Consider the following 141,138-nt stretch of genomic DNA (forward strand, 5'->3'; position numbering starts at 1 on the left):
CATGGCAACGCCAGATCCCCAACCCACTGAGCAAGGCCAGGGATTGGACCCGCAACCTCATTGTTCCTAGTCGGATTCACCAACCACTGCACCACGATGGGAACTCCGCCTGTATGCTTTTTTTTTTCTCCACTGCAGTATCCATGGGGGTTAGACATTATTGCTTTTTTTGAGAGCTGAGAAAAGAGATTCAGAGGGGTGAAGTGGTTTACTCAAGGTTGCTATGGCAGCCAGAGTAATGGCCCCCCAAAGATGTCCCTGTCCCAAGCCCCATAACTTGTGACATCACCTTACATCACAGGGGAATTAAGGTTGCTCATGAGCTGACTTGAAACCAGGAAGAGTGGGAGTTCTTGCTGTGGCTCAGCAGGTTAAGGACCCGCTGTTGTATCTGTGAGGATGCAAGTTCGATCCCTGGCCTTACTCAGTGGGTTAAGGATCCGGTGTTGCCGTGAGCTGTGGTGTAGGTTGCAGACACAGCTTGGATCTGGCGTTGCCATGGCTGTGGCGTGGGCCTCAGCTACAGCTCCAATGAGACCCCAGTCCAGAAATTTCCATATGCCACAGATCCAGCCAGAAAAAGAAAAAAGAATTCTTTCAGTCTGTCTCCAGGGAAGATGTGAAGCTTGAATTCATCTTTTCGATGCGTCTGAACAGCCATGTTTCCCTCCTCTTCCCTTATTTCACCCAGATTCTATTCTTTCTGGAAAGTTTAAAAACCGGCAGCATTACCCCTCCCCCATCCCTAAGCCTTGGCTGGTGACCCGCCACATGGCAGCCTCTAAGCTCCCACCACATGTCTCCACCACCAGACGGAGCTCGTCCAGGGCAGAGCCAGAATCCCCCCTCCCCCTCCCCAGCACGGGGCACACAGTAGGTCCTCAGTGAACACTTGTTGAACAGACGAGTGAGTGAGTGAATGAAGACATGCAGGAAGCAAGTTCCAAGTCCAGCACAGCTGAGCTTTCCTGCCCACAGGCACCCGAATGGCTGGGGTGGCCCCTGCTGGGTAGTGACCTGTCTGGTTAAGGTGCTGCTACCCTGAGCCCCCTTTTCTCATCGACGAGATGGGGTGACAGCTGTAGGGGCCCCACGCCACCTCCCTCAGGGGGCTGTTGTAAGGGTCAGAGGAGTTCACGTTTTAGATGAGAGCAGTGTCTGGCACAGAGCCAATGCTCCAAAAAAGGTTAATAACAATAAAACTATTATTTATTATCATGCTGTATATTACCTACTTACCTGTCATAACTCTTCATGATAATAAGCGAGATTGGTTTTCCATATCCTGTAGTGTTGCAAAGTTTTATTTAAAGCTAGAGGTATTTGATTTTTTAAAAGGGAGTTGCAGTAATGGCTGTGCAGTGGTCCCCAGACCCGGGCCGGATTCTGAGGTGGTGTTGAATGATGGGTTAACATGACCCAGGGGGGCTGGGGACTCAACTGGGAGCAGCGTCCATAACCTGGTCACCAGGAGACGGGCACACGGTGGCCTGGGGCCTGGGCGTCGGTGTAGGCCCGGCCGAGGCTCTTTGGAGAAGCCTGAAAATGCTTTGCCAAGGACCTCAAAGGTGCTGGTACCTGGGCTCCCCCACTTTTTCTGCTCTGAATATGCGGCCTCCACCCCAGACCCGCGCTGGTATTTTTAGCACACAGGCACCCTGCACAGCCTCAAACACTCTGACCAAATTTAGAAATCTCAAGAGGTCTTTGCACTTCCACGCCCTGGGTAGGAGCAATGAATGAAAAGGCCCCCCCCCAGCCGCTGGTCCAGCTAAAGCCCACCCTAGCATTTGCTGGGCTCTGTCCACTGACAGGTGAGAAGTGAGAAAAAGCAAGTTGCAAGATCATGTGTGTGACATGGGTCTAGGTCTGCAGAATCAAAGACAATGCCCACATGCAAGGGTGTTCCGGATGGCAGAGCCCAGAGGGTGGCGGAGGTAGGGTGGGCTGGGGGGCGCTGAGGGGCTTGGAAGCTGGGGAGGTGAGTTAATGTTGCCCTTATGCAAAATTTGATATTTACTGTTTAAAGCGGATTAGGTCTGGAATTTGAAAACCTTGAGCACCAGAAAGTTTAAATATATCCCAAGACGAAAAGCCTCAAACCAAAGGCTCCCACGGGATTTCACAGTTTGCCAAGGGCTTCTGAGGCTCTGCATGGGGACCCCCACTCTTTCTATCGCTGGGCATCCACTCCGTATTCCCTAGCACCTATCAGATGTCCCAGGGGCTCCGAGGCTCAGGCTCGGGTGCCCTGTGTGCTGACTCCACCCCCAGCCCCAGGGAGGGGCGTGGCCAGGGCTGGCCAATCAGAGCACCGCAGGGCCCTGGTTCTTTGGGGCTGGGAGGTTACTACGTTGTTGAAAATGGAAGCCTCCGCTGAAGAGCTGTTGGGAAACCTCTGTCACATGAACCAATTCATTGGTGGAGATTGTCTGAGGCGCATCTGAGTCCTGCTGGGTCTCTGCAAGCAAAGGAGGCAGCACCCCTATGAATGCCCACAACGTGATGGCTGAATTATCAGGAATTTTGCATACCGGTTGTTAAACATGGCTAATACTAAAATTAAATTTTAGAAAGTTATAATTAAATGAGTTAGACTAAAAACAAAGGCAATGCGGAGTTCCCTTGTGGTGCAGTGGGTTAAGGCTCTGACATTGTCACTGCAGCGGTTTGGGTTGATGCTGTGGCATGGGTTCCAAAGCGAAGCCAAAAAGAAATGTAAAAATAAAAAAATAATAAAAACAAAGGCAATCCATACTCAGCACTTATCATCCCCTAACGATTTCACTGCACTTGGCAGTTATCCATGCCCTCGGGGTTGTTTCTCTCTATTGTGTCTACACAGTGGAAACGCTGTAGGGCAGGGTGTGCCTGTGTGCCCCCTGCTCCGCACACAGAGAGTCACAATGACAGCTCGAAACCCACTGTGGTTGGGAGTAGACACACCACGGAAACTGGCAAGTGCCACAGTTAAAAACTTTCTAATGAAGCAAACTCCAGACCAGGTGGCTTCACGGATAAATACGACCATTCAAGGAAGAAACAGTCCTAATTCTACACAAACTCTTCTAGAAAACGGAAGAAGAGGGAAATCTTCTCATTTCTTTTTTCTTTTTGGCACTGTCCTCGGCATGCGTAAGTTCCTGGGCCAGGGATCAAATTCGTGCCACAGCAGTGACAATGCCAATTCTTAACCCACTGAGCCACAAAGGAATCCCTCCAATCCATTTCTTGAGGCTAGCTTTATCCTTATACCAAAGATATTACAGGGAAAATACAGGGGTTCTGGCTGTGGCACAGTGGGTTAAGAATCCAACTGCAGCAACTCGGGTCACTGCAGAGGTGAAGGTTCAATTCCTGACCAGGTACAGTGCATTAAAGGATTCGGCATTGCTGCAGCTGCAGCATAGGTCAGCAGCTGCAGCTTGGATTCAATCCCTGGCCTGGGAACTTCCATATGCTGCAGGTGTGGCCATTAAAAGAGAAAGAAAGAAAGAACGAATGAACGAAAGAAAGAAAGAAACCTATGGACCAGTACTGCTAGTGTGTATAAATAAAAGATTCCTCAGCAAAAGATTATTAAGGCAAACCCAACAAAATATAAAAAGGATAACACATCATGACCAAGGCTGTGGAATGCAAGGCTGGTTCAATATTGGAAAATCAGTCCATATAATCCATAATTCTGGCAGATACAGAAAAATCACAAAATCACCTTAATTAATGTAGAAGAACACCCATTAATTCTCAGCAAACTCATAATAGAAAGAAATGTCCCCAATGTAATAAGGGGCATCTCCAAAATACCCACAAGTAACATCTTACTTAAAGGCAAAAGATTCAAAGATCTTTCCCCAAATTGGGAACTAGGCAAAGATGTTCACCCCAACTACTCTTACTCGACACCATACTGGAGGCCCTAGCTAGTGCAATATGGCAAGAAAATAAAAGCATAGATTGCAGAGGTGAAAAATAAAATTGTTTCTATTTGGAGATGGCATGATTATCTACTTAGAAAACACCATGGAATCTACAAAGTACCAGAAATAATAATAAGTGAGTTTAGTAAGGTTGCAGGATACAAGGTCAATATACAAAACTCAACTGTACTTCTCTATATGAGCAATGAACGAAAGGAACTTGAAATCCTAAAAAACAGTACAATTTACAACAGTACCAAAAAAAAAAAAAAAAACCCTCATGAAACACTTCGGTGCAAATTCCAACACCTGTATAAGGTCTGTTCCTTGAAGCCCACAAAACAATGATGAATGAAATAAAAAAAAAAAACCTAAATAAACCTAAATAAGTGGAGGGATATATATACTGTGTTCATGGATTGGAAGCCTCAATATTATTAAAAAGGACAAATTCTTCCCCCAGAATAGGAAAATTCATCCCCTCCAAAATGCAGTTTTGTTCATGAAAATGTACACATTTGTATAACTTTTGTACAAATCAACTAGTGGGTTTGCAAATTTATATGGCGAGGCAACGTTCTAGAAAAACTAAAATAATGTTGGCGGGCTCACATTGTTTAATTGTGATGCTTACTATAAAGCTACAGTAATCAAGACTGTGCTACCGATGAAAGGCTGGATTGGTGAGGGGACAGAACGGACTCCAAAAATAGACCCTCACATGTGTGGCCAATTTATTTTCAACACAGCTGCAAAGAGAGTTCAATGGACAAAGGAGAGTTTTTTGCAAGAAATGGTGCTGGAACAATTGGTCATCCAAACGTGACTGAAGACAACTTGATTGACACCTTCTATCATAAATAAACTTTAACTCAGAATGAATCTCTTACCTGCAAAAAGGAAAATTATGAAACTTCTAGAAGTAAACCTAGGGAAAAGAGTTTGTGACCTTGCATCATGCAAAGATGTCTTAGCCAAGGCACTAAAAGAATGATTCATCAAGAAAAAAAGATGAACTAGATATCATAAAATTTTTTTTAAAATTTGCTCTTTGAAAAACGCTGTTGATGGAATGAAAGGGGAAGACACAGAGTGAGAAAAAGTACGTGCAGAACATACGTCGGATGAAGAATTTGTGTCCAGAATCTATAAATAACCCTCAACCCAATTTAAACATGGTTAAAAGATTTGACCAGGGATTTCATCAGAGAAAATATGCAGATGGCGAGAAAATATGCAGACGGCGAGTACGCCCATGGAAAGATTTTCAAAATCACGTAGTGAAATGCAAGCTAAACCACAATGAGCTATCACGACACACCTACCTGGACAGCTCAAAACCAGACAAACCCTGGCAACGCCAAGTGGTGATGAGGATGTGGGGCAGCTGGCACCCTCATACTGAGCTGGCTGGAGTACAGGTGCATCCACTGTAGCATCTAGTTTGGCGGTTTCCTATCAAGGTAAACAAATATCTTCCTTATGAGAGCGCGATCTCACCTCAAGAGCCATGAAAATAGATATTTGCGCAAAACCTGTACACAGATGTTTATAAAAGCTTTCATCATAATCTGCCCAAAGCGGGAACAACCCAAATGTCCTAGACCTGAGGGATGGATAGCGAATGGTGGAACAGCCAACGGAACACAACCCTGCAAGAGCAGAAACTAACAAATGACTCAGGAAGCCGCAGGGCTGAATCTCAGTCATTACAGTGAGTGAAAGAAACCAGACTCACACATTTAGGCTTTTTTTTTTTTTTTTTTTTTTTTGGTCTTTTTAGGGCCGCACCTGTGGCATATGGAGGTTCCCAGGCTAGGTGTCAAATCGGAGCTGTAGCTGCCAGCCTGTACCACAGCCACAGCAATGCCAGATCCTTAACCCACTGCACGAGGCAGGGGATCAAATCTGCGTCCTCATGGATGCGAGTCAGATTCCTGATTGGAGTCCATCTATACGTCATTCTGGAAATAACTATATGGACATGAAGAAACCGGTGTTGCTAGGGGCTGGGAGCAGGTTAGCCACTGGCTACAAAGGGGCACAGTGGGATTTGGGATGGTGGCTCCATGACCGTTCATTTGTCCAAATTCATAGAAGGGCCCTACTTAAAGGGGGGATTTTGCTGTATGTAAGTTACACCTCAGAAATTAAAAATATGTTTAAAAAAAGATGCCTTCTTGGAAAACAGCACCGAGAAGAATCCCAACACCCATTTCACTTAAATAAAAAGTTGCAATTAGTAAACTAATTTCCATCTGGCCAGCATTTGAAGGCCCCACATTCCCATGACTAATTTCTACTTCTTCATGAACGTTTTTAAAAACACAATTTAAAAAAATGCAAGGATTTATCTGCACCATCCATCCATCCATCCATCCATCCGTCTGATATTACCCAATCTGCACCAATAAATGGTAAGAATAATTTTTAAGACCCGGCTGCTCTTACTCTGAAATGAGTCTGTTATTCAAAGCAGACAGTTACGCTGACCCAGGACAAACCCAGTTTGCCAAGTCAGACAAAAGCATTTTCAAACCCTCGTGCCCTACACGACATATTTACCATCGGCCTGATGGTCACGCCTGTACGGTCGGCAGATCCCGAATCTTCCTGCCGCTCCCTCCCCTTCCCACGGCTTATGCTCTGTTCCAGGTCACCTGAGCGTGGCATCGTGGTGCCAAGCCACGGAGGAGGCCTGGCAAATTCCAGAACACAAGTCACATGTCTTCTTCCATTCCCTCTGGGACAAAAACCAGTTGACAGGCCACCAGAGAGATGCTGAGTTGCTCTTTGGGGTAGAACCACCCAGAATGAAACACTTAAATCCCGGCTACCGATAAAAGCATTTTCAGTTTTTCCAACAATGGTGAAAACAGGGAAGAAGCCCAGCCTGGAGGGCAGGTGACCCCGAGCTGGCTTTGCCAGTGTGTCCAGTCCACGGGCCAGTGATTCTCATAAGCCCTCCAGACAATGCCAATGCCCAGACAGATTTTGGAGACGCCACGGTCAAGGGCCTTGAAGGAGCTGGGGTTCTGCCCCTGCCCCCATGATGGGATCGGATGACGGTCAGGTGTGCTGTGTGGCAGGACAGGGAACACAGAGCCACGCTCCAGGAGGGACACCACGCTGACCGAGGCCAATAGGAGACAAGACGACAGGTGCAGCGAGAAGCACAAACAACCCAAGTGACAGGTGATGCTGCTCTGAGCTGTCCCTGGCCACTCTGCCCAGGGTGTACCTGGAGCAGAAGCACCCCCAGAGATCTGGGCGTCGCTTGCAGAGGCACATGGCAGTGCCAGGCAGGGCTGTCCTGTTATCCTTGCTGCCCGCCGGCAGCTCCAGCCATGCCATCCATTCCTAAAGACACCCCGCTCCATCCCGCCTCCTCCAGCAAAGGCACCAGGCTGCGCCCTGCAGCTGGACGACTGCTGCTCTTCTCAGACGCTCCAAACAGCATCTCCACTTCGTTTGGAGGCTTGCAAGGGAGTTCAGTCGTCAGATATAACACGGTCCACGCCCCTGCTATTGAATAACAGCAACTTCAGGATCGTGCTCTAAAATCCACACGCACAAAGTAGAAAAAGACCAATCAGCAAGCATGGCCCCTTCTAGGAAATCTGTCATAACTGGTGACACTGCGGTCCCCACGGCTCGTCCCTGCAGAAAACATTCCAGGGGTTTCCCTGCTTAGCTGGGCACATCCATCACTCAATGTCCTCCATCTCCTCCGAAAGCCTCCTCCTTCCAAATACTAGCCTTGCAATTTAGGGATTTGGCATCAGGACTGCAGGCTTGCCAACGACACTCTGTGGCTGGGGCAGAAAAGCCCTCTCTGTTCCTGGATTCCATTCAAAATTGATTTTTGAACACCCGGGGCAGCTGTATTTAAATGCTTCTACACCAGCAGCAAACCTGGGCATGCCTGTGTAGTGGAACTTTTTTTTTTGCTTCGGACGAATTCTTTAACTGACAAAATGTTTTTACGGCATCGAAAAGTCCTAGAATCCCTTTGGGAATCGTTCGGTCAGTATTCACTGATGCTTTCAACGCCGTAAGCGCATCACTCGCATTTTCAGGCGGTAAAGCGGTTCTCACGCTTTGACATACTGGCTCTTCTCCACAAACACGTTTGTCTTGAAAGTTTCCAAACAGCCATGAAGTGAAAGGGCTATACCTTAGAAAAGGTTAAATGCAGCTTTTTGGATCAATTTAGGGGCCGATGCTGATTGCCTGAAAGTAATTCATTGTCTGGCGTGCTACTTTCTGTTGTTACTTTTCTGATGCTGATAGTTCAGGTCTTGGGATGTAATTATACTAATTATCAGGAGGAGTCTTTTAATCAGCGACCTTTGGACTCGTCTACAGACTGTCAGACTTCATTAACAGGAAATGACATCACGTGTCATCTCCGCTCATTTGGCTGCTTCTCAGAGGAATATTCCAGCAGGAGAGCTATTTGCAGCCTCCCTGCGTGGTCCCCCGGGGGCTGGCTCCCAGCCACGGGGGCTCAATTAAGAGGTTTTTTTTTTCTTTTCTTTACTGTGCTTTTTGTCTCAACCAGCATGATGAACATCCCTGATAGGACTTATCTGCAACTGCTCAGAAAATCAAGCGTCTGTGTCTTTTGACATCCTCAACTGCACATATACCATAGAAGACACTGATTTACAGAATAAAGGCTGATAATCACAGCCTCGGAGAGGATGCAAAAGCTACTTAAGGAGCCCCGTAAACGAGGCTGCCATTTAAAATCTGTGTTTTATCTGATACAGGCCATTAAAAATAAGCTGCAATAAAAGGATGGAGAGAAATGTATAAACAGTCAGACAAGCCAAAGGCTTTTCACCGAAGGTGTTTAAGTATGAAGAGCACCGCCCATGAATGACCGATGGTTGTAAAGGATACACTCACAGGGGCTATTCCATAAGGTTATCCATGGTGAGCCCCAAACGTAATGTTTACACCAGAAATAAGACCTGCAAAAGTCCCCGCCATTTTTAAAAGGCTGTTGAACTTGATCCTGTGAGCTGCCTGAGTTCCATCAGGACCAGCCTCTCCCCCCCGCCCCCGGGGTAACCAACCCTTTCAGTGCCTGACCTCAAACAACAGAGGTGTCCGTCATGCCTCAGGTTTGTTTAACAAGCATCCTTTATATAGTCAAACTGTTGTCAAACCGTGTTGCAATTTAAACAGCCTTGCCCCCAAACAGAGATTTAAATTGCGCAAGAGGTGAGCATTCCAGAATGGTTTCCTGCTGGATCTCAGGCCTATTTTAAGCTGAAGCGTGTCCTGCCCGACCCTCTCCAGGCTCTCTGACCCCAAGCCCACGAGCGGCTTTTCTTCCAGGCCCTGCAAAGGCCCCTGTCTCACTTAGCAGCCTCAAGTGCCAGAAAGCCTCCTGCTTCTATGAAAGACATACAGCTTTTTATTCATCTTTCTGGGTGGCTTGCGAGTGATCAAACACAACGCCAAGGCTTTGTTGTAACTTGCCGTGGTTTGTAACCAGCCCTGGGGTTAAAAAGGAAAGAAACCACTGCCCTCTAGTGGGGACTATTGTCACTGCTCCTGTTACAGAATCAAAGGCAGGGATTCTCTTTTGATCCAGGGGTTGGTGGGAATCTGGGTGCCTCACTGAATCAAAGTTGAGCATCCAGGCGGCACACGTGCAAAACGCTGCAAATGACCTACAAAAGACTGTTTCCGAGGAGTTTTTGATGGTGACTAGATGCCAAGAGGGCTTACAGTTTCAAACTTGTTGCTTACATATCTGTTCTTTTCAAATTAAAAAAATTTAAGGGGCCGCCTCTGTGGTGCAGTAGGTTAAGGATCTAGAGCTGCTGAAGATGTGACCATAGGTCGAAGCTGTGGCTCAGATCAATCCCTGGCCCCAGAACTTCCATATGCCACAGGTGCGGCCAATAAAAGAAAAAAGAAAAAAAATTAAAAAAATTTTAAATGTTGGTAAGATACATGATAGGAAATTTAGCACCCTATTTGAATGTAAGTTCAGCAATGTTAGGTATATTCACTTTGCAACCAATCTAAGGAAACCTTTTCATCTTCCCAACTGAAACTGTCCCCATTGGACCATAATTCCTCCTTCCCCCGCCCCCAGCCCCCCTCCGGCCAATCACCCTTCTATTTTCTGTCTCTATGAATCTGACTATGAATCTAGGAACCTCATATAAGCAGAGTCAGCAGTATTTGTCCTTCTGTTCGCTTTGTATAATATCCTCAAGGTTCATCCAGGCTGTAGCATGTCCAGAATCTCCTTCCTTTTCAAGGCTGAGACCACATTCTGTTTATCCACTTGTCCATCTATGGACATTTGAGCTACTCCCACCTTTTGGCCACTACGAAGAATGTTTCTATGAACATAGGGGTACAGATATCTCTTCAAGACCCTGCTTTTAATTCTTTGGGGCATATGCCCAAGTTGCTGAATCACATGGTAATTCTACTTTTCATTTTTTGAAGAACCTCCACCCTGTCTGCATAGCAGCTGCACCATTTCACACATGTGACCAACACACAGGGGTTTCAATGTCTCCACATCCTCACCAGGAAAAGAAGATATTTTTTAAAAACTGTCCTTCACATATGACAAAGAGGGTGCTTTGAAGTCATTTCATTTTATTGAGTTTTGCAAAACGTCTTTCAACAACCGTCAAAGAAGAAGAAGAAGCTGTTACAAAAGTTCCAATAGGCCCAATTACAGCATACAACACACCATGGGATGTGCAGTTTCAATTAATTCACTGTCATAAAAAGAATATACTGCCTTTCCTGCTGGGAAATTACTTCCATATGTTCACGCTCTACAAGGTTTCTGAACTTGGGGTATTTTTAAACAGCAGATCAGCATTTTAGGAACCTGAATTTAGTTCCCTAGTTGGGAGAAATTCTTCCACAAGGTACAGGCTTATCAAGTTGCACAGCAAATCATCACAATTTCGATTTTAAATACCTTACCATTTTATTTGTCAATGATATCGCAATAAAGCTGAACAGAGGACTTGGAATTGAGGACCTAAGAATGATTTTGATGCATGGGGGAGGGGAGTTCACAGCCAAAGCAGCTGCGGAGCTAAGAAACGAAGAAAAAGATGACTCGATATAAAGACAGGAACTAGTTAATTTTAAGTCCTAAGGAGGGAGTTCTCGCTCCGGCACCGTGGGTTAAGGCTCTGGCACTGCTGCAGCTGTGACGTAGGTCGCTGCTGCGGCTCAGGTCGGATCCCCGGCCCGAGAACTTGCACATGCCGCAGGGGTGGCCGAAAAGAGAGACAAAGAAAGTACTCAAGAGGCATTTCATAGGCTGCTCGACTGTGGAAAAATCTCCGCAGTTGGGAAAAGAGAAACACTCACTATAGGGTGTCCTAAAAAAGCACCAATTCTTGACAAATACGCATGTCGCTGTCACACTGCTGTGTGTCTTCTCACTCTGCCAATTATTTAAAAAATATCAACAAAGATGTTTTGGCAAAATAAAAGTGCGATGAACTGATCTAATCAAATAAGCAGTAATGGAATGTGATGGGGGGATTCAGAGCTGCCAAAGGACATAATTAAGAAAGAATATAGGAAATCTAAAAGCGAGACTTACTCTGGATCTCCCGAAGTAAAGAAATAACTCCTCATTTTCTACACACTGTTTTAAACTAGCATTAACATTCTTCTACACTGAATTTAGAACTAATCGAAAGTATGAGGGTATGCTCAATTTTATGGGAAATTCATTTCTGTAAAAAAGGACATAAAATTAGACTTTGATGTTTAAAACTCATACTACCAGAAATATCAGGGTGTGTACAATCCAGCATGTAGTTTCCCAGCTTTGACTGCCTGCCCAAGCACTGCATGGCTAAGTCTCCACTGCAACCTAAATAACTCTTCTCCAAAAATCACTGCTCATTCATCCTGGGCTGCCTTCCCAGTATCAAGCGAATGAATTCATAGGTTTGAGGTTTTATGTGGGCCCTTTATCAAGTACCTGTAATGGCTTTGGAACATCCAGTTGAAAACAGGCAAACAAATCTAGGCACTACCACGAGCTCTGGAAAAACTCCGACCACCCACGGCCGCGCTCTTAAGCGTTTCAGAGATGCTGCTAAACCCTTGTTATGCGCCTTGAGACCCCCCGCGCTGGAAGAACGTGCCCGACTCTGCATCATTTATCCATCACGGCCAAGATCATCTCGCACGTCAGGTCTTCATCCAGGTCCTCGCTGCCGGCCGCGGCTTCTCCGAGGTCGATGGGCACCAGGCCGCCCAAGGACGGCGCTCTGCTCATCAGGGCGGTTTCCTCGGCAGCGGCTTCTTGGGGAAAAAGGCACAGGGTTGGCAAATTTTAAATAAAGCCGAGACATTGGGATTGGTAAGCGGTGCCACTGGCTTTGGGAAACAACCGCTGAATTTGTAGCATGGCAGCAAGCGTTTTAGAAAACGAGCCTCCTGTTTATAGGGCGGCACAAATATCCTGATCTCAGCTCCCTGTTTAAGGCAGGGTTTCTGACCCTTGGCTCTGCAGGCATTTTCGGCTGGAGGATAATCTGCCGGGGATCGGGGGCAGGGGGGGCTGTCCCGCACATTGGAGGGTGGCTATCGGCCTCCCTGACCTCAGCCTGCCCAGTTGTGACAACTGGACATCGCCACCTGACCCCCTGGGGGCAGAATCAGCCCCAGGCGGAGAGCCTACTGTAAGGCGACGGCAGACCCCACGGACCCGATGGCTGAGCTGCTCACCCAAGTCCCGTCTCAGTGGCCCGGGAACAACACTCACGAAAAGAGAAATGCCAGCTACTCTCAGGCACCTGTCCCTCTGGCCAAGCGACATGTCCCGCGTCACTTCCGGGTCAAGTGTCCCGCCAGGTACACTGTGTGAGTCATACACAGAGCCCAACCACCCCTGCCCCCTTCTAGCAGCTTCTAAGCAGTGCAGCTCTTAGAGTCTAAAAACAAAGGCCCAGCGTAAACCCCGTAGGTGTACGCACATTCGGCCCTACTGATTTTCCCAATTACTTTCCAAGACCAGGGAACATGGCAAGATAATTTTGCTTGTGGCTCCTTGAAGCATTGGGGGAGTGAAGCGGGCAGGGCTCTAAGACCCAGGTCTTATGTACGAACGTGAATGTGAGCGTCACAGAATCGGTGCCAACCGACAGGGGCGTGTAGAAACCTATCAAGGACCTGGTGCAGGTCGTGGTGCCCCAGGGACGTGGCAAATGGAGACGTGAGGTGACAGTCTGGATGACACAGGTTAAAAAATCCTGAAAATGCACAGTACGTCGTGTTCTGGGCGACGATTAATCGGGTCACTTGTCTCAACTCACACTCTGAACACACAGCTGACCATCTTCCCCGTGCAAAATGTTGTCACGTGTCCGGTCTTTTCATTACCGGTACTTAAACCTGCGAGAGCTTCGCCGTGTCTGCCCTTCTGGCATGTGACCCTTCAAGGCTGGCAGTGTGCCCAGGGCCCTTCCCTGAGCTGGTCAACAGGATGTTCCTGCTTCAGACCACGGTGTAAGCCAAAGGCGGAGGAGGCACCCTGGAACCCTCCTTTCATCTTGCAAATTTTTTTCAATTTCTTGCAACACCACCATCTAGGGAGCACACTGAGGAGATGTCAGCTCAGGATGAACAAGGGCGAGGGGCTGCTGGGCGACAGCGGAGGCTGTGGATGCAGTGCAGGTGCGGATGTGGGTGCAGGTGAAGTCCTGGTGCTTGAACGCTGCGCCCCAGCAGAATGGACACCAACTGAGGGCCACTCCCTCAAGACCTTCCGCAGCCCACTGCTAGAGGCTAGTCTTACTCAGGTAGATCTGGGCACGAAGTGCTTAGGGGCTTCAGTATCAATTAAGAGAAAACACTGCATGTGGGTATCAAGAGGGGGCCCTTGGGTGTTTAACGAGCCAAGAAGGCTCACGTTCACATGGACGTCTTAGGATCCTGGCCTCGGGGTCTCTTTAGAGCTGAAGGATTTGAGTCCATTTCACCAGTTTGTCTTTGCCAAGAAAGGACTGTGCTCCTTATTCGCTGGTTTATTTAACAAGAGGCGAATGAAGCCACACCAACGCCAGCCTGGTGGGAGGAGCTGGGGACCCAATGGCCAAGCCCACCTTCCAGGGGCACAGGTGCAACAGGCACCTGCCCAAGGGTCAGAACGTGAAATCCAGCCCAGGCCAGGGTTTGTAAAGCAGAGGCACAGTCCTGGGTACCTGCGTGGGTCGGGGGCAAGCTAGTTGGGGGTCAGAGCTGAGATCTCAGGGGTGCACAGGTACGACCTCGGGGATCTGGGGCACAGTCACCCAGGAATTCCAGGCACAGGAAAGGGGGAGCCTGGCCTGGCTGGGAAGGGGGACCCACATGGCGGGGGCCCCAGTGGGCACGCAGCGCCTGGGCTCCTGGGCTTGGAGCAGTGGGTGGTCAGGGAAGCAGCTGCAGAGGGTGGGTGATGAGGACGGAGAGTCCCGATATCCCCCCAGGAGAGGCGCTGCTGGAGGATGTCCTGGCCGGGGGGGAGGCAGGGGTGGCCTCAGCCGTGCAGGGTCTGAAGCGTGGGACCGGCGGTCTCCGGGTGTGGGTGAGAGGGAGCTGCCAGTGCAAGCTGTGTGGGTCAGGGATGAGGAGAGAACAAGGCCGGGGGTGGGAGGTGTCCAGACTTCAGCTGTGGATGGAGGGAGCTTGAGACAACTGAGGGGAGATGCGCCCCAGGCCACTGAATATTCGCTCCCTGTCTGCAGAGTCTCTGGGCCTGGCCCCAGACCATCCGGGACCCGCCTGGAGGAACTGAAGCCACACAAGAGGGTGTGGGCCTGGTGTAGACGCAGGTTTAGGTGTGGGTACAGGTGTGGCTGTGTGGATATAGATGTGGGCGTGGGCACAGGTGTGGACGTGGTGCAGATGTGGACGTGGTGCAGGTGTGGACGTGGTGCAGGTGTGGACATGAGGCACGTGTGGGCATGGGTGCAGGTGTGGGGCTTGGGGCGGCGATCCTCTCTGGTCACCAGGCTGACTGCGGAGGGGGAGACGGGCGGGAGCAGCTGTGTTTAGAAGAGGCGGAGGGAGTGAGGGCAGCCAGAGGGGCCGAAGAAGCGCCAGGAGGAAGCTGTCCGCTGAGCTGGGGTGGGAGGTGAAGATGTCGGGTCAGCTGTGCAAGGGCTGCGGGGAGCAGGGAAAGGCCAGCAGATCGCAGGGACCCCGGGTGGCGTGATGGGGCCACAAGGGGCAGGCAGGGCAGGCCGGGTGAGAGGAGACCCGGCGAGTCTGCGGGAGTGAGAGGGAGCCACGTGCAGCTGGGAGTCCTGCCGGTGTTTTTGTTTTTCTCAAGACACAAGCCTGTTTCAGTCTGGCCGGAAGGATCAGGCTGACCCCGACAAGGTGGCTGCTGGGGAGGGAGACGAGAAACGCGGAGGGGTGAGTGGGAGGGACAGACCCAGGCAGAGATGCCATGGGCTCCTTGGAGGCGGCCAGACTTCCGTGGGCCATTCCTCCATAAAAACGATGAGAACAGGTATTTTATGACACTTTCCGCACAAAGACAACCTAGTCCAGGCTGGATTCGTGATTTTATGCCCGTTATTGTGACGACCCCTTTTCTTCTGACGTCACCCCACAAACAGGTGGGCGGATGTGAGGCTGCAGATGGATAAGCTGGAGCCCCAGCTGGGTAGGGGTGCTGGTGCATAAGGATGGTCCCCCCTGCTTTCCAGCCACAGCCTCGCCCTCCTTGGCCTGGGGGTCGGGGCAGGTCCCCCCTGCCCCTCAGTTCTCTCCCTGCGGGCAGCGTGGGGCTGCACTCAGGAGAGGGACTGCGGGCGCTCTCTGTGGGACTCCTGCAGAGACAGCAAGCTGCTCCAGAAATGAACTGTGGGTCCTACCTGACAGGAGACCCCTTGGTCCTGCCGGTCACCTGCCCAGCAGGCCTGGCTCCTGGTTCGAGCGTGGCCAGGCGGGTGAGACATGGGAAAAGAGCCAGGGAGTCTGGCATGAGGACTGTTATTTAATGAGGGGCGGGGAAGGGCCGCAAGATGCCCAATTAAACCTGAGTGTCAGATAAACAGGGAATTACCGCTCGGTATGAGTCTATCCCAGAGAGCGATGGGGTATACTCACACGACAAAGTTATTCATGGTTTATCTGAACTGCAAATTCAACCGGGCGTCCTCTACTTTAGGTGACAAGCCTTGAGGAAGGAGCAGGCTGAGCGCTGCCTGTGGGAACATCCCCACGTCCAGGGTTGGGGCTGGAATTGAAATCTAGGGAATTGTAAAGACGCGGTTGCCATGCAAACGTTTTGGCTTCGTCTTTGTTGTGAGGCTGCCTGGTTCTGATTACGCACAAGGCCCAAGATTCTCCTCCGAAAGGAACAGCAACTACAGAGGACAGCAGCCCTGGAGTCGGGGCTGCCCCTTGTGCAGCAGGCTGTCCCGCACAGGGTCCCCAGGACAAGGACAACCTCTGTGTTAACACCTGGGGACGCACGTCTGCTCCCTGAGGCCGGAGTGGGGTCAACGGCAGCCCCCCCAACACCACATCCTAACCGCCTGAACCTGGGGTCGTGACCTTATTTGGAAGACGGGTCTTTGAAGGTATAATTGAGATGAGATCGCCCTGGATTTTCCAGGCAGGCCCTAAATCCAATGACAAGTGTCTACGAAGGACAGAAGAGGCGAGATGCAAAAGGGGCGGGTGGCTGCGTGCAGACGGAGGCGGAGACTGGGTGATGCAGCTTCAGGCCGAAGGGCGCCTGGGCCACCAGAGGCCAGGAAAAGCGAGGATGGACCCCCACCCCCTTCCTGAGTCTCCAGAGGGAGCCGCCTGCTGATGCCTTGATTTAGGGTGTCTGCCCCCAGAACTGGAAGAAGATAAACTTAGGTTGTTCTAAGCCACCCAGTGTGTGGTCACTTGTGGCAGCAGCCCCAGGAAATGGCCCGGGAGCCCAGCAGCTCCACCAGGCACAGGGTCAGGCCACCACCTCGACCGTGTCCCGCCAGGACCTGGGTGACGGGAGGTGTGGACCCGCCGGGGCCCCAGGCCCGCCTGCTCCCCGCCATCGCTCCCACTTTCCCAACAACGAGAAAACGGTCAAATGCACCCGCCCCGTTTACGACGAGGTACCGTGTTGCGTGGCTGCCTCTTTCGGGACGGCCGGCTTTCTCTTCTTCACTCTTCTTCCTTTTTCCGAGGGGGCCGGCTTTTCCTGCTCCGAGTCACACTTCTCTGAGTGTCTCTTCATGTTATTCTGCCGGAGAAATGACACAGAGCACCGTGAAACTTGGCGTCACTGGGGATGGCACGGAAAACCCACGGCTAAAGGGACGGGAAACCGGGAGGGGCGAGTACTTTGCACGACCTTGTACAAAAAGACAACTAAAAAGGGGTGACCCTTTCCGTCGTGTGTAGTTCTAGACAAAACCCGGATTTTAAATATTTTTAAAACCATGGACAAGTCAATGAGAAGACAAAATTAATTAACTTATTTTTGCGTTTTAGGGCCGCACTCAAAGCATATGGAAATTCCCAGGCTAGGGTTCGAATCGGAGCTGTTGCTGCCGGCCTACACCACAGCCATGGCAACACCAGATCTGAGCCACCTCTGCAACCTACACCACAGCTCATGGCAACGCTGGATCCTTAACCCATAGAACGAGGCCAGGGATTGAACCTGCATCCTCATAGATACCAGTTGGGTTCTTAACCCACTGAACCACCAGAGGGAACTCCGAAATTAATTTTTCTTGAATGTGTCTATCTCCAAAGTGAGGCCTGATGTCACACCCAAAATTCAATGTATCTGTGTGTACATGTGTAACTGGGCCACCCTGCTGCACAGCAGACATCATCAAATGTTATAAATCAACGATACTTCCATAAAACTTAAAAAAAAGGAAAAAAATAAATGTATGACTGATTTTTATGAAAATCACCCACATACCATGGAACTTTTACTGCCCCGTCAGCTTTTCTCCTGACCTACAATGCACAGAGATATGAAGACTGCACCACAGGAGTCCCCCGGTGGTTCAGTGCGTTAAAGACTTGGTGTTGTCACTGCTGTGGCTCGAGTCACTGCTGTGGTGCAGGTTCGATCCCTGGCCTGGGAACTTATGCATGCTTCGGTGCAGCCAGAAGAAAAAGGAGAAGAAGAAGAAAAAAGAGACCGTACAACATTTGGAATTAAAAAGGCAGCTCAGAGATTTCCTAGTCAATGATATATTTTTATGTGAACACTAGGGATGATTTAAAATAAGTTAGAATACTTACACTATTTGAAAAGTTCATATGCTAAAGTAAGCTACTGGTGGCAGGGGATTAAATAGGTCAGTTACAGAAAACGAGCCCCTCATTTGCATCTTGACTTCAGCGTGGTGCTCAGACCATCCTGGTGCCTGGGCAGGAGGAGGAAGGTTTCACAGGTAAGCGGGGGGGGGGGGGGGGGGCTTCCATTTACGGTCCCCACAGGGGTTGCCCACTGAGGCAGAGGGGCAGGTCTAGCCGGCCAGCTGTCCCGGGCAAGGAAGTCGTGTGGGCCACATCCGCCAAGCCTGCTTTGGGGCCACACTGGCAGACCTGAGTGGTTGGGGCAGAAACTGGTCTGTGAAGCTGGAAATATGTACTTACTGGCTCTTTTATTTATTTATTTATTTTTATTACTCAATGAATGTATTACATTTATTGCTGGGGTTGTGGGTTGGAAATCCTATAAAATTGGATTGTGATGATCATTGTACAACGATCTGGCTCTTTTCAGAAAAAAAAAAAATATTGTGCCGCCCCCTGGTTTCTAAGGTGATGACGTATAAACCAAGCCTTTTATTTTATTTTATTTATTTATTTATTTTTGCCATTTCTAGGGCCGCTTCTGCGGCATATGGAGGTTCCCAGGCTAGGGGTCTAATCGGAGCCGTAGCCACCGGCCAACGCCACAGCCACAGCAACGTGGGATCCGAGCCGTGTCTGCAACCTGCACCACAGCTCACGGCAATGTAGGATCCTTAACCCACTGAGCAAGGGCAGGGATCGAACCCGCAACCTCATGGTTCCTAGTGGGATTCGTTAACCACTGCGCCACGACGGGAACTCCAAACCAAGCCTTTTAGAGTCAAGGATTCCTTTATGAATAGGACCAAAGCAATGGCTCCTCCCCCAGCAAAGTGCCGTCTGTCTCCACACCCCCCCATCTCCCCATGATGTCGCGGAGTTTGTGGCGAAGAACGCCTCAGGTGCGGCGGTTCTGTGAGCGGCATTGATACGGTGGGGCATTTTGGGGGATTTCTTCCCGTGGTCAGCACAAAGATCAAGCTCTGTGTACATCACTGCTTACATGCGTGAGCGCATCTAAACAGTTCTCGGAGGCGTGCTAAATCTTTATCTGCAGTGCCAACTGCTAATGGTTTAAAATAACTCTGCAAAACTGGAAGACAGTCTTTATAAAAAGTCTTCCTTACGAAATATCAGGCCAATCTGCACAGATCAGGAGTTTAATGGAGAGAGTGTCTCTTACGTCTCACCATGTTCTCCAAACCTATATAAGCGGCTGATAACAAGGAGTCGTATTAATTAAATGTTGATTTTAAAATAACTTCAAATAAATAATTTCAAATTATAGAGCACTGCCACTGTTCAACATGTATGTTTGCAGCAAGAAACCTCTATTATCTATGATTAAAGTAATATATAGAAAAAAAAAAAAAGAACTCCTGGAGTTCCTGTCGTGGCTCAGCGGGTTACAAACCTAAGTATCCATGAGGATGCGGATTCGATCCCTGGCCTCACTCAGGGGGTGAAGGATCTGGCGTTGCCGTGAGCTGTGGTGTAGGTCGCAGAGGTGGCTCGGATCTGGCGTTGCTGTGGCTGTGGCTGTGGCCGGCAGCTGCAGCTCCGATTCAACCCTTAGCCTGGGAACCTCCATATGCTGCACCTGCAGCTCTAAAGACACACACACACACACACACACACACACACACACACACACACAGACAGAACTCCCGATACTAGTTTCGGATGAACCCACGAAGCACATCCAGCCTTGAAAACGTAAGTGGGGTAAGATTTTAAGTAAACACACTGATATTTAGGGCCCAGAGGGCAAAGCAACATGACAAGCATCTGTGGGGGGGAAATGTTTCTGAGAGAGGAGGCTCCCCAGGTCCTGAATTCAGAGCAGGATCCTTCTGGGAAGGAAGGGGCAGCCTGCGACCTTCTGATGTGGGGGGACCCTGGGACCACTGTGCTAAAGAAGGGAAGTTTGTGACTCATTTTCTTTTTAAAAATCCAACTGGATTCACATATCCCAAAGAGCTTTCATTTATTTAATTTGTAGACACTTAGTTCTTTTTAGCTTTACAAACACGGCTTCTCTCTTTTTATTATGGAAAATTTTATATATGACACACACAAAAGCAGAAATAACCATACAGTGAATCTTCATGGACCCCGACCCCAACCCCCTTTCAGCACTTAACTTTGTAAAGAGCAGTTTAAAGGGTCACAGCAAAACTGAGAGGGAAGCAGAGACAACTGCCTAGCAAATCCTCTGGGCGTTGCCTGTTTCCTCCTCCTCCAACCCCAGCCCCTGGCAACCCCCGACTGGTTTCCTATCTCCGTAGCTTTGCCTTTTCCAGGGTGTCTTATGGTTGGAATCATACAGTATGGAGTCTTTTCAGACTGCTTCTTTCACCTAGTGCACATTTAAAGTTGCTCCATGTCTTGGCACCTTGGAAAACCAAATATAGAACTACCATATGACCCAGCAATCCCACTCCTGGGCATATTTCTGGACAAAACTCTCCAAGAAAAAGTTACATGCCCCTGTATGTTCATAGCAGCGCTATTCACAATGGCCAAGACATGGAAACCACCTAAATGTCCACTGGCAGATGAATGGATTAAGACAATGTGGGACATATACACAGTGGAATACTACTCAGCCATAAAAAAGAACACAATAATGCCATTTGCAGCAACCTGGATGGAACTAGAGACTCTCACACTAAGTGAAGTCAGTCAGAAAGAGAGGAAAATACCATAGGATATTGATATCACTAATATCTGGACTGTGATACACAGCACAAATAAAACGATCTACAGGAAAGAAACAAACTCATGGACCTGGAGAACAGACTTACGGTTGCTGAGGGGGAGGGGGAGGGAGTGGGATGGACTGGGAGTCTGGGGTTGGTAAATGCAAATGATTGCATCTGGAGTGGATAAGCAATGAAATCCCGCTGTATAGCATGCGGAACTGTATCTAGTCACTTGTGAGGGAACATGATGGAAGATAATGTGACAAAAAGAAATATACATACATACATACATATATACATATGTCCGAACGACTGGGTCACTTCGCTGTGCAACATAAATTGACAGAACACTGTAAATCTAGTAAAAAATTAAAAAATAAAATAAATAAAAAATGAAGTTCCTGCATGTCTTTTCATGGCTTGATAGCTCATTTCTTTTTAATTTATTCAAAAAAATTTTTTTTTGTTATTTTATGGCCACACCCACAGCCGCACAGGGAAGTTTCTGGGCCAGGAATTGAATCTGAGCCACAGCTGCCACCTCTGCTGCAGCTGCAGCAATGCTGGATCCTTTAACCACCCGAGCCACTGCAGTCAGGTTCTTAACCCACTGCACCACAGTGGGAACTCCCCAGCTCATTTCTTTTCAGTGCTGAGTAATATTCCAGTGTCTGGATGCCCCACGGTCTATTTATCCATCCGCCTACCCAGGGACATCTTGGTTACTTCTAAGTCGAGCAATTATGAGTGAAGCTGCTATACCTGTCTGTGAGCAGCTGTCTGTGTGGACATAAGCTTTCCACACGTTTGGGTAAATACCAAAGAGCCTGACTGCAGGATTGTATGGCACGAGCATATTTAATTTTGTATGAACCTTGCAAACTGGCTTCCAAGGTGGCTGCAGCGTTTTGCACTCCCAGGAGCAAAGAACGAGAGCTTCGGTTGCTCCGCATCCTCTCTGGCGTTCGGTCTGGTCCACGTTCTGGATCCTGGCCACCTCGGTAGGTGCGTCATGGTGTCTCGTCTTAATCCGCATCTCTCTGATGACGCCCCATGGGGAACCCTTCTTCATACGCTCGCGTGCCTTCTGCAGTTCTTTTCTGGTGAGGCCTCTGTGTGTGCCTTTGGCCATCTGCACATCGGGTTGTCTTCTTGTTGCGGGGTTTCAAGAGTTCTTTATAAGTTGGATTAAGTCTTCTATCAGATGTGACTTTCGCATTTATGTTCTAGGCTGTTGCTGGTCTTCTCACTCTTCTGACAAAGGCTTTCAGAGAACAGAAGTTTTTAATCTTATTCGAGCTCAATTTACCAGCTGCTCCTTTCATGGATTGTGTCTTTGGTGTTTTATCTAAAAAGTCACCACCAGGAGTTCCCATTGTGGTGCAGTGGTTAACGAGTCCGACTAGGAACCATGAGGTTGAGGGTTCGATCCCTGGCCTCACTCAGTGGGTTAAGGATCTGGCATTGCCGTGAGCTGTGGTGTAGGTTGCAGACGCGGCTCGGATCCTGCATCGCTGTGGCTGTGGTGTAGGCTGGTGGCTCCAGCTCCGATTAGACCCCTAGCCTGGGAACCTCCATATGCCATGGGAGTGGCCCTAGAAAAGGCAAAAAGACGAGAAAAAAAAAAAAAAGTCACCACCATACCAAGGCCATCTAGATTTTTTGTCTTATGTTATCTTCTAGGCCTTTTATAGTTTTGTGTTTTGCGTTTAGGTCTGTGACCCATTTTGAGTTAATTTTTGTGAAGGGTGTCCAGATTCGTGTCTAGATTCTTTTTTTTTTTTTTTTTTTTCGTGTGGACGTCCATGGTTCCTGCACCATTGGTTGAAAAGGAGGTCTTTTCTCTCTTGTGCTGCTCCTTCTCGAAGGGCAGCTGACTATCTCTGGGGGTCTGTTTCTGAGCTCTCTCTTCTGTTCCACTGAGCTGTCTGTTCCTTCACCAATATCACCCTGTCTTGATTACCACCAAAGCGTTAGAATACGTCTTGGAGCCGGAGAGTCAGTCCTTCAACTTCATTCTTCTTCAGTATTAAGTAGGCTCTCCTGGGTCTTTTGCTCTCTCTTCTAAACCTTAGACTCAGCTTCTCAATCCAGAAAATAACGTGCTGAGATTTTGGTAGGAGCTGCACTGAATCTGCCGGTGACATCCTGACGGTACTGAGGTTTCTCATCCATGAACATGGAATGTCTCTCCATTTATTTAGCTCTTCTGGTCGACTTACAAGGTTAATTTCTGCCGTACAACGAAGTGACTCCGTTTCACACACACACACACACGATACATATACACAGATTCTTTTTGTATTCTTTCCCAATACGGTTTATCACAAGATGTTGAACGCGGCTCCTTGTGCTGCGCAGTAGGACCTGCTGTTCACCCGGGGCCGTCTTCACTTCTCTTATAATACTGATCTCCAGCATTTCTTTTTGGTCTGTCTTCGGATTTCCAGCTCTGCTTACACGGCCCGTCTGTGCTTCTGGGCTGCCTCCTTTCCCCCTTAGAGCCCCTTTGCATTAATCACAGTGGTTTTAAACTCCTGGTCTGATCATTCCAACGTCTCTGTTGTTTCTGTGTTTTGTTGCCTTTTTTTTTTTTTTTTTTGTCTTTTTAGGGCCATACCTGCAGCATATGGAGGTTCCTAGGCTAGGGGTCTAATCAGAGCTGGAGCTGCCGGCCTACGCCACAGCCACAGCAACGTGGGTTCCAAGCCATGTCTGCAACCTACATCACAGCTCACGGCAACGCTGGATCCTTAACCCACTGAGCGAGGCCAGGGATCGAAACTGTGCCCTCATGGATGCCTGTGAGATTCATTTCCACTGAGTCACGACGGGAACTCCCCGTTTCTCGTTCTGATGCTTGCTCTGTTTCTTCAGATTGTGGGGTTGTTTTTGTCGTTTGGAATGCGGTGGCATTTTTTTCTTGAGAGCTGGGCGTGACGTCCTGCTTAAGAGGCTGCCGTAAACAGGCCTCAGTAACGTGGTGCTGGGAGTGCAGGATGTGCAGCCTTTTAGGTCTCGGCCTTTTCGGGAGCTCAGTTTCTTTTCCTTTCTCTGTTGGGTGTGGACAGAATGTCTAGAACGGGCTGGTTATTTTCCTTCTCCATGTCAGTGAGGCTCTGATAAAACCCCAGTGGGCCAGGCTCTGGTTAACTAGTTTCCTCTTTTTGCTGTTTTTCCAGGGCCGCACCCATGGCCTGTGGAAGTTCCCAGGCTAGGGGTCAAATCAGAGCAGTAGCAACGCCGGATCTTTGACCCACTGAGGAAGACCAGGGATCAAACCCGCATCCTCATGGATCCTAGTCAGGTTCTTAACCCACAGAGCCACAATAGGAACTCCTGGTCAGTTTCCTGTAGGGCAAGCCTTTGGGACTGAGAGCCCTGGGGCAATATGGACCAGCTCCTCCCCACTGCCCCTGCAGGAAGTAGGAGATTTTTTAGATATTCACTGTGGGGACCTTGCTAAATTCCTGCTGGTAAATCTCACACTATCACGGGGGTCCCGCTGGAGCGGATCCCGTGCACATCGGAGCGCTCGGAGTTGCGCACGCTGACCTGCAGCCATGCGTCAATGACAGCCCAGTTCCCCCACGTCAGCAGGCTCTGTTTCCAAGTCTCTGCTCAGGAAGGAGGGACGCCCTGCACACACCTTTTGGGTCTCCAGTCTTGGCAGCAGCGGTTTGCCGTGTGTCTTCGCCCCTCCTAAGGATCCTAAAAGAGCTGGCGATTGTCCCCTCTGTCCTGCTTTCTCCTTGTTCCGAAAGAGTGGCAACTTCAGTTCAGGTTCCTTACGCACAGAACCGGAAAGTCCCTCTATATTTTCTTAAAGAGCCTAGTTGAGATCTAATTCACATACTACACAATTCATCCCTTGAAAGTGTATACTTCAAGGTTTTTGGTTTATTTGCAGGATTCTGCAACCGTCCACCACACTCACCTTTAGAACATTTCAAAAAGGAACCCTCTACTCTTTTTTTTTTTTTTTTTTGCCTTTCTCTAAGGCTGCACCCTCGGCATATGGAGGTTCCCGGGCTCGGGGTCTAATGGGAGCTGTAGCGACTGGCCTACACCAGAGCCCCAGCAACGCCAGATCTGAGCCATGTCTGCAACCTACAACACAGCTCACAGTAATGCCGAATCCTTAAATCCTTAACCCGCTGAGCGAGGTAGGGGATCGAACCTGCCACCTCATGGTTCCTAGGCGGATTCCTTAACCACTGCACCATGACGGGAACTCCCAGGAACCCTACTACTCTTAACTCCCAGGAACCTCTACTCTTTTTTTTTTTTTTTTTTTTTGTCTTTTTTGTCTTTTTGTTGTCGTTGTTGTTGTTGTTGCTATTTCTTGGGCCGCTTCCGCGGCATATGGAGGTTCCCAGGCTAGGGGTTGAATCCGAGCTGTAGCCACCGGCCTATGCCAGAGCCACAGCAATGCGGGATCCGAGCCGCGTCTGCGACCTACACCACAGCTCATGGCAACGCTGGATCGTTAACCCACTGAGCAAGGGCAGGGACCGAACCCGCAACCTCATGGTTCCTAGTCGGATTCGTTAACCACTGCGCCACGACGGGAACTTCGGGAACCTCTACTCTTAACAGTCCCTCTGTGTCCCCTCCCTCTAGCTCCTGGCAGCCACGAATCAACTTTCTGTCTCCACGGATTTGCCTGTTTCTGGACATTTCATTCAAATGGATCATATCATGTGGTCTTCTGTGTCTGACCTCTTTCAGGGTTCACACACACCATAGCCTGTACCCTTTTCATGGCTGAATAATATTCCACCCTGTGGATGGACCATGTTTTATCTCCTTGTTAGTTGAAGGACATTGGGGGAGTTTCCACTTCTTGGTTATTATGAATAATGCTGCTGTGAACATCTGTACACGTTTTTGTGAGGCCGTATGTTTTCACACCTCAAAAGAGAACTGCCAGGTCACATGATAACTCCATGTTTAACTTTTTGAGGAACTGCCACTGCCTTGCAAGGCGACTTCACCATGTACAAATCCTACCAGCAATGTACAAAGGTCTAATTTTTCCGTATCTTTTATTATCTGCCTTCGGCCATCCTCATGGCTGCTTCTATGGCTATCACACTGTGATTCTGACGTGCATTTCCTCGGTGACGAATCTTTTCATGAACCTATGGGCCATTTGTACATTTTCTTGGGAGAAATGCTTAGATCTTTGGCCTGTTTCTAATAAGGTAGTTATTTTTGTATTATTGAGTTGTAAAAGTCCTTCATATATTCTAGATGTAAGTCCAAAGGTGCTTGCTTGCTTGCTTGCTTTTGTTTTTTTAGGGCCGCATCCACAGCATATGGAGGTTCCCAGGCTAGGGGTCGAATCAGAGCTACAGCTGCCGGCCTACGCCACAGCCACAGCAATGTCAGATCTGAGATGTGTCTGTGACCTGCACCACAGCTCACAACAAACACTGGATCCTTAACCTACTGAGTGAGGCCAGGGATTGAACCTGCGTCCTCATGGATGCTAGTCAGATTCGTTTCTGCTGAGCCACAACAGGAACTCCAAAGGTGCTTTCTTGAACAGAAAAGTTTCAGAACTTCTGATTTTATGTTCTCAGGGCTTCTATGAGGCTGACTTACTCTTTTCTCTGCTTTCTTGTTTCTCCACCAAAAAGGCAACTTCTTTACAATTTTAACTCCGTATGAATGACTATTTCGGAAGCACTGCCACCCCTTTTATTTGAAACTTTAAACCACCAGCATTAACAGTCCAGAACTGGCCCACCCTACCCCCAAAACACAACTATCCTACGAGCTTTTGTTTTTTTTTAATTCTTTTTTTTTTTTTTTTTTTGGCTTTTTAGGGCTGCATTTGTGGCGTATGGAAGTTCCCAGGGTAGGGGTTGAATCAGAGCTGCAGCTGCTGGCCTACACCACAGCCACAGCCACGGCAATATGAGATCCATGCCACGTCTACCACCTACACCCCAGCTCACAGCAGTGCCAGATCCTTAACCCACTGAGCGAGCCCAGGGAACGAACCCGTGTCCTCATGGATACAGTGGGGTTCATTACCACTGAGTCACCACGGGAACTCCCACTATCCTCTTTTCAAAGATAGTTTCCCCCTAAAAATAGTCAACTTCAGGAAATTTAAAATTTCTATAAAGTTAGAGCAAAGCACATATCATCTAGGGATCTAGTTAATCACCTGTGGTGGCTTTATTACTAATTATTAAGTGGACCTTCCAGGCAGTGAAGCCTACAAATGACCACAGCCCCAACCACATCCCAGCTGCAATCTCTTGAGACACCCAGAGCCAGAACCACCCAGCCAAGCCTCTCCCAGACTCCTGACCCACGGAGAAGGAGAGAGAATAGGTGTTTGTTGTTTTAAGCTACGAAGATTAGAGGTAATTTGTTATGCAACCATAGGTAACTAATGCAACACCTGAAGAAAAAGTCAAATTGAAGAGTAAATGTATTTCTTAGCACTGTACCAACAGCACTATTCTAAGAAAGAATACCTACAAAACACACTGAAAATTGCATTCTCTCTGTGAAATAGCCTACATCTAATCCACAGGGACAATTTTTAAGTGTTGCACTAAAAGCAGGGGTTCTTTGTCTGCAGAGTGTTGGGAGTCTAAGAACCCCCTAAAACCATTTGCAAGATTTTGTCTGCAGGTTGGTTGTCCCCCCACCCCCATGGAAGGGAGACCACACGTTTATGAGATTTTCAAGAGTTTCATGGCTCCAAAATAACGAATAACCACTTTCCCAAGGCATGACAGATGCAATCTTAAGTTCTAGCAAGTTTCTATAATCAAGTTTAAGCTGCCCGAGTGTGACTCTGTGTCTGGGAGACGGCAGGATGTCTCTAAGAGGATTTAGTGGGACTCGAGAAAGCTTACCCAGCGGGAGAAGCCTTTGCCACACCTGGGGCATTCGTAAACAGTTGGGATGAAATTTGTATCGTGGTACTTCTTGAGGTGAACATTTAGAAGCTGCTTCTGTCGGAAACATTTGTCGCAGGAGAGGCAGGCAAATGGCTTCTCTCCGGTGTGGGTACGGACATGAACGGTCATGTGACGTTCCTGGGAGGGAAGGGGAGGAAAGCAAGTGGCTTAGGTCTTGACTGGAGTTTCTCAGTATCCAACATTATCTACTGTACACCTTTTTTTTTTCCTTCCTCCCCAAAGATGTGTGTACATTTTTAAGGGAAAACAAAGCGACTGCATCCTCGACACGGCACTCCGGGGGAAGCAGCGCGGTCCGGCCTCTAGGAAACCAGCTCTTACACGGCCCCTCCCGTCAGGCCCCCACAGTCCGTCCCAGCGGGTCTGAGGTCCCACGGGGCGTGTGGCAGAATGAATGTTGGGGAGCAAAGCCATAACGGATTTCCCCTCCAAAAGACAACTCCTGTGTTTGCAGCCCCACTGCTGTAACTGCCCGCCGTGACCCGAGTTTACGAAGAGCAGATGGCACCTGCAGACTTGAAAATCTATGGTTAGAGTTTCCCTTCATCGGACCCGTGGGGTCGGAAGGATGTTATGCATCTAAATGCTTCCCTCTCCTTCCCGATGGTCTTCTAACAAATCTTCATATGGAGGGAAAGGCATAGGGGTGAACATCGCTGTTCTTAATAAAAAAAAAAATTTTTTTTTTGTTTGTTTTTTGTCTTTTTGCCATTTCTTGGGCTGCTCCTGCGGCATATGGAGGTTCCCAGGCTAGGGGTCTAATCCGAGCTGTAGCCACCGGCCTACCCCAGAGCCATAGCAACGCGGGATCCAAGCCTGTCTGCAACCTACACCACAGCTCACGGCAACGCCTGGTCGTTAACCCACTGAGCAAGGGCAGGGACCGAACCTGCAACCTCATGGTTCCCAGTCGGATTCGTTAACCACTGCGCCACGACGGGAACTCCAGAAACACCAGAAATTTTAACGAAGATTTATATGAGCAAATCATTTGTGGAATCAGGACAAAAAGATACAGAAATAAAAGGCCTGATTTTTCCAATGAACTACTTGGCTGCTTCTGCATCACCACGAATAACCTACCTGACAGTGTTTCTTCCAGGCTCCCTCCTCTCATGAACATACTTGCCTCTCTGCTCGCACCTTTCATCTCGTTCCTCCCTCCCAGGTAAGCATCCCCTGGTCTCCTGTGGGAGTCAAGGTCAATCCCGGGAAGCCTGCTTTGGGTCCAGGACCAAAGTGGTTCAGTGCCCCCAGCAGTGCTCTGGCCTCCAGGTACCGTCTGCTCTCTGCTCCCCCAAACACCTGCAGGGCTTTATCTCCCCGACCCCCCCCCTCCCCCATCCAGTCTCATCCATCTTCCTGGAAGTCCTTCTAGTTTATTTAAGCAAATTTGAGCCTTGGACCTCAGAACAGTCTGATGCTCAATATCTGCAAGAAAAGCTCTCTTTTATTCACAGCACATACTATTTATGGTCCACACTTTGTAAACACAATAAGCGCTGATTTCCACCCCCCCCCCACCCCCCACCCCGCCACCGTGACCAGTGGCGAAACAGTCACAGCAGCACACAATGCTTCCAAGAAGCAGTTCAGTTCAACTTCTGGTCTTAGGACCTGTCATACTCTTTAAAAAAAAAAAAAAAATCACTGATGACTCCAAGACAGTCTTGTTTAGGGGAGTGAGCTCTATTAATAATGACTGCTTGAGAAGTCACTTAAGAAATTTAAAAATATTAAAAAATGCTTATCGGTTCCTTTAAACATAGCAACAAATCAACTACATGTTAACATATTTCTGCAAACATTTATTAGCTATTTTCTAAAACAAAAAAATTAATGTCTGGCCTCATGTATACGATTGCCAGTTAAAACACAGGCTCTTTGGAACATACTTCCATACGAAAGCATATGCAGTTTATCTGAAATTCAAATTTAACTGGTCATCCTCCATTTTTTTTTAAATTAAGTTTTTTTTTTAATTAATTAATTAATTAATTTTTGTCTTTTTGCCATTTCTTGGGCTGCTCTCGCGGCATATGGAGGTTCCCAGGCTAGGGGTCCAATCAGAGCTGGAGCCACCAGCCTACGCCAGAGCCACAGCAACACGGGATCCGAGCCTCGTCTGCGACCTACACCACAGCTCACGGCAACGCTGGATCGTTAACCCACTGAGCAACGGCAGGGACCGAACCTGCAACCTCATGGTTCCTAGTGGGATTCGTTAACCACTGCGCCACGACGGGAACTCCTCCATTTTTTATTTCAAGGTCCGGCAGCCTTATGAAAAGAAAACAGCTTGTGCCTTTGGTCTGCTGGAGTTTGGCGTAGTTAAACCAGATGAAGAAAACGTTTTCTCCCAGATACGTCATTGGAAAGGGGGGCAGCATGTGTACAGGGTTTTCAAACCATTGTGGATATTCTTCTCTGACAGTATACCAAAATTCAACATGTGGCAATTTCTTAAAAGTTGGTTAAAAGGTGGAATCCAAAACCATACCAAAGACGACTCTGGAGCTCCGTTACATTCAAATCTACAGAGCTATCTTGTACTTTGAATGGGTCTTCACACGTGCATGAAGCGCTCAGCGGTAGGTGGGTTATTTGGGAAACATCAGTTAACTGAGTTAGGAAGGGCTTCTAAGTGTTGAATACGTATTATAAAAACCTGTTTTCTTAAAACCACTCAAGTCTCATCAGAACAGTCTTTAGGTACTAGAAAGCCGTCAGGCTCGTGCGGGGGGAGGTAGCTTTCCCCCAGTTCTAAGTCTAATCTCCTCTTGAAAGTGCACACTGTTTCCTGGGCAACACATTTTCCTTGAAGTGACCAGATCAGTTTGTGCGCTTTCACGAAAATGTCTATTAAATACTCAGTAATGGAATAACCAGAGTTTGTCAGTGGTCCTTTCAAGTAAAAACAGTGATTTATGAAAAAGTGGCTAGTTGAGCTGGCAACTCAAAAAAAAAATAATAATCCCATGGGTTCCAGACGCCCATCGGGCTTTGGAGGACAGTGGTCGGGGCTGTAGGTCAAGGTCCTAGCTCACCCCACAGACTATTAAAAAGGTGAGTATTCAAGGTCAAGATGGAATAAAGTTAATTCTTTTTTTTTTTTTTTTTTTTTTGGCTGCACCAGAAGCCTATGGAAGCTCCTGGACCAGGGATTGAATCTGAGCTGCTACTGTGACCTAGGCCATAGTTGCAGCAATGCTGGATCCTTAACCTGCTGCACCACAGTGGCAATTCCTAAAGCCAACAACTTCCACTGCTTTCTCAGGAACATTCTTTTGTGTGTGTGTGTGTGTGTGTGTGTGTGTGTGTGCGTGTGTGCGTGTGTGTGTATGTGTGTGTTTTGTCTTTTTAGGGCTGCACCCATGGCATATGGAGGTTCCCAGGCTAGGGGTCTAATTGGCGCTATAGCTGCTGGCCTACACCACAGCCATAGCAACACCAGATCCTTAACCCACTGAACGAGGCTAGGGATCAAACCCGAAACCTCATGGTTCCTAGTTGGATTCACTTCCACCGTGCCACGAGGGGAACGCCTCAAGGACATTCTTGAGTCAAACTGCCCTTGCTTTTTGCCACCAGTGCATGAAGGACAAGAACGAAGTGGTCCTGCTTGGTGTGGCTGCTTTGATTCATGTTAAGGCAGCTCCACTGCTTTTGCACCATCACTGCCAACATCACATAGCGCGAAAGGGGCAAATAACGTGCTGCTGTTATCACTAATGAATGACAGTGATTTTGATCTTGTGATCCTGGTTGGTTTCAGGGACCTCTAGGGGTCTTTGAACCACACTTCTGAACCACCCTTTCAGAACAGCTGCTTTAAACGCTCAGCTGCTCCCCAAAGTGCCTAAAACAGTACCTGCTTGCAGGCGTAGCTGCAGTGTTCACACTTGAACCTCTTCTCGTTTTTATGAGTTTTCTGGTGCTGAATGAGAGCGTAGCGCTCGTGGAAGGTGGCAGAACAGTAGCGGCACTTCATCTCGGCAGCTTTGTACGTGTGCAGGTTGCGTAAATGGACACCTAAAACAGTTACAGAGTATCTTACACGAGAAGAGCATCCCCCCCCGCCCCACATTGGGTTTTTTCAGCCTTGGCAGTGCAGGCAGACCTTGGAGATAACGGCAGGTCCTTTCCAGACCATCACGAAAATTCAAATAAAGTGGGGCACACGGATTTTCTCCAGTGCATACGAAATGTATGTTTATGCTGTATTGTAATCAATTAAGCATGTAATAGCGTTATGTCTGAAAACAAGGTACATACTTTCATTCAAAAATACTTTACGGCTAAACAAAGCTAATCACTCTCTGAGCCTTTAGCAGATTAGAAGCCCGTTGCTGGAGGGTCTGAAAGATTGTGTGAGATTTACCAATGTGTGGCACAGAGGCAACAAGTGAGCAAATGCTGTTGGAAAAATGGTGCCGACAGATTTGCTCCATGCAAGGTTGCTGCAAACCTTCAATTTGTAAAAAACGCAGGATCTGAGAAGCGTAACAAAGCAAAGCGCAACAAAACAAGGTCTGCCTGCATTAACCCTTGACGCTAGTTCCTTCTTGGGTGAGGCGGGCTGTCCTGTGCAGGATGTTTAGCAGCATTTCTGGCCTCCAGCCCTAGTGCCAGCAGCATCCTTTCCTCCCCACGTGTGACCCCCAAAGTGCCTGCAGATACTGCCAAATGTCTCTGGGGGTAACACCATTCTCAGCTAAAATCGCTGCTCTAAATGACGCATACTGGCATCTCATTTTACCTTTTTTCTGCAGCCGGCAGAAGTTCCTGGCCAGGGATCAAACCCATGCCACAGCAGCGACTCGAGTCTCAACAGTGACAACGCTGAGTCCTTAACTGCCAGGCCACCAGGGAACTCCTTTACATTCCTTCCCATGAACCTTATAGAAAGTAGAGCATCTTGGACCTGACGTGTTTGTCTACCAAAGCATTTGGAGAACCTGACAGCGTGAGCGGGTTTTTAGGATAAGGTGAAGATGGTTTTACGTAACGAAGACAGAACCTCTCCATTTGAATTTAAAACATGGCCAGACATCCTGTTAGAGTCAATGCTCTGTTTCCTCCCTCTGTGAGAATCGACAGGCACCCTCTGGGATAATTTCTGCTCAACTGCGTCGAAAGCACGGTGGTGTGGGGATCCTTTATGGAAGAGGCCAAACAGAAATCCACACCGGCAGGGCGGAAGTGCACCCCTGACCCACGTGGTCGCATAAAGAGCCTGACAGGAAGGAAGCCTCATTAGCCAGTTTACAAAGCATCTTATGGGGCAGGTGGACAGCATCACCTACTCGGACGGGACAGAGCCTGCATCTCTTGGTCGTGCTGACAAATACATCCCTTTGGGGCATCTGGATTGGACCCTGCAAGGGTCCCCAGGGCTGTCTTCTGCAACTGACAAATGTTTTGGATGAAAAAGAAAAGTGAGGTTTCATTAAACACCTTTATCTGTTCAGAGAGGGTTCCAAAACCAGTGCCTCTCATCTCCAGAATTTCTCTGGGCAAACGGGGGACTCCGTTTTTGCCAATGTATTTTGAGTGTCCACGTTACGTATCGTGGAAAGAGATCAGGGAAAGTGAGAGGCCAGGAGCCCGGAAACCACAGAGGGGCTGGTTCCCTCACGGTCACTGCTGGTTTACAATCCCAGCTCCTTGTCTGCCCTCTGAGTCCCTCACGTGCCTGGAACCACAGGGAGCATTCACCGGGTCACACTGTGTACTTCATGTCATGTGACGGGGGCTCTTTGAAGCAAGTTCCTCCTGGGAAGAACCAGGTCTTGCTTCTTACTATGCACCCTCAGCTCCCAGAACCTTAAGAAAAGTTTGCTGAGGACATTAAGAAAGAGTCAGTCGGTCACCAGGCCACCTCCCGGGGCCCTGATCACCGGGCTCTGAACATCTCACTCTCTTGTCTCTGATTCCCTTCATCATCTGTAAAAATGGGCCCACTATGGAATAACATAACATCCCTGAAAGCCCCTTTGGAGCGCAAAGGCTGGTGAGAGCTCACCCGTGTGCCTGGACCCATCCCAGGCTGAACCCTGAAACTGCACTTACGCTATCTGGCCACAGGATGGCACTGCAGGACCCCTGGAAAAAAACCGGGTGCTGTTCCTACAGCCTGCTGCCTCCCCCAGAGTCAGGCCCAGGGCGCCACCGGTTTCCCAGGAAGAGGTGCACACGGGGCAGCCACAGGAGACACTCACGCAGGTCGCTCTTCCTCGCGATGATGGTGTCACAGTGCGGACACTGGTATTTGGGGACGTTCTCGCTGTGCTTCTGCAGGACGTGTATTTTCATGGTCCCGCTCTGGGTGAAGCGCGCGTGGCAGATGTGGCATTCGTAGGGCTTCTCACCTGGAATACGGATGATAATGATGACACACACCCCTGCCGCCAAAGGGCTTCACCCCAAGATCCCTGATGCACCCCCAAGGACCGCTGAAGCTGAAAGCTTTTCTTTCCCCCAAGACCCCCTGCCCCCATCAACCCCTTTCTCGTGGTGTAACCCCTGGGTGAGTGCCCGGTTCCTAAATCAAGCCCAACAGCGGGCCATCCAGATGTGTGGACAGCGGTCCAGGTGGGCGACTCTTCTAACATCCAGTGGCGACTCCTGGCTCAACACCAATCCCTAGTTCCCACCCTGGCGGGAGGAACCCAGGAGCGGACACAATCACAGTCCTTCCACAGCAACCACACACATAGTCAGCGCGCTTGGAAGCCAGCACGCTTTGTTCTACATTTTGCCTTAAAGTCGAAGGATGAATTTTGGCATCAACTTTTAAAAACCTGGGAAGCCTATGGGAACAAATAGGTGAAGGTTTTTACTTGTTATGGGGAGGTTGCCAAGCAGTATTTATTTAATTTTTAAATTATCCTTCTTCTAATTTTTCATTTTTTCTTTTCTCGGCTGTACGAAAGGCATGTGGAAGTTCCCAGGCCAAGGACTGAATCTGAGCCACAGCTGTGACCTACACTACAGCTGATCCTTAACCTGGTGTGCCACAGGGGGAACTCCCCCACGTGGTATTTCTGTGCCGTGTTTATGTGCTGAATTATGCTTCCTTAACACTAAATAAATGCAAAGATGCAGATCAATTGATGCCTGTGTCAACCTTTTTTTTTTTTTTTTTTTTTTTGTCTTTTTGCCTTTCCTAGGGCCGCACCCACAGCATATAGAGGTTCCCAGGCTAGGGGTCAAATCGGAACTGTACTTGCCAGTCTACACCACAGCCACAGCCATGCAGGATCTGAGTGGCGTCTGTGACCTACACCACAACGCACAGCAATGCCGGATCCCTGACCCACCGAGCGAGGCCAGGGATCCAACCCGCAACCTCATAGTTCCTAGACGGATTTGTGAACCACTGCGCCTCGAAAGTTCTCTGTGAGCGCTGCAAGGTCCCCTGTGACAAAGGAATGCTACCCTTTACTCACGTGGCCTTATGCATGCGACACTTGTACCTGAGTGTGTCCTCATGTGGCGTTTCAGCTTGTACGTGTCTTTGCTGGCGTAGCTGCACAGTGGGCACTGAAAGGGGCGTTCTCCCGTGTGGGAACGGATGTGGCGCTTCAATTTACTGGCCTAATACACAAATGAAAGGCAGTTAGGGCAACAGAGACTTCCTCCAACTTGGGGAGTCTCCAATGCACCAGCATCATCAAAGACACTTAAAGGAGCCCGCGTTCACACCCCCAGGAACACGCTACACCACTGCTTTTTCTTTCCGGCGGTGGCTGTTTTTCATCTGATGTGTGTTCAAGATCCTCGGGTGATAATGAGCAGTCAGTTCCAGAGACTCTCGTATCCAACGTCACTTGGCAAAGGAAAATGGAAAGCTTGCTGCTCAGTGCCACGCACGATTTTATTTCCATTTCTAAAGCAAAAGCCTCTCAATAGCTGCCAAGTTGAGAACATGCTGCAGAAGCATGGAGGCCAGAACGTTTTTGTTTTGCATAAACACAGACTCTTGAAACAGCAGCTCTTTAATGGACCAGCATCTGTCAGAGACGCCCCACACCTCCAAGTTCTGTGGACCCTAAATGGCACGGGGATGGAGGGGAAGCCTTGCCATTAAGCATAGGTTCTAGGAGTTCCCTGGTGGCTCAGCGGGTTAAGGATCTGGTGCGGTCACTCTTGCGGCTTGGGGCACTGCTGTGGCTTGGGTTCAATCCCTGGCCTGGGAACTTTGGCATGCCACGGGTGTGCCCCCCAAAAAAGAATAGATTCTAGGTGGTAGTAATTTCACTGCAAAAAGTTAACTTTTAAGTAGAAGAAACTATATTGTAACCTGATTAATTACGTGTCCTAGGCAATTAGCTAAAAGGCAGTCGCACCTCCCATTTGATCATTTTTTTGCTTCTTTTATTCCCTTCTAGAACTGTCCTTATTCTGCATTCACCTCTTCCAGGCCCTCATCTACGTTTAGCGGAACAGAGGGCATCCAGCATGCTTGGGCTACAGGTGTCGGAAAGCCCTCGCCTGCCCTGCTGGTCATCTCAGGAAGGTCCCCTCTGCCCAGTTCGCTGTGCCACAAGGACACACAAGCCTAAAGAACCTTCAAGAACAAATGGAAAACAAGATCTAAAGCAACAATTCGGCTCAGATTTTTTGAAGGAAAAGGGCTATTTCTGAGTATATCAGAAAGCAAAAGAAAAAGAGTTTTTAAAATTGTCACACGAAAGGTTCGAGACGGTGAGTGGTGTGAACGTTCAAAGGCTGCCGTGGGGAAACCGACTCAGGACGGCTCTGAAAGTGAGGTTCAGAGGCTGGTGTGATGTGCATTTCAGGGAGCTGAACCCCCCACCCATCCCCCGGGAGAGCAGACCAGCAGGACTGGAAGCTGCAAAGGACAGGGGTGAGGGCAGCAGCAGAGGGTCCAGGTGTCCAGGGCAACCCCCCACAGGCTGGGGGCAGACCGCCCACCCTGGGAGCTCTGTGTTGAGAATAGCCAGGACCCCTGCCAGAAGGTCCCCGCCAGGCGTCGGAGACTCAGATGGCTTCATTCTTTGATGCTCTCGCTGTGTGTTTTCATACTATAATCATGACCTTTAACTCAGATGAGAAAAGGTTTTTAAAAATAGTACGTGCAAAGAAAGATTTCTTGGAATCGAATCTGGACCCTGTCTGTGAAATTTCCTAGTTGATGAAACCTTGTTGCATCACTACCATATTTCAACTTCAGCCACCCCTTTCACTCAGTTTGGGCCTTTCCCAACGGGGCTCAAAATCCGGACCCAGCACGTGTCCCTCTAGATACTGGAGTCCCTCAGAAGTAACTAAGAAAAATGACATTGAAAATTAAAGGTACTGCTCTGCTGTCGTTTCACTGAGGGCACGCTAAGTCGGCAGAATGACATCAATCAAACAGGAAATGACCACGACACGTAACTGCAGGCTGGAAAGGTGGTCTCTGCCACTACGAGTGGACATGGCCGTGTCTAAACCTTCAAGGAAGGTGCTTTGTATCAAACCAAGGGCCAATGCGGAAAGCTCCGAACTTTCAGCAAAAATTCAGATGAAATCTATGTCATATGTTAGAGCAAATACATTTTTTTTTTTTTGGTCTTTTTAGGGCTGCACCTGCAGCATATGGAGGTTCCCGAGCTCGGGGGCCAATCAGAGCTGCAGCCTACACCACAGCCACTGCCAGGTCAGATCTGAGTTGCATCTGCGACCCACACAGCAGTTCATGGCAATGCCGGATCCTTAACCCACTAAGCAAGGCCAGCGATCAAACCCTCATCCTCATGGGTACTAGCTGGATTCTTAACCCGCTGAGCCACAACAGGAACTCCTGAGCAAAAACATCTTGCTTGTGTGGAACGAATGCTACCTAAAATGCTGGGCAGAACTTTTTTTTTTTTTTTTTTTTGTCTTATTGCTATTTCTTGGGCCACTCCCGTGGCATATGGAGGTTCCCAGGCTAGGGGTCCAATCAGAGCTGTAGCCGCCGGCCTACGCCAGAGCCACAGCAACGCGGGATCCAAGCCGCGTCTGCAATCTACACCACAGCTCACGGCAACGCCGGATCCTTAACCCACTGAGCAAGGGCAGGGACCGAACCCACAACCTCATGGTTCCTAGTTGGATTCGTTAACCACTGCGCCACGACGGGAACTCCAAGCGCAGAACTTTTGAACAAACACGAGAAGCACGTCTCAAGGACCACAGAGTATCTGCAATTTGTACACCTTTACCTATTGCTGTCACTAGTTGGTAATCGAACAGAAAAAGAAATCCTGTGTTTAAGTTTTAATGTAAAAAACAGAAGAAGCGTTATTTCCAGCATAGGGGCTGCAGGAAATTCTGCTGCTGGAGGAACTTACACATAACGTGTACAGCCCCTTCTCAAGAAGATGCTACCTGCAAGGGTGAACTTACTTCCACACTGGCGTATTTGCACATGGAACATTTAAAGGGTTTCTCGTGAGTGTGTTTATAACGTCTGTGCCGAACAAGCTCTCCGCTGGTGACAAACGCCATGTCACAGTCACCACACTTGTAGGGCCTGGTGCCTGAAAAACAATCACAGTTTATTCTTTTCAGCGTGATCGAACCACGTTTTCCTAGGGAACTGTACCTTATAAATGACAGTCTCAAAATGCTTTAAAAATGACAAAGAGGCTCTTTAAACCACAAATGCCCCAGAGGGATGTGAGAACAATTTTGCAACATTCAAGGTTTTTAACCAAAACGGAAGAAAAAAAGAGAAAACCAGAGTCTGAAACACGCGTTAGTTTAATAGGGAAAAAGGTGGGTTTGCGTGTGATCAGCCTCAACACTCTTCGTTCAAGGAGAACATCCCTCTGAGCAGTTTTACCTGTATGGGTGTTAATGTGATTTCGAAGCAGAGTAACGGTACGGAACGCTTTCAGGCAAAGGTGACACACGTGGGGCTTTTCACTGGTGTGCGTTTTCATATGACGATTAAAACTGGACATCCGAGAAGAGGTGAACACGCAGATGTCGCATTGGAAGGTTCGCTTTACTTCTGCAGGAAGGAGAGACAACGTTTATGCGGCTGGAAAAATCTTGCGGTAGGTGTTCACCTTCCATTTAATCACGTCAAACTGACCCAGCATGTCCCTTTCGTCCCCTCCTGTGGTACCCTCACCAAAGACGCTCCATGCAAACGGCAAGCAAGACAGAGCGGGGTGGCTGCACGCACGGGCAAAACAGACTTAGACCAAAATCGTTACAAGGCGAATAAGAACATGATGTCATGATGAAAGAGTCAAACCATCAGGAAGCTGCAACAATTATAAACATACGAACACCTAATAATACATGTGCTTGAAGCAAACCCTGGTTTAAAGAAGTGAGACACAAATATTTTTAAAAAACAGAACAAATCATTTTCGAGGCCCTCATCTAAACAGCCCCTCCCGGAGAAGGCACCTGTCCTGGCTCTGAAGCACCTGCTCTTGTCTCCATCAGACCCCCAAGCCCCTCCCCTAACTTTGGGGTTGCAAACTAGAGAGCAGACGGGGCCTGAACTTCCATGTAAGTGCACAGCCCTCTGAAAGGAGCATCTTTCCTAGCTTTTAAAAGCATCTGGGTGCAAGACGCAACACTCTTGGATTGGATTCACGAAACAGGACACTGGTTCAAAATTTCTCCCATTTCCTGACATTCCGAAAGCAACGAAGTCCACCCCTGAAAACATCCATGGCCAGCTCGTTCCCCTAAAGGAAACCCACAGCCCTGCGGTGGGCAGAGTCTCTGAGCCCACATGCACTGGCCTACCCTTTGTCTTTTTCTGACTGTGTGTCTCGTCGGCTTTTTCAACAGGCGCTTCGCCCGCTGCAGGATGTGTCTCTGGTTCGTCCACGGTGAAGTTTGAAATTGTCAGAACAATCTCGTCTCTTCCTTCCTCTCCCGGCCTCGCTTCCACAAGAAAAAACTGCTCTTCTGCTTTTTCGCTGAGTCCTCCTTCCACCAGGAGCTGTTCCTCCTTCTGACCTGTGTCCAGCTAATAAACAAGAGGAAGTATTCACACAAATACAAGACTCTCAATTACAGCCCAATTCAAAGCTTCACCTTGATGAAGCCGTAAAATCCATGGAGGAAAACAAAAATTAAAGAAGCACAGAGATGCTCCACAGCAGCCAAAGTGCTTATGCCATGTTTATTAAGCACCAAGACCTTGGGTGGCAAAACATGACACTATTTAGACACCAATGCACCTTACAGTGTTCTAAGTGCTGTAACTTTTTAGACTCTTCAAAGGCAACACGAGGTCCCCCAGGATTTTCCTGGGAAACATTTTTATTACGTTTAATTTTATTTTTTTATGTTTATTTTTTTGTCTCTTGTCTTTTGAGGGCCGCACCCACGGCATATGGAGGCTCCCAGGCTAGGGGTCCAATTGGAGCTATCGCCTCCAGCCTACACCACAGCCACAGCAACGCCAGATCCGAGCCACGTCTGTGACCTACACCACAGCTCACGGCAATGCCGGGATCCTTAACCTGCTGAGCGAGGCCAGGGATTGAACCTGCAACCTCATGGTCCCTAGTCAGATTCGTTGCCACTACACCACGAGGGGAACTCCTATGATGTTTAATTTTAAATTGCAAATTTAAAACTGCCTGGCCATACATAATGCTGCACAAAGGGCAATTCTATTTTTTTTTTTTTTCTTTTTAGGGCCTCAACCGCAGCATATGGAAGTTCCCAGGCTAGGGGTTGAATCGGAGCTGTAGCTGCCAGCCTACACCACAGCCACAGCAACGTGGGATCTCAGCCGTGTCTGCGACCTACACCACAGCTCACAGGAATGCCGGATCCTTAACCCACTGAGTGAGACCAGGGATGGAGCCGGAGTCCTCATGAATCCTAGTCGGGTTCGTTAACCTCTGAGCCACGAAGGGAACTCCCAAGGGCAATCCTAAAAAATAGTTTTCTGCCCCCCCCCCATTCTATGAAAACTAGCTGTACCTTAATGGATTCAGTGCTTCCTGCCAGGCTCACGGCAGACCGACTGTCTTCACCAGGAGGAGTCGCATTCTCCTCCAGAACCTGAAACTGCAGCCTCTCCAGCTCTGGCATCGAGTACACCTCTTCCTGGATGCTAATGGCCACACACTGGTGCAGGCTCTGCTGGGACCCCTCGCCAAGCCACACCAGCGACGGCAGCCCACTCCCGGCCGGCTGCACCCCCACCTGCCCCTCCTCCAGCCAGCCGAGCTCCTGCAGCGCCCCATCTTCCGAGGTGAAGTGCACCGATTGCAGGGTCACGATGTGCTTCTCGTTGTCCTCGGGGGTGGCCAGCACCAGCTCCAGCTCCTCCTCCTGGATGTTGGCCTGGAGGGCCCCATGGGTGCTCCCAGCCTCCAGCTCTGCAGAGCCTGGGTGACCCTTCACTCTGCACACCCCATCTTCTTTCTGCTCCTCCTCCAGGACTTTTTCTAGCATCAGCTCGGGTTCTTTGATTTGGGTGAACTGCTTGGGCACGACAGAGAGCTCGGCCCCTGCCATTACGACCTGGCCTGTTGGGGGAAGAAGCAAGCCTTCTGGGTGGGCACAGTGGGGACTGGGTCTAGCAGGCTCACGGGGTACGGATCAAGGTCTGACCAAGTTCCAGTCCCAAAAAACTACAGGCCTCAGAGGGGTCTGGACTAAGTTAACTCAGTCTCTGCCAAGTGGGGGGTGAGCCTAGGCAGGATTTAGGCCAAAGCAGGTGTTTGTTCAGAAGATTCTAGAACCAACACCTTTGGGCCTGAGCAGGCTTCTGGAAAATGCACATTGCAGGCTTAAAAGGCTTGGGTCTGGGCAGCCTTTCAGCAAATGTACCTCCTGGGCTTAGCAGGCTTGGCCCTAAGCTGGTTTTTAGCAAATGCACATTCTGGGCCTAGAGGGGGCCACCAGCCCATAATTTCAGATCGAGTACCCTTTGAGCCTCGGAAATGTTTGGCTTAGAGCCTCTACCCATGCAGTCTTGGCCAGACAGGTTCAGGCCAAGCACGCGCCCCTTCCAGGCCTGGGACACCCCTACCCTCCTAGCCCCTCCCTGGCCCAGCCCCTCCCCGCCACCCGCCAGAACCTTTCCCGCCAGCTGCCCACGGGGCCCACGCCGACGGCCACGCGGAGCAGCTCCCGCTCTGCAGGAGGCTAAGGTCTGGTCCCTTGGGGCGGCCCCTCACCCGGGAGGCGTGGCCTGGGCGCCTGGCCCGCCCTGGCCCGGTGGGCTCCGCCTCGTGCCGCGTGCTGCAGGCCACAGCCGCCACCAGCCGCCTGGGCGCGAGGGTCTGGGATAGCAGTGCGCAGGTGCAGGGCGGGAAAAGGGGGGGCGGTGTGTAAGGGGCGGGGCTCGGGGGAGGGGGCGATAGCAGATGCTGGGGGTGGAGGAGAGGAGGTGAGAGCTGCGACGAGTGCTGAGGGAGCGTGGGGTAGGGGTGGATAAAGAGGGGAGTGGAGGGGACCTGCAGGGGGCGCTGAGGCCTGGGGGGAGTGGAAGGGGACCTGCAGGGGGCACTAAGACCTGAGGGGGCGTGGATGAGGGGGAGTGGAGGGGACCTGCAGGGGGCGCTGAGATCTGGGGGGTGGGGAAGGTGGGGGAGAACTGAAGGGGCGCTGAGACCTGACGGGAGTGGAGGGGGACCTGCAGGGGGCGCTGAGACCTGGGGGGAAGGTGGGGGAGGGGTGGGGAACTGAAGGGGGAGGTGAGACCTGGGGGGGAGTGGAGGAGGACGGAGGACCTGCAGGGGGCGCTGAGACTTGGGAGGGGATGGACGAGGGGGAGTAGAGGGGACCTGCAGGGGGTGCTGAGACCTGGGGGCAGGTGGGTGAGGGGGAGTAGAGGGGACCTGCAGGAGGCACTCAGACCTGGGGGGAGTGGAAGGGGACCTGCAGGGGGCACTGAGACTTGGGGGAATGGATGAGGTGGGGGGGACCTGCAGGGGGCGCTGAGACCTGAGTGGGGTGGAAGAGGGGGAGTGGAGAGGGACCTGCAGGGGGCGCTGAGATCTGGCGCGGGGGTGGGGGCAATGGATGAGGGGGAGTGGAGGAGGACCTGCAGGGGGCGCTGAGAGACCGTGGGTGCTGGGGATGGGTGCCGAGGGGAGTGGAGCGGGGGAGAGAACCAGCTGAACGAGGTTTTGAGAGATGGAGTGGGAGGAAGGAGGAGGCAGGAAGCCGTAGGAGGCTGCGGAGACTTGAGCGGGAGATGGATGGCGAGGAGACAGAGAGGGCGAGAGGAGACGGAGGGAGGGGGCGGACCATGGGGGGCGTGATGGAGGGTGGGAGGGGGCCCAGGAAGCGGGCAGGGGTGAGAAGTGGCCGTCGGTGGAGTCAAAGAAGTGGCAGGGCAGAAAGGGTGCGCGGTGGAGGAGACGCCAGGGGATGGAAGGGCGAGACGGGGAGGGCTGGAGACGGTGACCTGGGGCTGGGCCACCTGCGCAGCGGCCCCTCTCGCTCAGCTCCTTCGACGGTCTAGAAGTCTCTCCAAATCTTCTCCTGTAAGGCAGGTGCCAGGGCGGGAAAGCAAAGCGAGGAAGAAGCAGAGACGGGAGTGGGAGAGAAGGAGCCGTGACCTGAACCCATTCCCCGTCCCTGAATTGTTCCCCTTGAAGGGTTGCTCTGACTCGTAGGGGTTCACCTCAGGAAGTCCTTTTTAATGGAGGGAGTGATTTTGATGGTTTCCGGCAGGAATTGGGTCTCCAACTAGATACAAAATAAAGACAAGTCTGGAGACAATGGATGATTAAAGTCATCTGCAATTTGCTGATTTTTCTTTTTTTAAGGTATGATTTACAGTAATTCTGGGAAATGTCGGTGGGTTTTCACGTTTCAAATTTTTTCAGCAGTTTCATGAAGCCTTAATGAAATGTTGTTGGCTGATTGTTGGATGCTGGCGAACAAACAGACAAGAGAACCCACAGAAGGAAGCAGTCTTGGGGACCAGATTGGGATGGGCCTCGGGAACCCTCGAGGCGGGATGGCCTGTGGTTGGCCTGCCTGGCATGAGCACATCCACCAACAAACCAGCGATGGCCTCTTCTCCCATCCGTAGCCAGAGAACTCTCTGTCCTTCCAAATGCTTTCTCTGCGTCTGCCCATTCGTTCTCCACAGCCCCTTCTTGTCCCTCTGTGTATTTTTATCTCACATACTTGTGTATAGTACTTGTTCGAAAAAATTGTGGTGGTGGTTTTTTTAGGGCCACACCTGCAGCATGTGGAGGTTCCCAGGCTAGGGGTCAAATTGGAGCTGTAGCCGCCGGCCTACACCACAGTCACAGCAATGCCAGATCTGAGCCGCATCTGTGACCTACACCACAGCTCACGGCAACGCCGGATCCTTAACCCACTGAGCAAAGCCAGGTATCGAACCCAAAACCTCATGGTTCCTAGTTGGGTTTGTTTCTGCTGCACCACGATGAGAACACCCCCCCATTTTTTTTTTCATTTTTGATATTACAGAAGGTAGAACTAAATCCATTTTTTAAAGAAACTCATGTACTAGCAGTCAGGTGCTTGTTGGTTAAATTCTTGGATCACTAGTTTTAGCCTTGTGTCTGAGTTTCTATTATAGTATATGTGCTGTATGGGGAGAAGATAAATATTTGAAGGATTATAATAACTTCTTTTAAATTATTGAAATGAGGGCTCTCCCGTCGTGGCGCAGCAGAAACGAATCCAACTAGGAACCATGAGGTTGCAGTTTTGATCCCTGGCCTCGCTCAGTGGGTTAAGGATCTAGCATTGCCGTGAGCTGTGGTGTAGGTCGCAGATGTGGCTCAGATCTGGCATTGCTGTGGCTGTGGTGTAGGCCGGCAGCTGCAGCTCCGATTCCACCCCTAGCCTGGGAACCTTCATGTGCTGCAGGTTTGGCCCTACAAAAAAAGCAAAAAAAAAAAAAAAAAATCATTGAACTAAGTTTTGGGGCTGAACCATCATGACCTGTTTAGTTTCATCTAGGTTAATTTTGCATTATTGCCCTAACACTCATGCAGCTAGAAAGTTTTGCTGTGTTTATGTTATAAATTCATGTTTAGGAATCTCAAACACTAATTAAAAATACATTTAAAATTTTATTTTTTTTATTTATTTTGGCTGTGCCTGTGGCATGCGGAAGCTCCTGGGCCGGGGATCAAACCCTCACCACAGAAGTGACAACACTGCATCCTTAACCCCTAGGCTACCAGGGAACTCCAAAATCACGTTTTTTAAATTTATTTTTAAAAATTATTTCCTCCCCTTAAGACATTTTATTTCTTTATTTTTTTAAACTGTAATTGATTTTCAACACACCAATTTCTGCTGTACAGCAAAATGACTGAGTTATAAATATAAATATGTATATATATATATGCACACACACACATTCTTTTTTATACTCTTTTCCATCATGATCTGTCCCAGGAGATTGGATATAATTCTGGTGTTATGACCAACTGTTGATTACCCATTCTAAATGCAATAGTTTGCATCTACTAACCCCAGATTCCCCACCTACATTTTTTAAAAGAAAAGGAACGTAAAAAGGGGAGACTGAGGTAGACCTGGAGGGCAGAGAGGGGCGTTCCTGTCGTGGCTCCATGATTAACGAACCCAACTAGCATCCATGAGGACTCGGGTTTGATCCCTGGCCTCGCTCAGTGGGTTAAGGATCCGGTGTTGCTGTGAACTGTGGTATAGGTCACAGATGTGGCTTGGATCTGGTGTGGCTGTGGCTGGGGCTGTGGCCGGCAGCTACAGCTCCGATTCGACCCCTGGGAACCTCCATATGCCATGGGTGCAGCCCTCAAAAGCAAAAAAAAAAAAAAAAAAAAAGAGAGAGAGAGAGAGAGAGGGAGAGGGGGAGACAGGAGGGGAGGGACGAGCCACCTTGAGGGGAGAGGGGGGTGGGTGAGAGCCTCTAAAGAGGCAAAGCGGAGAAGACACGCCTGCAATTTTCCAGACTTCGAGGCTGACCTGGGGAGTTGCACCAAAGTTTGCATTTGTTTCCTTTGCTCTTCGAACCTTCCTGGAACTCACTGAAGAACCTCCCACTGAAGGATGTGTCCCTTTGGAGCCTCTGAGGGGCCTTCTTTCAGAAGGTGGAGGTGGGAGGGACAGCCCAGAAGGTTATTTTCAAGAGTGTCCGGGCACCCGCTGACCAGGGAAGCGGGGTGCCTTATGTGGGGGTCAGGCTGTCCTGTGCCGTGCAGGGCCCCCGAGGTGGCCCCAGCTAGGGCAGCCATCCTGGGCCAGGCTGCTGCCCTGGCCGTGCCTGGGGGTGGATTCAAAATGTGGGCGGCATTTGGAGCCCGCCTGTAGACCAGACTTGATCCTGAGGCCGTGGGCTTGCCTGGTGGCCCCTGGAAAAATCCAAAGTGTTGAGGCCTCATTTCAGCAAAGGATTCAGGGATGCAGGTGGCCAGTTGTCCCTTTCTCGTTGTCCGTGCAGCCTGAAATCACCCTGCCCTACCCCTGCCACAAACTCCCCCGAGTTCTTGGGGAGGATAATATCTGGGGGAGGTGGGGATGCCTCCAGGAAAAGATACTGGATTTCTGCGAAGAGGCCTTTGGAGCACAGGAGACTAGCAAAAGAACAGATGTGACTCAATTTCACCCCAAGAGTATACGGAGCAGTTTCTACCAGTTTAACTCTTTATCCCTTGGGCATTCCCTTTGTGGCTCAGCAGAAATGAATCTGACTAGTATCCATGAGGATGTGGGTTCGATCCCTGGCCTCGCTCAGTGGATTAAGGATCTGGCGTTGTTGTGAGCTGGGGTGTAGGTGGCAGATGCGGCTCGGATCTGGCATTGCTGTGGCTATGGCGTAGGCGGGTAGCTCCGATTGGACCCCAGCCTGGGAACCTCCATATGCCGCGGGTGCAGCCCTAAAAAAAAAACAGAACAACAACAACAAAAAACCCTTCTCTGTGTTTATGAGGGGTCAAGACAGAGCACGAGGCAAGTTGCTTGCATTTAGTCTAGAACAAAAAGCTCAATTAACTGCTGGGCCCACCACAGTCTTGTCAGGTTGAAACTCCCCAGATTGAGGTCAGTTGCCTCCCTTAGCTACCCCACACGTCTCCCCGGTCCCCGCTCCAGCCAGACCCATCTCCTAATTATCTCATGTGGCCAAGCCCGCGTCTCCTCTCACGCCCAGAACTTTGCACCTGGCTTTGCCCTCGTCGGCATCTGCAAGAGGGCTGGTGGCTAGAGCATCGCCCTCCTGAGACGGGCCAGCCAGCATGCTCTCCTGGAAGCAAGGCTGTTTCATCTCCTAAAGATGCTGGGGTTGGGACTGGCTGCCCTCGGGATCTTCCAGTGCCTGGGGTACGGCTGTCGGTCACCTGCCTCCTCCAGGTGACAGTGATGCTTACCAAGCTTTTTTGCCCAAGATAAATGACTTCTGTACAGTTGATGGCAGTTTACCTGATGGGTTTCCTGGAAGACACCCTGAGCCCTGGCGCGCTGGCATTTTAGCATCATAGGCAGCATTGGGTTTTGGCTCCCCTGCAGTAGCGGCTTTGGATCAGCACGTGTGGCTCAGAGGAAAGACAGGTCCTGGCCAAGCATACGGTGCTTATGAGGCAAAATGGCACAAGGGTAGGAGGCCACGTTAGTGCTTGGTTACAGAAGGTACATGTTCCAGTAGCTTCTGCTCAGCTTCACCTCCAAGGCCTGCTTTTGGCCCAGTGGGCAAGGGCTGTGGGGGGAGGGGCAGACATGATACAGAACACTGTTTGAAAATGTAGATCAATGATCCATATAAAAATATTTTGAGACCATAAATAAATGAACATCCTACAGGCCAGCAGTGAATGGAGCAGACCAGCAAGTGCCGTCATCGTCTTTGAAAATCACTCTCAGCCTGCTCCCTGCTTCCAGAGTGAGTGGCACGAGCCTTACCACTTAATTGGTCCCTGGCCCCCTAACTGGAGGGCAGCATCTTTACAAGCACTTAAGTTGTTGAGGTTCCCAAGCGAAAAAGCAGTTCCCTGGTGAAATGGTGTGTAAAGGCTGGAATTGCCAGAAAAATCTGCAGCCAGGGCTTCTTTGTCAGTAGTTTTGTGCCCAGCGTGCCTAGGACAACGAGGGTGCCGGGAACTCCGCGGCATCGCTGGATGTTGGCATCCATAGCCTTTCACCAACCTCTTTTCTCGCCTCTCTAGCATCCAGGAAGGGTGAGGTGGGTTTGTGTGTCCTGGAGTCTGACATTAATCCATGTCGGGGTGCTTTGCTCCGGCAGCTCCGCGCCGATGTCTGCCTGAGCACTCGCGGGCCATCGCTGACCTCTTCGTTTTAGGAAATCTTCCTGGAACTTCTCTTACCTGATTCACCACTTGTTCATTCATGCGCTGGGTGGGTGTTTGTAAATAACTCTGAGAACTCCACTGTTGGGAAACGGGAGCTCAGTGGCCTTTCTGAAAGGTGATCTGGTGCCCAGAATTTCCAACCTTGACCTGGATGTGCCATTTCCCAGGATGGACCACGGGCCTGCTTTTGGGGAAAGAGAATTTGACGCACGGCAGGTTAGGGGTAGCCTGGCAGCTCCCTAAGGTGTGTTCGTACTGCCTCAACGGTGTGTGTGCTACTCTCATCAGCTCAAGTCTAAGGAAAAGATGCTGGAAAGTTCGTTTGTCAAAGAGTAGGACTGGAGGATAGAGATCAGGTTTTTCTTCTGCACGGTTGGTCGTGTCTGTGTTTATTTACTTATATTGCACTGGTGGCTAACGAGCGATTGGTAGTAAATTATTGTTTAATCCACTCTCAGCACGATAAGATCGGCTTCTCTGAGTGTACAAAGATGTTTTGTATTCAAAGAGTAATAAACAGCTCAGCTCTTTTGCCCGAGATGTTATTGCTGTCATCCTGCCTCCAACCAATGGGTGGCAAGGAGTGTCCATTGCCGAACATGCCAGCTAACCTCCCGGGCAAACGTTGTTTTTATGTGGGTTGTTATACTTTGACCTTTGTATGAACACAGAGTGAACACACTTTTATTTAATGAGCAATTCCGAAATGCTCCTGGACTTCGCCACAGGGGTGAGGAGTTTGCGGGAGAAAGTTTCTGAAACCATGTAGCTTGTTTGTGAGAAGGGAGGGGGCAGGGTGCAAGCGTGGGGATCAGACCCCCACGGAGACGTGGGCTGGGAGTTCCAGAACCATCCGGAACTTTGTCATGCTACCCTCTGCCATGTCCTGCTTAAGTGTGAAGGATCATTTGGGAAATAAATAGATAAATACACGAGAAAAGCTTTATTATGTTCAATCGGATTCATGGAGTCTGAGAACAAGCTGCCTGAGGGAAAAATCCAGAAACGCGAGCTCCAGCCCATTCATGGTGCTCAGTTTGGGGGCTGGAGGCGTTGAAGGGGGCAATGGTAAGGACTCCTTTTTATTTCTGTGCATAAGTTTTTTCAAATAGTACACAACACTAGTGCAAAAAAAAAAAAAAAAAAAAAGGTAATCTACTTTTTTGTTGTTGGAAAAAAAGCCTGGAGGCGCAAAAACCTGAAAAAAATGCAGAGGGTTTGTGGCCTGTGTTCCGTTTGCCTCTCCATTTTCAGCATTCAGAGGAAGCAGCATATTGCGGTAAAAATGGTACACAGCTTCCCTGCGGTGTGGCCTTCAGTGGTTACTCACCCTCTCTGAGTATCTATTTTCTCACCTGTAACTTGAGCCTAACAAACTGCCTTCCTGGAGTTCCCCGGTGGCCTAGCAGTTAAGGACCTGGCGTTGTCACTGCTGGGGGGAGGTTCCATTCCCGGCAGGGGAACTTCTGCATGCTGGGAGCTTGACCAAATATACTAATACTAATAATAGTACTGCTTCAATTTCATTATACTGAAGAATAAATGTGCTAATCCATGACAAGTGCTTAAAAATAACACAGCGCTTGGGATATAGTAAATGCAAAATAAACGTGAGTATTTCATTATTATTTTTCATTCGTGTATGTGACAGTTGTTATCTACAGTAAAATTATTTGACGTCATTGGAATTCTACGTCTTTTTTTTTTTTTCTTGTACTTGGAACTTATTTTATTTTATTTATTTTTTTTGGCTGCACCCATGTCATGTGGAAGTTCCCGGGCCAGGGATCAAACCCACACCACAGCAGTAACCAGAGCCACAGTGGTGACAACACTGGATCCTCAACCCACTGAGCCACCAGGGAACTCCTCTACAAGTCTTTTGAACTTCACTTTTTAGATTTCTTTGGCTCATTCTAAAATTAAATCTGCCTTTTAAAAAAATGACATCCCTAAATCTTCTGGCAGAGAACAGATAAAGAGGTATTATTTTACTTTTTTATATTTCTCTGGTAGGTGTAGCATTAGAAAAAGGCTTAACTTCAGGGGCAGAGTTAGTTAGATCATACCTAATTAGGTGCTAATTAGAGCTGGTAATTCTACTTGAAAACCTAAGAGCAGTGACACCCGGTTTGTCCAGGACTGAGGACAGTTTGGGACACCCTCCTCCTTGCAGGAGCTGCTCCCTGCGCTTATCAAGGTCAGCGTAACCACGTGGATGGGCCCATGCTCAGTTCCCTGGGCTCCTCCACTGGACCCCTCAGGGGCAGTTGATGCTCTTGGTGGCTGGCCCCTTTTTCACGTACTTTTGTCACTTGCGTGGCCGGCAGCATCCTGGGGCCCCAAACCCGTGTAAGTCCTGGTCCCTGGAAGCGAGGACGATGCATTTCCCTGGCAGAAGGGACGGTGCAGGTGTGGGGAAGTTGTTGGACTCCCCGAGTGAGCCCAGGTCCCCACAAGGGGCCAGAGTCGGAGGAAGGCAGGAGGGTGATGGGGACGGAGGGGGTAGGAGACGCTGTGCGTCTGGCTTTGCAGGAAGGGGCCTCGAGCCAAGGGAGGGAATTGATGCTGGAAAACAGTCTCCTTGAGAGCCTGCAGGAGAGACCCAGCTCTCGCCACTCCTTAGACTTCTGACCTCCAGGACGCTAAGAGAATAAACCTGTGTTGTCTTAAGACACTGCGCTGGCGGCTGCTCCTTCCCGTGGTATCGAGACTAACCCAAGTGCACGCGCCTTCCCCACCTCCCGGGTCCCCGAGATTCTGGCCACACCCAGTCTCCCGGGCTGACGCCCTGCTCCTCCTTCTGACCCCTTTGTCAGACTTGGGGTCCCTGAGCCTCATCCTTGGACCTTCCTGCCGCATCCTCTCCCTTGGGGGGCCTCACTGAGCTGGGCGCTTTTGGTGAATCATGCGCGTGATGGATCTCACACGACGGGAAGCTCCTTTACCCCCCTGTCGGGGTACCTCTGTCCCTGTCGGGGCACCTGCTGGACAAATGTGACTTGCCGAACACTGAACAGTTGACCCAAATCCTGAAAACCAGTTGATGGAGAGCCTTCTAGATACTCCTGCCAAACACCTTACGTGCCTCTTTCTCACGCAACTGCATCCATCCATCCTGGTGACTCCAAAATATTCCCAGGATCTGACCACCCCCTGATTTTTTGCTGCTTCCACTCCAGCTGGGCCACTGGTATCACACTCTGCCTGAAACACCAAGGGGTCCCACGCAGAGCCCTCCAGGGGCCGGAGGACCTGGTGCCCGCCCGCCGCCCCCAGACTTCAGGCAATGGCTTCTCTCCCGCCCGGCTCCTGCCACCCGGCCCTTAGTGTTCCTCACCCACCCAAGCAGGCTGTCCCTCAGGGACTTTGCTCTCTAAAGGACAGCAGGACGTGCCACCCCAAACACCCTGCTTTGGCATGAGGATTGTTTTGAGCTGCAGGCACTTGGAAAAGAGCAGGTGCAAGAAGGGGCCCCTGACTCCCCCCCACCTCCTGAAAGCAGGAGACGAAACCCCCTGTGACCAGCACTCTGTACCAGGAGGAGGCACAGTTCTGTCACCAAGATGGGGAGTGGTGGCCGAGAGAAACGGAGCAGGCTTGTTGAAATAATTCCCACCTTGCTTTGCTGTGTTGTTACTTATCCACAGTTTTTGGAGGACAAATACTCAGGCCCGGCCCCTTCACCGGGTCTTTGTTCCCAAGGGGGCACCCGTGTCCGTGAAACATTCTGGAAGCCTTTCTCCTGTTGATCTGTTTTCGAGCCATTTAATTCTCAGGTGCAGCTGGAGACCCTGAGAGGCAGGGGGAAGTTTCGCCTCCCCTCTAGTTCGGCGCTCCCGCCCCACGCAGTGTTCCTGCCCCACCAGGCAGCATGGCTCTTCTTCTGCCTCCTGCAAATCCCTGTCCCTTCTCGGAGGCCTTCCTGACCTCCTTGTTTAGAACTGAAGCCCCACTGTCCCTTGTCAGCTTCCTTGTCCCCAGCACTTAAAAGTGGCTGGCATCGCCTCCGAAAATGGAAGGCTGATGGTGTGCTGACGGCCCGTGCAACGCTCCCCCGGGGCATGGGTCCGGCCTGGGTTTGCTCTGCTGTTTGTTTGTTCTCTGCCCGGGACTAAGTCAGGCTGCCATGTGCAGGGCGCTTGGCGAATGTGTGTTGAATGAACGGACCTGAATGAGGCGTTGTGCAATAGTTTCGTGCAATAATCTTCCCTGGTTGTGAGAGCTGAGTGTTCAAAATAAATGTGTAAGGTGTTCCGTTTACCTTTTAAGGTGAGCTGTCAGCATTAGTGTAAGGGTAACACCGTCTGCAGTTTCTTGGGGGTCCCTGTGTGTAGGACTTACGAAGGCTGCTGCCATAATGCAGCACAACGAAGGGGGGTCCCCGGACGGAGGCGGAGGGTGTGTTCAGGGCTTAGCTCTTCTGCCCAAAGTACGTCTGGCGTTTCGCTGACACATGTTCCAAAATACATGTTCTACAGAATTAAAATTCAGACTCATTGCTTGGGAAAGGGGCAGGGATGGTTTCCTTTTGGAACAGGGGCTGCCTTTGGGGGGACAGAGGACCCAGAGGAGACTCCGTGTTTGCAGGATGCCTGCTGAGACGTGGGGGCCGCGGTCTTCTCTTTAATTGTGGGTCCTCGGGCTGCACTTGGGAGGAGCCAACCAGATATTCGTGGACTGAGCGATGGAAGGAAAGAGAGAGGGGCGGGGAGAAGGGGGAGGGGAGCAGGGGGAGGAAGGAGGAGGGAGGGAGGGGAGGGTCCTTTCCCGATGAGCGAGTGGGAGGCCGATGGGTAAACCCGGTCTCCCCGAGGCTGCTGTTGAGGCAGACGCCCCTCGGCCGAGCCGGCAAGGGGGGCATGTGGTCCAAAGCCACACCCTCCTCATCTCTCTGGAGAGCAGGACTGTCCCTGACATGGGAAATGACCCTGATTAGCTGCTTGTGGGTGGAAGGGGAACCCAGGCCACACCCCAAGCGAGATAAGGAAACTGCTGTGCCTTGGAGACGAGAGAGAGAGCTGGCCTCTCTCGCTTTTGCTTTTTCTTGTTTGATTTTGAAGGAGAGGGGCACGTGGGGAAAGAGCAGAGAGGGACGTGGGGAGTGGGGCGCTGACCCTCCACGGGGTCTTAGTGGCGGGGCCCCCACGTCAGCCTGTCCCCAGCATCCATGTCCGAGAGTGCGTAGCGCTGAGCTGTGTGCTCCAGACACCCCCGGCGTGCAAGTGGACCTCAGTTCCCTTGTTCAAGGCCCCCTGCCCTGCACGGTGGCAGGCAGTGCTTAGGGGGCGTCTCATGAACCTGCACGGGCGTGTGCCCCTTCCAGCCATCAGTGAGCTCTGCTGTGCACACGGGGGCCTTGGCCTGGGGGGAGGTGTGTGGGGTGTGTATCTATGTGTGTGTGTGTGTGTGTGTGTGTGTGTACGTGTAGAGTCGGGCAGAAGGCAGGTTCCACGTCTGCACGTGTGCGGCACGGGCCAGGACGGGGCACTTCTGGGGAGGTACCCAGAAATGAGGCTTGGACGCAGAGGCCACCATAGGATGTTGGTTTTGTTTTTAGAATTTCTGTTCTGAAAGTAATTATAGATTCACAGGAGGTTGCCAAACTCGAGTGTGCAGGAGGGGGTTCCGTGTTCCCCCGCCCATGCCCACATCTGACATGTGTGCATCGCAACATCAAAGCCAGGAGGCAGACGTGGGTGCTGTCCACCGTTTATTTAGTCTTTCGCAGTTTTTTGTGTGCTCCTTTGCGTGTGTGCCTGTCTAGGTCTATCGCACGTGTAGATTTGTGTAGCCACCACTACAACAACAGTTCCAGCACCCCCGGGATCCCTCCAGCCACCCCTTTATAGCCACGCACTGGCCCCCCGCCCCCCAGCATCCCTGTGACCCTAAGAATGTTAGCTCCTTGGGAATGGGCAGAAGTCTTGGGAAGGACGTTGTGTTTTCCCACGAGGCGCATGTGGGAGGCCCATGCGTACCTTCTCCAGACGTTAAGGGCGTGTGTGTTCGTGTACCAGACCCTGGAACTGTGCTGGTGGTTCAGAGCCACACTGGCGCTAACCCCAAGCGGCTCAAAGTCCGGAGTCCTCTCATTCACAGAGCCGGTGCGTGAACAGCCTCCGACAGGATGGGGGGGCGGATGACGCCTGGGGGCCAAGGTCACGAGCCTGTCCCTCGAGGGCCAGGGAGGTCCCCGGAGAGCGGGAGCGCTGGGGCTCATTTTACAAATTCGTTTCCTCTGCAGCCCTGGAATCCTGCTCAGCTCCTGGGACAGCGACTGCTTGGCTGAAGCATCAATTATGGATACATGATATGTTTTAAAATCTCGGACAAAGGCAGCAAAGCCATCCATCTGCCTTTCGGGACCAGGTCCGTGGGAGACTCTGGCCGAGGGGACAGTGCTCCCAGCTTCACTCAGCTGCAGCAGCAGATGCTGCTCATCTTATTGTTCTGGATAAGCCGGGCCGAGGGTGTCAGTAAACACGCCTCTGCATTTTAAACTGTGGAAACCAATTAAAAGGAGTTTAAAGTTCTCTTGTTAACCAAACCAAACGGACGGATGCAGGAACCAGATGGGCCCAAGCCAAATGGGCTATTTCCTGTTGGTCCCTGACTTTGTCACAAAACAAGAGGACGCAGGAGGAAGGGGCTGGGTGGTTGGCACAGTGGGTCCTTCCCAGAGTGCTGGGAAGTGCTTTGGGAATCTGGGAAGTCTTTGTTTTCCTGAAAAGAGAAAGTGCTGGAAGGGATGGTGATTAAAGTGTGTGTGACATTGCAGGCTCCCCAGTTGGTGACAGCGAAGCTGCGAGGCTTCCTCTGTTTACCTCTTGCCACGATGGCCACGTGGACTTGTCTGAGGTCGCAGGGCTGAGAGTCCGGGCACAGCCAGAACTCCCGACCAGCAGGTGTGCACGAGGTCAGGGTGGGCGTCAGGCACCCCAGGGTTCCTGCCAGAGAAAGGGTGCCCTTCCCCACTTGGGAGAAGAAGCTGGAGAGGTTGGACCTATTGTGAGAGGTTATTGCTGCTTCTTGAGGGGCTTTCATGGGGAATTTAGAATACATTCACTTTTGTTTTGTTTTGTTTTTCTAGGGCCGTAGCCACAATGTATAGAAGTACCCAGGCTAGGAGCTGCAGCCACTGGCCTACGCCACAGCCACAGCATCGTCAGATCCAAGCTGCTTCTGCGACCTACACCATAGCTCATGGCAACACCAGATCATTCACCCACTGAACAAGGCCAGGGATCCAACCTGTGTCCTCATGGATCCCCGTCAGGTTCGTTACCACTGAGCCACAACGGGAACTCTTAGACGGTATTTACTTTAGACTGTGTTCAGAACCGAACCCCCATCTCTCGCCGTCACTCCCACACTTTTTGCACCACCATCAAACACACCTCTCACCATCCTCCCCAACACATACACACACACACACACACACACACACACACACACACACACACACACACATGCTCCCTGCACGTTTTCTTACTTGCCCGTCTTCCTGAGTCCCGCTCTGAAGCATCCTTCAAATCTGCCTTCTTCTGTGTCTGCCTGGACTGCGCAGACCAGCTCTGAGCCCCGTCTCCCAGTTCCCTGTTCTCAGAGCCCTCGTGAGGTGCAGAAGGTCACGGCCGGCTCCCAAGGCCGTGTGGATATATATTCTGCCACCAGAAGCTGGGCTCTGGTTTCCATAGGCGCCTCGGTCCCGGGAGCAGTGCCACCCACTCTCTACCTTAGAAAGCCCTCTTCTCCCCTTATCGCTCCTCTCACGGCTCTTTGTCCCCTGGGGGTGCTTGGGTCCCTGCTTTTGACCTCATCATTGTGTGATCTTTGCCAGAACGCCTGTCGTATTGCCACTGGATTTGCAGGAAAGAGATGAAAGGTGTCCTTCTGTTGAGGGTGATGGTGAAATGGCCAAGCGGAGGGGAGGGAGCTGTCGTTATTTTCTTATGGCCATAAAGGCACAGACACAGGCCAGCTTGTCCCCGTCTCTCTCCCTTGAATGACATGTCTGTGATTACAGATGAAACATTTTTCTCATCAGGTTACCGTCCAGGGAGATGCTCATTTGGGACCTGGGTCGTCCTTATTGTTTTCAACAGCCTGAGCTGGAGCATCACGAAATTAGTCCTTGGTTTGTGGACCTTGCAAACGTCATCCAGAAGGAGGCCAAGATGTTGGCTGCTTTTTTCAGAGGCAACACTTCAGCCTGGCCTGCAGGGCAGCCTGGTGCAGCTGCCAGCCCTGTCCTGGACCTCACACCACCTCCCTCTCTGCCCTGGTGTTTCTGCACTGCAGCATCCCTGGCCTAAGCTCTCCCCACAAATGCCAAATGCACACCTGCTCTGGGTGGGGGAGTCTCCTCCGTCAGATGTAAACACAGCAGCTCCTTTTCATCCAAAGCGTACTTTCCCCAGTGTGACCGCTCTCTGGAATACGTCCCTTCCCAACACACTGTTTCTGTCATCATCCCGTTGTTTTACTGTCTCTTTGATCCGAATTCTTGTGTATGTGTTCACCTGTTTATTATTTGCCTTCCCCAAGGATGCGGCCCCAGGAGAGCAGGGCTGGCTTGATCCCCTAGGTCCCACAGAGCCTTGAACAGTGCCTGGTGTTTGTCTGCTGAATGAACTTGAAGGGCCCAGTGTCGGTCCTTTTTGCTTTCTTTTTTAAACCTGACAAATCTATCAGCTATTTTTTTTTTGCTTTTAAATCAAAGTTGAGTTCCTCTAACGCCCTTTAAGTCTTGAGTTCCTGCAGTGGACTGAAGCGCTTGACAGTGGCAGACACGGCCAAACTCAATCTTGTCATTAGCCCTGTGTGAGCGTTTAGCTCTGGCAAACAGACCCTCCATGACGTGGAGCTTTCCAGAGGACGGAGGCAGCGGGCTCCTGAGGGCATGTGCACCCACATGCCTTTGATCCTACTGTTTGCTCTAGCACCATTCGCCCGCTTTCTTCCTGAGAATTCCATCTGGCTTCTTTCCAGCAATCTGTCAGGAAGTTGTAGACTAAGCACCCTTCAGCAGTGCGACCGGACTTCGGCTGTTTTGGAAGGATGAATTTAGAGGTAATTTTCCAATTACCAGCCGTCATCACATAAACTGAGACAAAAGACTGCTGGATCTTTGCCTTGGCACAAACCAGCCCTCGCTCCAGCAGGAACCGGTTGTTGTGTCTTAGTGATGAATGCAGGGAATCAGCAGCTTAAAAACCAATTAGCTTTCTGCTTCTTTTGCTAATGAGAGGACAGGGCTGGGCAGAGTTTGGCTGCTTGAGAATGGAGTTCAAACAGGGCCAGCCGTGGAAGTGAAGCTAGCAGAACTGATGAAGGGAGCACATTTCAAGGACGTCTGTGTTCTTAGCAATATCAAAATGTGCATCTTCATTTGATGGAACACTTCTGAGTCTGAACTGTCACTACAAACATTAAGGATGTAATAGCTGCTGACGCCTATTCTAGATAATGGTGCCTGAAGACATCACGAGGGCATTTTTCATGGGCGCTTCATCTGCAAGTGGAAGTGTCTCTGAACGGCTGCTATCTGCAAAAATGTCAAACTTATACCCACTAATTTTTATACGGCGGCATTGGTATTCTCTTCTGTCGTTGTTTGGTGACACGGTGCTTTGTTAATTAGTGTGTCGTGTCATGGGTTGAAGTCTCAGGGTGATTGATGGCACAGGGTGACAGGGGGTCACCTTGAGGCTGTTGCTTGGGCTCAGGGTCTGATCTGCCACCATGAAGGTCTAGACTTTGATCCTGTTAGGACTCCATGGCGGAACTAACTGGACTCAGAAGGCACTGGTGTGCCAGTTGGTGCCAGTTTCTTTTTTTCTTTTCTTTTTTTTCTTTTTTGGTCTTTTTGATATCTCTTGGGCCGCTCCCGAGGCATATAGAGGTTTCCAGGCTAGGGGTTGAATCAGAGCTGTAGCCACCGGCCTACGCCAGAGCCACAGCAACGCGGGATCCAAGCCGCGTCTGCAACCTACACCACAGCTCGCGGCAACGCCGGATCATTAACCCACTGAGCAAGGGCAGGGATCGAATCCGCAACCTCATGGTTCCTAGTCAGATTCGTTAACCACTGCGCCACGACGGGAACTCCCAATTTCTTAATTTACAATGCAACCATCCCTTTCTGGGAAGGTGGACCCCAATCTGCCATCGAAGGCTCCTCATTCCTTGTGGCTACTGTGATTAGAGACAGCTGCGGTTGGGTGGAAAGGCAGACCCTGGGCAGGGTCCCAGCTCCATTGATGATGGGCAGCAAGCCAGAACATTTCTGAACCTCAGTTTCTTCATTTGTCAGACAGCCATCAGGATAGTTGGGAAAATCAAAGGAAAATACACATGTGAACTGCTAGGTTCCAAAAGAAGCACGGAGGGCGTTACTGAGACAGCCAAATGCAGTGGTGACGTGTAGACGCTGGAGTCCACGAGTGGGTTCCTGTTCTGACTGTCGTCCCGAGTAAGCTGCTTCATTTTCTGAGGTTCGGTCTTCTCCTCTGCTAAATGGGACCAGAATCCTGTCTGCTGCAGATTTGTTGTTGTATTGAGTGAGTGGTGATCACACTGCCTGGACGTAGTAAGGGCTACAGTGTGTGGAAGCCTGTCATTAGGAATCTTGGTGGTTTGGGTGGTGGGAATCACAGGTGCTCTTGGGTGCCACCAGCCACAAAGGCAAAACCAGCCAAGAGGTGAAGGTCGCCTGGTGAGCACAAAATCGAACAAAGAGGTGGACTGTCACAGGCAGAGTGTCCCCACCCTGGTATGGCTGGGGTTGTAGTCTGGGTGGCTCTCCAGTGGGGGTGCTGTCCTGGGCATTGCTGGGTACTGAGCCTCATCTCTGGCTTGACCCCCACACGCCAGTAGCCTCACCCAGTTGTGACCATCAGAGATGTCTCTGGACCCTGGCAAATATCCCCAGGGAGGGGCTGGATCACCCCACTGGAGAAGTTCTGGTCTGGGGACCACTTCACCCAGACCCAGGAGAAGCCCGTGGTCCTTCGCAACCTGACCCATTGACTCCCTGCAGAGATTCCTACGTACCCAACATCATGCTTTGATTCTGCCTTTTCTAGACCAGTCAATGCTCTCTTTTGTCCGTTTGATGACAGATTCAGAGAGGCTGCTGTGAATAGGTACCTGGGGGATCACCTGTATGGGAACAAGGCTCAGCCTCTCCACTGGGGACCCTCCCTCTTGGGACCCCTCCTTCCCACGTGCCTCCCGCCTTCGCTCCCTTCCCACACACTCCTTGCTCACATGGTCCCGATGCTGTTGCCTAGACACCAGCTTTCTGAGCCTCCCTGCAGCCTGACCCCTCGGTGACATATCTTGCCTGCACAGCATCACTACTTTGGAGGGCTCGCCTTCTCCCTGTGCTGTAGCCCAGGACCTTAACTGGCCTTAGCCTCTTGGGAATGTGAATTAACCTCGCCAGACGGCAGGTTCCTCTGCAAGATGAGGACACGGATGCATTCCCCAAGGGGCCTTGCGTGCAGGTGAGCCGAGATCCTATGCTGCACCACCCACGGCCTCTTGGTATTTACCACAAAGTGGTTTTTAAGGACAGAGCTTAGCTTAATGGGTCTGAACTTCAGGGTTGTTTTTTTTGTTTGTTTGTTGTTGGTTTTTTTTTTTTTTTTTCTCTTCCCCTGTGCCTGTATTTGTCTGCATTACTCTCCAATTTCAAAAGTTCCTTACCAGTGGCTCTCAGTGGTCTGTAAATCTCTATATCATGACCAGAATAGTTTGTCGCACTGTAATTAGGACTCATGTCTGAGGGAGGCCTGGCTAAATGAGTAAAAGGCCAAATAATTTTCCAATTAAAAAGAGAGATTTTTTTGTATTACTTTCAAACCAAGCAAGAACTGGGCTAGAATACTAGGATGGAAGAAAATTCTTTGGGGAAATAGTCAGTAAACAATAAGAATGGCTGGAACTTCATGTTGTAAGGTCTCTCGGGCTTGCCTGTTTGATGCGTCTCTGTGGTACCCAACAAGAGATGGGGCATCTATAATCCCTGCTCTGCCTAATGGGGCATCTATAATCTCTGCTCTGCTTGAACCCTTAAGTAGTTTCAGCAGTCACCAGAAATCTTGTTGACACCGTTAATTTGCTTAGCAAAGGCTTTCTTAAAAGATCTTAAAAGGCAAACGTTGACCCGGCCTTTGACCAAAGGACTCTTGGAGGTGTGGCATGGATGGCTTGTGGCTTGTTTCCACCTCTGCTGTACTCCCCAGGGCAACGCATCCATATTTCTGAGCTGTGTAATGTCCACGTCATGATGCCGTTTTTACAGCTGCTTCCCATGATTGAATTTGGGGCACCTCGTTTTAATTGTGTGTGTCCTGTTTTACCTATTGATTTTTCAAAGGGAAATAAATAATTGCCAAAGGAGATTTGAATTCCTGGTCACCGGCGCTAGCTCCTGCTCTCTGTCTTGTAACTCCAATCATTGCTCTGAGGTCCCCTGGAAAAGCCGGCAGGTCTCGGCATGAACAGGCCTGGGCCACGTTCACGTTCTGTCTTGAACAAACGACGGCATTTCTTCGATATTCAGTTTCAGGAATTTGGAATCACCTTCCATTTTCCTGCCTCTCAGAGTCATGCAGATGGGATTTGGGAAGTGAGGGGGTCTAGAGACAGGAAAGCAGAAGGGTTTCATACAAAAACCTGTCAGCCGGGCCTCTCCGGTGTGCAAAATGAAAATGGATGGATTGGCACAGCAGAGCGAACTCAGAAAGGGAGCTGTGGAGGCAGGCAGAAATGCCACGAGGGTTCTTTCACAGACCGCACTGCCATTTGGAGATAATGCCAAGCTTAAGGCAGGGGAGCCAGCATCTAGTAAGGAGGATGGTGAGGCACGCGGTCGGCCCCAGCAGCATTTGGTCTTTAGCTTATGCTCTGACTTAGGACTGGGTAGACAAGTTTAGGAGAAAGCCCTGCAGTTACCAAGGAAGTTCGTGTGGTGTTGATACAAGGGAAAAGCGAAAGGCCGGCAATGTTATTCATAACAGCCCACAGATGGGAACAGCCCACATGTCCACCCACAGAGCAAAATGTGGCATAAACACACAATGGAATACTATTCAGCCAGGAAAAGTCACGAAGTGCTGATGCATGTTACAACGTGAATGAACCTTGACATCATCAAGCTCGGCAAAGAAAGCTCCAAAAGGCCACATATTATGAGATTCCATTGACATGAAATTTACAGAATAGGGAGTTCCCGTTGTGGCACAGTGAAAACGAATCTGACTAGGAACCATGAGGTTGTGGGTTCAATCCCTGGCCTCGCTCAGTGGGTTAAGGATCTGGCCTTGCCGTGAGCTCTGGGGTAGGTTGCAGACATGGCTCAAATCCTGCGTTGCTGTGGCTGTGCTATAGGCTGGCAGCTGTAGCTCTGATTCAACTCCCAGTCTAGGAACCTCCATTTGCCTCGGGTGGGGCCTTAAAAAGCTAAGAAGAAAAATAAATTTACAGAATAGGCAAACCTATAGAGATAGGAGGTGCTAGGTGGTGGCCAGGGGTCCAGGAGGTGGGAGCGGGAGTGACCGGTAAGGAGGAAGTGGTTCTTTTTGGACGATGATATGTTCAAAGAGTGATTAGGGCAATGACTGCCCAGTTCTGTGAGCACATGAAAACACATGAATGGGGAGTTCCCGTCGTGGCTCAGTGGTCGATGAATCCAACTAGGAACCATGAGGTTGCGGGTTTGATCCTTGCCCTTGCTCAGTGGGTTAAGGATCTGGCGTTGCCATGAGCTGTGGTGTAGGTTGCAGACGCGGCTTGGATCCCGAGTTGCTGTGGCTCTGGCTCATAGCTGGTGGCTATGGCTCCGATTCGACCCCTAGCCTGGGAACCACTATATGCCGTGGGAACGGCCCTAGAAAAGGCAAAAAGACACACACAAAAAAAACCCCAAAACAAACCACGAATGGGATACCTTTAAAGGATGAATTGTTCTAGGACATGTGGGTTGCATCTTAAGAAAGCTGTTACGGGGAGAGAAGGAGAGCGTATTAGGAGGTTATGGTCATAAAACAAATTTGAAACAAGATTTTAAAAAATCAATATTTCTGATAATAAAAATTTGCTTCCAGGTACTGAGTCTCTCGAAAGAGTCTGGGTTTTGGAGCTAAATAACATGCCTCGGGCAAACCTCTAAACCTCCCAGGGCCTCATCTAAACATTCGGGAGTTAGATAAAATGGTTCTTCCAGCTCTAAATACCCTGTGACCTCTAAGATTCCCTTCCTGTGTTTCTTCCCAAGCATCAGCCCAGAAAATTCCACCGGAATCTCTTTGCCAGCTGACAATGCGGAGAGCTTAATGTGTTAAATAACTTTGGATGTTTTAATATATTGGGTTTCCTCCGAATGGGGCATCCTTCAAGCAACGGGCTCCTAATTCCTCTTGAACGGCCCCAAACGATTCTAGAAAACCTTAGAAACCCCACGCAGAGCTCCTCTGAATTGTGACCGTTGACCTACATTTATGTAACCTTCTGGTTACACAATGGAGCAAGTTGAGGTTAGAAAGAGGTGTGTCCTGCCTCAGGTCCAAAGCTTGCCCGTGGGACCAATTTATCTCCTTGTTTTCTTTCTTGATTGCTGTTTGTCTCTCTTGATCTTATTGAAAGGGACTTGAAAACATGAAGTACAGCTCTTGATTTGATTGAACTGATTGCTCTAAGTGAAAACACAGGACTGTCAACCTGGAGCTGCCGATAAGGCTGTTTTCCAGGGACACAGGGGAAGCAGGCTCGACCTGAAAGTTCAGGGTTGCGGGGGCTGGCGGGGAGCGAGGGAAGGAAGGCAAGGTGGTCGTGTTACAGGCGCTCAGGGTTAGAAATGCATCACACGATCGGATTGGGGAGGAAGCCAGGTAATAAAATAAGTGCCTAATTGTGGGCTGCCAGGCAGACAGCGGGGGCAAAAACTGAAGTGACAGTTGACTATGGCAGAGGACTGAGCAAGAGAAGGGTGGGCGAGGTGGAAAAACAAAGGAAGACGTAATAAAAAGCCAACACAGGGGGAAGAGCCGTCTGTCACTTTGTCTTAGGAGAAATTAAGAAGCCAGACAAATTATAAGTGTACTTTGCTTGGGAAACATGATCAGACAGGCTGGGGCTGGTACTCCTGGCGGGGTGGTGTGTGGGGCGGAGGGGTCCTGTGGGTGACTCGTCGGGGGGACCGTTGTGACTGGACAGGGTTTGCAGGGCTCAGTGAAGTACAGGAGCAGGAGGGGGTGATGTTGGGGGGTTTGGCTGGATCGCCCTGGATCGCCCTGGTTCTTCTGTTCAGAAAGAGAGCAGATAAAGGCAAAGACATGGCACGTGACTGGGGGCCTGGGTCTCCAGCCGTGGGTGCTGCTGGGCTTTAATTGCTTTGAACGGTCCTGCACAGGCAGTGCTGTTTTTCTTCTTCTTCTTCTTCTTCTTCTTCTTCTTCTTCTTCTTCTTCTTCTTCTTCTTCTTCTTCTTTAAATATAAAGGCCATTTCATTTACTTATTTATTTTTCTTTTTTGGTTGCCCCGCGGCCTATGAGCTCCTGGGCCAGGGGTCAGATCCCAGCTGCAGTTGCGACTTATGGCACAGCTGCGGCAGCACCGGATCCTTAACCCACTGTGCCGGGGCGGGGGTCGAACCTGCTTCCCAGCGCTCCCAAGATGCCACCTGTCCCCGCTGCGCCACAGCGGGAGCTCCCGCAGGTGCTCCTCTTAGCCTGTGGTTTGAGACCAGGACGCTGGCTGTCTGTCACACACAGCGAGGACCCTGTGCTCGTCTCCCTCCCCAGGTGTCCTCTGGAGGAAGTATCCGTGCTCACACGGGGCTCCCCCAGGAGGGCTGGAGGGAGAGCTTTTTGGGGACCCCCTAGCCTTGGAGGCCAAGGATTTCATTTGTCCTGTCTTCACAGAGGAGAGGGAGGGGGCCACTCTGAACATTTGATCTTTGCATTCCGTTGTCTTTGTCTCCTCTCCTTTGGCAAGGGCTTCATCAGGCCTTTAGGATAATACCCCCCAAAGAGTGTGCTTCCGGGCATCTCAGGACCAAGGCGCCCAGATAGGCCCCCACTCAAACCCCGGCTGCGCCCGACCAGCCTGCGGATCTGGCAAAGACCTGTGGTTCGGGTGGGCCTCAGGTTCTCGGGGAGCTCAGGCCCTGCGTCCAGGCAAGAGTTGGGGGCTTAGAGCGAGGGGTGTCCTCCTCCGTCTCTCCAGCCCACGCCGAGTCACGCAGCCATGCGTGGCCACGGCGGCCTCTGCAGACGAAAAGGGAATTCCGTTTCCTTCTAGAAGGTCCTCTCCAGGTCTCAGGTGTCACGACCGAGTGAAGAGCACAAGGCTGCTTTCGAAATCCGTATCGACACAGCCAAGCAAAACGGTTTCCAGTGGACTGCCCAGGCCTCGCTAATGCTTCATGAGGATAATAGAGGGCTTAATTTGTTTTCGGATTGTAATTTTATTGTATCTTAATGCGAGGGAAGGTGAGATAAATTCCCTATTATTTTATAATAACCCTCATTTTTATAAGACCATACTCTTACAATAACCGTTCCACTGCAAGTGATGAATACGTAATTGGGTTTCTTATATATTAGCATATTCTAATTTACCACCACACACTTAGCTCTTTTTTTCCCACCTTAATGTTTATATTTTTCACTATTGAAACACTTTTAAAGATTCTCTACAGTGTCTCATTCAGGCTTATACTGTAGACGTTCCACCACGAAACTTCTGCCATCATCTCTCTTTTCAGATGGTAAATTACCCCGAGAGGTTTAATGAATAAATGAATAAGTGAATTAATAATGACCAGAGAACGGTCCCAGTAGAGCACGGTGTGTTCAGGGTGCTTGGCTGACACTTCGCCAGTGGGGACTCTCTTCCGGCAACCCCCACCCCGTCCCAGCTCTGCCTCCTGACTCACCGTTTTCACGGGCACGGCTTATGTGTGTAAACACACAGAGCAGGAGGGCAATTATTGTTTAATTTCAAAAACAAATGAATCACTTGTGTAAAGGGCAATTTTGCACCATGCTTTTACGCCCGAGGTGACTCATGCCGTGTGGTCTGCGTTTTCAAAGAGACGGACCTCGGAACATGTTTGCATGCCTGGCAAGGTCATTGCGATGCTGACGCCCCCCCACCCCACCCCACCCCCCTCCCCCACCGGGCCCTCCACCAGGAATCAGAGGTGCAGAGCTTTCCAACAGGGCCTGGTGGCGTTGGTGCAGGACAGGTGGGGGGAGCGTCCCCTGGTCCCCCAACACAGAATGCCAGTCATGCTCCCCTCTTTTGGGGACAACCGCAAAGGTTCCATATTTCTGATGGCAGCCCCGGGGCCGCGGGTGCTGGGGGTCCTGTCCCTGGTGGAGAGTGCATTCCAGAAGGTTGGGGTCTGCCAAGCTCTTGGGCTGCTGTGTCCACCCGTGTCCCTGTGTTGACCCCTTGGCCGACTTAACGATAGATGTTTAGTGCTGCTGCTCTTTATTCCTGGCAGGATATGCTTGTTTGGGGTTTTTGTGTTTTGTTTACTAAAGAAAGAATGCGAGTACAGATAGGCTCTGAGGGCTCAGGAGAGGAGGAGGTAAAGTCCTCCTGCAAATAAAACCCAAGCGGAGTCCAAACAAGATGTAACAGTGGCAGGAACTGGAATCCCAGGCCAGGCGCCCGGGGCCGATCCCCATGGCGTGGAGCGGGGGACATGGACTTCTGGCTAATTTCTCACAAGCCAGTGTCACGGCTCCAAGCTCCCATCCTTAAACCCATGTTGGGAGCACCCCGGCTCTCAGAGCTGGGCTCATCTGACCCAAACTCACAAGACAGGTGGTTAGAACAAGAACGCCAACCCACGGACCTGCATGGAGCTGTGCGGGGCTGAGCTCCTGGCATCTACGACGCTCACGACCTTCAGAGCACAAATCGGAACCGTCATGGTGCTCAGGTCTAGAGATGCCACGCAGAGGGGTTGGTTAGGTTACCTGGATTCACTGACGTGTGCAACGAGCACCACTGAGCCCTTCCTGTGGTCAAGGCTGCGACATTGTCGTGACCAAGATGGACAGGGTGTTTGTCCAGCACGGAGCCTATTACATTTGAGTCAGGGATTCTGAAATTTCACTTGTAGACAAATGAAGACACTCATGCCAGGCAATAAGTGCCAGGAAGGAACCCCAAGAGATGAGAGTGTGCTGGCAAGGGGTGGGGAAGGCCGAGCCCAGGTGACAAGAAGGCCCAGCCTCGCGCAGGCCGTGAGGAGGGCTGCAGGCAGAAGGAAGAGCAGGTGCCAAGGCCCTGAGGTAGGAACAGAGGTGGCTCGAGGATGGGACCGAGTTTCACTCACGAAACGGAAGCTCCTGGGGCTCTCAGGCACGGACCGCGCTGATACAGAGGGTGGACTGAGCAGAGGGAGCAGGTTGAGAAAACAATGGGCTGAAATTGCCGGGATCCTTTTGGGGTCAGTCTGTGTCCCTTCCCATACCCATTGCACCCTCACAGCAGGGCGCCCACTGCCTGGCCTCACAGACTGCACACAGATATGTGTCGTCAAGGTCCCAGGCACTGCAGGAAAGGGAGGGACAGCCTTTTTGTGACAATCCGAGTGCTTATGGCTAGAGGTGCTACAGGCCACCTCCCCGAGAGGACACGGTCCCGCCCCGACGGGCCGAGGAAAGTAAATTTCATCTCCGACTTAGACTTTTTTTTTTAAAGGAACAACACATGTCACATGAAACTTTTTTTGACATGACAATACCTGAACAATTAGGTACATAAAGAACAATGAAAAGCTAAGTGTTCCCAAGTATATTTTCAGCAGTTATTATCCCCCATGCGTGCCTTTCATGTCACTTGTGGGGTGTTCCCCTGTTTGTAGCGAAGCTGCAAACTTTTCCGCTTGCCCTTCTTTAAAGCAGTTGAGAGTGTTCTTCAGTCTCTGAGTTGAACTGTGGCAGGTCGCTCCAAAAATAAAGCGCGCAAACCCTTTATTTTGAAAAAAGCCCAAACAGGGCCCATCACCTTGGCGAGAACATTCCCTTTTCAGAATGTCGCACGCTGCCCTGGACATGTCCAGAGAGCTCTCACTGACACGACGCGGCAGCTCCCAGGAAGACTTCGGATGAGCATTGCCTTTGCTGTTCAAAGTACAACCGAGAAAGTCCATGAAGTCCCCCCGCCCCCCGCAACATTTATCATGAAGAACTCACAGCAACTACTTTATATCGGGTCGCCTACAGAATATGCAATTATTTCATTTCTCTCTCGCTGCACATGGAGGCTGTGAAGACATTTTAACAGAAGGGGACCCCTGACATGTTCACCTGGAAGGAAGAAAAACCTTCTGATGGCTCCACTAGGCTTCACGCTTTCAAAATGCACACGGAAGTGTCTGAACGGAGGCATAAAGGCGTCCATCTTCAAATCCAGATCTTTTGAAAACACGTTGTGACCCCAGAACCAGAACTTCCCATCATGGGCCAACTTGCCGAAAATCCAAGCTCACTTGTTTGTGGCTCATGACATTTTTTTTTTTTTTTTTTTACAGAAGGGCCCAGGGTTCAGAATGCTTGTGCATCTCTCTAAACATTGACCCTGGAAGTTGCAGTTTGCTGGGTAGAAATAAACCTAAGCCCCAGAGGACTGGTCCATGGCTACCGTCTTGTTCCCAAGATGCCCCTAGCCTGGGAAGACCAGCGCTGGGCTTTCTGGTTTGCAGGATTCAGGGTGGGTTGGTCCAGTTGGTCCGTGGGAAGGGTACCAGGGCATTAAAAGCCCTCTCACAGCTGTTCTCCTGCCTGGAATTTGGCATCTGCCTCTTCCTTTGCTCTCCAACCTTGGTCAGGAACATAGAGGCCTGACTATGGGAATAGCCCAGGGTGCAAAAGACGGACCCTGGTGTCAGGTGAATTCTTGACACGGGCAGCTCAGCCTGGGGCCAGCCCCCTGCACCCGCATCCTCCTCAGGGGCCAGCGGCCTCCCCAGTGCTTCTGGGGAATGAGGTCAGGACCAACCAGGGAGCCTTTGGCCAGCGCTGGCCCCGGGACAGGAACGGCTCTCTGAAGGCAAGACTCTCCCTCTTCCAGAGAACGTCAGGCCAGGCCAGCCCGCGCCCCTGGGTGTGTGAGCAATGCAGCCAGTGACGGAGGCTCCATCGGGGGCGGGGGGGGGGCGATGTAATGGGCCCCCGCTTACGTGCTTCGGGTCCAGATGAATTTCCTCAGATGTTCCCGTTAACAATGATGGATCGAGTGAAGCTATTGTTAATAAAAATTAGGCGCCCAGCTTGGGAATGGGCTTCGGTTCGTGCCTCGGCCCTTCGCAAAGGGCACGTCTAAGAAGGATTATTTTCAGCAGCTGGTGATTGGAGTGGGTTGGGCCAGGCGGACCATGATTCCAGCCATTTATCAAAGCTGTCAAGTCGCGTCTCCCACCGCAAGGGTTTACCAGAATTCGCAACGAGCTCCCGCCTTCTGCTAGGAGGAGACTATTAGGCCGTAACTCAGGACTTTTCAAACGACTGCGGCTATGTAGTGCACCTGTTTTATTGGATGTGCATATGTCTTGGGGCTCTTGCTGCTCCTAATTATGAAAGGGTACCCTGGGACTTCTGGAAAAGTAAACAACGCAGCTCAGGCAAACGCCTGCCCAGGGAGCTTTGCCTAAGCCCGGGCAGAGTGTGCTCCAGGGAGCTGGTGAGGCGAGGGGAACGGCGGTGTCGGGAGTGAAAAATGGGCCAGTTGTTCCACACACGTGATAACATAAATCTGCTTCAAGGAAACGAGAGGGAAGAAGAGCAGACAGGAAAGCATATGGAGAGAGTGTACTGAAAACCTGCGCCGAGACTGCCACTTCTCCGTGGTTAGGGATGGCATCGGGGGTGGGGGCGTTGATGAGGCGTGTTTATCGCCTGCACTGTGCACTTGCTGCCATGTCACCGTGGCTTTGGGTGGCTCTGTTCCTCGGGTGCTGACCTCGTGGTCACTGTGGCCTTGGGGGGCTCTGCATGTGCACACCTTGTCTTCCCAATGGGGTTTGTCTCGCGGTCATTTGCTGAGCACCTACTATGTGTCAGGGGTGGCTTGAGGGGTGGAGTTTGCGGAAAGGAGTGAGAACACAGACTCCCAGGTGTCAGGGGTTTTGCCTTTGCTTTTGCGTCCCTTCAGAAACCAGCAAGGGTGGCTACTTGGGTTACCCCGTGTGATCTGGGCACCCTCTGATGGAAGTTCTGTGATTACCCTCACTTAACAGGAGGGGAAGCTGAGGAAGCACAGAAAGGGGATGCCTTGACCAAGGCCCCCTGGTCAGGTGGGGGTGGAAGCATATCCACCTGCGGCGTCCACGATGTCGGCTCCTACGCGACACTGCCCCCCCACAAGGGACCCCGCGGTCTACCTGCAGGTGGAAATACTGAGCCAGTCCCCATCTCTGCTGGTCAGATAGGGTCCCCTGCTCAGGGAAGGTGACCCGCCCCTGCAGAGAAGTTGGTCTCTCAAAGCCCAGACTTCCCACTGCTTTCCGGTCCCGCAGTGGTTGGCCTGCCACTGGGAGAGAGAGCCCACCAGGGCGTGTGCGTGGAGGCCAGCCTGCGACAGAGGTGAGTGCACTAGACCCTGCTGGTGGTGGCCGGGGTAGCAGCCAACAAGGCAGAGAAGGATTGAGAAAGAGGCCTCTTGCCTCACAGCTTCCCTGCCCCAAGCCAGGAAAAAAAAAACTTGCACAACTGAGAATGGAATTCTCCCTGATCGACAATTAAAGGAGGACAGAGGTGAACGCATTCGAGGGGCAGCATCTCTCACCCTCTTCTTCCTATTTTCTGGTCTGAAACACCAGCTTGTTGGAAAAAACGGAGCTTCTCTGTCTGCTTTGGCCTGAGTGTCTATACACCCCCAGCCGATGTCTCAACAAAAATTTTATTTTTTCTAGAAATATCCAAAAATGCCAAAATGAACTGCTGCCTTTACCATTTGCCTTACTTGGTTGCATCTTGAAAGCAGCGCGGACGAGTTTGGGAGAGGGGGCTCGTGCGCTGGCATCTTTTCCCATCAGACTCCGTGGTCGTTGTTCAAGCAGGGTTTTCTGCGTGCGTGCAGAGGGGCTCTGCTTGTGCAGCAGGATGTGAGAACAGCATCCTGAAAGGCCTCCATCTCCACTGTGTTTCCCCTTGGAAATATTTCAGGGTGGCACGGCTGCCTTGGTGATGGGGTGTGCTGCCTGGACAGCCCCCCACCCCGGGGGAGGCGTCCCGAGGCTCGGTATTGGGAATTCTCCCCCATTCTTGGGAGAGGAGCTGAGAGTGTTAGGTTTACTGGGTTTCAGGAATTATCCCCAGCACGGATCAGAAGAGACGTTGTCTTTTTGCAGGGAGTGCCGGGGAAGGACCCAGTCGGTTCCCTGGTAACCCTCATCATGGCCCATGGAGTTAACTCTGCCGCAAAGTGGATCCATTTTCTCGCTGCTGGATTGTTAGTGTGGTAACTATGCAATTAGTTCTGTCTGCCCCGTGCTTTGCCGGGTGATGCTGTCTTTTCTCTGCAAGCGTGTTTGGAACCGGTTTTGGTGGCGGGTCTGTTCTCACTCTGCGGCAAACCCTCTGGGAACGTGGACCTGCTCACTTGGTAGTACCCCAAATCAAGGGCCCTGTGAGTCAGAGGGGCGTCTCAGCTCCGAGACAAGGAAGCTGAGACCGTGGAAGGTGAGTGACCAATCCAGGGACACTCAGAACCGATGGCCCAAGCCTTGCCTTTTCGAAGACCGCCTGGGCCTGTACCACCCAGCGAACCCCCTCCGCGCTATCAGTCAGATGCGCATCAATAGGAACAGCAAAACATTGGTGACTTGGGCCAAAATCCGGGTACATTCTTCATCAGCATGAAACGGATGACGAGACGAGACCTAAGGCTGGCTTGTAAAACCTGGGTGTTTGATTTTCTGTGGTCACATCCTGGTTTTCTGCCCCTTTCCCCCCAACGTAGTTCACGCCTAAGTCACCTGTCTGGAACCCTGACTCCTCATTTGAATAGGTACACGCAGCACAGAAACCGAGTCCTCCCCAGTTCGCTGAGAAGGGAGGCTTAGAAAACACCCCTTCACTCAGCTTCCAAAGGAAGTGAGAGGGAAATGAGACGAAAACCACAGCCACCGTGGGCCACAGGATCCATGGCAGTGACCCCATGCCGTGGTAAATCGACAGGACCTTAGGGATGGCGAGAGCTTTGGACCGTATCTCATGCACCTTCACGCTGTTCAGGTGAAGAGAGGGAGAACGGGATGCTGGTCTCACTGGTTTCTGGGAGAGCTGGAGCCAGAATTGACCCAGGTCTCCTGAGCCTGGGTTCAGTGTAGACTGGCATCTATCTTGTCTCACTTAGGATATGTTAGGCTGCAAACCACAGGCCTCCCAACTCCAACAGCGAGTCACCACGAGGGGCTGTGATCTCAGAGGGTCCGGAGAAGGGCACAGACCGTGAGCGTCCTGGGATCTGCCGGTCCTGACTTCCAGGGCGGCTCTGCTGCCACCGCCTGGTGCTGCGACCTCCGTAGAAGGTGCTGCGACCTCTGGGCCAGCATCCCAGAGGTGGCCCTGCTCGCTGAGGTTCACGGGGTGGATGCGGTGCGGAACGTTGAATCCCAGCACCTGCGTCATTTCTGCGTGGCCAGGGCTCCTTGATGCCTCCCCATAAACCTGATGGGGAAATTGGCAGAAAAAAGAGCCAAGATGGGCAGAGACAAGAAGCAAGATCGTGGGGCTTTCCTCTTTCATGGCTCACCAACGACTGAAAGGGGAAAGACCCGCCCCTAGAAAGGCTCTAACACCTGGTGATTAGCGTTCGTGGAACACGTCTCAGTGCAGGTCTTTGGGCAAAAATCATGCTTTAGGAACGTGCACCAGGCAAAGTGGGTCAGGTCCCCTTTTATTTCTTCATGGCGGGAAGAATATGCACACAGGCAAACTCAGGAAGATCCCACAATGACACAGGTGTCGCCTCTGTGGGCTGAGAGTACCGTCAGCCCGAGACCATGGCCTGAAGACATTTCGAGGCTGTGGAGTGGAGGGGTGGGGGGAAGGCTGCGGTGGCGGGTGGCGGGTGGCGGGTGGGTGTAGGGTGCTGGAGAACTGCCTACATCCTGGCGTGAGCTTGAAACGAGCGTCGCCCTGTACCTGCCCCCATGCTGGGCCGTTGTCTCTACATCTTCCAAATAAAAGCCTGGACTACATAATCTTTTGGTTTTTTCATTGAGGTAAAATTCACATAACATAAAATCAACCATTTTAGGAGTGCCTACTGCGGCAGGGTGGTTAAGAATCTGACTGCAGTGTCTCCGGTCACTGCAGAGGCGTGGGTGTGCTCCCCTGCCTGGCAAAGTGGATTAAAGGATCTGGCATTGCTGCAGCGGTGGTGTCGGTTGCAGCTGTGGCTCAGACTCAGTCCCTGGCCCGGGACTTCCGTTAATGCCAAGCGTGCGGCCGTGAAAAATAAAATCATAAAATAAAATAAACCATTTTGGAGTGTACAATCCAGCGGCATTTAGTACGTTCACAAAGTCATGCAGCCATGGCCTCTATCTAGTTTTCAAAACATTTTCATCATCCCTGAGGGAGGCTCCTCCCCGCCCCCACATTAAGCTGATCTTTTAAGGACCCTTTCAATTATGTGATCCTATGGCTCTAAAATAGGAACTCATCCCATTCAACTCCCTAAAAGTCCCCTCCAGGCCGCAGAGACCTTAAGATTATCCTGTAAAAGTAGAACATCTAAATATTTGTCCCTGACAAACACCGCGCTGGTGGCCGCTGGTGGCCGCTGGTGGCCGACTGGGGTTCCCCGAGCCAAATGCTCCCATGCAGATCGTTACACGCCTGGCCGGTGTTTTCCTGCCACTGGAAACTTCCATGACTGGGGCGCTTGTCCCCCACAGAGAGCGGCCCTGGCGGGGACACGGGGTTGATATGCGCACATGCCTTTGGCACCAGGACAAGACGTGGGATGTGCACTGTTTGTTTCTTATCACCTTCTGGAAAACCACTGTCCCTTTGATCCTTACCAGGAAAGGGGAGCGCTTTCCTAGGGCTTCAGATTCCCAGGCTGAGGGGGCATTTTGGGGGTGACCCCTGGGTGGAATGAACCCCTCCGTCTCCCCCATCCGTGGAGGAGAGGCCATGGTCCTGCAGTGGAGAGCCCTGACTTGGGAAAACGGCCCCTTTTCCCCCTCCGGGTCACAGCTGTTTCACTCCTCCAGGGAAAGAACTGGTGGTGAGGGGTGGATTTTGAGTGTTTTCTGGAGTTCCTTGTTGGAACAGAGATCCAGTACGGCAGTCCCACAGGTGAGGTCTAACATGCAGTCCAAGATGCGGCGGGGTGAGGAGAGCTCGGAGCACTTCTCACCTGGCAGTTCCCCCTCTGTCCACCAGGGGGCTCAGAGGGACGCCCCCAACCCTCAGAGCCCAGGGCGGAAACCTCCCATCTAGACTGTACGGGACGGGACGGCCAAGCCCCGGGGTTGACGGTTCTGGGAGTTTCTGGTTTTTTATTGGCATCTAGGTAACCAGGAACCGCCAGTGTATGTCAAGCAAACTGTTCTCTGGGAGACTCCACCCAAGTTCATGGCTTTGTTTTCCACTGCTTACCTGGAACGCAGCCATTCCCTACCCTACACCTCACCTGCTCACACCTTCTAGTCTTGGTGGCCCGGCCTCGGCCGCCCTGTGGCCTTCTTGGCTGCTCCATCCGCACAGGCATCCAAAGACTTTTCAAAGTCTTGTTTCCTCGCTCCTCAGGACCCTGGGGACAGCGGGCCTGCAGCTTAGGATAAGAAAAAACGTGTATGTGACCTCGGGGAGAAGGCGTGAAGACATCCGCTAGCTTTGACACTTTTTTCCAGTGTCTGGTTTTCTTCCTTCTTTCAACGGCGCGGTTTTGTACCTGGGCTTGGCTTTGCAGATGCTTTTGGAAGAAGAGCATCCTTGTGCCTTAGGACGCGTGTGTTTATGCGGCCCTGGGAAAACTGGGGTGGGGTTGTGTGTCTTGTGGTGTGTTTGCAAATGCAGAAAGGACAAATACCCCTCGTAGCCCCGGGAGATGGCAATTGATAAGGCCTGCTCGTCAACCCAGGTCCCGACGTCAGCAGAATCGCAGAAATAAGAAGAAAGAGACACAGAAATAGAGTGGGGATCAGGGGGCTACTGCTTTCAAGAGGCAAGAGCCACCCTCTGAGCCCACTCACGGTTTTTATTTACTAGTTTCTAGTTCCTTGTACGTGCAGGGGATACATCGGTATTTTACTTCAAACTTATAGGAAGCAAGATATGCTAGGACAGGGGAGTTCCCATCGTGGCGCAGTGGTTAACGAATCCGACTAGGAACCATGAGGTTGTGGGTTCGTTCCCTGGCCTTGCTCAGTGGGTGAAGGATCCGGCATTGCTGTGAGCTGTGGTGTAGGTCGCAGACATGGCTCGGATCCCGCATTGCTGTGGCTGTGGCGCAGGCTGGCAGCCACAGCTCCGATTAGACCCCTAGCTTGGGAACCTCCATATGCCGTGGGAGCGGCCCAAGAAAATGGCAAAAAAAAGAAAAAAAGATATGCTAGGAGAGTCATTCCGAAGCACACAAAGCAATCATAACTGTTTTAGCCCTCCCAGGCCGTAATTTGTTGTGTGCTTCCAGCCATCTGTGGCCTCTCCCACAAATCCCCCCAGGCTCCAGCCCTGAGAATGCCAGAGCTGAGGGTTTTCCATCAGCAACATCAGGGCTTCAGCAATCTTGTTTTCCTGATGCCATTTTTTGATGTTGTTCTCTTTCGTGTTGCCTCAAGGGTCATGAGAGTCACAAGACTTTGTATAGACTGACCTCTACAGCCACTCTACGGTGCCAGTCTTTCCTTTCCATTCTTTGTCACGTCGCATATTCATGCCTCCAACAGACAATGATAAGTGTAGCCACCCACCCTCCCTAGCCACCTTGGCACGAGTTGAAATATCCATAGCGGGGTTTTGACGGAAGATCCCCAGGGTCCCAGCTCCAGGGAACGGCTGGGGGATTCCAGGTTAGCTGCCCCTGCAGGAAACCAGTGGCTGGTACTCAGTTCTGGGGCTTCCTCGCAGCGAAGGCCACGGGTACCTTGAGGTGTTGCTCAGTGAGCCCCCCCTTGGGGGCAGGGGGTCTCTGAGAACAGATGCAGATTGGGGCCCTAGGGGTCCATCAACAGAGGGACAAGAGAACCTCTTCTGCGAGTCCTCAAAACCTTCGTTTCCCTCCGCATTGCTTTTTTCTTTTAGAGAACTTGGTACTTTTGGGTAAACCTGCGGCCCTATGTCTGCTTTTTAACATCTGATCGGGAAAACTTGCAGAGACCTAACGCCATCCTTCCATCCTGTACACGTGGGAGAGGGGACGGTTGGGTGGCTCTCTGCTCCCTCGTTTTCACCGGACCAGCCCTTTCGCTCCTTGAACGCCGTGTAGGCTTTGGAACCGCGCCGAAGTTCTGGTTTCTCATGTTTGTCTTCCATCTAGGTGCCCTTCGAGCGACTCGCAGCTGTCCTTATGGGCGCAGGCTCTTTGTGTGCCCACCGTGCAGAAAGACCCACTCTGGTGGTACCCCGGTGTCTGATGCACTTCAGGAAATGCAAGGTCTCAGCAATACAGGACCACGTCGGAAACCACGTCCACAGCGGCCACGGCCACGCGGCTCTGTCTGGGATGTGCGACTCACGGTTGCCTTTATGTTAATGTCCAAATGCACTTGTTCTCCTTAACGGTTAAAGCAGGGGTACCGCACACACTCCACAGGCCACCAAGAAGGCTGTTCCAGTCTAAATCACGTCCAGCCAGAGCCACTTCCCCATACCTCAACAGCGGACAGTTTCTTCTGTCATTTCCCCTTTGTGTCTGCAAATCTTTCGACACGACAACCCTTTGTCCTTTGCCGCCTGCCCTGGGTCCATCCTTGTCCCTTGGTGCCAGGCCTCCTTTGTTTATAGTGCTATATTTATCATATATAATTTTATATAGGTTTACAACAGATAACATTGTATCTAAGATGGAATTTTATAAGTATATAAAATATAAAAATATAAATATCATGTCATTTGTATACCTTTGCTATATATATTTGTATTATATACTTATATATTTATACTAAACACATTTAAATGTTAGATATTTTATCTTATATTTTGATTATATATACATTTTTATATATGCAAGTTACATTTATGAAGTTGCCTAATTATCTACACTGGGGGAAAACTAATCAGATGGACTGAGCAAGCACAGAGGTATGCGGACAGGGAAACTCTTTATAGGCTGTGTGTTTTATTAATTATACCAAACTGTCACACAGACATTGCGCATGTGTTTTTAGCCACAGTCTTAAAGCAGGTGGTGATGAGTGTCGTGAACAGTTACGTTCTGAGAACTTTGCTACGGAATTTTCTTTCTATCCTGAACACTGGGGACTACGGAGGCTGCGAAGTAAAACAATAACTTTCAGTTTTGACAGGGAGCGAACCTCGGAATGACCCCGTCACTAAACCTCCTTCAGTTAATTAGGGACACTCCAAAGTTTCAAGTTGCCACCATCTGGAGAGGCTATTTCTCAGCATTCTTAAAACATAGGACGTTCCTAAAAAGTTCCCCTTAAAAAAACCTCTTAGTTCATGTACCTTCGACTTACTTAAAGACTCCATCGTATCAAAATGGGCTGACAAATTTTCTAACAGAAATCACATGAACTTATTAGACTTTCAGTAAACCCAGGGGCAATAAAGATGTTATACTTAATCTTGATGCCTCTGAAGACAGGTCTGTAAACACGGAATATTTTCTGGATCACGTGAGCCTAAAATTCACTCGGGTTAGTTTCTGTTCTGTTTCTTTTTTTTTTTTTTTTTTTTGTCCTTTTTGCTATTTCTTGGGCCACTCCCGCGGCATGTGGAGGTTCCCAGGCTAGGGGTCGAATCGGAGCTGTAGCCACCGGCCTACGCCAGAGCCGCAGCAACGCCAGATCCAAGCCGCGTCTGTGACCTACACCACAGCTCACGGCAACGCCGGATCATTAACCCACTGAGCAAGGGGCAGGGACCGAACCCGCAACCTCATGGTTCCTAGTCGGATTCGTTAACCACTGCGCCACGACGGGAACTCCCTGTTCTGTTTCTGAGCCAATGTCCTTTAAGCCAATTAACTCGTGCTCATTTACGAGTGAATTGTGGTAAGACATCCGAAGGGAAAGACGTGTGTTCACAACCTCCACGTGGACATGCGTCCACTCAGAGATCTCATAGCTTCATTTTAAAACTTAGTCATGAACCAGGTGTTACAATATAACATTCACTAGTTTATAACCAACAGTTGGTGCAAGTTAAATTTAAAAGCTTCTTCTTCTTTTTTTATTTTTTATCTTTTGTCTTTTTAGGGCCTGCACCCAGGGCATATGGAGGTTCCCAAGCTAGGGGTCGAATTGGAGCTGTAGCTGCCGGCCTACACCACAGTCACTGGGGATCCAAGCCACGTCTGGGACCTACGACACAGCTCACGGCAATGCCAGATCCTTAACCCACTGAGCGAGGTCAGGGATCAAACCTGCGTCCTCATAGATGCGAGTCGGTTTCATTAACCACTGAGCCACGACGGGAACTCCTAGAAGCTTCTTTCCCGCTTTTTTTTTTCCTCCTCAGCCTCCGAATGGAGATGCTCCAGCTAAGGTACCGGTTCCTCAGAGCCCTGGTAGAACGTTGATACCTCAAGGTATAATGAGCAAAAAGCAGGTTCTCCTAGAAGGACTTGTTCCCCTGGGGTTCGAATTTTGACAAGATGTTTTATCAAGCCAGCAAAACCCGTTCTGAAGGAGCCTCGTCTTGGGAATTTTTCTCCAGAGTCTAAAGAATAGTATGGCCATTACAATATCTGCATATTAGCTTTGGTGCTGAAACCAGAACTGAAGGTGATCTAATTTTGTAGGATTCACCTCAAATGTCTACACTTAGGACCTGAACTTCTGTGTGCCATGTTCGCCAATTAAAATAATGTACCTTCTTGAACACACACACACAGACACACACACAAATGACAAAAGCCAACCTCAGTGCAAGAGGTTTAAAGCCACACCAATTCCAAAGGCCATCTTAGGCTCTTACTTTTATTAAACCAATAGACATCTTCCAACCCAAAAATCGTGCCTTTGCAGCTAGCCTAAAATATTGCCTAGGGATACTGAAACTCTGGAGGGGAATTCTCCAGCCAGATCCCCAGGCCAAAGGGGCCCGGGAGCTGCTGGATCTGCGAAGGAGAAGCCCCACACCAGCAGAGGGCCTGCAGACCCCAAGGCCCTGAGCGCTCTCAAGGAAGAGTTGGTGTGCCCGGGGTGCCAAAAGCCCAACTCTGACAGCGGGCGTGTGCGGCAAAGTGAGGGTTTATTTGCAGGGCATCAAGCAAAGGAGAAGGAGACAAGCCTCGGATGCCCTCCGTCTTGGTCTTCGAGTTGGGGGTGTTTTAAAGGGGGAAGAATGAAAAAACTGGGGTTAACCATTGTCTTATGACATGTCTACGACTTTTCTTAGTTTTAGGTGTCAGGATTCTCCAGTTGGCGACTCTCTGGCCAGGTGGTCCATGGCTCGGGGATCTGGGTGCTCACGCTGCCCTGGGAAACACCCCGAGTCTGTAGTTCCTGAGGATACAGCCGCAGCTACAGTGAGCGGATGATGTTGTGACAGCAACTGTCTCAGTTGTCTGTTTGATTAGTGTTCGCTTAGCACAGGTTGGAGTTCAGAGGTGACGAGAAAGGGCTTGAGGTCAGAGGAGGCAGTTTTGATAGAGAGATAAATCTTAAACTCGGGAAGGATCTTGGTGTCACTGTTACTGTTTTATCGGCACCATGGGAATCTCCAGCCCCTTGGGGAGATCAGCCACGCTGGTGTCAAGGTGTGTACTGTGTTTTCATGGTTATGCATTTGAATGGCTGATTTCATTAACACCAGATCCTAAGAAAGTGTCCCCAGAGGTGGAGCTATGTTGTGGTTAAAACTGGACACCCCATAAACTTAGACATGGCCGACAGCACCATTAAGGATGAGTTCCAGGAGTTCCCTGGTGGTGCAGCGGGTTAAGGGCCCACTGTTGTTACTGCTGTAGTGTGTGTTCCATCCCTGACCGCGGAACTTCCACATCCCTTTGGCATGGCCAAAAAAAAAAAAAAAAAAAAAAAAAGAGAAAGAAAAGAATGAATTCCATTGAATTAAATGGCAATTGATTTTAAACTAAACAAAAACATTTATTGTATTTATACTGAAAGATTAATTGGCTGAATAAAAGATCTGCGTGAAGGAAACACAGCAATGGGCTGAGAGTTCTGCTGGAAGTTGTACGTGTGTACACGACAAAGTGGCAGCGGGAAGGAAGCCCTGCTGGACGGTCCTCTAAGTACCCCTTGGTCGGAGGTGGTTTGTCCCCAAGGCCTTGTGATGGCCACAGCTCAGCTCACGCCCCACGGGGGAGGCAGGCAAGTCCCCACCGACCCCCTCTGAGTCCCGCTGGCTGTGGGGAGTCAGGGGCTGGCCCCGTTCTCCTGACTTCTCACCCAGTGTTCCAGAAACATCAGCCAGCAGTTCCATAGCTCATTAAATTGGGCTGAAGTTCTGATGCTTTGCAAAGCAAATTCTTTACTGCTGTTATAAAGGTCTCATTGCTCAAGGGTAATCTAGCAAAACCGCCAAGCCCCCTCCACTCCCCGCTGCTCAGATTTGCAAGGGCAACAGAAAGTATAGAGTCAACTTCAGAAATAACTGCACCCAGCCCAGAACTCCTTGGAGAATACATGCAAGTTCCCAGAAGGGGCAAAGGTGCCTCATAAGGCGCAGTCTGCTGCGCTGCTCCAGAGCCCAGTCGCTCGTGTTCCAACCCCCCCTCTACCACCCACCAGCCTGGGAGCTGGGAGTAGCCACTGGGCCTCCTGGGCCTCAGTGTCCTTGTCTGTTCAGGGAGGTGGGGGAGTGGGGAGCCATTCGTGGACTCCACTGCAGAGGGCGACAGGAAGTTAGTTGCAAAGCACTCAGAACAATGCTCGGCGTTTGTTCATTCCTCTCCCACTGTGTGCGGGGAACCATGCACACAGCACGAACAAAAGAGAGAGAAATCCTTACCCTCAGGGAGCTGATGTTTGGGGTAGGGGCAGGGGGTAGGCAGTGGACACTCAATAAGGTTAATCACCTCTAATTAGGTCAGACCTTTGCCAAGAAGCCACATGCTTTCTTGAATTCAGGGTCGTTCTTCCCATGGGCCTTTGACTGTGGGGTGAGAGCTCACCATCGTGGTTGTGGCCAGCCAGCGGCCATCTGTACACAAGACGTGCTGCCCAAACCGCCAATCTCCCCCCCTCCCGCCCCCGCTGGGGCGCCATCCTACCTGCCTGTCGATGGGAGGGCCGTGAGCTATGCATCAGCAGTGGACTGGTTCAAAGTCTAGTCAATCTGAGGTTGCGTAACGGTTGGCTGTGGCCGATCCCAGGGCCGGAGGCCGCCCAGCACTCATTAACGACCATCAATGATTACCCCCGGGGGTTTATTGTGGTGAGCCGGTCCAAAGCGTAACGGACCGTGGCCATGATCCAAAGACCGGCCCTGACGTCAGAGACGAGCCTCCCGGGGGTGGCTGAGGGCCCGGGCCTTTCTCCTCCCCAGAATTTAAAGCTGGGAGGTTCTGCCCCCAAACACCCAGCAGGGCCTCCCCACTGGGAACGCGCGCTGACCAGCGGGACGAGCCTGCAAAGCGACCCTTGGGTCTCGGATCCGACCTTCCTTGACCATCCAAGGAGAGAAAACGTAGGTAAAGCTGCTTCATTTCCATTTCTAACAAAGGGCAGAGCTAACAGGAACTGGTTTTTGTCTTCCTTCCAGCTGTGACTGTGTGGTGACGTGGAGCCCACACAGAGTGCGTGGCGTCTACCCGAGGGTGCCCGAGGTGCCGGTTCTGGTTCAGGAAGCCTGTGCTTTCTTGTTGCAGGCGACCTTGGCATCCACACCCCTTAGCTCGGCCCTGCAGGATGCCTCCTCAGCTCTCAAACGGCCTCAACCACTCGGCCAAAGTCGTCCGGGGCACCCTGGACAGCCTGCCCCAGGCCGTGCGGGATTTCGTGGAGAGCAGCGCCAAGCTGTGCCAGCCTGACCAAATCCACATCTGCGATGGCTCCGAGGAGGAGAACCAGCAGCTGCTGAGCCACATGGAGGAAGAGGGTGTCATCAAGAGGCTGAAGAAGTATGACAACTGGTGAGTCCCGCCCCGGCCCCCGTGGTGGCTTCCCTGTCCCCAGCGAGCGAGCTGCAGGTGGGAAGAGGTGGAAGAGGGGCTGTGTGGTTCGCAGGCTCTTGAAAAACTTAACCAAAGAGTCAGAAACGCATAGTCTTAATTTTATGATATTGGCAGAGCAGCCCAAGGTCTCAGGGAGAGGGCGCGTGCAGGCCCTCTTTGCATTTAGATCCTTGATCAAAACCAAGGTCAGACCATCCCTGTCCTCGACGACTCGCCCCTAGTCTATGAAAGGTCCCCCGACCGAGTGCCAGTCGGCGTGGCTGTGTCCACACGGACGGACCATCATCTGTGAGCCCGGCACCTGCCAGGTGTGGGAAGAACGTGCTAATGAGTAAACGGGTCCCATCCGGAAGGATGGGGGGTCCAGGGCATGGGGGGTAGCAGCACAGCCCTCTCCCGTCCCAACCTGGGTGTTTTTGATTTTTGCAGCTGGTTGGCTCTCACAGACCCCAGGGACGTGGCCAGAATTGAAAGCAAGACGGTCATCATTACTCAGGAGCAAAGGGATGCGGTGCCCATCCCCAGAAGCGGCCTCAGCCAGCTGGGTCGCTGGATGTCCCCGGAGGACTTCGAGAAAGCCTTCAATGCCCGGTTTCCGGGGTGCATGAAGGGTGAGTGAAACCTTTACCTGATTGGGTGAAATATCAGCGAAACTTTTCTCATCGATCTGGCCTCATGGTAGTTGTAATAGAACCTCCCGTGGCCTCAGCGAGCTTTAAATTCCGTGTGTGAAATGGGCCGTGTATTGACACTGCCCAGCGCAGTGTGGCTGGATAGACTGACTTGCGTGGCCATGGAAACAGTTTCCACGCACGCAGCGCGAAGACAGCTTGGAGGGACCCAGCTGCGCGTTGGTGAAAAGTCTTTCATTTGGGGGCTCTGTTCACTCTCCAGTGGGCTCCTCCAAATCGGGGAGGGGTGCCAGCGGCAAAGGGGCGTGTTGTCCAAGGGGGATCAGGAGGAGGGTCGCCGGGGACACCGGGGGTGGCGGCTGGGGAGTCCGGGGTGACCCCTCACCCGCTGCCCCCTGCTGCCCCCACAGGTCGCACGATGTATGTCATCCCGTTCAGCATGGGGCCCCTGGGCTCGCCCCTGTCCAAGATTGGCATCGAGCTGACGGACTCGCCCTACGTGGTGGCCAGCATGCGCATCATGACGCGGATGGGCTCGGCCGTCCTGGACGCGCTGGGGGCGGGCGAGTTCATCAAGGGCCTCCACTCCGTGGGGTGCCCCCTGCCTTTGAAAAGTAAGCAGGTGCATTTCCAAATCGACAGCTGGAGTTGGGAAAAAAGGCGTTTCCGTTGTTGCCCAGTGGAAACGCATCTGACTAGGAACCATGAGGTTGTGGGTTCGATCCCTGGCCTCGCTCAGTGGGTTAAGGATCCGGCGTTGCCGTGAGCTGTGGTGCAGGTTGCAGATGCAGCTCGGATCCTGTGTTGCTGTGGCTGTGGTGTAGGCCAGCAGCTACAGCTCCAATTAGACCCCTAGCCTGGGAACCTCCACCTGCTGCAGTTGTGGCCCTAAAAAGCAAAAAAAAAAGAAAAAAAAAGATAGCTTCAGCTTTGAACCCAGGTGGATGCTAATGTGGGGCGTGTCCTCCTGTGCAGAGCCCTTGGTTAACAACTGGGCCTGTAACCCAGAGCTGACGCTCATTGCCCACCTGCCCGACCGCCGAGAAATCATCTCCTTCGGGAGCGGGTACGGCGGGAACTCACTCCTTGGGAAGAAGTGCTTTGCCCTGAGGATGGCCAGCCGGCTGGCCAAGGAGGAGGGGTGGCTGGCAGAGCACATGCTGGTAAGATGCAGGAAATCCTAAATGTGCGAGGCAGGGGGCGGGGGAGGCAGGGAGGAGGCGTGTACCCCCCTCACTACAGTTCCTACCAGGCAAGAGCCTGTGGGCTCCCAGGACAGATGTAGAAACTCCACCCGTACTTCTGAGTGGCTCCCGGGCACCCTCCTAGGCCAAAGCATTGACCTCCGGGACAGAAGGGAGCCGAGAGCTTAAGGAGAAGTCTTGTCTCCAACAGATCCTGGGCGTAACCAACCCCGAGGGCCAGAAGAAATACTTTGCCGCAGCTTTCCCCAGCGCCTGCGGGAAGACCAACCTGGCTATGATGAACCCCACGCTCCCGGGCTGGAAAGTGGAGTGCGTGGGGGACGACATCGCCTGGATGAAATTCGACCAACAAGGTGACCCTTTGAGGCTCCCGTGCTGATGATTCGAATTGGCTCGCAGTGAGGTTTTGGCTTTCACGCGTCCAGGGTGTCGGGGTTGGGCTTCTTCCAGTTCTTGCCAAAGTGTGGACATCCGCATTCTGCCAGCCTTCTTTAACCTCCTGGCCAGTCTGGGTGGAAATGGGGCCCTGTATGGGTGTTCGTTTACACAGTAAATGGATTAAAACCTTGTGGTGGGACAGTGGTGAGGAAGAAAGAGTCTACATGACTAATAATGCTCGGACGAGAAAGGAGACGTAGACTCGAGGGAGGAGGGAAAAAATGAAAGATTTGAGAATCTGGGACAGAAACTAGCGTGGCCGGAACGGAGATTATTCGTCATGCCTTGCCTGGGACTTACCTCCACCGGCCGGTTTGAAACTCTCCAGGTAATTTACGGGCCATCAACCCAGAGAACGGGTTTTTTGGCGTTGCTCCCGGAACCTCTGTGAAGACAAACCCCAATGCCATCAAAACCATCCAAAGCAACACCATCTTCACCAACGTGGCCGAGACCAGCGACGGGGGCGTTTACTGGGAAGGCATCGACCAGCCGCTGGCCCCGGGCATCAAGCTCACTTCCTGGAAGGGCACAGAGTGGGACCCCAAGGATGGTAAGGCCCCCCGGGAGGCCCGGTGCCCCCACCTACAGGCCTGTGTGTCGGCAGCTGCTCAGGGCGTCTTCTCTCTGGCTGTTGTAGGGGAACCTTGCGCTCACCCCAACTCGCGGTTCTGCACCCCTGCCAGCCAGTGCCCCATCATCGACCCTGCCTGGGAGGCCCCGGAAGGCGTGCCCATTGAGGGCATCATCTTCGGAGGGCGCCGCCCTGCTGGTGAGGCTCCCCTGCCCTCGGGCTGGGTGCTCGGGGTATCGCTAGCCGAGTGGGGGGGGGAGCGTGGTCCTCTTTCCTGTGACTTGTCGGAGGGTGCCAGGGATCCAGAGCTTCCCTCCCCAAGCCACAGGGGAAGAAGCAGGCCCCAGCGCAGAACCCCGTCTCTGGCTGCCCAGCACCCCTGGCTCCTGGGATGCTGTACCCGCCTTGACTTCAGCCTCCCGCTGTAACTTCGACGTGGCCGCATGTGCCCTTCGCTCTGGGGAGGCAGAATCAGCCCTGTTAGACAGACTCTGCTCTGCCGTCTCTCCATGTCTGAGATGCCGCCCCGAGGGCTCTGGGCATCGAGGCCGTTAAGGAACACTTCTTTCCTACTAAAGGCGTCCCTCTGGTGTACGAGGCTCTCAGCTGGCAGCACGGCGTGTTCGTGGGGGCGGCCATGAGGTCCGAGGCCACCGCGGCTGCGGAGCACAAGGGTGAGTCTCCAAGGAGGGCAGCGCTGCCCTTTCTTCTCTGTGTGTCTCTCTGTTTCTGTATGTCTCTCTCTGTTTCTGTCTCTGTGTGTCGCTCTTTCTCTCGATATATGTCTCTCTGTGTCTTTATCTCTGTCTGCCTGTCTCTTTCCATCTCTGTGTGTCTCTCTCTATGTGTCTTTCTATCTCTGCCTCTCTCTGTTTCTCTGTCTTCTCTCTGTCTCTGTGTGTCTACATGTCTCTCCGCGTCTCTCCATCTCTGTCTCTGATGTCTCTCTGTCTCCCTGTGTCTCTTTATCTCTCTCTGTCTCTCCATGTCTGTCTCTGTCTTGCTGTCTCTGTGTCTCTCTGTGTCTGTGTCTCTGTCCTCTCTCTGTCTCTGTGTTTCCCCATGTCTCTCTGTCTGTCTCTATCTCTCTTCCCTGAGTCTCTGTCTCTGTGTCTATCTCTGTTTCTCTATCTCTCTCTTGCTGCTTTTGTCTCTGTGTCTCTCTGTGTCTGTCTCTCTGTTCTCTCTCTGTCTCTGGGTCTCCCTATGTCTCTGCATCTCTCTGTCCCTGTCCTTCCCCGTATCTCTCTGTCTCTCTGTCCCTGTGTCTCTCTGTCTCTGTGCTCCTCGCATCTCTGTCTCTCTGTACCTGTGTCTCTCTGTCCCTGTCCTTCCCCGCATCTCTCTGTCTCTCTGGCCGTGTGTCCCTCTGTCTCTGTCCGTCCCCGCATCCCTCTGTACGTGTAGGGAGGCAGAGAAAGTCACGGGGCACGTCAGCGGTAAGTGGCGTGCCCGGCGTCCCGTGGGGCATCCCTCACCAGCCGAGCCTCCTGTCTGCAGGCAAAGTGATTATGCACGACCCCTTCGCCATGCGGCCGTTCTTCGGCTACAACTTCGGCAAATACCTGGCCCACTGGCTCAGCATGGCCCAGCACCCGGCGGCCAAGCTGCCCAAGATCTTCCACGTCAACTGGTTCCGGAAGGACAAGGACGGCAGGTTCCTCTGGCCGGGCTTCGGCGAGAACTGCCGGGTGCTGGCGTGGATGTTCGACCGCGTCCAGGGGAAGGGCGGCGCCAGGCTCACGCCCATCGGCTACGTCCCCGAGGAGGCCGCCCTGGACCTGCGGGGCCTGGAGGCCATCCGCGTGAGCGAGCTCTTCCAGGTCTCCAAGGAGTTCTGGGAGGAGGAGGCGGACGAGATCCACAAGTACCTGGAGGAGCAGGTGAACGCAGACCTGCCCTACGAAATCCAGAGCGAGGTCCTGGCCCTGAAGCAGAGAATCAGCCAGATGTGACGGGGCCCAGGCCACCCCGCCCACCCGCCCCCTGCCCTCCGGACGGCGGAGCCCAGAGAGGGTGCTTCCCGACCTCCCACCGCCTGCAGCACCGCAATGAGCACAGCCCACGTTTTCTGATAAGACCCCAGAGTAGGGCTAGTAACAATGAGGTCAGGAAGTGAGATCTCAGCACGACTCCAGCCTTCACGATCCGGCACGATGGTTCAGCCTAGGGACACGCAGGCACAGGGTCTCTGGTTTTGCCCTTCTGCTGTAGCAGGGAGCCAGAATGCCCAGACTGCTTGAGCTGTATATACGCGTATGTGTCAGTGTGTGTGTCCGCAGACGGTCGTCTGCGACGTATTTAACACCTTTGGAAAAATCTTGGGCGAGATTACTGCTAGTTGTTACTAGAAAGTCATGTGGCTTTGTCATTAACACGTGTGTTTAAATTATTTTTATATACTGTGGTTCCCTGCCTTTACATAATTTCCACGATTCCCCCTCTCACTTCTTAGAAAAAAAATCACAAAATAAAGTTTTATAGAAAAGTTGGCTTTGTTGACTTGGCGTTTCTTACCTTTTTATTTTTTTGTCTTTTTGCCATTTCTTGGGCTGCTCCCACAGCATATGGAGGTTCCCAGGCTAGGGGTTGAGTCAGAGCTGTAGCCACCGGCCTACGCCAGAGCCACAGCAACGTGGGATGCGAGCCGCATCTGCAACCTATACCACAACTCACGGCAATGCTGGATCCTTAACCCATGGAGCGAGGCCAGGGACCGAACCCGCAACCTCATGGTTCCTAGTCGGATTCGTTAACCACTGCGCCATGACGGGAACCCTCTGGTTTTTCTTATTTTGAAGCACCGAGAAGAGGGGACCCAGATGCAGTCCTTAGAGAGCAAACCCACTCCAAAGAACTCAGGGCATCAGGTTCATTCCGATGCAGGGAGCGACTCGTGGGCGAGGGGGGGAGCAGGATGGAATGAGATGGGGGCGGGGGGGGGCGATGAGCAGCAAGAACGTCACGCATCGGTGACATGGCACCACGCTTTGGGTTTTCTGAATTAACCACTGGTTAGCTCCTGGATGCCACTAGAGAGTGCCCTTTAGTAAGCCCACAAACCTTTAAATGGTGGGTCTTGTGTGACTGGAGGGGGAGAGTTTAAAATGCGCTTTTTGACAAAGCCTGGGGGCTCGGCTTCCACGAGAATTATATCCTGGCCAATTTCACAGCCTTTTGGCCATACACTCTTTTTTGAGCAAAGCTTTTCTCCACTGTCACCCGCAGGGGAGGAGAGGAGAGAAAAACGTCCTTCAGAAGAAACAGCAGAAGGGCTCTCCGGGCATTCATGGAGCACCTTCTGTATACAGAGCATCGTGTCGGTGTCCATGGGGGGCTGCCCTGCGACGAGCAGCTGGCGTGGTTTGGCCTCGAGTCCCCCCCGGGTCCTGGCGTCTACTGGGTGTTCTCCCGGAAATCCAAACCACCGCGCGCTGGGGGGGCCACACGCGTCCTGCAGATCAGCGCGACCTTCTCTGGTGGCCGTGCTCCCTTCCGGGCGCCCCCATCACACCCCCCAGTGGCGTGTTCCCGGGTGGTCCGGATGCCTCGGCTTTGCTCCATGCCACCTCTCACAGCTGCGACTTGCCTGCTGCTCTAAACTCCTCTGTGCCCCGCAGCCTCCACCTGGACGATCAAGCCAAGATCCCCCCGATTTTGCAGGTGGGGGACCCGAGGCCAAGAGGGTCGGTGGGGGCTGGGAAAGAGCAACCAGCTTTCTTTCCCTTGAAGGAGCTGAGCGCCGCCTGGGTTCTGCCGACAAACTGTCATGTTCTGATGGCAAAACCACTGATGGGGAAAAATCATTTAATGGAATTAAATGCTATCTGCTGTATTAATTTAAATCAGCGGCTTTCAAACTTGTTTTTCCTTTCACTGCAGAACATCTGCATGACACATACTCTGACTCAGAAACCCAGCGCCTACAGGAGACAAAACCGGAGACCGCCCACCTAAGGCTGGGCGGGTGTCGGGACCCAGGCCCCTGGCCTCCTTTTTTCCACTCCCTGGGGGCTCTGAGGCAGTTCTCTGGACCCCTGAGAGGCGCTCCCCTCCCAGGATATAGCTTGGGCACCATTTTTAAAATGCATGCCTGGGCCCCGGGGTCCTGTTCTAGGCCCTTGGAGGGCCTCATCCATTTCCGAGCAAAGCCGGTCATCCCAGAATTCTGTGTGCCCAGTGTCACCCCCCCCCCCCCCAGCCAGCACACTTGCATATAACCGTGTTGCCACCCGGCCCAGGAAGCCTGGGGGACAGCCTGGAGGAGGTGCCTCAAATAGAATAAGAGTTTTCGGGGGCCAAAGGATTCAACACATGCCTAAGTCAGTTTCCCCTGTGCCAGCTGTGCTCCATGTCCTGGTTTCAGTGCGGGGCCCTGTCGCTACAATAATCAGGATACTCTGGTCTGTGATGGCGAATGTTGTTTTTGCTGCACCTGAGCCCACATGCGGCAGGAAGACAGACAAGGCCAAGGCTGTTTGCAGGTGGCCAGGCTGAGGCCCTGAGAGGGTGAGTGGCCCGTTGTTCTGGGTGAAATGGGGATGAGAATAAAAGCTGAGTCTCCGGGCTCCTGGTCCACCCCCTCCGTGGTCCATATACATCCAAATCAACACAGGAGCTGATGTCCTGTGTTGGAATCCAGCACCGAGCTGCCCTCTGACCTCCACAGGTTCCCGGAGCTCTGCTGGGGTCTGGGTTAAAGGCCAGAACACAGTAGGTACACAGCAAATATTGAACCAGGGCAACAAACCTATCGCTACGTTCACTCGAGCACCCGATGTCATCGGGGGACTGGGGGAGGTGGGCGGGAGGGGCTGGGGGCTCTGGGCTCTGGGACTGGCAGGGCCAGCTGCCTCCCTCCCTCCCTCCCTCCCTCTCCTCAGGCCCACCCGACCCCAGAGCCCTGGTCTGCTCAAGCTCCCGGCCCTCTGGCCACCACACTGCACCTTCCACGATCCTTCCAGAGCCTTTCGGCCACAGGCACGGGCTCCGGTGGCTCCTGGGGCTGCTCCCCTGCCAGACGGCACCGGGCCAGACCGTGACCTCGGCTGTGTCCTCGCTGCCATCGTCAGCAGTTGCAACAGCAGGCAGCTAAGTTCCAGCATCTATGGGAAAGGGCTGGCTGCCTGCTCCCACCTCCTGCCCTCTTTCCTTCCCTGGGGGCAGTCGATACAGATGACCTTGGCCTCAGCCCAGCTCTGCCTCTGGCCAGGGGTGTCAGCTAAAGTGACATCCTCATCTGCGCCTTGGGGTAATAATACCCCTGCTGGCATCCAACGGGGACAAAATGTAATAGCCCAGCTCCGTGTAGATGCCGGGTCTGCAGGGTCTGGATGCGTGTCACCACCCTCCCTCTGCCTGCGGTGAGCCGCAGGTGCCGGCACAACACTCCGAACCTCAGTGTCCTCAACTGTAAAATGGGCTCCACTCTAGGCGGGGCAGATATTCAATACGCGGGGCTGGAGGAAAGAAGCCGAAGTCTTCCCATGCTGGCCGATGGGGAGCTGCGGCCCCAGCCCCCTGACTGCCCCCTACTCGCCATCTCACCTCTTCCCCTGGGTCTCCCGGGCCTTCCCACATCTGGCTCTGGGTTTTTACTTCTCCCACTGCCCTTTTTTTTTTTTGTCTTTGAATGGCCCCTCCCATGGCACATGGAGGTTCCCAGGTTAGGGGTCGAATCGGAGCTGCAGCTGCCAGCCTACGCCACAGCCACAGCAACGCCAGATCCGAGCCACATCTGTGACCTACACCACAGCTCACGGCCACGCCAGATCCTTAACCCACAGAGTGGGACCAGGGATCGAACCCTCATCCTCATGGATACTAGTCAGGTTCTTAACCCGCGGAGCCACAGCAGGAATTTCTCCCACTGGTTTTTAAACATTTTGAACATCACTGCTGACCCAGCCCCACCTGGATGCTTTGATGCTGTACTAACCCCCTGACTCAGAACTTGGCCTCTAACCATGGAGCTTGGTCAGGGAGAGGAAGCCCTCTCTCTGGTTGAGTCAGCTGACCTCAACCCAGGGGACCGAGAAAGTTTCCTCCATGGGGTAAATTGGGGGCTTGAGATGGGGACAAGTGTCGGAGGGGCACAATCTTAAGTGTGACGTTTCCTGCTATTCCGAGGTTTTGCCTTGAGTTTTCTTGAGGAGGAAGCTGAGCACAGCTGGGCCCTTGTTAAGTGTTACCTCCCAGGACCACAGTCCAGATGTCGAGAAGCACGGCCGTGGTTCTGATCATCACCGAGCTGCTCCCACACACCATGTACTCTGCCATCTGGGACCCCCAGAGCCCAGAGCTTTCTCTGATGCCGCCGAGCCGGGCTCCAGGGCATCCCTGGTCCACAGGCGCACCGAGGCGGGGCCCAGAGCACACTTGCCTGGCTGACGGCTGCCACAGCTTTGCGCCAATTCTCACTCCTGGGGGCTCGCTTGTCTGCCACCTGCTCGGTGCCATGTGGCCCCCGGGGAACAGGGCATGTCGATGTGTGACCATACACCAGGCATGCCAGCCCCAGCGACGGAATCTTTCTCCCGGCGAAGCAATTTGAAGCAAAATACGCTGTAAATATTTGTTCAGCCCAGGAAAATGACTTTAATTGCATAATTAAACTTGATGTAGATGGCTATTTCCGGACAGTACGACTGGGGAAAAGCTGAGACCACAGCTGTCCCTCTGAGTTTGTTGACTACAGGGGACGAACGGCGTATTTGTAGAGACTTTGCCCTGGCCTCTGCCTTTCCTCTGAGTCATGAGGGTTTTGAGAAAAGTCAGGGGAGGCGGAGGAAGAGGCCTGGTGGCTGCTGGAGAAAGGAAGGAGGGGCGACGTCCCCAACTCAGAGAGCCAACAGCAAGGGGACCCCCCAGGCCTCAGGCGGGATTTGCACTGTGTATTGCAAGCCTTCTAATGTACATGTCATCTTCCATGGCAACCGGTAACTCGAGCACAGGATCAACACACTGAAGTGGGAAAAAATTACCAGACTGAACGAAATTTGCTTCAGAAGCAAACATTGCCAGCCGACCACTAATTAAAACCCGGCATTCCTCGCAAAGGTAACCACACGAATACCATCCTAAGTGGCAGAAGCTGGCATGGCCACAAAAGACATACTCCATGTGGTTCCATTTATAGGACATGTCCAGAACAGGCAAGTCCACAGATAGAGAGATTTGTGGTTTCTAGGAGTCACAGGAAGGAGGCATAGGAGCGAGTGTAGGGTTTCTTGTGGGGGTGATGAGAACGTTCTAAAATCAGATTGTGGTAGTTCCCCTTGTGGAATAGCAGAAAGGAATCCGACGAGGAACCATGAGGTTGCAGGTTCGATCCTTGGCCTCAGTGGGTTAGGGATCTGGTGTTGCCATGAGCTGTGGTGTAGGTCACGTGCAGGTGTGGCTCGTATCCTGCATTGCTGTGGCTGGCATGTAGGCTGGCAGCTACAGCTCTGATTCGACCCCAAGCCTGGGAGCCTCCATATGCCGCAGGGGTGGCCCTAAAAAGCAAAAATAAAAATAAAAATAAAAAATGAAATACAATCAGATTGTGGCGAAGTTTGCCCGATCCTGTGAATACATTTAAAACCACCTGACTTGTACATTTCAAGGAGGTAAATTTAATGGTCTGTGAATTAAAGCCCCCCAAAATGATTGAAAAAAGAAGAGATTCTGTAAAATGAAAATCTCGCTTAACTTGCATTAGAAAGCAAGCAGGTGCCTGCCAAAGGCTCTGAGTCGAGGGGGGCATTCGCCTTGTCAAAAAGGGAGATGGGAAAGGATGAGGGCGAGGCAGCCCAGCGGGTGTCTCTCCCGCAAAGAGTCAGGGGGATTCAGAGAAAAGGGGAAAGGGACAGACTTTCTCATTGTGGACTTCAGTGCCACTTAATGCCAGGCCTGTGAACCTCTTCGCATCAGCAGGATCATGGCAGAAATCATCTCGGCAATTGCCAGAGGAGAAACAGGCTGGAGAACAGCAGCCTGCAAAAGTCGACGCAGCCAGCAGGTGGCAGAGCTGGGTCCCCAAATCCCAGCTGTCCGTCCGTGCCCGGATCCCAAATGGGTCCTCAGCAGAGGGAAGACTCCCACCCCAGCTATGACAGTGGATCAGAAAACTCGCACAGTGAGAGGGCTCATGTCACCGCCCAGGAGACGACTGAGACGCAGGTGCTCTGGACACAGAGGCTCCAGACAGGCACGAGAGCTCACTCCCCTCCCTGGCATCAGAAGCCTGCAGAATGGACTCCGGGCTAGGGAATGCATGTCACTGCAGCCACTTGACCCCTGCTGCAGCCTGGGGACAGACGCTTCTGCTCTGAACCTCGGTTTCCCCAGCTGCACAAGAGTGCCCTGCCTGGCCCCCAGGAGGTGTCCCCCCTCCAGTCTGCCATAAAGTCAAAGCCATGTGGATTTTTGGTAGAGACCCTGAGAACTGGGATTGAGTGAGCCCAGGTCCAGGTGTGGGGACAGTGACAAGGTGGAGAGCATGGGCTGACTTCAGGGATGGGAAGGGCACGTGCTCCCGACGCATTGTCCACCCACGGCTCATCAGCACGCCTGCAATCCCACCCTCAGGGCGCCCGGTTCCTGTTGGTCCGGCTGCCTCTCACCTACTGCTAAATTCTCCCAAAGCCAGGACCCAGATCATGGGCACACCCTGAGGCCCCTGGACCCTCCATCCTGGCCCAAAGCCTCGCCCCCTGTAGGCCATAGAGGAGAGATGGACACTCATGAGCTGGTTTTGCCTTCAGGGATGGGGGTTCAGACGATGGGGTATTTGGCCCTTAGCATCTCCTGGGGAGGGAGGGACCCCACTCTGTGGCCCATGGCAGCTCTGGGACCTTATCCACCAGAGGGGTACGGGCATCTGGAAGATCTTGACTGTCAATCAAGAGCCAGACCCTGGAGGGTGAGGGGGTCAAGGCTACTTTCCAGGTCTGGGTGAAGACAGCTCTGGGGACCCCCCAGCTCACCGTGAAATCCTCTGCTGTGGCTGAGGCTCCTGAACCCGGGTGGGTGGGCACCCTGGGAGACAGGCACAGCCCCGGGATTGGCCCTAACCCCCCATCCCGCAGCCCCCCATTAATAAACCAATGCCCTCCGAGGTGAACTCTGGTCTGGCCTCGGTGGGCACGGAGGCTGTTTGTCTGAAATCTGGGCGAGAGTTTCATCACCACTGAGAGCAGAGGCCGGGGAGCCAGGGGCCACGGTGACTCAGGCGGCAGCTGCTCCCTGTTATGTAAAACGGAGCTCAGAGCCATTAGCCGGGAGGAGGTGAAATTTACATTTTGAATTAACTCGGATCATCAGATGCTTCCTCTCGACCCAGGGAAATGAAACATAACATGGGAGGGAGCCGTGGGCTGGGAGGCAGGGGCTCGGCCAACTGTGCCAGATTGGCTGTTCCTTTTTATTTTTTTCAACAGGCTGCAGGCGAAAGGGGACCAGAGGACACTGCCTGCTTCAGAGTCAGCCTGGGAGGGGGAAGGCGATGCAAATGGACGTAGTCTTGCTCTTTTTTTTCCCTTGGACCGAAGCACAATAAATCTGAAATTCTGATCTGTCCAATTTCCTCCACCTCTTCCTCCCTAATAATGGTTATTTATTGAGCTCTTATTATGTGCCTGGCACTTGGCTAAAGACTTCAGAGATAAGGCAGAAGTGAATCTGTCCCCCCTTCCACCCCTCTCTTTATTTCCTAGCAGGGAGGGAGTCTGAGGGCAGAAGTGAAGAGAGAGTTTTATGAACAGCGCAGCGCTCCGCGGCTCCCGGTCAGAGGTTTGGTTTGTTTGTCAGAGGCACTGCTCGGGAACCAGGGGCCTGAAACCCACCCCCTGACACTAAAGCACCGTGAAACCCACCGCCCTCCCCCAGGCTCGCTGTGAAGGGCGCCCCCTGTGGTTGTGCAGCACGACCTCCTCCTAGGCGTCCAGGCCAGCGAGGGTCTGCACGGCTGTCTGAGCCAGAGCAGGGCTCACAGCCTGGGCCTCAGCGGGCGAGACGAGGTGTCTGCCCCTTCCCGGGGCCTCTGAGGGTGTCTGTGCTCAACAGCCAGTGAGACTTCCCTCCCTGGAAAGGATGGCCTGACTTTGTCCGGAAGAGGCCTGCTGTCACTCAAGGGGCCCTCCCCTCCACAGCTCCATGGGGTGGCCCTTTATCGACCCGGTCTTCCTGGCTTCACAGACCGATCGACCCCTGAGAACAGGTTATAATCCAAGCTGCCTTGACTCGACTCGATCCAACTTCAACTCTTTCATGTCCGAACTCAGATGGTCAGGGGTTAAACCTCCTGGAATCACAGGTTGCTGCAGGTGCCCGGCGCCCCTCTGGTGTGGGTTGCAGTCACCCCACAAATGTAGGGGGCAGCGACGGAAGAATGGGGCCTGACTCAAGCAGCAGGACCTGCCTTTTCCCGCTGCTGGGAGTGAGGGAACCTGCTCTGAGGGGTGAAATGCCCTTGCCGTTGCCCGCCGGCCATGCCTCCTCGGATGGCAGGTCTCTGGGAGCAGCCTGTCCCTTTGCAGTGAATAGTCACTGAACACCTCTGACTGCCTGGCCCTTAGAGCCAGCCCGAGTGCTTAGCTGAACTGATCATGATTCCTTCCTAATGAACTGGTCCTACGGGAGGCCCCGTCCTTTTCCCACGGTGGCTGAAAAACCTCAAGCTTCAAGTTCTCAGGAGCATTGTTCTGGTGGCTGAGCATCCACAGGTTTGCTTTCTGCCTCACGCAGAATTTCTGGGTGTCGGCCTCCCGGTCCAGCCCCCCAGCCTCTGTAATTCTGCCTGGGTAGCAGCTGAGGGTCCCTCCCTCGTCTTTTTACCCTTCCTCCCATCAATCCAGTCCTTCCGGTCCATTTAATCATCCATTTCTCTCTCCTCCGTCTACGCCTCCGTGTACCCCCCACCTGCACACCTATTCAGCCTGGGGAGAAGGGCCCGGGGTTGTCAGAAAGGACAGCCCAGGCCACCTGGCTATGCCCAGGGCCCAGGGTCGGGGGTCTCTCCCTCCAGCCCTCACCAACCCAGCAGGGACTTTGAACAACCTGAGCCAGAAAGCAGGCTCGTGCCTGGAGCTTGGCTGCCCACTGCTTAGAAAATGACGGCCCTGTGGTCACTTCCTAATGGCCTGTGCAGCCCCTGCATTCACGCAAGAACAAAGCAGTGGAGGAAACCGAACGACTTCCCAGGGTCTTGGCTCTGGCGGGGCAGAAATCTAGGTCTTTTACGGTTTCAGACATAAGTGCTAGCCTGCTGTTATGCTAAAAATTTCAGCATCTGAAAAGTTCCAAGCTAATTTTCAGGGGGGGAAATTAGACACAAAGTGGCTTTTAAAACCCAGAGGATCTTGGGTTTAAAACCTGGTTGCCAGGGAAACTCTTCCAATGCTTCCTCGCCACCACATTATAAATTAAACCCTTTAACTGAAGGGTAGGTAATTAAGGTAATTGGCGATGCTGCTGCAGACAGAGAACGTGGTGAGGCAGCTGGGGGAAGGGGCGCATGACATTTTAGGGCGCACCCACCCCCCAGGCCCTGGGGAAGCTGGATCCATGACCACCCTGGGGGCTGGAAGGCACCTTTGGAGGAGAACAGCAGCCAGCGAACAGCTGCGTGCTGTGTTCTGTGAAAGGCCAAGCAGGTGACTGCTGAAAGGAAGCCTTAAATGTCACGCTGCTACCCCGTTGGTTTCAAATAGGTGGAAAGCTTCGTGAGTCAGTTAATGAGCAGACTGTGAAGGCTGCAGTGTTCCGGCCCCCGCGGCCGTGTTAATGTCTGTGGTGCCGGAGCCGAAGCAATTGTTATCTCCACCCTCCAGAGGGAGGCAATTTAGGTTTTCTTTTGCAGTCCCAGCCATCCAGCAATACATCTGCCCATATTCATCTCTCTCTCCATCTGTTCATTCATCGAATTGTCCGTCAGAGCATCCATCCACATCCACCCCGTTACTCTTCATCTACCCATCTGCCTACCTGTCCACCTGTCCATCCACTTGCCATTCGCCTAGCCCCCGACCCCACACACACTCAGGATGGATGGATGCCTGGATGGACCAAGAGTGAGGGCATGTCCCCTCTCCTATCCATCTACTTCCATTTCCCTGTCTAGGGATTCACTTGCTCATCCATCCATCCACCCACCCATCCATCCACCCATCTATCCATCCATCCATCCTCCATCCATCTAACCATCCATCCATCCATCCTCCACCCACCCACCCACCCATCCATCCATCCTCCACCCATCTACCCACCCATCCATCCATCCTCCACCCATCTACCCACCCATCCATCCATCCTCCACCCATCTACCCACCCATCCATCCATCCTCCACCCATCTACCCACCCATCCATCCATCCTCCACCCATCTACCCACCCATCCATCCATCCTCCACCCATCTACCCATCCATCCATCCATCCTCCACCCATCTACCCACCCATCCATCCATCCTCCACCCATCTACCACCCATCCATCCATCCTCCACCCACCCACCCACCCACCCATCCATCCATCCATCCTCCACCCACCCACCCACCCATCCATCCATCCTCCACCCACCCACCCATCCATCCATCCATCCTCCACCCACCCACCCACCCATCCATCCATCCTCCACCCATCTACCCACCCATCCATCCATCCTCCACCCATCTACCCATCCATCCATCCATCCTCCACCCACCCACCCACCCATCCATCCATCCTCCACCCACCCACCCACCCATCCATCCATCCTCCACCCACCCACCCACCCATCCATCCATCCTCCACCCATCTACCCACCCATCCATCCATCCTCCACCCATCTACCCATCCATCCATCCATCCTCCACCCATCTACCCACCCATCCATCCATCCTCCACCCATCTACCCACCCATCCATCCATCCTCCACCCACCCACCCACCCACCCATCCATCCATCCATCCTCCACCCACCCACCCACCCATCCATCCATCCTCCACCCACCCACCCACCCACCCATCCATCCATCCATCCTCCACCCACCCACCCACCCATCCATCCATCCATCCATCCTCCACCCACCCACCCATCCATCCATCCATCCTCCACCCACCCACCCACCCATCCATCCATCCATCCATCCTCCACCCACCCACCCATCCATCCATCCATCCTCCACCCACCCACCCACCCATCCATCCATCCTCCACCCATCTACCCACCCATCCATCCATCCTCCACCCACCCACCCACCCACCCATCCATCCATCCATCCTCCACCCACCCACCCACCCATCCATCCATCCTCCACCCATCTACCCACCCATCCATCCATCCTCCACCCACCCACCCACCCATCCATCCATCCATCCATCCTCCACCCACCCACCCATCCATCCATCCATCCTCCACCCACCCACCCACCCACCCATCCATCCATCCATCCTCCACCCACCCATCCATCCATCCATCCATCCTCCACCCACCCACCCATCCATCCATCCATCCTCCACCCACCCACCCATCCACCCACCCACCCATCCATCCTCCACCCATCTACCCACCCATCCATCCATCCTCCACCCACCCACCCACCCACCCACCCATCCATCCATCCATCCTCCACCCATCTACCCACCCATCCATTCATCCTCCACCCACCCACCCACCCACCCATCCATCCTCCACCCATCTACCCACCCATCCATCCATCCTCCACCCATCTACCCACCCATCCATCCATCCTCCACCCACCCATCCATCCATCCATCCTCCACCCACCCACCCACCCATCCATCCATCCTCCACCCACCCACCCACCCACCCATCCATCCATCCATCCTCCACCCATCTACCCACCCATCCATCCATCCTCCACCCATCTACCCACCCATCCATCCATCCTCCACCCACCCATCCATCCATCCATCCTCCACCCACCCACCCACCCATCCATCCATCCTCCACCCATCTACCCACCCATCCATCCATCCTCCACCCATCTACCCATCCATCCATCCATCCTCCACCCATCTACCCACCCATCCATCCATCCTCCACCCACCCACCCACCCATCCATCCATCCTCCACCCATCTACCCACCCATCCATCCATCCTCCACCCATCTACCCACCCATCCATCCATCCTCCACCCATCTACCCACCCATCCATCCATCCTCCACCCACCCACCCACCCATCCATCCATCCTCCACCCATCTACCCACCCATCCATCCATCCTCCACCCATCTACCCACCCATCCATCCATCCTCCACCCACCCACCCACCCACCCATCCATCCTCCACCCACCCACCCACCCATCCATCCATCCTCCACCCACCCACCCACCCATCCATCCATCCTCCACCCATCTACCCACCCATCCATCCATCCTCCACCCACCCATCCATCCATCCATCCTCCACCCACCCACCCACCCATCCATCCATCCTCCACCCATCTACCCACCCATCCATCCATCCTCCACCCACCCATCCATCCATCCATCCTCCACCCACCCACCCACCCATCCATCCATCCTCCACCCATCTACCCACCCATCCATCCATCCTCCACCCATCTACCCATCCATCCATCCATCCTCCACCCATCTACCCACCCATCCATCCATCCTCCACCCACCCACCCACCCATCCATCCATCCTCCACCCACCTACCCATCCATCCATCCATCCTCCACCCACCCACCCATCCATCCATCCATCCTCCACCCACCCACCCACCCATCCATCCATCCTCCACCCACCCACCCACCCATCCATCCATCCTCCACCCATCTACCCACCCATCCATCCATCCTCCACCCACCCACCCATCCATCCATCCATCCTCCACCCACCCACCCACCCATCCATCCATCCTCCACCCACCCACCCACCCATCCATCCATCCTCCACCCACCCACCCACCCATCCATCCATCCTCCACCCACCCACCCACCCATCCATCCATCCTCCACCCATCTACCCATCCATCCATCCATCCTCCACCCATCTACCCACCCATCCATCCATCCTCCACCCATCTACCCATCCATCCATCCATCCTCCACCCACTCACCCATCCATCCATCCATCCTCCACCCACCCACCCACCCATCCATCCATCCTCCACCCACCCACCCACCCATCCATCCATCCTCCACCCATCTACCCACCCATCCATCCATCCTCCACCCATCTACCCATCCATCCATCCATCCTCCACCCATCTACCCACCCATCCATCCATCCTCCACCCATCTACCCACCCATCCATCCATCCTCCACCCACCCACCCACCCACCCATCCATCCATCCATCCTCCACCCACCCACCCACCCATCCATCCATCCTCCACCCACCCACCCATCCATCCATCCATCCTCCACCCACCCACCCACCCATCCATCCATCCTCCACCCACCCACCCACCCATCCATCCATCCTCCACCCATCTACCCACCCATCCATCCATCCTCCACCCACCCACCCATCCATCCATCCATCCTCCACCCACCCACCCACCCATCCATCCATCCTCCACCCACACCCACCATCCATCCATCCTCCACCCATCTACCCACCCATCCATCCATCCTCCACCCATCTACCCACCCATCCATCCATCCTCCACCCATCTACCCACCCATCCATCCATCCTCCACCCATCTACCCACCCATCCATCCATCCTCCACCCATCTACCCACCCATCCATCCATCCTCCACCCATCTACCCACCCATCCATCCATCCTCCACCCATCTACCCATCCATCCATCCATCCTCCACCCATCTACCCATCCATCCATCCATCCTCCACCCACCCACCCAGTCATCCTCTCATCCATCCTCCATCCACCCATCCATCCACCCATCTATCCATCCATCCATCCTCCATCCACCCATCTACCCATCCATCCACCCATCCACCCATCCATCTATCTTCTATCCATCCACCCACCCATCCACCCACCCATCCATCCACCCATCCACCCATCCATCTATCTTCTATCCATCCACCCATCCATCCACCCACCCACCCATCCACCCATTCATCCTCTCATCCATCCACACATCTAGTTAGTAAACATTAAGCCTGAGCTTCCACGTGTCCACCGACAGTAGCTTTGACTTACTGAGTGTTGACATAGGCCCAAGCGCTTGCCAGGCACTATCTCTTTAGTTCCTCTGCTCAAGGCTGAGACTTGCGAGAGTTTTATTATCCTCATTCTATAGATGAGGCCATAGAAGAATTCTTACAATTCCCGCTAGCAAGGGTGGGACTTGGATTTAAACCTTTCTCTCCCCAGGGAGGGGGCTGGGGTTTAGCATCCCCCATCCCCCGGGTTTCAGCCCCAAGAGAAGAGTTGAAGGAGGATGGGGACAGAGAGGAACCTACATCCCAAACCCCAGGGCTGTCCAGCAGCCCTGGCTCTGACCTCCTGCCCCAGCAGGAGTGCAAGCACTCTCGCATCCTCTGTTTTGGCCCCTCCCCCTTCCCGCATGGTAAATATGCCAGCGTGGTCAGGGAGCTGGTGCCAAGGTGAAAAGTCCGCGGATCAGAAACCGCAGCGGCTGAGGCCAGGCCCCCTGGGAAGTGTTGTTCCCAGAAGGTAAGACCTTTCGCCCAGTGAGCTCTGCCCCCTTCCAGGGAAGGCCCAGTTGGCAAACCGGTGTCCCCATCTCTGGCCTCTGCCTCGCCCTTTACCTCCTTCCAAGGTACCCTGTCCCAAGAACCAAGTTGGTGGGTGGTGAACTCCTTGACCCCGACTCTTGACACTTGGGGAGGGAGGGCTGGGTCCAGAGCAGAGGAGGGGGAGGGGAGGGTGGGCTTGTCCAGCCACCCAGGGCCCAGCACTGTGCCGGGGGCTCCAGGGGCCTCTGCGTCAACCTGACAGCACCCCGATGTCAGACTGGACCACTGGACTGGACCAAGGCGTGTGACCGCGCCTTGGAGAGGCCAGGACTGACCTGCTGTCCGTAGCCCTGGGCGGGGCACCAGAAAGGCTGGCAGTCCTCAGCCGTGTGGCAGATCCCAGTCCCGGGAGAGGTGGTGTCACCGCAAAGACGGCAGGGAGCTGGGACCTGGGGAGGGGCACCCCTCGGCCTGTCTGGGGGGAAAGGCACAGAAGCCTTTGTGAACCGAAGGGACTCGCGAGCACCTGCTGAGTGAGCCACTGAGGACAGGGCTGACTGGTACAAGGCACGACTACCACAGTGCCCAGCACGGTGCCCAGTATCGGGGGATGCTCAGCTGACGCTCCCCAGGACCCATGTGTGCCAGCCAAGGCACTCAAAGCAGGCAGCCTCTCTGAGCCCCCGCCAAACCTCTGAGGTAGCCATGACCCCCAAGTCTGGCTTTCAGGACTCGGGGAGGACGGGGTTGGGGGTGCAACTTGCCAAGGTCGCGGGATCGGAGGGCAGAATGGGATTTGACCCCTGGTGTGTCTGTGTCCCGAGGGGCTGCATCCACCACCCTCAGCCTCCTAGCCATTTGCTGAAGGGTGGAGCCAGGCCTGGGCTTCTCCCAGGGCTTTTGCCTGTTATCACCGGGGGCTATTTGCTGGGTGTGATCCCCGTGGCAGGTGCTGGGAGGTCCCGGCCGAGCCAGGCCAGCTAGGGCATTGGGGTAGCAGCTTCTCAGCCAGAGGTCCCCGCCCAGGAATTAGCTCCGCAAACACTGGTGGGGCGGGGGCGAGGGCGGGGGTGGGGGGTGGGTGGGCAGGGAGGGAGTGCTGCTTCCTAAACCCAGAGCTAAGCCTGGGACATCAGCTCCTTCCTGGATAAAAATCCTAACACCTACCCCCTAGGAACAGGAACCGAGCATGCCAGCTAGACCCCCCCGCCCCCAGCCCTGCTGGGAAACGCTGCCTTGATTCCCGCTTTGTTTATAAGAAACTTGGGGGGTGTTGGTTTGTGGGTACCACCACCTCTCTGGATCTGTGAGCATCTTGGAGTCAAAGGATAGCAAGCTTTCCCACGGCTGACACGCCCACCTGCCACAGCCCCCCTCCCAGGTGAGCAGATGGGGGTGAGGCCGAGCCTCCACCCTGTCCCTCCAGGCAGGGAAACTGAGGCCGGGAGCTGGAAAGGGACAGATCTGAAGGACCACCTAGTTTCTCTTCCTGGCTGCAGACCAGCTGAGAGAGTCATCCAAGGTCGCCAGAGCCTGGGCGGCAGTGTTTTGACTTCTGGTCAGGTCCTTCTCCCATCACGACGCGCCGTGCGAGGGGAGGGAGGCGTGGGGGCCGCCGGGGGCCTCTTTAATTCATGAGTTACTGGCAGAAGCACAATCTCGGGGGAAGATTGATGACCGGCCGCAGGTATTGGTGGGCGGATTCATAAAGCTGTCGGCAGCCGGCCGTAAATCAGATGAATATTCAAGATTCTGCCTCGGGAGCCGTTCTCTGACTCTGGCAACAACAGGATGGATGTGCCGCAGGAAGGCGGCGTGGTGGCCTCGGGAGCCCTCGGCCCCCGGAAGGAGGCACTTTCCACCTGCGCAGAGCTTCTGCTTCTGTCTGGGAAACTTGGGCAGCTTGAAAGAGCGAGGAGGGGGTTGTGGACCCCAAACCCACCTGCAGCTCCTGTTTCAAAGATATTTTTTCATTCAAGCATAATTGACATGCAGCAAAACACACAGGTCTTAGGTGGGGAGTGGGCTGTGTATATCCACCACCTAGAGCAAGATCCAGAACATTCCATCATCAGCCCAGAAAGTTCCCTTGTGTGCATCCCTGCTAATCCCCACCTCCCCAAGCCCCAGGGGGCCCCGATCTTTCTATCCCTAGAGACAGGTGGCCTCATCCATGGCAGACAGTCTGGGATGGACATGGAACCATTTCCTGTTCTGCCTGTTTTCTCCAGCACCCTCAGGGGTCTCACGGCGAGCTGCCCATCCCGCCGCACAGCTGCTGCATCTCCGCTGGGAGCCACCACCGCGGCTGGCTGAGCCGTTCCTTCGCCATGGCCGCCTGGCCTCTTTCTGGTTCTGCCTCTTTAGGAAGGGCTGCTTCGAATGCCTCCCTGGGAGTTTTCTCTTGGGTGGGGCAGATATCCCACCAAGCAGACCCCCAAGTGGGCTAGAGGTCCAGGTGCTGCCTCTGTTCCATGTCACCTCCCCTAGTGGCTGTGCAGTGGCCCTTTATTTAATCCGCAAAGTCTCCGAGGTCCTGCAGGAGGACAGCCTTTCCCCTTCTCAGGAGCTGATGGGGCAGGAAGCTCGTCTGGGTTGAGTTCAGAAGCTGAATCTTGAGGATACAACTTCCAGAAGGGGACTGAGCCTTGTTCCTGAGGCTGCTCAAGCCCTGACTCAAAAAAGCCCTGGAGCAAACCCTCCCGTGGCAGCCCATTGCCCTCAGGATGCCACTCAAATTCCTCCTCCACGTGGCCGCAAGGGCCTGTGGGATCCACCTCTCTGCATGCATTTCAGGCCACGGTCCCACCTGTTAACCAGGTCAGGTCCTACCCCAGGGCCTTTGCACTGGCTGCTCCTTCTGCCTGGAGCATGGCAGAGAAGAGGGGCTGCCCCTGGAGTTGCCTGGGTTATGCACCCCCTGTGGCTGCCCCATCCTGGGGTCCCATAGGCTCACTTGTGGCGGGGGGCTGAGGGTACAGAAGCAGCAGAAGGGCCCCTGCTGGCCTCCCACCTGTCCACAGACTGGTGTCCAGGGAGGGGTAGCCTCTGCCATCTGGGGCAGGCACCTTGCTCACGGCGGGCTAGGTGTGCGGCGAGGTCCCTTGGGGGGTCCCCTCAGGAACAACCTCATCTGTCAGAGCAGGAAACTGAGGTCTCCGTAACGCCCAGCGCCCTCCATCTCCAGCCTGTGGAACCTGGTTTTCCTCAGGCAGGGGACCCCGAGCGCTCTGGGCTGGCTTTGGGCCGAGGCTGGACTCAATGAAAAGCTGCCCTCCCGGGGTTCACTGCCTTCCAGGAGGGCGGAAGGAAAGCTCGCACCTTTTCTCTCGGGAGAACAGCTGCCATCTCCCGGTTCTCATGAGATGAACTTCTCTCCTAACTCTGGGCTCTGCTGCTTCACTGCTCTTGGCCAGTGCCACAGGGGGTGCTCCATGGGATAGGGAACCTTTAGAAGTTAGTATCTGAAAGCCCTCCTCCACCCCCTGGTCCCCTGTCTGGGGGCCCCCCTGGCCATCGGTATAAAGCCAGCCCCCAGGACTCATCACCACCCCAGGTCACAGCCTCCCGGGGCAGGGGGGACGCAAAGCAAGCTTTGTCCTCGGGAACTGCACTTCCTGCCCCCCTTTCCATCCTGCGGGGTGTGGGGGGTGCTGACGGCGGACACCTCTCCCCCCTCCCCGCTCCTGCTCCCCCTCCCCAGGCGGCTCTGGCTGGTCCCCCTGGAGCTGAGAGCACAGAAAGCCCTGGTCCTTGAAGAAGAGGAACTGTCACCAGTTAGCCCCACGTGGGGGTCCTGCAGGGGCCCCGCATTTCTATTTACGAATATCGGGGCTGCCCACCCACCCCTCAAATCAACTCCCCCAAAGGCAGTGACCCCAGATGTCCCCCATGGAGATAAACTTTCTTGTCCTAGACTTTCAAAGTCCGAGAAAGAGCCTCAAGCAACACAGTCACGTCTGCTGGCAGACATGTGCGTCATGGAAAACTTAGAGGCTGGCGATTGGGCCGCCTCTGCTGCAGCGCGACGAGTCCCCAAACGCTTGAAAAACAACCTAATGTATTCCTGTCTGCAGCTCTGAGCAAAAGCTCATTTCGTGTCTTGTGTTTCCATTTCCTGAGGATTAATAAGTGTGGAGAGGGACTCGGGCTTCGTGCCGAATATTTATTTAGTCAATATACACATCAATTTAGCAAATTAGAGATTGCAAGCCATTTCTAAGCAATGCTGTAAAAATAATAGCTGTACTTTAAACTTGTAATGGATTTTGGTGTTGGGGGTGGTGATTACGTGCCTGGCACTTTATAAGCACAAAGTTTAGTTCTCCTTAAACTTCAGTGAATGTCTGAGTCATCGTGGGTGTTTGTTAAGAAAGCAGACATCTGAACCCCATTGTCTGGTTCACGGAAGGGGTCTGGGATGGGGTGGGCTTTGGCTACAGTGACGCTGCATTTAGACTCCAACTCAGCTCCTTCCGGCTGTGTGATGGCAGAGGGCGGGCTTTCTCAGCCCGGGCACTGCTGACTTTGGGGGCTGGATGGGGGCCATCCTGGGCATTGCCGGATGTTTCTAGCAGCATCCCTGGCTTCTACCCACGAGATGCCATCGGCAGCAGCCCCCTCCCCAGTTGTGATAACCAGAAACTTCTCCAGACACTGGCTCATGTTCCTGGGTTGCAGACTCTCCCCCAGATAAGGACAACTGGTCTAGAGCCAGGCTCCCAGTCTCTGTAAGCCTCCATTTCTTCCTGGAGACCCTCGTTCTGTGAGCAAGATTTCACCCCACAACCCAGAGAGAGAGTGGCTACTGCTCATGTTGCAGAGGTGAGAAAATAGGCTCAGAGAGGTGCTGGGGCCTGCCCAGGGGTGCACAGCAGACACATGCCTGAGCAGGGACATGCAAGCCATCTCCTGCTTCTTGGAATGGTCACAGGCTCCATCCAAATGACTCCTCAGAAAGACCTGCTCTGTGTCCCTCAGCTAGGGTAGGTTTTCACCCCCTCTCACCCCGCTTCTCTTTCTCATCACCATGGTTCTCTTTATAGGGCTTCGCCCGGTAGCCCCCAGTTCGTGTGTGTGTTGACCTGGTTCTCATCTGTCCCCTCCTCTGGAATGTGGGCCCCATCAGTCAGTAAGCAGGGCTTTTTTCCATCTTGTTCGCTGCCATTTCATCAGTGCCTGGCACATGCTAGATGAATCCAAGAGTAACGGAGTGGCAGAACTTCTGGGCACATGGCTGTGTGACCAAGTGCTGGCTAATGAGTTATAAGCGGAAGTCTTTGGTGTTGCATTCTGGGAAGTGTCCTAATTGGGAGAAAGCAAGCTCTTTCTTTTAACCAGTCCCTGGAAGAGGGAAATGATGGCTGGAGCACAAGCAGCCACTTTGGGCTATGACGTAGAAGCTCTGTGTAGAGGATGAAGGGTCGATAAGGCAGAAAGGATCTGGGCTTTGTTGACTTCTGCAAGGTGCTTTACCCACCCCAGATTCCTTTCTCTGAGCTTCTCCCACATGAATATGAAATAATCTGCTGTATTTATCCTCTTACCTTGGTTTCTCTGTTCTATGGCCCACACTGAACCTTACCTCATGTTCTCAGCTTTTAGGAGTGCCCAGGATGGAGGAGGAAGCAGATATTGTTCATTCTGTCCAGGATGCTCTCAGATCTTTGGATTTCATGGGGCCCTTCCATTAGGAGGAGCTCCTACCCACACTGTCAAGGTCAATGCCCCAGCCCCCAAGGTGAGAGGGGTGTGAGTGGCCCCATGAGAGAAAAGAAGCACTGAGGTTAGAGGAAGGACTCAGGAGTGGGGAATGGGCTGGGAGTCAAGCCTTGGCCATGTCTGCGCAGGAACCCGTGCTCCTTAGATGACATTGCTGGTTCTCTGACTCTCAGTCAAGTACTTCCACTTGTTCATTCACTCACTCATTCAGTGACGGCCCCTCTGTGCCTGCTGGAGTCTGGGGACAGGATGGCCAACGACGGCTCCCGGAATCCTGGAGTGAAATAGACCAGGTGTTAACCAGTAAACAGGGAAATGGAGATTCCGAAGTAGACCCGCTAGGCTGGGAGAGGAAGGGAGAAGGAATTGAGAGGGACCGAGGGGGTGGCTTTACATGGGAGGCAGGAACGCGCTCCCCGAGCGGGAGATGATGGTGAGATGTGGGGCGGTGGGGAGACAGGCCCCTGGAAGCCGGACCGGTGCTCCGCCCGGAGGGCATGGCCAGTGCAGAGGCTCTTGGACTGGGCGTGCATGTCAGGGGAGCAGGAAGATGCCCAGGGCGGGGGGGTGGTGCTGGCTTGGGAGGACCTGCCTTGAAGGCGATTTGGGGAGGGTCTCAGGTCCAGGGGGCGTTAAGATCTACACGAGCTTCTCCCCAGGGCTTTGCCTGTCTGGCTGATATTTTCAGTATCAACTCCTATTCCCTGGACACTTTCCCAGGGGCAACCATGACCCGCGGGCTGGAGATGCTCTTTGGCAGGCAGGCTGCTCACACTCCCTACACCCCCATGGGGCGGGGGCTGGGGGGGGCCTCCACCCACAGCTGCCCAGCTGGTTGGATAAAGACCTCCTCTCCAGCACCATCCGTCTGGAATAATCTTGAGCCAAAGGTTACCGGTGGTGTGTTCTGCACTGGCTCCCAGAGCCTCCTGCCCACAGCGGGGAACCCCCCTGCCCCCGCGTCCATGCCCCTATCCTACCCCCTCTGCCTCTGGAACTCCTTTCCTTCTGCCTCCCCAACCCCCAGGGCTTCCCGTCCTTGTCTCCATTCTGCCCTCTAGAGAACCCAACCCAGACACAGTGTGAGCTCGTTCAAGCCTCACAACCACCCTGGAAAGGAGATGCTATCATTGCTTCTGTTTCCTGAAGAAAAGCCAACTGAAGCACAGAGAAGTTAAGCCATTTGCTCAAGGACACACAGGAAGTGGCAAAGCTGGGACTAAGTCCAGACAGTCTGGTTCCCAAGTCAGTGGGTTAATGCCCTGCCCTGTTGTATCATTGCTGAGTGGTTCTGATTTGGATTTGAAGGCTGACCCAGGGCACGGGGGCGGGGGGGGAGGCCAGCCTTCTCCCACCGTGGTCTCTTGGCAACAGTCTAGCAGGGGGGCAGCAGCGCTCCTTAACTTGTCAGCAGCCGTCCTCACCTGCCGAATCAGGAACTTAGGCGGGGCCCAGGCTCTGCCCTGCAGATTCAGGTGCACACTCAAGTTTGAGAACCACTGGTATAGACAAGTGGTGTAGACATGACCTGACCTAAAGTTTAAAAGTTTCTGTCTGGGGAGTTCCCGTCATGGCACAGTGGAAACAAATCCAACTAGTATCCATGAGGTTGTGGGTTCAATCCCCGTCCTCGCTCAGTGGGTCAGAGATCCAGCGTTGCCGTGAGCTGTGGTGTAGGTTGCAGATGCAGCTTGGATCCTGCATGGCTGTAGCTGTGGTGTAGGCCGGCAGCTGTAGCTCCGATTCAACCTCTTGCCTGGGAATCTCCATATGCCATAGGTATAGCCCTAAAATGACAAAAAAAAAAAAAAATTAAAAAATTAAAAAAAAATTGCAGGTTCCTTCTGGCTGCCACGTGGGAGAGGGGTGGGAGGCAGCAGAAAGGGTCGCCATCCTAGAGAAGGGGGGCTTCAGGGGAGATGCAGCGGAAAAAATGTGTCAGATTCGGGCTGCCTTTGAAGGTCAGGCTGCAGACCTGGAGCTGGATAGGCTGGTGGTGGTGAAACCAAGAAAAACCAGAGACAACCCCCAGGTTTTTGGCCTCACCCAGGGCTGGGTACAGGTTTCAGAGTGGAGAACAGTGGGGGTGCTGGCTGTGAATCAAAAGCAGTGTCCCAAACTGCATCCAAGCCTTCGAAACAAACACCGGCTGTCCACTCCTTGGTGGCATCCCCCAGGGTCGCCCCCTTCCAGGCAGTACCCAGGGGGCTGTGGCCGGGGCACCAGCGGGATCTCCAGTCTACGCAGTGACCGACTTCCAAACCAGATGATTGTTCTTCAAAAGCACTGAACAATAAGTCCATTGTTGGCGTGCCGTGTTCAGATGCTCAGGAAAACAACATTTCCTACGGCCAAGGATGCTCACGCGGGATGGAGACCTGGGGAGGAGAGGGGTTGAGGCCTCGCGGTGGAATTAAGTGGAGGACAGAGGGATTCGAAGAGAGAGCCAGGGAGATGGTAGAGGAAGGGACGGAGGTGGGAACGGCCAGGTGTGGGTACCAGCCGGCCAGGTGGAGCTTTGGAGAAGCTGTTTGGGGAGCAGCCCGTCTGGCTGGGAAGGGAGACGTGGGTTCATTGGAGGCAGAGCCAGGGAACCGCAGGCAGAAGGAAAAGAGACGCTTATCTCCGGAAGAGGCTTTGAGTTTATTCAACCTGATCCGACACATATTAAGTACCCATGACATGTGGGGACGTTGCACCCATGAAACCAGGTGCCAGAGAGACGCGGGCCTGATGCCAGGGGGGCACACAGTTTGCCAGGGCAACTTGAGGGGCATCCTTGAGAAATGACTCCCGGGAGCAGGCTGAGGGTGCACCAGAGGCCCCCAGTGTCCCTCGAGGCTGCTGGGGAGCATCTCAAAGGGGACCGAATGAATGGTCCACCGTGTGGATTCTTCTGGAAGGAGGAGAGACCCATTCTTGCTGGCTTAAGGAAACTGCTTGTCTCTCAAGAGGCTTCTTAGTCTGGGATGGACTCTTGGACCAAGACAGGGAGGCCCAAGGCCACCTGTCCCCTGGGGTGTCCCTGTGCCTGTGTCCTGTGTGAAGGGTGCAGAAGGCAAAGGTCAGGACTTAGCCTCCTTGTCGGGCCCCAACCTGGCTCGGCTGAGCCAGAGTCCTCAGGAGCACGGCTGCACCTCCTTAGAAGGACCTGTAGAGGGCGCCCTCTACTACACAAGCACACCCAGGTGGTCTGGCCCGGGAGCCCTTGCATCCCAAACGAGCTCTCTTGGAGTTCCCCTCGTGGCTCAGAGGTTAACAATCCCAACTAGGATCCATGAGGATTTGGGTTCGATCCCTGGCCTCGCTTGGTGGGTTAAGGATCCGGCGTTGCCGTGAGCTGTGGTGTCGGTCGCAGACACAGCTCGGATCCCGCATTGCTGTGGCTGTGGCTGTGGCTGTGGCCAGCAGCTGTAGTTCTGAGTTGACCCCTAGCCTGGGAACTTCCATATGCCATGGCTGCGGCCCTAAAAAGCCAAAAAAAAAATTAAAAAATAAAAAAATAAAAATAAAAAATAAAAAACCAAACACGCTCTCCCTGAGAGAAGCCCTAATAAATATCAATTTCTCCGATCTGTCACATTTCCACGGCTGCTCGGGCAGCTGCGGCTGAGAAGCATCTGGACTCACTCCTTAATGGCTTACTAGCTCAGTCCTTCCGCAGTCTCTCACCTGGCGTCCCTTCTTCATGGTACGCGCACCGGCACGTGTTCAAAGCCACACGCGTGCACGTCAGGACCAGAAGGGACCTTTAAAGATTAACCAGCACGCGCTGGGGGCTGCGAGCCGGACCCTGGACAAAACGCCTGACCTGCACCAAGGCGATGACGCACCCACCCCCACGGTCAAGCAGCCGCCCCAGGGCCGCAGACGACGGGGTGCACATCTCTGCTTGATTTCTTCCAGGGACGGGGTGCTCCCTTCCTCTCTCCCACACAGCTGCAGAATAGCTTTACCCAATGGGGCCAGCGGCCCCCCACCCCCTCTGGGTCCTCAAGGGCTTCGAAGCCACATCCCAGAAAACACGCGCAGGCACCCTCCCTGTGATGGAAACAACCATTACTGGGTCCAAGGGCTCCTTAGACCCTGCTGTCCTGGTCTAGGGAGGCTCTGCCTTTGCTGACCTAACCCAGCGCCTGAAACAGACCCGGCTTTCCAAGGGGGCTTGGTGGGGCTAACCTGCTGTCGCCCCACATTAATCAGGGAGAAGCAGCAGCAAGAACAGGAGAAGAGGGTACCTACCCCTGTGCGCTCGGGCCCTTGGGCTGGCTCTGCGGACGCTGCTAGGTCCTGGGGAGGCCCCGGGTGGGGAGCACTTAAGCCAAGCATTTGGTCCTGCCTTTGGGATGGTGACAGAGCCACCCATGCACAGGTTTCCCTGTGCACCCAGCGTCTCCCAGTCTCTTAGAAGGACCAACCCACATGCTCTTCTCAGCAGCCTGCCGAGGTGTGGACCGCACTCCCCACACTGCACTCGGGGGGTTGCGGTGAGAATTACATGAGGTGATACGTGTGAAAGGCTGAGAGGGGCCTGGTATCTTGGGAGCACACGAGAAAGGCAGACTGTTATTAGTGCCATTTAACAGATGAGGAAACTGAGGCCAGAGAGGATAAGTGATTTAGGATCAACCCTCCTGAGCCCCCGGCTGAACCCTGGATGCTAACCTTGACACTAACTCAGAACTTCCAAGGAATCAGGTCAATGACACAAATGATGAAAAGAAGGATGCTTCTCAGGGCTGGCCCAAGAGGTGATACCCAAGCACCCCCGCCCCAGTAAGAGGGGCTGTCATTGTCCTATTTACAGATGGGGACATCATGACCAAGGAGACTAGACTCTGCCTGAGGCCACACAGGGAGACAGGTCTCTCAAATAGCACCAGTGCTTAACGACCACACAGTACTACCTGTGCAGCTTCCTCCTCACGGGCAGAAAAGGCAGGCTCCAGCCTAAGCCAGCACCCTTTATAGGGACACCCCATGACATGCCTGGAGGTGGCTGTAGACCACCAGCATAAGTGGGAGGGTCAGGCTGCCCTTGGGGGCCGGGAGAGCCATGCCAAGGCAGGTGGTCTCGAATCCCGCAGCGCTGCTCTCCAGCTGCGTGACCTGCTCTGAGCTTGGCTCCCGGAGTTGGATCGTTGGGCCCGCTGTGCAGGGAACACCAAGGCACAGCGGGGGGTGAACACAGCCAGTGAGGCTCTAGCCGCCCCCTCCCCAACCCCCCGCATCCTGACTCCTCCCCACCGCCTGCCCTTCCCCTGGGGCAAATCCCACCCAGCTCCTGGTCCAGCCTGGCACACAGGAGCCCTTGTCCATCCCAACCTGGCGCGGCCACGCTCTGGAACGGGGCTTGTTTTGATGGGGGCCTGGCCCCAGGACAGGAGCTGCTGCTCAGAGGGGGTCTGCCCAGGGCAGAGCGCCGAGCTGAGGGAACTGCCCTGCATGAGTCCCCTGCCCACGGGACACCCGGCTTGCCAGCAAGCAAGCAGCCCCCTGCCCAGGACGGCTTCCAGATTTAAAAGCAGTCAAGGAGCAAAGCCAGGCCGAACTGCCTGGTGCCATCACTCTGGGGAGTTTTGCTCTCCTGGCAGGTACGGGGAGGTCCACCCGTGCCCCCAGCCCTGCCCCCTGCTAGAACAAGGCTTTGTGGGGCCTGGCCTTTCTTTACCAAAGTCCCCAGCAGAGGGGCAGGGCTGGGGTGGGGTAAAGTTGGATGGGGTGGGGCTGCCACAGCGGACCAAACCAGTGTCTCCAAGAGCTTCCAGGCGGAGATCCAGCCCGAGCCAGCTCCGTTAATCATTCTCTGTCCACTGGGGAGCCCGCCCGGATGGATTTTCCAGGCCACAGGAGGGCCAGAGCCCCAGCCACGTCCCCTGGCCGTGAATGTTCCGGTGGGGTGTTTTGTGACCCGCCAAGGGAGTTCAGGGTTGGGGAGGGAGGCCTGAGCTCCAAGGGCCGGGGTCACAGGGCCTCAAGCTCCTTCTAGAGCCAAGATGCAGTGGGATGAGGTTAGATGAGAAACAGGGCTGGTGCCCAGGTGCTGGGCAGCCCCGGATACCCTGCCACAGCCTATAAAGAGGGCCGGGGTCTTCTTGGAGCCCTGGGGAGGGCCGTTTCTTCACTAAGCACCTACTGAGCACCGGGGGCTGTGAGACACGCCAGATGCAAACGTGAACTTGAGCTAGAAGCATGGCTAAAGGGCGGTGAGATTACGAAGGGAATATGCCCACGTTTATTGAGCTTTTACTGAGCTTCAGGTGCGGTTCTGTGTGTGCGGCACCTGCCCACCTCATGCTGCTTCTCTCCTGGGGGCCTGGGGATGGGGGGGCAACCACCAGCTCCACTCTGGGGTGGGGATGCTGAGCCTCTGTGACTTCAGCCCTCTGCCCATAGCCCCACGCAGGACACGGCAGAGCAGGTGAACTCTGAACCCCTCGGCCACACCTGAGCCAGGTGTGGGACAGGCTTGGGGTGGTGACGGAGAGGGACATGACCCCCTTGGGGACCAGAGGCTAAGGGCCTGTTCCCCTCAGGTGGTGTGGGGGGCAGCTGGGGACTCTCACGGGTGCACAGACCCGTCGGAGACCCTCTTAGTTCAGCCGCAGTGAGGAGGAGGGGGCTTTACTGGGAGGGAGGCGAGCAGCAGATGGAATGTGTCCCCATGAGAGCCTGGTAGGGATGGACCCGCCCATTCTGCTCTGTCCCGGGGACACCCACAGCCTCTGTCGCCCCAGGTCCACATTGGCCCGGCAGCTCGGTGCCAATTCTGGGCCACCCACAGTACAAAATGTCACCTCCATGGGGCCCCAGGACCTCTCAGAGGAGAGTGACCAGCGCCCTCTGCTGGAAGAGGGACGCCTGAGTCGAGGCCTGGGGCCACGTGAAGCCCTGGAAAGGGCGTCCTGTGAATGGGAACAGCCTTAGGCAGAGGCTCAGAGGCTGGGGCGAGGCCTGGGCAGGTGGGAAACTGGATGCAGCAGGCGAGCTGGGGACGGGAGGAGCAGGGAGAAGTGGAGGGGTTGGAGGGTTGGGTCTGGCTGGCCCCGAGGGCCACGTTCAGGGGCAAAGGGGAGCCACTGAGGGTTGTATGGGGAGGTGCCTTTCTGTCTCCCGAATTCTGGGTGGAGAACAGGCAGAGGGGTGAGAGGAGAGGCGCCTGCCCTGTCTGTAGAGAGGTGGTGGGCGGCTTCGTAGGAGGTCCAGGGGCAGCTTTGGAAGTGGGTTTGAGGGACTAATGGGTGAGTGTTGTCAGCACCCTCCCCGCCCCCCGCGGTCTGAGAGAGAGAGAGAGCGAGAGCGAGAGCGAGAGCGAGAGAGAGAGAGAGAGAGAGAGAGAGAGAGAGAGAGCTGTAGGGTCCTGGGAGGACTTGGTGAGCAGGGTTAGGGACACCCAGAACCCCCCCGGCCAGGCCCTGCCCTCTCCCGATGGCCAGACCCAGGATGCAGGTTCTCATCCTCTAAGGACTTGGTCTCACCCAGGAGGAGGTGGGACCACTGCAGAGCAGGGGGAAGGGCAGGGGGGTGGGGGGACTGGCCCAGCCCCTCCTTTCCCCATCCTCGTGGTAGGGCTGGCTGGAATCGGGGTGGGGAGGGCAGCCTGGAGTGGGGGTGGGGAGGGCGGCTGGGGAGGGAGACAGGTGAGCAGAAGAAGAGCGCAGGTGGTGGGGCTGGGAGGGGGGTTGGGGGCAGAAGGAGGGCCGGTCTGGGCCTTGCACACGCAGCAGAGGAGAGGCCTGGTCTAAGCGGGGAGCGCGGCCCCCACCTCAGCTGGAGAATCTCTGAGCCGGTTCTGCCCTGCCCAGCCCCAGTTCCCCTACATGTCCCCTGTCCAAAGCCAGAATCAACCAGAAACATCAATGCTTAACCTGGTGACTCCACCGGGGACCTGGGCCGCAACGTGTCAGCACTTGGACAGAGCGAGTCTCTGTAAATACCCAGCCCAGAGCGAGCGAGCGAAGTCCCAGCCCAAAGTCCCCGGCCTGCCAGTGGGATTCAATCCACAGGCCTGACTGAGGGGAGGGGGGCTTGTCAGCTGAGGCCCGAAGGGAGGGGCTGCAGACCGTGGGGTTCTGGGTGCCCAGGCTTCCAGGAGCTTGAATGTGGCCCCCAGGGAATCCCAGGCAGCCTGGCTGCCACGGCCTCATCAGGGATCACAGCCCCCATAGGGGGAAGGGCACAGGACCACCTGGACCCCCCACAGGGACCGGGGGATGGGGTGGCCAGGAAGGATGGCTCAGCCACTGTCTTTAGGAACTTGCTGTCCTGCAGAGGGAACGGCCTGAGCAAGTCCCTCCCTCCGTCCAGGTGGGGGGTGGGATGGACGAGGGTCCCTGGGACAGGCCAGAAGTCACCTGCACACCTGCCTCCCCGGCCTTGTCCCTCACATGGGCCTCCCGCAGGAGCCACTCGCTGCTCCTGGACGGATGTTCTCGTCTCCAACAAACAGCTCCCGCTTCTCTGTGTCAGGACTGTTTAAATGCCTTCGAGGTCTGGGCTCCCAAACGCCCACAGCAGCCTGCGAGGTTGGTAGGGATGGGAAACTAGGCACAGAGAGGCTGCCCACTTGTCCACAGCTGCACAGCCTGGCAGGGGAAGCTCTGGGCCAAGCCCCTGACCTTGGGGCCAGGTAGACAAGGAGGCCTCAATTTACCCTGCCGGCCTGGGTCCTGTGGAGGGCAGAGGGCAGAGGGCAGGGGGCAGAAACTGTTCCTTCTGGGTTCTGGGCCCCTGGCTTAGTTAGATGTGAATGGCCAAGTCCAGCTCACCACAGCCTGCATCAGCTCCCGGGCAGAAAGATGCCAAATGCTGATTCCTGGGGCCACGCTCACCCTCCTCCTCTTGGTTGGGGGCCCTGGAGTCAGCTTTTCTCTGGAGATGGCCCCGGGGTCTGAAGATGGCCACTACAGCCTGGGCGGGGCTGCCCCTGGGGGCAGTAAATGCCTTGGGCTGAACCCCGAGAAACTCATAAAGAGTTGGGTGGGGTTTATAGGCCAGAGAGGTAAATATTGACTCAGGAAAGAGCCCAGAAGGGCTTCAAGCTGGAGTCGGAGGTTGGGTAGGGCCCAACATGAGAGTTCAGTGGGCAGAGGTGAGAGTGGGTGTCCAGGGGAGGGCACTGCCCAGGCGAAGGCTGGGGGGCTGGCAGGGCCCTGGACTGGAAAGTCAGGTCTGGGGAGCAAATGAGGGGGTGAGGACACGTGGGAGGGGCCGGGTCCTCAAAGGCCCTGAATGACAGGCAAATCACCCAATTTCAGCCCCACTGGGCGTCAGTCACCTGTGAGAGTTCATTCATTCATTCGTGAAGTGCATGCATGTTGTGTCCCTACTCAGAAGCCAGACATAGCTCTTGAAATCGAGGGGACAGTGAACCAATGGATGGACGAGGTCTCTGCCCTGGTGGAGCTGACAGTGTCCAGGGACGAGACTCCAACTCAAAGAACAAGGAAGTGAAATGATGGCTGATCCCTCTGGGTGCTCAGAAGGAGAGGCTCAGCCATGTGACAGGGAGGGCCTGGTGACAGAGGGGGCCTCTCTAAGGAGCAGGCCCTTGAACTGAGACCTGGAAGAGGAGCCAACAGCCAGAAGAGACAGAGGAAGGCAGCCAGAGGGAGTGTGCGTGCAAAGGTCCTGGGGCAGGAAGATCTGAGTACATTCCAGTCTGCTGAGGTTGGGCCAGAGAGGGACACAGAAGGATGTCGGGGGATGAAGCCGAGGGGCTGGCAGGTCCAGGTCAGCCGTCCTCCCCGAGCTGGGAGGGATTTGGAGCGCTGAGCTCACCTGGAGGGTTTTCTGCAGGGGAGAGTCTGATGCGATTTACATGCAGTGTGGAGTCCCGGGACCCACGTAGACGTGCTGGACTGAATTTGCAAGCGGGGGCCTGGGAATCTGTCTGTGTGCACACATGGGGGTTGGGGACTTTGCTGGACAATAAGATGTTGCTTTGCAGGAGGGGACAGTGAGAGGGAGAGAGAGGACATCCCACAGAAAGCTTCAGCGAGAGGTAGGCAGCAGGGAACACGGGCTGGTAGGGCTGCAGGCGCTCACGGGTGTGACAGAGCAGCAGCCCCACCAGAATGAGGGAAGCGGCCAGGACAGAGGCACCCCAGTGGCCCCTGCAGGGACCGAATACAAAGGCACCCCAAGGTCCCTTTAAGGACACATACCTTGTGCAGGTGGTCACCGTTGCACTGCAGAACTGAGAACTTGGGGTTTGAGGGTCCACAGAGACGAGGTAGGAGTGGGGGGCGTATTCGAATCTGAAGCTCCGGCCCCGGAAGGGACCTCAGGAACCAGCCCCCAGCCTAGCATCCTGGGCCGAGTTGAGGCAGTGAATTGGATCCTGTGACCCCAATTCCACCACCCAGTAATTTCCAAACTTGGGTTCCGTTTGCAAAATAGGTCAAGGGCGCCACCTGGTGGCGAGAGCCTTGGCCACGGCGGGCTTCACAGTGTCGGGTCAGAGGGGGGTCTGTTTAAAGTTACCCATTGAATGCGTGTGCCCTGCACGTAAAGCCGAAGACCCAGGTGAACTGAAAGAAACCGCTGCCTGGGATTTCAGTCTGGGAAAGCCTTTCTTCTCATGTACAGGGACTTTCATGTTTTTTCTACGCATCCAGGTATTGTTTAATCCAAAATGTGCATCACGCCCGCGCAGAGCCCTGGGACCTGCTGGGATCGTCCCTATGTGGCGGAGGTCTCTCTGTCTCTGTCACTGAGGGTTCTTTGACAACCCAAGCCGCTGCACACGCCCTCTGGGTGGGCCTGGGGGTGACTTAGGCTGGCTGAGCACGTAGGTCGGACGTACAGAAGCAAAGCGAGTTTTCCAGGGTTTTTGGTTTCTGCTGTTGCTGCCCTCGAGGCAGGTGGAAACTTCAGAGCCCTCAGCTCCGTGACTCCATGACGAGAAGGGGGTTTTGCCAAGTCCACATTCAGACACAAAGATCACAGCGCTGGGGACCAAGCGCCCCCGCTGCCCCCCAGCCCTGGCCTCCAGTGTCTGCTCCACCGAATGGCCCGGCCACCTGCCCTGGCTCCTCTCAGAGTTGGAGGGGCCCGACTGCCCTGGATAGATGCACCGAGACTGGAACACAGCCGAGCAGTCGGACCTGGGTTTGATCTTGCTTTCAGGGGCCTCGGTTTCCTTATCTGTGAAATGGGCCAGAGCCCAGTCTGTCCATTTCACTGGGCTTTTGTGAGGGTTAAACAGGCCATCTCTGTGTGCAGAGCCAGTTCCTAAGCCTGTGTGCAAATGCGGATTCAGGGATTGTGGGACCAGGACAAACTCAAACTGCCTGGCGTGTTGTCACCATCAGCAGAGGGGGCAGGCTGTCATCAAGTCACGACAGGTTAGCCCACCTTTGCTGTCACTGTGGCATCATGAGCACAGATGTCCCCTGACGTCCCCAGGATGCTCACGGCACGCCAGGCCCCGCTGCAGATGATCCCAGCGAAAGCCCCATTTCGTAGAAGGGAAAACTGAGGCTCAGGGAGACTCAGCAATGTTTCCAAGGGCCTGTGGTAAGAGTTGGAGCCCTGATGGAGCCCAGGCCCGGTTCCCCTGGTTTGGTGGGAAGAAGCAATGCTGCCAGTGTCACCGAGGTGTGACACGTGTGTGTGTGTGTGTGTGTGTGTGTGTGTGTGTGTGTGTGTGTGTGAGAGATTGGGGGAGGGGGCTAGCCAGTGGGGAGACACCCCCCTGCCTTGGGAGCTGAGCTGTGTGTGCATTCCGTGCTGGCATTGTGGGAAGGGAGGGCAGTGTAGGAATTAACCTGGAGTCTGTGGACGGGCTTAGGGTGCCGTGCAGAGCCCCAGGACCCTAGGGGGAATGTCTTGGGTCTGGCCGCTTTGGGGGAGGGAGTAAGAAAGCATCCCCACCTCCGCCTGGCCCCTGGCTGGGACCCTGGAAGTTCTTAAGCTGAGCCTGCTGAGAGCTGCAGCCGCCAGTGGCCAGGCCATCTGTGGCCAGCAGGTGGCGCTCGGCCCAAAGCTGTGAAAGGCTGAGAGCAGATTCCTCCAAGGCCTGCCTGCAGGTTGGGACCGGCTGGGACCTGGGACCTGGACCTGGCTGAGACCAGTATGGGACCTGGGACCTGGGACCTGGGACCTGGCTTGAGGCTGCTCTCCCCCCAGTTGCCGTCCTGCCACAGAGACCAGCCAGAATTGGTTTGGGGTAGGGGACGGCTCCTTCCCAGGGGGCCTCTGGGATCCCAGCTACAACTGTGGTCCCTTGGTGTCCTGGCTGTGCCCAGCTGGAACCAGGCTGGGATGGTCTCAGCCTCAGAACAGCTCCTGGGGATCCCAAGGGTGCTTCAAAAAATGTCCCTGCTCTATTACGCTAAGTGAATAAGGCAGACAGAGCTAAATACTGCGTGATACTGCTTATATGTGGAATATAATAGGATACGACAAACTAATGAGTGTACCATAGGAGAAACCAACTCAGATAGAGAACAAACTGTGGTCACTGGTGGGGGAGGGGGGCCCGATGGGGGTGGAGAGTGGGCCGCACAAACTGTCGGGTGTAGACAGGCTCAAGGATGCATCGTACAGCATGAAGAATAGAGCCAACATTTTGAAATACCTGTAAATGGAAAGTAACCTTAAAAATTCTATAAAAATAAAAAATTATTTAAAAAAAAAACCGGAGTTCCCGTCGTGGCGCAGTGGTTAACGAATCCAACTAGGAACCTTGAGGTTGCGGGTTCGGTCCCTGCCCTTGCTCAGTGGGTTAACGATCCGGCGTTGCCGTGAGCTGTGGTGTAGGTTGCAGACGCGGCTCAGATCCCGTGTGGCTGTGGCTCTGGCGTAGGCCGGTGGCTACAGCTCCGTTTGGACCCCTAGCCTGGGAACCTCCATATGCCGCGGGAGCGGCCCAAGAAATAGCAAAAAAGACAAAAAAAAAAAGAAAAAAAAAAAAAAAAAACGAAACAAAACCCTACTCAGGCCCCGCTCCCAGAGCCTGCCATGGACCAGTCTAGGGTGGCTTGGGAATCAGCATTGGTTGGAGGCTCCGAGGGCTAAGGATCACTGTGCAAGACACACTTAAATTCTCTCCAGGAACTCCGTGGGGAAGGGGCGGTCTGAATTTCTTCCCATCTCACAGAGGGAAAAACTGAGGCTCAGAGGTGACGGGCCTTCCCGTGAGGTTACACTCAGGTTACAACAAAGGGCTGCCATGCCAAGCCTTTCGTGACATCCTCCCCGGTGCTGGCTTTCTCGCCCTCCGCACTGCTGACGCTGGGGCTTGATGGTTCTTTATTGTGGGGGGCCGTCCCAGTCAGCAGAGGGGGAGGAACACAGCCCACCCCAACCCACCACGACCCCCCTGCCCTCATCCCCCGAAGCTGTGAATCCGGTACCTGGTGGGACGGGCTTTGCGGATGCGATTAAGGATCTTGAGATTCGAGGGACCCTGGGCTGGCAGGTGGCTGAAAGAGATCCAAGGTTCTTACAAGAGGGAGGAGAGGGGAGGGGAGACAAAAAACAGAGCGAGCTCGGGAGATGTGGGGGGAGAGGGAGGGGCCGCCAGCCGGGAGGGCAGGTGCCTCCGGAAGCTGGAAAAGGCAGGCTGGAGTCTCCGCTGAACCTCCAGGGTAACAGCTTTGCCCACCTTGGCTTTGTCGCAGTGAGGCCATGGCATTCCCGCCTCCAGAATCCCAGGATGAAGAGTTTGTGTTGTTTCCAACCACTCCTTCACGGCAGCTGGTCACAGCAGCAACAGGAGGCTAGACCCCCCGCCCATGACAACCAAGTCGCCGGACTCGCCACAGGTCCCAGGATGGGGTGGGAACCACCAAACTTCTTATCCTTCCCGGAACTCTTCCCAACAGAGGCCCCAACCCTCTCGCAAGCCTGAGCTGCGTGCAGTAAACTGCCTGCCTGGCCCATTCTGCAGATGAGAAGGCTGAGGCTCCGAACCGCTTGGTGGGCAGCTGGGGGTGGGGTCCCAGAGAATGACGGCGGCACCAGGACTCCCCTCCAGAAGCTCACAGCCTCTGTCCCAGACTCTGCATCCCTGTACCCTCGTGGCCCCCACCAGCAGGTGGAGCTGGGTCTGCAGCCCCCAGGCAATGCCAGGCCTTTGCAGGGAGGTGGGGGGCTCTGCAGCCCAGGTGAGGGGCAGTGGCCCCACCCCCACTGCCTGGCACCCCTGCCCTCTGGCTTCTCTGAATTTTGTGTTTGTTTACAAGAGACAAAAAAAGAACACACACACACACACACACACACACACACGTGAGCACACTTTTTTTAATCTTTTCTTGGCCACATCCAGAAGTTTGCCGAGCCAGGGACTGAACCCACACTGCCTCAGAGATAACACCAGGTCCTTAACCCACTGTGCCACAGAGGGAGAGCCACATAATTAATTCAGACGTTCCAACAGGTCTGCAATATATCCATCTAGAGTTCTTAACAAATGCAAAAATATACGTTTAGAAATCGTGTCCATTTTATTTTTCCCACTGGAAACTTCATTCCTGGGTTTGCCCAGCCTTGCATTCCAGGCCATGGCCACAGATGCTTCATCACTTTCCCGCACAGCATCAGGCTTCCGACCTCCCCTCACTCCCGGGTCTCCTTCCCCCCGTGGTCCTTTCTCTCTGCTCCCCTGGTTTTAGGAGAGAGCGTCCACCTGCCTCGTCCTGAGAAAGGGGCGTGGAAAGCAATTTTAGCCATTTCCCTGGAAAAGGCCCTGAGGTCCCCTCTCCCGGTGCGTGCACGCTCTGCAGGGCAGCAAGGCCAGGGGGCAGAAGCCCTTCCCTGAGGATTCTGAAGGCTTTTCTTCATCTCCCAGGTTGCCGTTGGGCCATCCTGCTCTGTTAGTTGACCTGCCATGTGGTTTGGCATCCGAAGGCTTCTAGAACCTTCTCTCTATGCCCAATATCCCCCAGTTTCATCATCACAGGTCTCTTGGTTGAGGCTTTGTTAGTCACTGAACCACGTAGTCACGGTCTTGCTCTGGCCCTTTTAAAAAATACAATTCACACCCCTATTTTATTCAGTTTCTCCACTCAGAAGATTTAAGGCTTATTAATCCTGTAAATTTCTCAGCTCTCTTATTGTCTGTTTTATAAACAAATTTTTATCTGCTACCTGGAATTTTTTTTCTCAACGTTGTCTCTCAACTATTCCTTTTTTCCTTCAATAATTGGTTTTCATACTTAAAGTGTCAAGAGCTTGTCCTCATTCTTCTAAACTTCCTCTTTTTGAGCAAACCTTTCTTGTTTCCGGGTTGTAATATCTTCTCCCTTGGAGGGTGCTGGCGATGGGGCGCTGATGTTTTCTTCTGTTTGCTGGATTTTCTCAAGTTCCTCCTAAGTTGCCTTTATGTTAGACAGCTCTTTTTCTGACCTTCTTATTGGCAGCTTCTCTCAGATGTCTTGTGAAAATGTCTTTTTAAATAAAAAGGCCAATATGTGTAGTTTTCTGTAACCTGGGCTGCTAGTGACACCATATCTGTCCAGCAGGGACACTCCCCAATTCCAAGCACCTCTGCCCTCTCACGGCACCTCGTCCCCCCGACATTCCATGCAGGAGGCAGAGGAGGAGCTCCTGGTATCATCTAAAGTAGGAACGAAGGCACAGGGAGGTCTACCCAAACCCCTAGAGTGGCTCAACCCTGCCTCTGATGAGCTCTCTCTCTGTAGCTAAAGAAAACCCCTCTGTGTTTGGGAAGAAACACCCACGTGCCTTTCTTGAAGTGGGCCCCTGACTTTTGCCAGTGCAACACCCTTCCGTCTCCTTCCTGGGGAACTGGTCCCCAGCAGGTGACCAACCCCACTTCCTGCATCCTGGGGGGAGCATGTTTGACCCCACATTAACCAATCAGAGGACCCCATTCTCCCTGATTGGTTCAAGGATCAGCATGTGATCCATGCCCAACCAATCAGAATCCTCCCTGGGACATTCTACCAATAGCATTTGGCCTGAAAATGTCTCTTTCTGTTGGGGATGCTAAGCTGACAGGCCAAAAGCCTTGGGTGGCTGGCAGCCAGAGTCTCTCAGAGAGAGGGTGAAAAAGGGAACTGAAAATAATGCTTGCAGTTCCCATCGTGGCTCAGTGAAAATGAGTCTGACTAGGGCCCATGAGGATGCTGGTTCGATCCCTGGCCTTGCTCAGTGGGTTGGGGATCCGGCTTTGCCCTGAGCTGTGGTGTAAGTCACAGATGCAGCTAGGATCTGGCATTGTTGTGGCTGTGGTATAGACCGGCAGCTGTGACTCCGATTTGACCCCTAGCCTGGGAACTTCCATATGCCACAGGTGTGGCCATAAAAAGCAAAAAAAAAAAAAAAAGTTTGAGCCCCTGGATCCAGCTATTCCTGCAGCTGTCTCTTGATTGCCCAGTTGCAGGAGCAAATAGATTCCCTTTTTAGGTTTCTGTCACTTGCAGCCCAAATGCTCCTGGATTACTTCCTAAACTCCTTTTCTTGCTCTAAGCCTCTAATCTTGGCTGTCTGCTAAAGCCCTGCAGGTGAGGAATCGGGTCTGGGCTCACCCTGAGAGGAGCAGAGAAGCTGGGATGAGAAAATAGAATTGCATTTAGTGAGCAGGTTATGGTGAGTTTGGAAAGTCACTTCTAACTCATGGAGCAAATTCCTCCTCTCCCCTCCCCAAGCCCCCGCCCCCATCCAGCTCCAGGAGCTGCAAGTTCTGTGGGCACCTGTATCACTGCACAGGAGGAGGAGGGTGGGGTGAGCTAATGAGCAAAGGACCGGTGGATGGACAGGCTTAATCATTCTCTGCTTTTAATGGTAGCTAGTTAATTTCCTTCCTGAAGAGACCAGCTTTGACTTTCACCTCCAGCCCCCATTAACTACCGACAATGCTCTGTCAGCAGGTTTATGACATATTAATTATACAGAGAGGGGAAATCTCGCAGGAAAAATGAATGTTCTGGCTTGGGCTGCAGGTGGAGCTGAGGCTGAGTTCCAAGACGGATTTCGATTGCCCACTGATACAGGCCTGGTTAACCACAGACCTTGGATAAGCTTTGAGGCAGGCGGTTAGTTTTCAGCTCACCGCAGAGGGAAGACAATGCCAGCAGGAAAGAGCCAAAGCAGATTTCAAGCCCCTTAGAGCTGGTGGCACGTTTGAAAACTGGATATTCCATGGAGGAATGACTTGGGGGCCCCCAGGTCACCATGGTGGTCCCCTGTGGGCCAGGCAACTCCAGCCCATGGGACAAAACCCTCCCTTCTCGTCATGGATCCAGCTCCCCTGTTGCAGGGACCTGGAATATTCACGCAGGTGGAGCAGTGCCGGTCTGGAGCTCAGTGTCAAGTCCAAAATCCTCTCCAGCCAACCTCTTGCTTCTATATTCTTTGCACCATTTTCTAGCAATCCGCAAACTGCCACGCAGCTCCGAGAAATCACCTTGTTCTGACCATCACGCTTGGCCTGGAACACCGTCTCTGTGCCCCCATCCTTCTCCCTCTGCCAGGTGTCGAAGAAGCTGTAGGGCTTTCTCCTCCCCCTGGGGAGCCTCCTGGCAGTGGCTGGGCCCCTGTCCCACCCTCCCTTAATTCCCCGGGGTTATTCCTGCTCAGGACACCTCGCCACGTCCTGGGCCCACCTCTCCCGCTGACTGTGAACTGCTCGCTGAGGGCAGGGCTTTGGCTTCCCCTCTCTGTTGGGCCTGGTACCCAGGAGGTGGTCTGTGAAGGGACCTGTCCAGCACAGGCTGGAGGTTCAAGAGCGAAAAGACAGGGCCCCCGTGCCCAGTGAATTCACCGGCTGATGCTGGGGAGAAGCAGTTCATCTCTGAGGTTCCTGCTTATCTGCCAGCATCCATTGTCTGGCTCCTGGTAACTTTAGAAAACAGCCCATCTCTTGCCTCCAAGCCACGTGACTGGGAGTGACTGATCTTCCTCCTGGTTCCAGGGGTAGATCACAGGACACCATTTGGCCAACCACGACATTCCGTTCTTCTGACCAATGACCAGTTGGGCGATGGGCATGTGACCAACACCATCCATCATGGCTTTTGCTCTTGGGAAGAGGTACCCTCCTCTCACTGGACAGTGGTTACACGGAGGCCTGAAGCTTCCAGTGATCATCTTTGCCCACACAAAGGAAGGCAGACGGAGAGATGGAGAGAGGGACGCTAAGTCCTAAGACATTTTCTGAGCTCCTGGATGCAGACATTCCTGAAGCAGGTTTATGCTTGAACTTGTCCATATTATAAAAGTCAATACATCCCCTTTTGTGCTGAATCAGGCCCCAGCTTTCTGTCATCTACAACCAAATATGTGTTGATGAGTACAGAGACAGATGAATAACAGGGCAGTGAGGCATGGGTGTGATGGGAAGCACAGGAGCCCTCAGGAGCGGAGAAGAGACACAGGCTGCGCTAGGTGCAGGGGAAGCCTTCCTAGACAAGGTCATGTCTCAGCTGTGTCCTGCAGGCTGAGTAGCATCCAGCTAAGGAAAGGGAGTGGCAGAAGCAAGGAAGACATGCTGCACCGGGAAACCAAGATCAGACCTGACTTCCACGCTAAGGGGACCCAAGACTTATCCAGTGGACAGAAGCAGAGATAGGTTCAGGAACGACTGGATCCAGGAGCTCAAGCAATGGCTCGGGACTCCCCTTTAAGGGACACCCTCTAAGTGCTGCCTGCTGGTCCAGGCACTTCTCAACACATCATAACATGCGCCTCAAGACCCCGCCAGTTAAGAATTTGTTCAATGACGTTCTTTCCTGAGGCTCTGTCATGAGCCAGGCCCTCGTCCTCCAAGGTAGACACTAGCCCTGGGGGACACGGCTCCTGGGCATTGCACGACGCGGTCCAGCAGAGGAGGCTCAGTGCAGTGAGAGAGGTCCACCTGAGGTGTGCACGCGGCATTGGGAGGTGTGGACACTGAGTTTCAGGAGCCTGAGTGTGCGTGCGGGGCCGGAAGTCTCGTTCCGAGGTGGCCCCGCCTGGCTAATTGGCCGCCTTCATGCATCCTTTTCCACCTTCCTCCCATCACCCCTCCCCAGGTACCACCCCCACCCCTACCACACTTCTTGGTTCTGGAAATGCCACTGCACCCACCCCTTTGAGGTGGGGCTCTGCCACTGCACCCACCCCTTTGAGGGGGGCTCTGCCCCCCTCAAGCTGATGGTTGGTCAGCTGGGGTCACCTGAATGGCAGGCTGGCCCATGGCCTCTCTGGGGCCTGGAGGGAAGGGGTTTGCCCCCTGCAAGTTCAGCTAAGAACTCCCAAGAGAGCAAGGCCAAGGTGGGAAGGTTCTAGAAATGTCAGGTGGTAAAGGGGCCAGGCGGCCATGATGGGCCTCGAGGAGGTCAGGTCGTGTGTGAGAGGCAGAGAGTGGGTGGCCTTGCTGGATGGAGGGTCGGGGAGAGTGGCCTGGCCATGCTGGCTGTCAGTGCTTCCTCTCCACACCCCGAGAGGCCCAAGGAGACTGCCCACCAGGCTGCTCCTGGCCACAAGCAGCCCCGCCTGCGCCCCACGCCAGGCCCAGCCCAAATGCTGCCGCACACTGGCCACGTATCAGGAGGCAAGGTCAAAAGGGACACTTATGGCAGCAGAGGGCGGGCTTGGGCTCGCCAGCACCCGGCTCTTGCTGTGCGAGTCTGGCCTGCGGGCTGCCTGCTCTGAGCCACCCTGCCAGGCCCCTGTCGGCTGTTCTGTCCCCTCAGTGGCCATCTTCTGTGGTTCTGGGACCCCTGCTTCTGAGAGTCAGAGCTTCCAGCTGGGAGGTGAGCATCTCAGCGTCGCTGGGGGCAGCCTGACCGCCTTCGGGAGGGACTTGGCTGCTGCGTCCAGCAGCTCCAGAGAGAGAGTCTGGGGAAGAGACGGGGACCCAGGAACGCGTGAGCCACCTCGCCTCGAATAGCTGCATGACCAAGGTGATGTGGCTCACGGGCACTGAGGCCACTGCTTGGGGCCATGGGCTTCCAGGCAGATGACCTGGCAGACCTTTAAATCGCGCACTAATCTTGTGGCCCCTGCTTGAAACCCCCAGGCCGGCCCAGCTCACTTCTGATAAGTTCCAGGCCTTTCTTCTGGGCTTCCCGGCACAAAGACACCCAGTCTTGCCCGTGGGATCCACGGCCTCCTGCCCTGGGGCCCCTGCGTGGGATTCTGAAGGTCACCCTTGTTCCTGCTCGGGGCCTTTGAATTTGCTGTTCCCTCCACCTGCAATGCTGTTCCCAGCTCTGAACTTGGCCACCTCTTCTTCCCCGCGGGCCTCGGCTCCAATGCCTCGTCCCCCCGAGCTGCTCTGACTGCCTGGTCACGGCCAGTGCACCGCCCCAGGTAGTACTGGTTTTTACAGTCTTGGCCTTGAAAACCTTGAAAGGCTCGACCGCTCTGCGATTGTCGGGTGCTGCCTGGACTCTGATCTCCCCGAGTGGGGAGTATTTGTCTGTTTTGCTCATGGCTTTATCTCCAGGAAAGGGAACAGTTGGGGACCAGAGTGGGGCCAGAGTGGGTCAATGAATGAATGAGTGAACTTCTTCTTTCCATCTTTCTTTCTCTCTCTTCTTTCTTTGTCTCTCTTCTTTCTGTCTTACTTTCTTTCCACCTCTCTCTCTCTTTCTTGCTTTCTCTCTCTCTCTCTCTCTCTTTCTTTCCTGCCCCCACAGCATGTTAAAATTCCCAGGCCAGGGATCAAACAGGCACCACAGCAGTGACCCGAGCCACAGCAGTGACAGGCCCAAATCCTTAACCCACTGAGCCGCCAGGGAACTCCAAGGACTGCTTCCTTCTAACACTTGAAAGATGGAAGAAACATAAGGTGGCTGGAGCATTGTCTGGGTGGGGAGAATCAGGGAACGGGGTGACTAAGAAGAGAAGTGGGATCATGTTCCAGAAGTTTCCAAGGAGGGCCAGCTTCATGGGCATGGGACCTGGGCAGACACGCAGGCCCATTCAGAGGAGCCTGTGCTTGGTTTTCTGCTCTGCTGTCTCTGTCTCGAAATTCTTATCACGTTTTGAACAAGGAGCCTTGCTTTCTCTTGTCACACTAGGTCCCACGAGTCACATCACCAGCCCAGGGGCCCCTGCCATCTGGGAAGCTCATCCAAGCCTCACCACAACCTGCCAGCCACAGGCTGTTCTAAGGGCCCTCTTTTGTTGTTGTTGTTGTGTCTTTAGGGCCGCACCCGCAGCATATGGAGTTTCCCAGGCTAGGGGTCTCTTTGGAGCTGCAGCTGCCGGCCTACACCACAGCCACAGCAACACCAGACCTGAGCTGCGTCTGCAACTTACACCACAGCTCACAGCCACACAGGGTCCTTAACCCACTGAGCAAGGCCAGGGATCGAACCCGCATCCTCATGGATACTAGTCAGGTTCGTAACCCGCCGAGCCACAACAGGGACTCCCTAAGCACCCTGCCTTTATACACCGGGAAGCAGAGGCTCTGAGCTAAGTGTGGGTAGGTGGGCCTGGCACGTTCTAGCTTAGAGCCCCTGCTTCTGCTATGACATCTCTGCCTCCCAGACTCCGCCGGAAACGGGAGCCCAGGGCGCGACTGCTGAAGGAGGGCATGAAAGGAAGGGCGAGAGATCGCGCAGGGCCACGGCCGCAGCTCACCTGGGTCCTCTCCTGGCTCCCCGGGGTCCGCCCTGCCCTCCTCAGGCCCCGAGACTCCCCCGGGACCAGCCGTCCCCGGGCTGACGCTCATCCTGTTGCTGTTGCCCACGGTCGTGTCCTCCAGGAAGCACGAGCGAATTCGGACCTTCTGGGCCATGACCCCTTCTGCGTGAGGTCCTGGCTCGGGGATTTGAATATCAATGGAAGCCTCTGGACTCGTAGCTGAGACAGAGCCTGTGGATCAGCCGAAGGGAGAGATGCCGGGCGGGGGGGGGGTGTGAGCAGCCTCGTGGTGGCCCTGGGGTCCTGACCCCAGGCTGGCTCTCAAGTCCTCTGGCTGGTTCTCCTCCCGGCACCTCCGCACAGGGGCCCACGCTGAGCTCGGTTGACAGCGAGACGTGGCCGCACGAGGTCCCTCTGCACGTGCCCTTCCTCTGCCTGGGCCGCCAGCTCTTGGCCCCCTGTCTGCCTGTTCGGGTCCCCCCGCCTCCCGCAGTCCAGCCCAGAAGGTCTGGTGCCCTGGGGCTGTCCCCTGGGACTCGACCACTCCCTCCCGCTACCTCCTGCTCCCCATCCCTGCTTCCCGGCAGCTCTGGAACACCGTCTCCATCCTGGGCTAGAATCTTCATGTGGCCCCAGCCCGGTCTCCAGCCCCTGCCATCTGGTGCCTGCTTTTCCCAGGCAAACTTCACAACAGAGCCGTCCATGCTCAGATCACCTCCGACCCCTGGTTGCTGGACCCCTGGGCCTCCCTTGACCTCGCCAGCCTCCCCTCTTCTGGAAACTTGGCCCCTCGAAACCCTGGCTCCCTTCTCTCTCTGAGGCCTCTGCTGTCTGTGTCCCCCAGCTTGTCTCAGATGACCAGTGCCAGGGAGGACACAGCCTGGGCCCTCTGGTCACTGTGGGCAGCGCCTAGATGGTTCCTGTCCCCACCTCCTTAGCGGCTTTCCCATCCCACTGTCTCTTTTGTCCCCGCTTCAGCTGGCTCAGGAAACGGACCCTACCCATTGGACAGATCAGGAAAGTCAGGTTTTCCCAGGCAGGTGAGGAATGAGAACCCAAGCCCTAGCTCTGAAAGAGCCATGGGCTCTACTCTGCAGTACAGCCTCTGGGTGGAAGGGAGGGAATTTCCCATCATGCCTCTCTCCCCACAAGGCCTGGCTCAAGTGCCATCTAGCATGGATGGGAGTGGGGGTGGGGCAGCCTGGTGGGCTGTTCTCTGGGTACCTGGGGGGCTGCCACAAGCGCTATGGGCAGGGCCCTCAGCCGGGAAGCTGTGAAGTCTCATCTCGTTGCCATGGCCCATCTGTACCCGTCTGAGCACAGACTTCTCCATGCAGATGTCCTGGGGCCCCCAGGATCCAGCCAGGGGACCCTGGGCTGAGGAGTCGGCAGGTACCGTCGGAGGGAGGTAGAAGGCAGCCATGGAGCCTGGCAGGGGACACAGAAACATGACCCCTGACCCCCACCCTCTGACCCCCCTACACGTAAGTCCTGGCCGGACAGAGGCAACAGGACTCTGAATTCTTTGTGGACACCATCCGACAGGAAGTGGTTCTTTCAGGCTCTGGACTGGAGAGCAGGTGGGACAGCTTAGCACGGGCTCCCTGGTTTTTAGAGCAGGTGCCTGGGGTGTCCCTGGGGTACTAAAAATAGTCCTCTACCCCCCGGCTGTTCTCACACCTCTGAGCCTGGCAGGGGAGGTCTCCTTTGGGCTTACTCTGTGAACACCGAGTGCTCAGAGCCTCTGATATTGCTTTATTTTCTCAGCATTAATTTTTATAGTGACCTTTGTGGTTTTCAACCTAAGGTAATGCTGTAAAAGTTTACTTTAAAATGTATTTGAGGAGTTCCTGTCGTGGCTCAGTGGTTAACGGATCTGACTGGTAACCATGAGGACGCAGCTTCGCTCCCTGGCCTCTCTCAGTGGGTTAAGGATCCGGCATTGCTGTGAGCTGTGGGGTAGCTCGAATCTGGGGTTGCTGTGGCTGTGGTGTAGACTGGCAGCTACAGCTCCGATTGGACCCCTAGCCTGGGAACCTCCATATGCCAAAGGTGTGGCCCTAAAAAGACAAAAAAAAAAAAAATTGAGTGGAATGAAAAGGTAAACCATTGAACAACATTAAGTCAAAAATCAGCCATGGGCATGGCCAGATTTGGGAAGGTGACACTCAGAGGACTGATGCTGGGGAAACGCTGACATAGGTTGGAGGACAGGGTCCCTCATTTCACAGCTGGGGAAACTGAGGCCCGCAGCGGGGAAGGGCTTTCTCGAGGTCATGGGATTGTTCCAATATTTAGGCCTATGCGCTCACTCATGTCCCACGGCTGGACTGATGGGTGACCTTCTCCCCACAGTGCCCAGCATGGAGCAGGCTCCACTGGCTTCCTGTGGTCATTAAAGCTAGGACAAACCTGGGAAGATGCATCATAGGGCCTGAGATGTTAACATGTGGGGAAAAAAGTGTGTCTCAGAACAAGCAAAGTGCTGCAATGACCCCTTGGGACATCCTAGTAATGGAGAGTGAATTGAATTGTGTCCGGTGGGGAAATACCGAGTCCCATCAAAAATGAGGCAAAAGATGTTGGGATGAAAGGAAAGCAGGAGAGGCTTGATCCAGCCACAAAGAGAGCTGTCCTCATTCACAGGAAAGCCATAGGGACCTTGGACATCTCAAAGCTCTCCTTGCCCCCTAGAGGGCTGAATGACCTCTCCTCCCTGTCCTCACCCAGATAGAGCAGGTGCCTGACAGGGCCCTTCTCCTGGGCATCTCGGAGGACTTACCGCTTTCCCCAGAGGACTCGTGTCTCATGATGACATTGCCATGTCCAATCTGGATGTTTTCAGAGTTCTCAATGGAAATGCAGTTGTTCAGTCCCTTCTGACAGATCATGTTGATTGGATTTTGCTGGTAAATAACCGGGGTGGACTGATTTCTAGAATCTTCTGCAAAATAACATTCCACTCAATCCATTTATACTTCTCTAGGGGTCAGGACTTCCCAATTCTAGTTGGCAGCACCAAAATCTCTGGGGCAGCTTGTTAAAAAAACAGATTCCCAGGGGCCCACCTGGGGGTTCTGAGCCCGCAGGTGCCGGGGCGGGGGGGTGGGGGTGGGGCACGCAGGTGCTGGCATTTCACCAGCCGCCGCAGGTACAGCAGAAGAGCCTTGCTTGGCCGTCGTCCTGCAGGCCACCTACCCATGTGTCCTCTGCCACCCCTGGAGGAGGCGGAAACCTCACTGCACGCCCACCCTCGGCCCCTCCCACTGAGAGGCAGCCACAGCCCGGGCCTCTGCGGTCTGGGCCCCTCTCCCTTCAGGGAGAGCTGCAAGGTGGCTGTCCACGGGCTGTTTCTGGCCACACGATAAGCTCTGCTTGATATTTTCAAGAATATGGCTTTGTCACGACCATTTACCATCGGGCCCAGGACGCTGAGACCCCCCGCCCCCCGTGGCCACAACGAGCAGGTGTGTCAGCCCCACACGGGCTCTACAAATGGGGCCACATGCCCATCTTCACGGGGCCTCAGCTCCTGGGCCTTTGTGAGCCCTTTCCTCCATTAAAAAAAAAAAAAAAACCAAAAAAAACACACGACAAAACACAACAAAATTTCGCATTACATTCTGCGACTGCAATGGGGTAAAAAGAAATATCCTCTCGGCCAGAGTCATTATTAGCCATTCATTGGTCTGCGGATTTTAAGAGAAATTAGAACACTTTTGTGATTCCCCTAAAAGCACTGCGGGCTCTGGGCCCTGACACTGCTGCGTCTAGTGGGTAGTTGGTCCTGGGACTCTGAGCCCAGCTGGGCCTTCTCTTCCAGGAACTTTCAACTCCAAGTTGGGCAAAGCGCTTTCAGAAAACTGTCAGCACCCTCAGGCGGAGGCCTGCACCCTGGGGCTGCGACTTAGGAGGGGGCCACGCCTCCAGGAAGCCCCCGACCCTGATTCCTCCGCCAGCATGCCCTTCCCTCCTGGAACCCCCTTCGGAGTGACCGGTCACCAGGACCACAGCAAGCTGCCCGGGGGGGTGGATGACGAGGTGGAGCCGGCAAAGGGCTGGTGGGCAGGAGCCCAGCAAGGGCCAAGTGCTGGGTCTTACGGTTTCTCGTCGCAGCTCTGCCCCTCTGGCCCGTCCAGGTGTGGGCGGCAGGTAAGGGCCTACCTGGCTGGTAAACCCCCCAGGCGTTCGACTTCTGGTCCAGGGTCAGGAGGTGCATTCCTCATGGCGTACAGGTCGCGGTTGACTTCCTTCGCCGTCTTCAGCCCCAGGGCCTGGGCGATGTGCAGGGCCTTGTGGGGCCCCTGGGCTTTCAGAAGCCCGTAGATCTCCGTCTCTGGGAGGCAGGAGGGCACACGGTTAAGGGGGACCCGGAGTTTGAATCCGTTCCCCCGCTCTCCAGACGCGTGCCCTCGGACAGACCCAGCCCCTCTGTGCCCATTTTCCTCATCTGGACAAAGGCTACGGTAGTGATGCCCCCAGAGGTGGTGCTGGGGGTGGCGGAGGCTCCTCAGGGGCCCCACACGGTGCCTGGGACACAGGAGGTGCAGGATAAATGCCCACTGCCCATCAGGCCAATGACCGCGCAGCCATGCGGCTGCTTCTTCGGAAAAGACTGCATCTTGCCTCTGAGTGCTTTGTGGGAAACCAGTAGGGGAGGCTCGAGCCCTGAACACTCAGCATCTCAAGAGGCCAAGGACAGGTGGGGGTCGAGGGAACCAGAGTGGCAGGAAGGGTGCTCACGCCGCTCGCTGAGCTCAGGGCCAGGCATCCTTGGGCCAGGCGTCCTTGGAATCGCAACTGCCTCTTGCCGGGGTCTCTCTGCTGAAGAAAGAAAGACGAGTCAGGGGGCGCCTGGAGGAACGGGCGTGGGGGTGGGAGCACTGCCAGGCAAAGGGGGCTGCTCCGTAGGGGGCCCCAGTGCACAACACCTGAAACTCAGATTCTAGAGTTAAACCAGCTTCCCCCCGGCCTGGCCCTGGCAGCTGTGTGGCTTCCCTGCTCAGCATCGTCTCTGGGAAGCTGGGAGCAGACAGTGTCCCTTTGCAAGTACTTGACCTGTGTCAGCACTTTTGGCCCATGGGCTGCAGAACTAGAGAAGCAGATCTTACAGGATGCTAAGTCTGTTCTATTATTTTCACACCATTGTTATTGTCTTTCTTCTTATTATTAATGTTTGCTGATTGCCTACTATGTGATGGCACTAGGGTCAGAGCTTTTTTTTTTTTTTTTTTTTTTTTTTTTGCTTTTTAGGGCCACACCTGCGGCATACAGAGGATCCCAGAACAGGGTACAAATTGGAGCTGCGGCTGCCAGCCACAGCCACAGCAACACTGGATCTGAGTCTCGTCTGTGACCTACATTGCAGCTTGTGGCCATACCGGATCCTTAACCCACTAAGCAAGACCAAGGATCGAACCCTCGTCCTTATGGGTACCAGTCACATTCATTACCGCTGAGCCACAGTGGGAACTCCAAGGCTCAGCACTTCGTATCAAATCCTCTCAAAGTCCTAAACGGCAGCCCTGCTGTTATCTCCGTTGGCCAGAAAAAGAAACCAAGACACAGGGAGGGGATATGGAGCGCCTCCGAGGGCAGAGCCTATGTTGGAACCCTGTGTTGGAACCCAGCCCCCAGCCGGGCTGGGCCACTGCCAGGACGGCTCGTGCAGGGCCCCATCCCTCCCCTCCCCCACCCCGCGACGGCAGGTTACCCTGCTCTGCCAGCACCACTTCTCTGGTCCCGTCGGTCCCAGCATCGCCCAGGCACCACGTCGCAGGGCCCACGAGGGTGAGCCCTCCCCTGGACTCCTTCTTCATCTGGTGGAGGACTTGGTTGAGTTTCTTCTTGGGCACCTGGCATTTGATAACCAGCTGGGCAGTCCTCACGGGGGAGCCGGCATCCCTCAGCACCTGCAGGATCCTCCGCTCAAGCTCTGGGAGGGAGACAGGGGCAGGGAGAGAGGCGAGCCCCCACCCAGGTTTAGAGAACTGGTTTTAGAGAACTGAGCTCCCAGCCTGAGTGGGAGGCCCCTTGGCACTGGGGCCAGACAGCCTAGCGGCCAGGGGAGCACTGAGGGCAGGTGGGCACCCCAGCCCTGGACATCCTTGGAGCAGAGGGGAGTGGAGGTGCTGGGATGCAAGAGGTGGGGGCTGGACCATGGGAGGAGGGGGTGGCGGGGGGCGGGGGAAGGCCCGCCCAGGCGTCCTCCGATGGCCCATCCTCCTCCGCTCAGGCTCACCCTCCACGTGAGAGGCGTCACGATTCCTCCGCGCCCGAAACCCAATGAACATTTGGAAACAGCTCTTTCTGGAGGTCCCCTGATGGCTCAGCAGTAACAAACCCGACTAGTATCCATGGGGACGCGGGTTCGATCCCTGGCCTCAACAGTGGGTTAAAGATCTGCTGTGGAGGTAGCTGTGGCTGTGGCTGTGGGTCAGATTCAACCCCTGGCCTGGGAACCATGGGGACACGCCTCTCCCGCCCCCCCAAAATACTTCTTACAAAGACAGAACTGAGACAAAGGCAAGGTAAGCCCTAGGAAAGACCCAGCCTCGGCAACCTGATCCCACACCTTCTGGGCTTTTCCTGGATTCCTAGTGGGCAGCATTGTGGGGAAAGGGGCAATTCACTTGCCGATACTGGGCTGGGCGCTGTGGCCTGCCCTTGTGGGTGGAGTGTTTGCATCCTTGCTGGGCACAGGTGACGGGCAAGCAGAACACCCGGGTCCCCCGCCCCTTCACATGCCAAGCCCTACCCCGCAGCTGGGATCCAATCCAAACCACTGCGGCTTTGCCCAGCCTTGGAAAGAGCTTGATTCTTGAAAAGCTGCCCCTGGTGGGCGTCTCCCCCTGGCTCCTCCTCCAGTCACCTGACCCTAAAGGGGAACCGATGCCAAGAAGGCTGGGCTGGCCTCCTTGGCTCGCTCTCCCAGCTGGGGAACCGGAAGCTGTGAAATGGACGAAGCGAGGGACCCCTGGAAAGCCCGCAGCGGAGGAAGTTAAATTTGGTCACGAAGTGCCCCTGACAGGTACCGGCAGGTCCCCTCGGGAAGTATGACAGGACCTTGGGGAACAGCCGGGGCCCCTGGGCCACACCCGGTCAGCCGCCCTCCCCGGCTTGCTCTCTTTTCTGGGTTTGAGACCCACTTCTGTCACCTGCTACCCAGTTCTGTCACCTGCTATCTGGGAAACAGTGAAACGTGTGGCTCCATGAAAGATTGCGGTAAGGATTTTTTGTTTGTTTGTTTGTTTTGTTTTGTTGCCTTTTCTAGGGCCACACCCATGGCATAGAGAAGTTTCCAGGCTAGGTAGGGGTCGAATCGGAGCTGGAGCCGCCGGCCTACGCCAGAGCCACAGCAACGCGGGATCCTAGCCGTGTCTGCAAACTACACCACAGCTCACAGCAACCGGATCCTTAACTCACTGAACAAGGCCAGGATCGAACCCTCAACCTCCTGGTTCCTAGTCGGATTCATTAACCACTGAGCCACGAGGGGAACTCCTGGTGAGGATTAAATGAGCTCATGATCACAAAACACAAACGAAGAAACAAAAAGCCCCTCAGGTCACAGCCCACGAGCTTTTGTTGTGTGGGGGGGGCGCCTAGAGCACAGCAATGGCTCAATAACAACTGGCTGTCACTCAGCGCTGCCTGAAGCAAAGTTATCCCAGGAGAGAAGGAAGCAGGATGCAGCCAGGCACAAGCCCGGGGCCACCCGTCCAAACTTCTGTTCTTCCTCCAAACCGAGGGTGAGGACAGGGGCTCGGGTCCCAGGCTCAGTGGGGTTGTTTCACCAGCAGAGCCTCAGGGATCTCAGGTGGAAGACGGAACGGCCATCAGGCTTGCCCCGGGGGTCCTTGCAACATGCACACCAAGCGTGTTGCAAGCTGCCCGGGGCAGATGGAGGCTCTGAGTCAGACCCAATGGCCTCTCTCCCTCTTTCTCGCTCCTGCTTTGCTATCAGGGCTGTGATCGGCCGAGAAAAGGAACCAGGACAAAGTGCAAGTTCCACCCAGGAATGTCCCCTGTTCCTTAGAAGGTACCTGCATCCTCTGGGTCGGCAGGGGTCTCGGCCACGTCGGCAGCAGCCGCTGGGAGCCTGGGAGCCTTGGGGACAGTGGCCTGCTCCGACTCCATGGCCTTGAGAAGGTGGGTCCGGCCGAGGCTGAGTGTCGTTTTGTGACCCAGCCTGGGGCTGCTGGCAGCTGTGAGGATGTTCCAGCTTCACTCACCAGATGTGAGCTGTTCACGTGCCCGGAAACAGGCCTCGTCACTGAATGAGCAGATTCAGGGCATGAAGAAAATGAAACTTGTCTGTGTGGTATTCGAAAGAAACAAAACTGAAAGTAGAACGGAGCAAGACAGAGTTACGGCTGCAACTAGATGCCCGTGGGGAGTTGCTGAGCTGGGCAAGGCCAGACCTTCCTCTGGGGCCGAGGGCTCCCACTGTGACCCCCACAAGCCCACCAAGACACCTGGGGGGTGCCCTGTTCACCTTTGTATATGTCATAACGGCAGCCCTAAGCAATGAGATCCTGCTGTGTGGCACTGGGAACTATATCTAGTCACTTGTGATGGAGCTTGATGGGGGATAATGTGAGAAAAAGAATGTGCGTGTGTGTGTGTGTGTGTGTGTGCGTGCGCGTGTGCGCGAGACTAGGTCAGTTTGCTGTTCAGTAGAAAATTGACAGAACCCTGTAAACCAACTATAATAGAGAAAATAAAAATCACTATTTAAAAATTTTTTTAAATAAAAAATAAAAGAAGTTAACAGTTTCACCAAAAAAGGGGGGGAAAAGCACAACGCCAGCCCTCTTTCCTGAGTCCCTTCTGCATGCTCTGTGATCCCGTGTGCCTCTGACTCATCGGCGGGGCGTAGGGGCTGATACTGGTCTCTTTTCTCAGAGAGGAAACTGAGCCACTTGCTCAAGGTGAGGCAGCCCACAGGGTCAGGGACTCGTCCCCAGAAGCCCCTGGGATCGGGGTCCCAGCTGTAGAGGGAAGGAGGGGGCGCCAGGGTGGGGCGCCCAGGGGGACATCATCCCCAGCATTTCCACAAAGGGAGGCATTCAGGACAAGTATATCCATGGAAGGGGTCCCAGAGGCTTGTCTCAAAGCTGTCTTTGTAAAGCAAGCAGGGAAAAAACCCAATGCCTGGCCCTCCTCAGAACAAAAAAATCCCAGTCTCAGGAGGTGGGGCTGAAGGTCCCAGGTGACTTTATTCGAACCCAAGGCGGAGTGTTGGACAAGTCAATAAAAACCACAGTGAGGCTTTTGTTCTTTTTTTTTTTTTTTTTTTTTTTTTTTTTTGCTTTTTTTGGGCTGCAGCCACAGCATATGGAAGGGGTCAAATTGGAGCTACAGCTGCCAGCCACAGCCACAGCCACAGCAACAAGGGATCCAAGCCATGTCTGCAACCTACACCACAGTTCACAGCAACAGCAGATCCTTGACCCACTGAGCAAGGCCAGGGATCGAACCTGCGTCTTCATGGATAATAGTCGGATTCGTTTCCTCTGCGCCATGACAGGAATTCCCTTACTCTTTTAAAATAAGCAAACAGGAGAAACATATATCTCTATGTGAATTGACAATATTAGTTTTAAATGCGGAATAATTGGGAGAGTGGAGTTGAAATGTCGAGGCACCCTCCGCTGGGGGCTCCGGCTGGGCCCCTGCAGGCTACAGGAAGCCGCCATACCAAGACTGGCCACCAGGTGGCGCCCGCTCACCAATCTGGGCCTGCGTCCCCTTTGCCTGGTCCCTCTGAGTTAGGGGGCCTCTCACCTGTCCCAAATGGTAGGAAAACCCTGACTCCATCTGGCCCTGCCCCCACCTCTCCTCATTCCTCTTGGCCTCTCCTCCTCAAGCTTCCTTGTGTGCTGCTGACCCCTTAGTGTGACGCCCCAACCTAGGCCTTAACCCAGGGGCCTGGTGGGCTTGCAAGTCAGGCTGAGGGACTCCAGCTTGATCAGAGCGTCAGCTTTCCTTTGGTCTGTGTCCACCTGGACATGTTTGGATGGCCCTTTCCCCTTCTCCTGTGCCCTGTCCCTGTGTATCTCCACGACCCCTGTGCCGCCCAAGCTACATGGGGCCTCCACACTGGCTCTCTGAGGGTCACGATGAGTCTGCCACAGCATCCGCTGCACAGGGGAAGCCAAGTGTCACTGGCAGGTGCCTCCTGGACGAGGCTTTCTTCCCCAGGGCAGGTCTGAGCTGCAGCCCTGCTCCTTCCAAGCTGTGTGCCACTGCATCTCTGAGCTGCATCTTCTTTAATTATAATGCAGAGATAATAAATAAGAAAAAGCCCATCTATCTGACACTTAGGTGTTCACAAAATGTGCATCATTTAGAAAATGCCAGGGATTGAACCTGTGTCTGATGGATCTCCATAACTCCAAAATATAGACGCTGGGGAAGAGAGAGAGAGCAGAGAAGCAATTTAATGCAGGTGGGTTTTGCCTTCCATAGCATTCCGTGGCATGTCAGGAATTCACGGAAGCCGTAAACCTACAGGGGCACCCCACTACACTGAGTGGGATTCTCACTTTTAAAGTTTGAATTATCTTGTATTTCCTCTTCTGAATTTAAGAGACTTCTAATATGATTTTGACTATAAGGATTATTTTTAACTGAAATACAGTGGCTTAAAGGATACAGACACTTCTTTCTTTCTCCTATAACAGCCTGGTAGGCAGTCCAGGTTTGATGCGCGGCACCACAGTGTTGAGACCCAGGCCCTTTCTATCTTGTTGCTCTGCCATCTGTGGCCTTCATTCCCAGGTTGCCTTATGTTCTAAGATGGCTGCTCAAGCTCCAGCCATCACGACTGCATTCCTTATAGCAGAAAGGAGGCAAGGGAGATATCTCTCCTTTAAGAACACTCACAAGTCGTGGAAACATTCCACTGACATTTCATCATTCTCATGGTCTAGCAAGGGAGGCTGGGAATGAAGATCTTTATTCTGGGTCACCACATACCCGGCTAAAATCCGGGGTTCTATTACTTGCAAACTGGGGACAACAGACGTCAGAGAGTACTTAGCTGTCCCATACCCTTATCTTTCCCCCCAAGAAAGGGACAAGGAAACTTCCACTATGCCTTTAGGGATGACCATGCATTAGAGCCTATGTACTGAGCAGGTCTGAGGTTGCAGTCAAAGGCAGTTTCTGTACTCTCAGAGCCTCTGGTCCAGTGCGGACGACACAAGGGGAGAGGAAGGGAGTCAGGGACACCAGTGACTCCCCACTCTGCCTGGGAAGGACCTCCAAGGCCATAAGGAGTTCCAAGATGGCGCCACTGGAGCCCAAAGCCCTTTTTTGCCTTGGAAAGCTCACTCCCTTTTCATGGCCTGTGTTTTTCTGGAAACTATTAGAACTCTCCGCCCAAACCAGATGATAATTACATGTTACCAATCTCGAGTCTTTAAATTTCTCTCTCTCTCTTTAAAAAGAGAGATATTTTTACTGCACATTGTGTTGGCGAAGCCCGGTCTCCTTTCTACCCGGCAGCCTGGTTGTTATTATCGCGCTTCCTCTGTGAATTCACCCCAGAGGGAGGGAGGGGAAAGGTCTGAAGGCAGCAAATGGGGATAATAATGTGTCTCTGGCCAGGGGCAAAGGTCAGAGAACCAGAGGCGGCAGAGAGAGAGGGATGGTACAAGATCACAGGACTATCAGAGGAGGGTCAGGAAAGAAGGCCGGGCCAGGGGCTGTGGGAAGGCAGCCTGCACATGCGTCTGCCCCCAAGTTGTCTGCCCTGGCTCCTCTGTTCACTGCCCCGCAGGACAGATCTCCGTGGGCCTTCTCGGGTCACCTGGGTCCCATGGAGTCAGACAGACCTGGGGCTCCTATTCTGGTGCCCCAACCTTGTAGCTCTGTGCCTCAAGCCTGTCGTTGATCTTTCTGAGCCTTGGTTTCTCCTTTTGAAAAAGGGCATCACAGCAGCTCCACCCTGGGGTTGTTTCAAAGCTTCCACAAGATCATGTAAGGTCCTAGGAGAGCATGGAGTGCATAGCTTGTGCTCAGTAAAAGGGACCTGTTGTATCTTCATTGTATACCCACCCCCCCTGCCTGGTCTCTCTCTGGTCTTGCACTGAATAATTCCTTGTGCCTTCATCATCCCAGGCTAGGTGCTGGAGCCTGGGGTAGGGCTGGGGGAGGCCTCCCTTGCTGATTTCTGGCTCCACTGTCGCTTTCCAGCTACAGAAAAGGTCACGCCACCCAACTGAGGGATTGGCAGGTGGCTTGGGCTGAGTCCTGGGTGCCCCCCACTCCCAGCAGTGCTGGCCTGCAAATGGGGAGCTGGGCAAGGGGGCACATATGTCAGCGGGATGGGCAGGGCTCTGGGCACTGAAGGCTGTGACTGAAACCTGAGCTTTTGCCCTGGGGGCTAAGGAAGAACCACCGGAAGCTTTTCACCCAGGGGGAGTTGGGATTCAGAGAGGCTGCCTGGGGTGCTGGAGGTGGGTGAGGGGAGAGGGGTGGGGCCAGGACCAGGCCTTTTCACTCCCTTTATTCCCCCAACTCTTTTGGAAAGCCCTTCCCACCTCCCCCCAAAACAGAATGAAATGAATTCACCTCTGTGATTTTTATAATCAAAAGAGTTTTGGATAATGCTGCTTCTAAAATTCTTTGTTTACAAGAAATTAATTTAGTTACAATTGGCCACAATTCCTCCACTGAGGGTCCAGTCTTAGAAATTCTTGCAAAATGAGGAGTAAATTCACCTATAAATTTGTTTCAAATGTGATGAAGTATAATGAAATCTTTATGATGATGAAAGGGAACAATGAATGCATTTGACATTGTGTTAGGTTTTCTAGATGTTTAATTAAACATTCATTGCTTCTGGAGTTCCCATCGTGGCACAGTGGAAACGAATCCGACTAGGAACCACAAGGTTGTGGGTTTGATCCCTGGCCT

At 53.3% G+C, this 141,138-nt stretch overlaps 3 protein-coding genes and 2 long non-coding RNA genes across 10 annotated transcripts; 2 read left to right on the forward strand and 3 right to left on the reverse strand.

Annotated features, from left to right (window-relative positions):
* CTCFL (CCCTC-binding factor like) lies at nt 10,537-41,400 on the reverse strand. 3 transcript variants are annotated; one of them, XM_013985485.2, is made up of 10 exons: nt 40,861-41,400; nt 39,667-39,892; nt 38,741-38,911; nt 38,302-38,435; nt 35,382-35,502; nt 34,125-34,274; nt 31,775-31,935; nt 27,838-28,020; nt 17,046-17,169; nt 10,537-12,239 (listed from the first exon to the last, which is right to left on the reverse strand). In XM_013985485.2, the coding sequence occupies exons 1-10, from the start codon at nt 41,398-41,400 to the stop codon at nt 12,094-12,096; spliced, it is 1,956 nt and encodes a 651-aa protein (XP_013840939.1). In that variant the 3' UTR covers nt 10,537-12,093. The 3 variants fall into 3 exon arrangements, with proteins under 3 accessions (XP_013840939.1, XP_013840938.1, NP_001103644.1); XM_013985484.2 differs by having other exon boundaries at nt 10,537-12,242; NM_001110174.1 differs by having other exon boundaries at nt 12,094-12,242; nt 39,667-39,877.
* Nucleotides 48,919-55,304, forward strand: LOC102166415. 3 transcript variants are annotated; one of them, XR_308900.3, is made up of 4 exons: nt 48,919-49,238; nt 54,418-54,542; nt 54,952-55,078; nt 55,264-55,304. It is a non-coding gene; the product is annotated as an uncharacterized LOC102166415 (long non-coding RNA). The 3 variants fall into 3 exon arrangements; XR_002339988.1 differs by lacking the exon at nt 48,919-49,238 and adding an exon at nt 52,961-54,277; XR_002339987.1 differs by lacking the exon at nt 48,919-49,238 and having other exon boundaries at nt 54,284-54,542.
* Nucleotides 78,297-80,695, reverse strand: LOC110257401. The gene is made up of 2 exons (XR_002339957.1): nt 80,586-80,695; nt 78,297-79,353 (listed from the first exon to the last, which is right to left on the reverse strand). It is a non-coding gene; the product is annotated as an uncharacterized LOC110257401 (long non-coding RNA).
* PCK1 (phosphoenolpyruvate carboxykinase 1) lies at nt 80,813-86,829 on the forward strand. 2 transcript variants are annotated; one of them, XM_005673043.3, is made up of 10 exons: nt 80,813-81,001; nt 81,183-81,446; nt 81,918-82,099; nt 82,531-82,734; nt 83,096-83,283; nt 83,516-83,678; nt 84,092-84,316; nt 84,404-84,535; nt 84,916-85,011; nt 85,838-86,829. In XM_005673043.3, the coding sequence occupies exons 2-10, from the start codon at nt 81,223-81,225 to the stop codon at nt 86,290-86,292; spliced, it is 1,869 nt and encodes a 622-aa protein (XP_005673100.1). In that variant the 5' UTR covers nt 80,813-81,001; nt 81,183-81,222; the 3' UTR covers nt 86,293-86,829.
* ZBP1 (Z-DNA binding protein 1) lies at nt 126,288-136,423 on the reverse strand. Its single transcript, NM_001123216.1, is given in 9 exon segments — nt 126,288-126,453; nt 128,209-128,442; nt 129,436-129,639; nt 130,994-131,155; nt 132,376-132,428; nt 132,430-132,547; nt 132,955-133,035; nt 133,925-134,146; nt 136,257-136,423. Coding segments are annotated over 9 exon segments (1,317 nt in total). The 5' UTR covers nt 136,351-136,423; the 3' UTR covers nt 126,288-126,304.

This window comes from Sus scrofa, chromosome 17, assembly GCF_000003025.6.
Source record: "Sus scrofa isolate TJ Tabasco breed Duroc chromosome 17, Sscrofa11.1, whole genome shotgun sequence".
Lineage (NCBI taxonomy): Eukaryota > Metazoa > Chordata > Mammalia > Artiodactyla > Suidae > Sus > Sus scrofa.

Coding starts and splice junctions, on each gene's coding strand:
- CTCFL (XM_013985484.2), bottom strand. CDS start 41,400: ATGGCAGGGGCCGAGCTCTCTGTCGTGCCCAAGCAGTTCACCCAAATC. Junction 38,912..39,666: donor CAGTCAGAAAAAGACAAAGG/GTAGGCCAGTGC, acceptor TCCTTCCTGCAG/AAGTAAAGCGAACCTTCCAA. Junction 35,503..38,301: donor GCAAATACGCCAGTGTGGAA/GTAAGTTCACCC, acceptor TTTGTGTATTAG/GCCAGTAAATTGAAGCGCCA.
- PCK1 (XM_005673043.3), top strand. CDS start 81,223: ATGCCTCCTCAGCTCTCAAACGGCCTCAACCACTCGGCCAAAGTCGTC. Junction 81,447..81,917: donor CTGAAGAAGTATGACAACTG/GTGAGTCCCGCC, acceptor TGATTTTTGCAG/CTGGTTGGCTCTCACAGACC. Junction 82,735..83,095: donor GTGCCCCCTGCCTTTGAAAA/GTAAGCAGGTGC, acceptor CCTCCTGTGCAG/AGCCCTTGGTTAACAACTGG.